This window comes from Piliocolobus tephrosceles, chromosome 5 (assembly GCF_002776525.5).
Source record: "Piliocolobus tephrosceles isolate RC106 chromosome 5, ASM277652v3, whole genome shotgun sequence".
NCBI classification, from domain to species: Eukaryota; Metazoa; Chordata; class Mammalia; order Primates; family Cercopithecidae; genus Piliocolobus; species Piliocolobus tephrosceles.
In genome coordinates, this window is record NC_045438.1 from 119158758 (window position 1) to 119266818 (window position 108061).

The window sequence follows — 108061 nt, forward strand, 5'->3', positions numbered from 1 at the left end:
AGGACAATTTGAGAATGATCCCCTCTTGACATGACCCATGTATTTCCATCTAGATCCATGGGCATTTATCCCATGTAAATCCTTCAGACCCTTTCTCACTTTTTATTTAAACTACATTCGTTAGATCTATCCACTTGATTGTATCTATCTTTTGAGTAATTGTCATTAGCATAATCATGGACATATGAACATCAGGAGAACAGTAACTTATCCTGGGACACTGTAAGTAGGATGGTACTTTATAGCTGAAATACTTAATAAATGGAACTCATTACAAAAATCAAAGTAATAATAATTTACCTAAGAAAATTAAGTGCATGTGTTGTAGAAAATCTTTACTCATTTTTGCATTATCAGGTATTATGATTTCTCTTACCTCACCATGGGAGCATTAGATATTAGAGTGATTAAATTAGAGCCCTGAGTTCTGAATTTTGCATGCTAGATAACCAACTAATCCTGCAGTCTACTGTAGGCAGTGTTACCGTGTTCTTACACTACAATATGCTCTCTCTAGAAATTAACATGATACTTCTCAAAATTTGCATTCCAACTACATCTCTTCCCACTTTGCATAAGAGTAAGCATATTCAAATATTTCTTAAGGGTTGGGGAAGGAGGAGGAAAGGTAAGTCTATGTCTTAGGAAAATCAAATAAGCAAGTAACAAATCTTTGACTTTGTCTACATTACCCAAGTTTAAATAATATGCTGGCTTATTTCACAATAAATTATATTTGTTAAATATAAAAAGTATTTCCCCCCAAAGTATCTCAGAGCACATTGACTATGTGAAAAGTACCTCGTAATGAAGAAGATTGGGGGTGGGGGATGACCTCATGTACACCATTCTTCTATTATCTCAGAAGCTTTCAGAATCACACATATCGTTTAGAAAATCATTTTAAAAAGCTATTTGTAGATGACAGTGGAAAGAATTCTTATTTACTATGCAACACCTTTCTAAGAAACAGAAAGTCTTATACCTCTGTCCAAATGTTACTGAATATAGAATAAATACTAACAAATAATTTTGAAGCAGAAGCAATATCGAGTGGCAGTCTGTACTTTCACAGTAGTAAAAAAAAAAAAAAAGGTCTAGGTGTATAATACAAAGATTAAGAGCATGAGCAGAGATGTCACCCAGCTGGTTTGAATTCAGGGCACATGTGCTTGCTCTGTGACTTTGAAAAAGATTATTTTTCTTTGTCCTCATCCATAAGTTATAATAAGAGACGGAATCTACTTCATAAGTTTGTTTTAAGGATTGAATGAGTTCGTATGTAAAACCCTTAGAAAGGTATCTGGTGCTTAAAGTGTGCTCAGTAACTATTAGCCGGCATTAGTATTCATTCTCTTCAAACTCCAATCCCTGAGCTCTGCCCTTCAGACATAGTTGAGCGGCACTCTCTGGACTCTTCCTTCTGTGAACTCAGCAGTGAACACGTGTTATGGTAATAAATGAACAATCTCTTCCCCAACCCAAATAACATAACAAGTATGGAGTAATTTATTAATACAACAAAGGGGTTTTCAAGAAATCTATAGTATAAAACTACCTTTGATTAAACAAAACATTCAATTTAGCAGAAATATCTGATTTCACCACATTATTTAGTAATACAGTGCAATCATAATGGAAATAGCAAGAAGAGCTTTTATAGAGTTTATCCCAAATTCATTCAGAACATAATTATTCAATAGAGACCACCAAAATTAAAATTAAATTAAAAGGTGTATGTTTTGATAAAGATATTTATATATGAGAAAGATAACGTTTGGAAAACAGTATTAAAATACTAGGGCAGTAATTTGAACAAAATCATGACATGAACTCTTGAAAGTGTTTATTTGAAGATGGTAATTTCACTGGAAAACTTTTTAAAAAATGAGCAAGTGAAAGGTTAAGATTAATTTTTAAATATTTTAGTTTAAAAGGTCAATACATAGTTGATCTGTGTGGCTTATGTATGTTTACATAAATATAAAAAATGAATCTATAGATTGGTAATAATGAAAAATGTTACATTAGAAATACAGAGGAAAAGAAAACCACTAAATAGATACAGAAATACGCATGACATTAAACAGAAAAGTTATCTCTTTCATAATACAAAAATGTATTTCAAATATAGTTGGGATTATCTTTCTGTCCAGATAAGAATAAATTAATTATATGCTACAATCTACCCATCAGAGAAGTGGAAGAGGCAACCATTTCTATACATTATTAGTAGGAACTAAGTTTGTAGAAAGACCCCTATTTAAAGATACCAAGTGAATTAAAAAAACATGCTTTTTTTTGTCAGCTTCTCATGAAGGAATGTATTATACTGAAATGCTCACATGCAAAAATATGTCTCTATAAAAAGATTTTTACTTAAGCATTATTTATAATAAAGGAAAACCAAATGCTATAAAAATACACCTAAGTGCAGAAATAAAAAGCTAAGTAAATTAGGAATGATCCATGATACGAAATACTAGACAGGTGGTTAGAAAAACGATTAAAGTTTTTATATTCTTATGATGAGAGATGCAGTTTTCTAAAAGTCAAAATTATAGAATCTATATACATATGACATGATCTAGTCTTTCCCTCCCCCATCCACTTCTTCTGTTGCTGTCATTCCTCCTTTCACTCAAACATTTTCTGATTTTTTACATTTCTAACATCACGACTGGAAACACTTTATACCGCTGTGAGTTATTTGAAATATCTAATTCTTTGATTTCATTTGATTAAATTACATAATTCGAAAAAATGCAGATAACCTTTTTAGACACACGTTTTAAGTAAGTAGAGGAATGAAAGTGAAAACAAAATATTAAACAATGAGTCCTTAGTGTTGTAAAATATTAATATATTCAGTGATCAAGAAGCACAAATCTTTGCCTGTTTCAAATGAGGACATAAACATTAGTAAATTTGAACACTAAAGAAATATGGCCAATAGTGTAGCTACAAGCAAAGCCCAATACCTGGTATTTGTTTTTAGTTTCAGTGTGTTTTATTTTCCCCCAAATCTGCTACTTTCTCCTGAAAGTTGATACAAAAGAAAGTTCCCTGGGTATCCACCATGTGTCACATCACTTGGAAGAGGGAGTAGAAACCATGCTTACTTTAAAGAAGAATATTGGCTAAGTGACTTAAATAGCTTCATAGGCTATCTCCAAGAAAATGTGTGGCAAACAATGGTGTAATTTTTCAGAATGGTCTTCAACATCACCCTCATGCCCATAGCTTATCAACAGGGTCTATGGACAGAGTAGCACACTTACTCATAGTATGAAAACTCATGATATATTTCAAGGTCACTGTCGGGGGTGGAGTGTCACAGACTCAGGAGCCCAAACAGATATGTGTTTCTCTCTCTCTCTCTCTCTCTGGGTGTGTGTGTGTGTGTGTTTACATGTATGAATGAAAGTCAAGATGATCTGTGAAGCAAAGGTAGAAAAGATCAACATTCCGAATAAAAATCTGATTAGGTTGTCAGATAGCAGTGGAGGGCAGGGTGGCACAAAATAGATTTAGATTACTGGGTAACTTGAAAAGAAAGCCTAAATGATGCCTCTAACAAAGATAGCACATTCTTGACTCTTCATTATAAGAATACTACAATATATACTATATTCTGTATAAATGTGTATGGAAACAAAAATAAAATCTTTCAAAGTGTCCAGACTGATAATTGCCATGCAAGGTAATAGTGGACTTTCGAAATGTGCTCAAAGCCTAAATAGTTGGGACGTCATGGTAAACACTATGTTTTCCTTAATAAGGAAGGGCACTGCTATTCCCTCACTGCTAAAGGAATGGTGATACCAGAATAGCTCTGGGATTATATACAGCAAACCATTGTATCATAGTAGGGATGTGGTATGTTCCTTATACTTATATTAGCATGTAGTTACTACATGTTTTTATGGGAAGAAAAATCATGAAGCAATATAGAAAATTTCGTATTGTGAAACCAATGGCCTCATGTAAAAATGGAATAGAAATGTTTTTATCCGGCTTCACGGAACGTAAAGTTCAGAATTCACTACACTTAAAGGCAAAAACCTTCCAGAAAAGTACTTCCAAAACAAGACCATGAGGTGGTATTATGGCATTCACAGCAATATACACTGCATTTAACAACCCTTTTGGAAGAGAACATTTGGGCACAAAAGGACCATAAATACCATGTCTGGTCTTTTATTTAATCTGTACAACACCCTATAACAATTTTGATGAATTATTTATGTAAAAATCTCCAGTGTATGAAAAACTTCACATTTGTTGGTAAAATTTTGTGACTATTGGAGCTTCTTTAGGCATATAAATGAATCATATTACAAAAACTTGAGAATATTATTTAGTAAAAGACATACCAAACGTGTATGTTCTTAAAATAAAGCTAAATTATCTCTGAAGAGGCATGATAATTATTTCGCTTCTGCAAATCTCAACTGCATTTAGGTTTCTGAATTGAGGTTGTAAATGTCAAATCATTTTTTCAAATAGTAACTATATTCAGGTGTTTAGAATTATGCTGAATGTTATTACTACACTGTGTCAGTTATACAGTGTCACTTCAACTACATATAGCCTTTTGTGGTGGGATTTATTATTACAATTTTATGTATGTAAACACTAAGGCTCCAAAATTTTACATGACTTCATTATTAAATAGCTTGAAAGTAATAGAGAGATCCTACACAAAAATAGCTCATTCCAAAATTTAGATGCCATAAAATAGTATAGAGGAAGTTATTAGAAGACTCTAATGTGGAAAGTATACACATGAAATGTAGGTTTTGAAATTCTTTTCTTTCTCATCCATTCCAACCATTTTATGAACAGGATTTTTAAATACTTCTTAAACTAAGCATTGTATAGAGCTGTCAAATAATAATTGGAATGTTAGAACCATGATAGAGAATTAGCTTCTAAGTGAGACTTGTTTCAATTTAGAGAACAGACCTGGTATGGAGCCCTGATACCTCTCTTTGTGTCTGAAACTATGTGAGAGCTTCGATGGGGTTCTTATCTCATTTTAACCATTCCTTTGGACTGAGTCTAATACCATTCCCACCACTCCATCATGCCTTCAGAGGTATCCAGGAAGACTCAAATACCATTGAAATTTCCCTTGCCCGATAGTCTTGTGATGACTGTCACTGAAAATGTATCCACGTACATATCTAAATATAATGTATTAAATGATGTTGTCATAGCAGAATTCTCACTTTGGCCAAGCTTTGAATTCAATTGTTTACTGAACTATGTCATGATCCCTCTTGATACTCTCTCCACCATTTTCTCTCTTTGTGCTTTTTAAAATTATTAGTATATTTAGGCTTAAGTTGGCCTCATATTATTTATTTTCATTTGTTTCTCTGTTTGTTATTCCTCTGTTTCTCTTTGCTTGCCTTCCTGTGAGTTATTTGAACATTTTTAATATTTCTGTCTTAAATTTATACTGTTTTTGAGTGTACCACTTTGTATACTTTCTTCTAGTGGTTACTCTTCATATAAAAATATATATATCTACTTAAATTATCACAGTCTACTTGTATTGATATTTTGTCACTTAAGAGTGAAGGGTAGAAACCTCACTTTTATTTAGGTACTTTTCCCTCCCACTTTAATAATATATTTAAGCTAAGTACTAACTTTACATATACGAAACATCTCCATGTGTGGTGTAACAATTTTTGCTTCAACCAACAAATATTTTAAGAAAATCATGAAGAGAAATTTCTCTTGCATTTAACCCTTATTTTTATCCATTCTGACGTTCTTTCTTTGCTGAATTTTTAAAACTTCTCATCATTTCTTTTTATTTTTCTCTAGAAAACATCCTTTAGCCATTCTTTAAGGGTAGGCTTGCAAATCAATTATCTGACCCTTCTTTATGTGAGAATGCCTTTATGTTCCCTTTATTCCGGAAGTATACCTTCACTGGATATAGGATCCAGGGTTAATCATTATTTTTCAAGCACTTGTAAAGCATGCCACTCTCTTCTGAACTTTGTGGTTTCAAATGAGAAATCTACTGTCACTAAAATTGTTTTTCTTCCATAGGTATATATCGTTTCTCTTTGCCTATTAAATTTTTTCATTAGCTCTAATTTTTCAGAAGTTTGTAAGGTGTTAAGGCCTCTGTGCTCAGTTCTGCTGAAGCCATTCCAAGCATTTTGTGGACAGTTTTTTTCATTTTCTCTCTGGAGTCAGACAGTTTATGGCCAATTTCTTTTTCTTCTTTATTATTTCACCCTTCTTAATCCTTTGGCTGAGTTGAGCAGGCTTTCCTTGTTCTGTTTTGGTTTGTTTGTTTTAGTTTTTGCCTGATCCTGTTAGTAGTTCTGGGGTTGAGACTTCTGCAGTGCTCTGTCTAGTATACATGGGAAGCAAAAAGGAAACTCAGAGAAGTCATTTTCATGATGATACTCAAGTCTAAGGTCCTCATGCAATTTGCTTTCTTAGTTTCACTTCTAGAGTCTTCCTATGCTTGTTTGTTGTGTATGCTCAAGTTTCTCAGTTTTAAGAATGAGGATCTGAGAGAATGTGGCTCCTCTAACTTGGCCAATACCCTACCACTAAGTGAACCACATTTTTTTGCATGAATGAAGATTTTTCCTAAGTTCGCTGTGTAGCAGGTCAATTATCTACAGATGCAATAAAACAGAGGTTTCCTAACCTGCTATATATATAGTAAGCAATTCTTCTAATTGGTGAGGCTTTAAAATCTGAGTAAGAAGTTCTCCACTGTGGTTCAGGACCATGAAACATATTTGTAAAGTGACAAATCATTATGGCATATGGTACATGTAAACTCTCTCGACAGAAAAATTTCTGGCAAGAAATTGCTCTCAACTGAATGATAAAGAGCTAAATGTCTGAGGGATCCTTTTATTAGTATTATCTATTTCTATTTATTATGAATCTTTGTTATTTTCTTTAAAAAATTGTTATTCTGTCAAGCACATTTGCAAACTACTTCTATGGAATGTTACAGCTCATCATAGATACTGTTTAAAAATTGCAAATATATGAAGAAGTTCCTACAGTATGTGATCATTAGCAAGTCAAACTCCTGCTTTTGAATTGCCTTCAGAAAATTCTAAAACACTGAAGGTAGTGCAATTATTGATGGTACCACTAATATAAATATGGACACAGTCTATTGGAAAAGATAACTTACAAGATGAAAGGATGACACAAAGAAACAACAAAGGATTTCTCCAGTATAATCTGAACCATGGTAATATTTTCAACAAGCAATATCTAATAACATCTGTTTAATGCACAAACCATATTGTTTTGAACAAATAAAGTAATTTGGCTTCTTAAAAAATATGGTCATAAGTTATCCATTTGCTGTTAACTATATATTAATATTCATCTTTCAGGTTTTCGCCTCCTTTAGTAGTTTTCATCCATTTGTGAAAAATGTCTTAACTTTTCTTCCATAAACCGCTTTACGTGAGTATGTACTTGCAGAAATTCCTGGCCTGCAGTTTTATTTGTTCCTGAATTCTTTCTCACAACGTATTTCATGTATTATAATATTTTTTAAAAAAATTTTAGTTTAGCTGAGGATCTATTTTTCTATTTTTCCCTGTCAGTAAGCCAATTTATCAAATATTATTTACCATATAAACTATTTTCTCTTTTCATTTATTTATTTATTTGATTTTTATGTTTTGAGTATGCATAGTAGGTGTCTATATTTATGTGGTACATAAGATGTTTTGATACAGGCATGCCATGTGAAATAAGCACATCATAGAGAATGGGGTATCCATCTCCTCAAGCATTTATCCTTTGAGTAACAAACAATCCAATTACACTCTTTTAAATATTTTAAAATGTACAGTTATTATTGACTATGGTCACTCTATTGTGCTATCAAATAGTAGGACTTATTCATTCTTTCTAAATATTTTTGTACCCATTAACCACCTCCACCTCCTGCCCAATGCCCCACTACCCTATGCAGCCTCTGAGAACCATCCTTCTATTCTCTATGTCCATGGGTTCAATTATGACTTTTAGACCCCACAAATGTGAGAACATGTGATGTTTGTCTTTCTGTGCCTGGGTTATTTCACTTAACATAATAATCTCTAGTTCCATTCATGCTTTTGCAAATGACAGAATCTCATTCTTTTTTATGACTGAATAGCTCTCCATTGTATGTATGTACCACATTTTCTTTATCCAATCATCTATGGAACCTAATGTCTGAATGTACAGGGTCTATTCCTAAATTCTCTTTCATCCTATTGATCTATTTAAATCATTCTATGCCTTTTTCTCTGTGATTTCCATATTTAAGCTTCATATTTGTCTTAATATCTGACAGGGTGAGGGGCTTTATTATTATGTTTCTTAAATTTCCCTATTAAAAAGTTCTTATTTTCCCATTTAAAACTTACGATATGTTCATCTGTCCACCCTCTAAAAATCCTATGGATTATGATTGTCTTTGTATGAATTTATAGATTGTTTGAGAAAAATTTGCTTCTTTCATTGCCAAATCATCTCACCCATGAACATGTGTGTCAGTTATTTTTCCATATTTAAAAAAAATACGTTTAATAGAGTTTTAATGTGTTCTTCACTCATAGTGGCTAATAAATTTAAATTTGACTAATCTCTTGATATTTCAGAATACATTAAGAATGGAAGTGAAATTATTAAACCCGATAAAAAGAGCTGCTAAACTAATATGGAAAGTAAAATATATTATGTATAAAGAAGCTGTTATAGTATGTCTGTCATGATTGCAATTGTTCAAAATACAAAATATAGCTATAATTACTTGACAAAGTTGTTTAAAATACCCAGGAGTATTTTGAAAACTAGACATCTCTTATATGTGATTTATTTTTCCTTTCTGAAAACTTTAAACAATTTTCTTTTTTTCTTTTATTTATTTATTTTCTTTTTTTATTATTATACTTTAAGTTCTAGAACATGTGCACAACTTGCAGGTTTGTTACGTATGTATACATGTGCCATGTTGGTGTGCTGCACCCGTTAACTTGTCGTTTACATTCGGTATATCTCTTGAAATGCTCTCCCTCCTTCTTGCTGTGTAGTTTAAATTCATTGTGTTATTTCTAGGTACGTGTATTAAATCTTAGCTGTTTTGCATAACACATGATCCTCTTTCTCTCCCCCCTCTATTTTTCAGAGGTGAGGGTCTTGCTATGTTACCCAAGCCAGAGTGCAGTGACTACTTACAGACACAATCGTAGTGCACTAGAGCCTTGAACTCCTGGGCTCCAGTATTTCTCCTGCCTCAGCCTCCTGAGTAGCTGGGACTACAGGAGTGCGCCACCATTCTTGGCATAATTCTCTTTTTATTTGAGATTTTATGTTATTTTTCATGATACATAATCATTTTCTCAAATATTTTGTCACGTTTATTTATACTTTCTCTCCTTTTTTGGCTATCGCTGGTGGATCTTGATAATTTCTTTAAGTTTTTACATATCTTGACTTTATTATCATTCTCTTTGACCCTTTTTAATACATTCTGAAAGCACTGCACCCCGCTGCTTCAGCTCACTCATTCTTTCTTTACCTATTTATATAACTGATGAACTATGCAACCTATCCTTTTGAGTTTTTATTTTAGCTATTTTTTATTTCATTTCCAATATCTCTAAACAGTTATATTTTATAATAGCTTGATCACCATTTAGATTTCCATTATGTTTATTTCTTTGCAACTTTCGTGCTTTTCACAATTTGTATTGATTTTTTTTAAAATAGTTCAGTTTCTTTTAGTATATGATGTTCCGCTGTTATCTTCCTCTCGTAAGATTAAATTTTTTGAATCAATATATTTGTTGGCTTTTGTTGGTATATCTGAAGACATCAGAAAAGACTTCTCACTTTATTTATTTATTTTTTCCATGTTAGGTTGAGTTGAAGAAAGTCACAAGATGTGAGATGCTTTGTGTTGCAGTTAATGGTCTCTTCCTCCCTCTCCTCTGTTCCCACAAATGGACAGTTCCTTCTCACAGGGTAACCTCTCTGCTGCTGTACTCATAATTTCTTCCTTCTCTGCTACATCTGTTCTAATTGTCAAGGGATAGAGGCTGCCAGACTGAAATGTATTTGTCGTTCTAGGTTTTTGGCTTCCCACTTCAGCCTGCCTCCAGCAGTGTTCTAAAATTACAATGGCCAAAGTAAGAGCAGCAGATGCTCTAAATCTATTTCCACGACACCTGTCTCATGATCAAGATACAAGTTTCTTTTGCCTCCTTTCATTTTTTTGATGTTTCCTTTTGTTTGACATTGTATTTTTTGAACTTCTTAGACCCAAATTCCAGACATGGCCGGCACTTCTTTCATCAAAGTTCATTCCCCTCCCCACTGCTACCCCAGTTACATCCATCCTAATCTCAATCACTGGCTTGATCTCAACAGGGATGAGGGCAAGATAGATAGTTCAACAAAAATCCTGTACAGTAACCTGTCTTTTCCCCATGAACTTTGGACATCTCCTAATGAGGCTATTTCTTTGTGCCCCTCAAGAAAACAAAAGAATTAACCATCCTTGGGTACATCAATTTTTATAATTGAAAAAAAGGCTGTATTAAAATTCAGGTCTAATTTCTGTCATCTCTAGGAGTAGAGGAAGTTCAGAAAATTAATATGTCTTACTTAAATTTCCACCTTATAAGGAAATTAGTGATGTCTGGCCATTTTCTGGAATGTGTATATTCTTAAGGGATATTTCTATTAAGGTTATGAGAATCAATGATCTGTGTCTGCTTACATAGTTCATCTAATCTCTATCTAATTCTCATCAGTTCTATATTCCTTAGTTCTAACTAACTCTCCTCAGTTTCCCTACTTAATGCTGGAACTAAAAACACACATTATATTTCCTTTTCTTTGCTGGAGCTAGACCCTATACAGACTACGAGTCTCTCCGCTGCCTGTATCCTGTATGGCAGTGGAAGATATCACATGATGTATTACAGAGTGTGCATTTTAAAGACATTAAAAATCGTTCAATCATGTGCAGTTATTTAATGAGAAAATCTATTTTACATTATACAGACCTGCAGAGGATATAGCACAACTGTCATTAATAAAGAAAGGTGTGTTTTATGAAAACTCCATTTGTTTTAGTCACATTCTTCTATTTCCTTTTGGAAGGTATAAACTCTGCAGCGATCAAAATTCATAAAGGAAAATGAGACTGCTGCATGTGTGTATGAGAAGATAATTATGCAGGCATGTAGAAGTTGTATTCCAGTTTTTATTAACAAATTCATTACTTTATTTAATGATTTTTTAAAAATCTCCCTAAGACTAAAATTAAGAAAATCTTAGTAATGAAGTATCATTAGAAAATTAACTTTGTTATCATGGATTTGAAATCTCTATCTCCTAATTGCTGTTTTAAAATTCTATTGAAGGATCATTTTTGAATATCATTTTCAAAATTGATCATTTCAAAAAATTCATTTAAAAATCATTTTTAAATCATTTGAAGATTTATGAAAAATAAAAAATCTTAGAACATCATTTTTTGTTACGCAAGGTGATTGCAGCTACAATTTGAATTCTAGGCAAATATGAAACACAATTGAATCTCAGCAACATATCAGTCCTCTTCTAGGATTAGTTTGAGATAAAGATGATTTGCCTTGTTTACTTTGTAAAGATTCTTATTTACTTCAATTTAATAAAATTAAAATTTCCATGTAGGACCTCACATCATGGTTTTGTCCTATTCTGTGATTACCTGAAATAATAACTAATAACAGAGATAAGGAGGTATTCCATATGCATAGTACCTACAGAAAGTAAGTCCTTGTGATTTGAATGGTTTAGCCATTTTACTTTGTCCCCATGATTATCTAATGCATTTTGCATTCAGTTAGGAAACAACAAATGTCCATATTGGAGAAATGAGAATTAAACAAAATTAAATTATCTTAATATTTATGTAATAGTAATGTGTTAAAGAGTAGCTAGATATGGAAACCAATAGAATAATAGATAAAGAAGGTATGTTAAAATGTATGCATTACTTATCTTTCCACAATGTGATAGAATAAGAATCTCTTAAGTAAATAGAATTGCACTGACACTTTTTAACCTTTAAGAACAATCCAAAAATTCACAAAAATTTTTTACAATACAAACTTGGTAGTTCATGGGTAGTTTCAAAATGAAGACCATTGCTTCATAAAATGTATGTATTAATATCAAATGAGTGAATAATTCATCATTTTGTTCGTGAAACAGGTGATTAAATTTGCTTAGAGAAATATAAATGATTGCATATCTTTGCATCTTGTCTTTGCACAAGCCTAATAAAATGTATATTTTACATATATTGTCAAGAGAAAGGTGAATTGAATTTCATTAAATTCTCAACATTTTATTAATAGAATAAATAATAGATTATTGCTTGTGTCATATTTCAAAGTTGATTTCAAACTGCACTCTCCTGAATTTAACAGTCTGTACTGATACCTTCTTACCTGTAGTTTAATCATCACGCTAGGAAAATTGGCCTAAGCTAGCAGCCATCAAAGGTTTGCTAGAGAATCAATCAGAGGACATGTTCACCAGCAAAACCTGGGAAACCTGCCCAAGAGCAACAGCAGGATATAGGAGGCTATAAAATTATCTCTACAGTAAACATAGGCAAAAACTTGCTTCAGTAAAACACACATTTTAGGCTGACCTAGATGTGGGGTCATATGATGTCATCAAGATTCATACCTGTGAAAGCCAAGCTGGGTAAAATTGGTGAAAGTAGCAGGGAAGTCTCCTCAACCTCCATAGACTGGCTAGAATTTTGTCCCATACAAACATCTATCAGTCATAAAACTTGCTTCTAATGATGTAAACATCCTGTAATTTACCATCTATTAACTTATATTTCCAATATTACAGTGAGAAATCACATTTTCTTTTTTTCTTGAGGTTTTTTACATTTTCATTTTTATTTTTAAGTTCTGGGGTACATGTGCAAGATGTGCAGGTTTGTTACATAGGTAAACATGTGCCATGGTGGTTTGCTGCACTGATCAACCCATCACTTATGCTTTAAGCCCAGCATGCATTAGCATTTTCCTGATGCTCTCTCTCCCCCTACCCCCCAACAAGCCCCAGTGTGTGTTGTTCCTCTCCCTGTGTCCATGTGTTCTCATTGTCTAGCTCCCACTTAGAAGTGAGGACATGGGGTGTTTGGTTTTCCATTCCTTTGTTATTTTGCTTAGGATAATACCTTCCAGCTCCATCCATGTCCCTGCAAAAAAACATGATCTTGTTCCTTTTTATGGGTGCGTGGTATTCCGTGGTATATATGTACCACATATTCTTTATCATTGATAGGCATTTGGGTTGACTCCATGTCTTTGCTATTGTGAATAGTGCTGCAATGAACACATGCACACAAGTATCTTTGTAATAGAATGGCTTATATTTCTTTGGGTGTATACACAGTAATGGGATTGCTGGATCAAATGGTATTTCTGCCTCTAGGTCTCTGAGGAATCACCACACCATCTTCTACAATGGTTGAATTAATTTATATTCAAAGTTTTCAATGCATTGGCAGATGAAGCATGGTAACCTAGGAATGAATATCAATATATTAAAGTATTTCATCTAATAGAAGATGCCATTAATTTTAAAACACACAATTATTCTGTAAATCAACTTGAAAGAAATAGAATACTGTAGAGGTGAACTACATGTTAAATAAATTAGCCTAAGAGAAATGTTAGCTGATTGCATGAGTCTTCATCCTCCTTTGTCTCCCTTTATCTGGATGACTCTAAAAATTTAGCTGAAGTTTGATTATTTAAACTTTTTCAAAAAAATTCATTGCTTCTAAAAATGGAACACACTAAGTAAATTAATCTGTCTCCTGCTTCTGAGGTTAGACGTAATGAGCACCAACTCTCTGCCCTCTCATTAATTTGCTTTTAAAAACCATACATAAGGAATTTATGCAAAATGTATATGTTTATAACTTAGATAAGGTGCAGCTATGGAAAACTATATACCTGCACATACGTTTACAGTATATTTACTACCATGGAGTCTAAAATTGTTAAAAGCAATCTCAACTGGTGCCTTGATATGTAGTATTTTTAGTTTTTATCCATTGTTTCTCTGCAGTTATATTATTTACCATTTAAATATTTAAATATTTAATAAATGTAATGAACAATTTTACCACTTAAATAACAAACATTGAATCACCAAATGTATAAGAAGAAATTGTTAATGTATATTACACCCTCAGGAGAGGAGTCATTTCACCAGCCAGCAACATGCTGTAGATGGTAAGACCTAAAAATCAGCAACAATAATAATAATAATGTCTATTGAGTTTTTGTTAAGTTCCATGCACTTGCAATGTACTAAAAGTTTGATCTTCACAACAAACATATGATACAGAAGAAGAAATAGAAGCTCAGAAGAGGTAAGCAACTTTCTCACCATCATACAGTTAGTCAATGATAGAGTTCTGCCAGTCTAGCTTCATGCTTATGTACCCTAAGACAGTGCTTCTCAAACTTCAGTGTCTTTAAGAATCTTCTGAAGAACTTAGTAAAGCACACTTGCCTGGGCCCCCTTCTCTGATATTCTGATTCAGGAGGTCTGACCTGGAGGTCACTGTAAGCTCCCAACTGATACTGATGCTCCCAGCACATGTGGCAAATATTGATTAACAAGTTATCCACACGTTTCATAGCTTTCCTCATTGGGCAGTAATCCAGAGGCTAAGACACTCATCTGAGATTTAAGATATCCAGATATTTAGCCTGTTGATGTTGTCAGATAAACAAATGTTGGTAAATTTACTCTCTAGTTTCACTGCATTCCATAAAAGCTTAGAGAAACTGTCTTTCCACTCTAAACCTACGTTCTTCCACAAGACCAATTTAGGAAAGTCAAGCACATGAGGTAATTAGTCTCACATTCATTGGCCAGCAGTATCACTCAGGTTTATGAGCATCCTCAACCTGCTTCTTGAACGCTGGTCTGGCCTAGAGCAACAAGGGTTAGAAAATAGTGCAGACCCTGCAGGGTGATTCTAATGAACAACCTCTTCATGCAAATTACATAAAGACAAAATTTTAATCTTGGTCATCTTAGAATTCAAAAAGTCATTTGAACAAAACAATACAAGTCAATAGCTATCGTAAGCATTCATCTATTGGAAGCATTTTAGCTAACACGCATATGGTGCTTATTGACAGGCAATTTTCTAGTACCTTCTTACATTGACTCATTCAATTCTTCCAATAATCCTGCGAGGTAGATAATACCACCATCTCCATTTTACAGATAATGACACTGACATTCAGAAAACTCAAGCACCTTATCCAAAGTTATAAGCACTAGAGTCCATATTCCAGTGGAAGTGGGCCAGCTCCAGGTATTCTGCTCTTAGCCACTTTTCTTCCTTAGGACAAAAAGGGTCCAAACTCCTTGGTTGCCAGAAGAGCAAATGAATGTTCCTAGTTAGTACTAAAACGATTGAAGAATAAATAAAAAACATAGCCTTACATGAGCTCATTTAAAAGTAAGGTTTCTCTTTTTTTGTTTAAAAATAAGATTTTAGAAACCTTATTACTGGGGAGTTAAGATGAGTACAAAGGAGACATTAGACAATATTATAAGAATGCATGTATTCAAGTACCAAGGTACAAAATTATGAAATAGCAACAAGATTATAAATTAAGTTTATCACTAAAACTGAGTGACATTTCAAAGAAAATATGAGAATATAGAATAAGCTGTTTTATAAGCAATGCATGGGATGTGTGGGGTGAACCTGAAAGAATTACAGTTAGAGTGAAGGGCCAAACACAACTGCCTGCAGAGATTTTCGAAAACAGAAAAAGAAGTCATCACCTAAAGTGATAACCTGATTAAATAAAATCACTTGTTAAAGCTGGAATTCATAGCTTTGGTGCAGCAACCATGAGTACCCATTTGTGACTTTATTCCTGGATGTATCATAAAACAGAAGTATTTTACCAACAGTAATCAGAGGTAATATCCTAGATAGTTTTCTCAAAGTGGTCTGAAGTACAAACTGGATATAATTCGTGTTACAGGGAGGTTACCCTGGATGTAATAAGCATACTCTGAGATGGAGATTAGCATGCAGAATGTTTACTAGGGGGCAATCTACAGATTTATTTTTACAATGTACCTGTCAAGGAGCAAGGTTAAGCACAAGAAGAAACTGGTCTGTGATATAGTCACAACACAAGCCTTAGCTAATCCCATGGGAAGCTATAAAACTAGGAAAGCTCTTCTGAGTTGTCCTGAACTGGAGAAAGGTAGCCTGAAATGTATGTCTACCAGCTCTCGAAGTGGGCTTGCCCAGCAAAGTGATTATGGCAATTTTCAGAAAGGGCAGACAGTAGAGCTGCTTAGGGGCAGGACTCCCAGCTGCTGGGCGAATACGCCCTTCAGAATGATGATGCACGGCATCCACAACAAGCAGTCAGTTGGGATTTAACTAGGTAAGTTCCTGTTCTAAGTATATGTATTCAATAATAGGCAAGTTATGTTTATTAGCAAGTGTGATAATATTCCCTCTGCTGGGAGAACTGAATGTGGTGTTGTATCTCTGTTCCTTAGACATGGGCTGTAACAAGTGTGTCTTTTCTTGCATGAAAAAAATAAAAGCTGACAACCATGTTTTTACACAATGTTAGGCTAATGAATTATTTCACTCATCTTGTAGTTTAGTAAAGTCGTTAACATGAAATGTAGTCCTAGAAAGTTATCATCAGATGGCAGCACACACATATAGCTAAGACTTCTTCCACTAAAAGAGAAAATACTGAAATTCTAAGTTAGGTTGTCATTCTAAAATTATTCTAATGTGTAGCTAAATAACTTACATAAAATCCTATTGAAAAAACAATGTTCACACTTTTTTTGGGTAATGTTTTGCATGTGAATATAGTGGCAGTCCTTTAAATCGATGTAGAGAATGAGAGGATGAAACAGTCTTAGGGAGATTATTTATCCAATACCTAATGATAAAGAGGCTCTATTTTTCACCTTATTTGTAGAACAACTACTGCTGACAAGTACCTGAGAGCATATCTGTACCTCAGTTTCCTAATCTGTAAGTGAAGATAACAATAGTACCTCCATTTTGGAGTTGCTCTGAGGAAAAAGTAAGAAAAAATATTTGCAGAATTAGAAACAGATTCTAGTGTGTTGTGTTACCTATCAATTTTTATTATTCACGATTTTAAATATAGATGCCCAATACTATACTTCTTTCCAATTATAGTTACCATTTATTAATTCAGCACATAGTACAGGATTTGTCATATAATAATTATATGGCATTGATTATCACATTAAACCTTTTGAACAAATGTTTAAATATGAATTATGAGTCAAAAAACTGAGATATCAAGAGATAAAATAACATGCCAGAGGTAAAACTACAAATAAATGATGTGATGGATTTCTATCTTGGTAGATCTACTGAAAACATTTCCTTAAGTCTTTACTACATCAGAAAGAGAGGCTAATCTGAATGTTATCAACTATTGAATTTTTGAATTTAAGGAACTAGGTTTTATTTTTTCTACCATAATATTCAAGAGTAATTTCATTATTTAAATTTTTAGCTTATAAGTTGAGGATATTGCTAGATGTGATTGTAAAAAATAATCTAGACTCATCATGGAAATTTTAATAAGATCATGTGTTTGATATTTACTCTTCCTCTATAGAACTGGAGTAAAGATGCTGCACAAAAGGCCAGAATGATGTCAAAGTAGTGTAAACTAATACAGATCAAAGAACAGGAGTGGAAAATTGCAAGTAGGGATATGCAGTGGGTTCATATATGGCCCATCTTTGGGCTCAAAACACTCCAGGGGTTGTTAATTTCCCGGCAAGAGTAAGTAACACCATGCAGTCTGTATTTGCATTTGTACCCATACTTGACAGTGAAATGTGGCCTAATACACAGGGTTTTTAAAATTATCGTTATTATTTAATTTGAATATTCACATTTACAGGTTCCAAATTCAGGTCACCAAGGATAAGGGAATCAAAGCTCTAAAAATTATAGAATATTTGAGCAATTCAATAATGACTGGACAGGCAGCTAGATGTTTAGATGGTTTCCACTCAATGCAGTTATCTCAGCTACCCACAGTATATTACCACTAGGATTTCTTTAGCTTTAGGAATTGTCCATATGCAATTCTTCTGATCTATTCATAAGAACATTTTTAAGGGATCAAAGATGAGCCCATCTCATGGCAATATGACAACCATGTAAATTAGGTTCACTGCTAGTTTTCAGAAAAGCCATTAGTACTTTATTATTAGATATTAAAAGTATCTACAAGAATATTTCATTATAAAATAATAAAAAGTACTAATGGAACTTCTATATCTACAGATTATTGGTAATTTTTGAGCAATATCATTGACAAATTAATTTTCAGTAGCATAACTGAATAAAACTAAGCTCTTTTAGCTGTTCTCCAAAACTCATATGACAAAACGATTTCACCATACTGTATGCTTTAGCATTTGTAACTCATCAATATTTTTTTTTTATTTTTCAAGTGTACTACTTGTATATAGACACATATATGACCTTATTTCATCACACATCCACCTTAAAAATACACAGCACGTAAAAGTAGCTCTCAAAGGACTTTAGAAAGCAACATTGGGTGCAGGAACTAAGAAGACTGGCTGGTGTTTTTCATCAGTAATAGGTGGTGGTGGCTAAGCTTTCCACTGTGGGCACAGCTCAACACAGCCCTACCAACCTGACTCGGCAGATCACCAGATGGCTACCATTACACTGAAAAGTGTAGGGAAAATATTGATTTGTTTATTTTCTGTGAATTGAGCTAACTTTCCTCACTAGTCTTATTGCTAAATAGTGAAGAAAAAACATTTTGAAAAAAAATAAAATAAATTTGAATTCAGTGTAGCAAATTTGGTCTAATGCAGTACAATACTTTTTAAAATTTTTCTTTGCAAATTAAAGTAAAATACTGTTCTCTTGGATTTTCTCTACCTCTTGTTTACTCTTGAGCACCCTTAGCAATTTTGTGTGCCATTTCTATGGTAACTGAAAACTTATTAACCCAAGCCATATTAAAGGACATGGGCTCTAGCAGTTTGATTTATTTACCAAGGACACATTGTAAAACCATTAACTCAAGTCTTCCCTCAAAGTTTGCTTACTCCTTATTCTCTGAGGAAAGTATACAAGTACTCCCAATTTTCTAGCTGCTCCCATACCTATCTAGATATTTCTAAAGCTCACTACCCCATTGAGGATGGGAACTGCCAGAGATAGAGGATGAACAGGTAGGGCAGGAAATTAAAGTTCTTTTTTTTTTAACTTTCTTTCTCTTCCTTGTCTTCTCTTCACAATCCCTTATGATAGAATGTTAGGCTTTTGAATTACTTAAATTCATATTCTCCTAAAATGGGACAGAAATCTGAATAGCCTTTTGAAGACTTACATTGCCTATCACAGAGAAGCAACACTATAAGCTGAGTTGGCTACTGTTGGTGGTGGTTGTAAAGACAGGAGATGAAAACACCGTCATGTGTTTTCCTTAGCCGCATTAATTTCCTTGGTGTAGGTAGCAGGGTGCTTTTCAGAGACGAAACTCAAATACTGTGTAGAGAAAGGCAAGTCCATCATTAGGCAGACTTCCTGAATTTAGTTTTCACATACCTTGGGACACTCTGAACTGGAAGACATGGCCACTCTACCTAAAAGTACTTGAGATGTGGGAGGAGGTGGAGTGGTGGGTGAAAAACTATTGGACTGAAAAACTGTGGCCCTGGGAAACAGTGTGGGACTGGGTTCAATAAGTTGACAATTTGAATCTTCCCTGGCCCAGAGAAAGGAGGATCATTCCTGAATACCATGCTGGATGAAAAGCTCACACCACAGGTGGTGGATGGTTAAATAGAACAGATGCTTATCTCATGGTCCTTACATAATGAATACAATGGCTTCAGAGTAGCCATGGACCCTGTTACAATTCTTAAGCTTCTCTGATTTGGTTTCACTTATCTCCATTAGCTTGAAAGAGGCAGAGACTGAAAGGTTAGTTGATCTGATTTCAAAGCTTGTTTATCATCTCCTGCTATCAAATCACTGAACCTGGGCACCACATACAAATTTATCAATGAGAAAGAAAGAAGATTGCCAACAGGGATATAATGCAGTTTACCCTCTCTAGATGTTGTCTAGATGATCAGAGAAGCATTTGTAAAATAAAAATGAGAAAAATATTCTTGTAGAGTGTGGCCCAGCCCTGTTTCCCTTTTTCAGAGAGTAAACGTCTGCCGAGGAAATATACAATTGTCATCTTACCCTGTCTCATGATCAAATGTATTTGAAGGTTGGTACAATGAGTCTAAAAATTTTCAGAGTGGGGAATGGACATAAAGATATAGCAGGTAACCTTTATAAAAAGGTAAGCCTGTGTGTTGGCAAATACATGTATTTTTAAGTGACTGTAAGCATGGGTGACCAAAAAAAAAAAAAATGAGAAAAAACTGTAATCATTCTACTGGCTTATTACAAACTTACACTTGACCTACTGAATTCCTCTTATAATTCAGATCCCACTGAAGTGTAATTCCCTTAATATGTGACTTATAGAAGATGCTTAACCTCTAAAAACGATTCTCTTTTTACCAAACTCTAGCCTGGCTCAAAGGAGCCTATTTCTTGAATATACCTGCCAATTTTGGCCTATAAAGACTTGAAAACACACTTCGATCATTTCAAACAGTGTAAGGCTGCATCCGTAGGATGATATTAGCCTTTCTTAAAGTGCATTTCTGAAAAAACTCAAGATCATCAAAAGTTTGTTTCAGCCAACACCTGAAGATTAGGGTCCCTGTGTCACAGTGTCTGTGGGAAAAGTGTAGCCTAATTCCCACAAGTGCCAGTTAGTGCCAGTTAGCAAACCCAGGTGTGTTTTCCATGGACAAACTCCCCACTTTTAAATTTGTTTTCTTTCTCTGGCACTATTGAGCTTCCACTCACCCGCTCCCTATTTCCTCATCCTCCCTTTATAATGCCAGTCACTCTGTATGAATCTAAGTTGACTTGAGTTCACACTGGATTCTTTTCCGTACTGCAATAGTCATTACCGACTCAAGTATTTTCTCAACAATTTAACTAATGTTTGGCTGTGTTTATCATTGACATCCCTTAGTTCCATTTTTCTTCATTTGGTTTCTCAAGAAGCCACAAAATCAATCTCATTTTTAAGTTGCATTTGTAATGTAGGTAAATAATAAAAACAACAGCTTCTGCCTCTTTTCCAATAGCGGAATTCCTATAAAATTTATCATTTATCATTTTTAAAGTATGTAGCATTAGTGATCAGGAACATAAAGTACATTGATATTATTTTGCAACCATCTCACTGTCTACAGAGCTTTTTCATCTTTGTCAACTGAGACTGTGCAAATTAAACAATAACTGTTCATTTTCCCTTTCCTCAGCTCCTGGAGACCACATTTCGCTTTTTGTTTCTATCAATTTGATACTCTAGGTACCTCATATAAGTGTACTCATATAGTGTTTGTCCTTTTGTAAAAGGCTTATTTCCCTCAACATAGTATCTTCAATCCGTGTTCATCCATGTTGTCATGTGTTGGAACGTCATTTATTTTGAAGGATGAATAATATTCCACTGTGTGTATATAGCACGTTTGGTTTATACATTCGGCTGTCAATGAACATTTGGGTTGTTTTCACCTTTGGCTATTGCAAATTATGCTGCTATGAGCATAAGTGTACAAATACAAGCATACCTTGTTTTACTGCACTTCACTTTATTGTGTTGTACAGATACTGCATTTTTTTTTTTTTACAAATTGAAGATTTTGGCAGCTCCGCATCAAATAAGTCTCTAAGGACCATTTCCCAATAGTATGTGCTCCCTTCACATCTCTGTGCCACATTCTCACAATACTATAATTCTCAAAATATTTTCAACTTTTTCATTATTATTATACTTGTTACAGTGACCATTGATCCCTGATGTCACTATTGTAATAGTTTTGGGGTGCCATGGACCACACCCATAAAAGATGGTAAATTTAATTAATATATGTTGTGTGTGTTCTGACTGCTCCAACAATAGGCAGTTGCTATATGTCGTCCTCTCCTTGGACCCCCCTATTTCCACAGAACAATATTAAAATTAGGCCAAGTCATAACCCTCCAATGTTCTCTAAGTATTCAAATGCAAGGAAGAGTTGCAAGTCTCTCACTTTATATCAAAAGGCTAAACTGAGTAAGCTTAGCAAGGAAGGCAGGTTGACAGCTGAGACAGGTCAAAAGTTAAACCTCTTGTGCCGGTTAGCAAGTTGTGAATGCAAATAAAAGTTATTGAAGGAAATTAAAAGTGCTACTCTAATGAACACACGAATAATATAAAAGCAAAACAGCCTTATAGCTGATATGGAAAATGTTTTAGTAGTCTGGACAGATCAAACCAGCCACATTTCCTTAAGCAAAGCCTAATACAGAGCAAGGCCCTAACCCTCTTCGATTTTATGAAGACTGAGAGAGGGGAGGAAGTTGCAGAAGAAAAGTTTGAAGCTAGCAGGAGTTGCTCCAGGAGGTTTAAGGAAAGAAGCCATCTTCGTAAAGCAAAAGTACGAAGTGAAAGAGCAAATGTTGATGGAGAAGCTGCAGCAAGTTATCCAGATCTAACTAAGATAATTAATGCTGGCAGGCCGTGGTGGCTCACACCTATAATCCCAGTACTTTTGGAGGCTGGAGTGGGCAGATTGCTTGAGGCAAGGAGTTCAAGACCAGCCTGGACACCATGGTGAAACCCCATCTCTATTGAAAATACAAAAATTTTCCAGGTATGGTGGTACACACTTGTAATCTCAGCTTCTTGGGAGGCTGAGGCACGAGAACTGCTTGTACTTCAGTGTGTTTTGTGGTGGATGGGTAACAGTTTTTCCTTTTCATATTCAGTGCTTCCTTCAGGAGCTCTTAAAAGGCAGGCCTGGTGGTGATGAATTTCCTCAGCATTTGCTTGTCTGAAGACGATCTTATTTCTCCTTCACCTATGAAGCTTGGTTTGGCCAGATACGAAATTCCGGGTTGGACATTCTTTTATTTAAGAATGTTGAATATTGGCCCCCAATCTCTTCTGGCTTACAGAGTTTCTGCTGAGAGGTCCGCTGTTAGTTTGATGGATTTCCATTTGTAGGTGACCTAGCCTTTCTCTTTGTCTGCCTTAACATTTTTTCTTTCATTTCAACCTTAGAGAATCCGAGAATTAGATGTCTTGGGGTTGATCTCATGGAGTATCTTAATGGACTTCTCTGGATTTCCTGAATTTGAATGTTAGCCTGTCTTGCTAGGTTGAAGTCCTCCCGGATGACATCCTGAAGTATGTTTTCCAACTTGGTTCTGCTCTCCCGTCTCCTTCAGTTACCCCAATCGGTCATAGGTTTGTTTGTTTGTTTGTTCATTTGTTTTTCACATAATCGCATATTTCTCAGAGGTTTTGTTCATGTCTTTTCATTCTTTTTTCTCTATTCTTTTCTGCTTGTCTTATTTCAGAAAGATAGTCTTCAAGCTCTGAGATTCTTTCCTCCACCTGGCCTATTTGGCTGTTGATACTTGTGATTGCACTGTGAAGTTTTCTTGTTGTGTTTTTCAGCTCCATCAGGTCATTTATATTCCTCTCTAAACTGGCTATTTTGGTTATCGTCTCCTGTAATGTTTTATCATGATTATTAGCTTCTTTCCATTGGGTTAGAACATGCTCCTTTACCTCAGTGAAGTTCATTACTACCAACCTTCTGAAGCCTACTCCTGTCAATTCAGCCATCTCAGTCTCAGCCTAGTTTTGTGCCCTTGATGAAGAGGTGTTGTGATCATTTGGAGGAGAAGAGGCGCTCTGGCTTTTTGAATTTTCAGCATTTTTATATTGATTCTTTCTCATCTTTGTGGTCTTATCTGTCTTTGATCTTTAAGGTTGCTGACCTTTGAATGGGGTTTTTGTGGGGTCTTTTTTGTTGATGCCGCTATTGTTGTTGATTACTATTTGTTTGTTTTTCTTTTGGCAGTCAGACCCCTCTTCTGTAGGGCTGCTGTGGTTGGCTGGGGGTCCACTCCAGACTTTAATCACCTGGGTACCCCCTGCACTTGGAGGTATTACCAGTGAAGCTGCAAAACAGTAGAGATGGCAGCCTGCTCCTTCCTCTTAGAGCTCCATCTCAGAAGGGCACTGACCTGATGCCGCCCCCAAATGCTATTACAGGAAGTGCCTGGAGATCCCTATTGGGAGGTCTCACTCAGTCAGGAGGAATGGGATCAGGCACCCGCGTAAAGAAGCAGTCTGGCTGCCTGTTGGTGGAGTAGGTATGCTGCACTGAGGGGAAAGCCCCCTCCTCCAGACCACCTGAACTCTCCAGATCCAGCAGTCAGGAAAGCGTAAGTCACTGAACTGCAAAGATGATGGCCACCCCTCCCCTGAGGGACTCCACCCAGAAAGACCAGAGTTCTGTCCATGAAACCTTGGCTAAAGTCACCAAACTCTTGAAGGGAGGCCCTGCGCATTGAGGAGGGATGGATTGGGGTCTCACTTAAAGAAGCAGTCTGGGCCAGGCGCTGTGATGTAGTTGTCCAAGGAGATTAATACTATTTTCACGCCTGCTAACACAATATCAATTCTGCAACCCATGGATCAAGGAGTAATTTTAATTTTCAAGTCTTATTATTTAAGAAATACATTTTGTAAAGCTATAGCTGCCATAGACAGTGATTTCTTTGATCGATCTGGGTACAAATTATATCCCTTATAAGAAAGAGATTCAAGTTGCTTCAAAAATTAAAATAATTTGTGAGAACGTGTATTAGCGTGTTCTCACATTGCTAATAAAAACATGCCTGAAACTGGGCAACTTATAAAGGAAAGAGGTTTAAATGGCTCAAAGTTCCACATGGCCAGGGACACCTCACAATCATGGTGGAAGGCAAAGGAGGAGCAAAGTCACCTCTTGCATGGCAGCAGGCAAAAAGAGCCTGTGCAAGGGAACTTCCCTTTATGAAACCATCAGATCTTGTGAGACTTATTCACTGTCATGAGAACAACACAGGAAAGAACCATCCCCATGATTCAGTTACCTCCCACTGGGTCCCTGGCATGACATATGGGAATTATGGGAGCTATAATTCAAGATGAGATTTGGATGGGGACACAGCCAACCCGTATCAGAATCCAAATGTGATTAATGTGGTACATAGTTCACATATCTCAGAAATGTGAGACAAACTAATACTTCCCACTCCCCTCCTTATGACTACAGCCTTTCAATCATGGAGTGTTTCAGCAGCACAGGAATCTCATGGCATATACCAGGATCACTGTCAGGGGGAAGAAACAGACTACAACCCTCTCATCTCCAGCTTCTACCCCTTCTCTGTGGCAGTGTTATTTTCAATGTATTATTATAGATTGAACCACATGGTAGATTACACTGCAAAACTTTAAAGACATTGAAAATTAATCAATTAAATATAATTATTTAATCATAAAACATAAAATGTTTATGCATGTAAACATTATAAAATTATTAAAAATTATAAAACATGTTTTTTATTAGGGAGACCGCTATTGGATATATAACAACGGTAATTAGACATTATCCTTAGACTAATGAAAAGATTTGTTTAATGAAAACTCAGTAATTGGTTGCCCTAGTCATAATCTTTTATGTCCTACTGACTTTTTTTGTTTTGTTTTGTTTTGTTTGTTTGTTTGTTTGTTTGAGACAGAGTCTCGCTCCATCACCCAGGCTGGAGTGTAGTGGCAAGATCTTGGCTCACTGCAAGCTCTGCCTCCCAGGTTCACGCCATTCTCCTGCCTCAGCCTCCTGAGTAGCTGGGACTACAGGTGCCCACTACCACACCCAGCTACTTTTTTGTATTTTTAGTAGAGACGGAGTTTCACCATGTCAGCAGGATGGTCTCGATCTCCTGACCTCATGATCCACCCACCTGGGATTACAGGTGTGAGCCACTGCACCCGGCTGTCCTACTGAAAGTTTTGAGCTCTGTAAAAATAAAAAGTCAAACAGGAAAATAAGACTCCTGTCTATTGCAAGACAATTATGTAGGCATATAGAAAGTTATTTTTCAATTTTTAAGGACCTCTTGTAAGGCAAATATGGTGGTAACAAATGTTCTTAACATTTGCTTGCCTGAAAAGGATCTTATTTCTCCTTTGCTTAAGAAGCTTAGTTTGTCTGGATGTGAAATTCTTGCTCGGAACTTCTTTTTTTAAGAATGCTGACTAGGCATCCAATCTCCTCTGGCTGGTAGGGTTTCTGCTGAAGGTTATGCTGTTAGTATAAAGTCTCTGTGTAGGTGACCTGCACCTTCTTTTTAGCTGCCTTTATAGCAACATGGATGGAGCTGGAGGCCATTATCCTAAGCAAACTAATGCAGGAACAGAAAAACAAATACTGCAGGCTCTCACTTAGAAGTGGGATCTAAACATTGAGTACTCATGGAACAAAGAAGGGAACAACAAACACTGGGGCCTACTTCAGGGTGGAGGGTGGGAAGAGGGTGAGGAATGAAAAACCACCTATTGGGCATTATGCTTATTACCTGGGTGATAAAATAATCTGTACAGCAAAACCCCATGACATGCAATTTGCCTATATAACAAACCTGCACATGCACTCCTGAACCTAAAATAAAAGCTTAAAAAAAGACAGAACCAAGGAAGAAATGATGCTTTAAAAAGACTAATGAGCTATCAATGACAATCTAAAATAAATCCTAAGGTGCTAATTTAAAAAAAAAAGAAAATTTTAAGAATGCAAAAGTTTTTTAGAACTTTACATTAATAGTTTTAAATGGGATATTAATTATTTCATAAAAAGTAAGTATTCATATTTACTAAAGTATTTGTTTTGTTCCTAAAATAATTGATTAAATTTGTTTATATTAATATATATTATTGGTCATTTCAGCACCCAGAATTCTGTACATAGGATAATGAAAGGTATATTTTACATATACTGCCAACAGAAAAGTGAAACCAAGACAAATTGAACAAAATTTTCTGTCTTCTACTAGAATGAATAGTAGATTCTATTCATATCTGTAATTCACTTCAGTGCCAGGAGCATCCTGATTTCAGAGAACTTAAAACTTGGAAAAAACAAAGTGTGTCTGAAATAAGCCTGTATTAGTCCATTTTCATGTTGCTGATAAAGACATACCCATGACTGGGAAGAAAAAGAGGTTTAATTGGACTTACAGTTCCACATGGCTGGGGAGGCCTCAGAATCACGGTGGGAGGCGAAAGGCGCATCTTATGTGTCAGCAGCAAGAGAAAATGAGGAAGAAGCAAAAGTGGAAACCCTTGATAAACCCATCAGATCCTGTAAGACTTATTTACTATTGTGAGAATAGCACAGGAAAGAACAGCCCCCATGATTCAACTATCTCCCTGTGGGTCCCCCTGACAACAGGTAGGAATTCTGGGAAATACAATTCAAGTTGAGATTTGGTGAAGACACAGCCAAACCATATCACTCCACCCATGGCCCCTCCAAATCTCATGTCCTCACATTTCAAAACCAACCATGCCTTCCCAATAGTCCCCCAAAGTCTTTTTTTTTTTCTTCTTTTTTTGGAGACAGAGTCTTGCTCTGTTGCCCAGGCTGGAGTGCAGTGCCATGATCTTGGCTCACTGCAACTCTGCCTCCTGTGTTCAAGCAATTCTCCTGCCTCGGCCTCTCGAGAAGCTGGGACTACAGGAGCATGCTGCCACACCCGGTTTTTTTTTTTTTTTGTATTTTAGCAGAGATGGGGTTTCACCCTGTTCCCCAGGCTGGTCTTGAACTCCTGAGCTCAGGAAATCCACTCGCCTAGGCCTCCCAAAGTACTGGGATTACAAGCGTGAGCCACTGCACCCAGCCCACAGTCTTAACTCAGTTTAGCATTAACCCAAAAGTCCACAGTCCAAAGTCTCAACTGAGACAAGGCAAGTCCCTTCTGCCTAAGAGCCTGTAAAATGAAAAGCAAGCTAGTTCTTTCCTAGATACAATGGGGGTCCAGGTATTGGCTAAATACAGCCATTCCACATGGAAGGAATTGACCAAAACAAAGGGGTTACAGGGCCCATGCAAGTCTGAAATCCAGCAGGGCAGTCAAACTTTAAAGCTCCAAAATGATCTCCTTTTACTCCAGGTCTCACATCTAGGTTACTCTGATGCAAGAGGTGGGTTCCCATGGTCTTGGGCAGCTCTGCCCTGTGGTTTTGCAGGGTACAGCCACCCACCTGGCTGCTTTCACAGGCTGTCATTGAGTGTCTGTGACTTTTCTAAGCACATGGTTCATGCTGTTGGTGGATCTACCATTCTGGGGTCTGGAGGATGGTAGCCCTCTTCTTACAGTTCCACTAGGCAGCACACCACTGGGAACGTTGTGTGGGGGATCCGACCCCACATTTCCCTTCTGCACTGTGCTAGCAGAGGTTCTTCATGAGGGCCCTGCCCCTGCAGCAAACTTTCGTCTAGTCATCCAGGCATTTTCATACATCTTCTGAAATCTTGGGGGAGGGTCCCAAACCTCAATTCTTGATTTCTGTGCACCCACAGTCTCAACACCATATGGAAGCTGCCAAGGCTTGGGGCTTCCACCCTCTGAAGCCACAGCCTGAACTGTATGTTGGCCCCTTTCAGCCAAACCTGGAGCAGCTGGGACACAGGGCGCCAAGTCCCTAAGCTGCACACATCATGGGGACCCTGGGCCTGGACCATGAAACCACTTTTTCCTCCTGGGTCTCTGGGCCTGTGATGGGGAGTGCTGCCATGAAGCTCTCTGACATGGCCTATTGACATTTTCCCCATGGTCTTGGGGATTAACATTAGTCTCCTTGCTACTTACACAAATTTTTGCAGCTGACTTGCATTTCTTCCCAGAAAATGTTTTTTCTTTTCTATTGTATTGTCAGGATGGAAATTTCTGAACTTTTCTGGTTCATTTCCCTTTTAAAACTGAATTCCTTTAGCAGTACCCAAGTCACATCTTGAATGCTTTACTGCTTAGAAATTTCTTCTACCAGATATCCTAAATCATCTCTCTCAAGTTCAAAGTTCCACAGATCTGTAGAGCAGGGGCAAAATGCCACTAGTTTCTTTGCTAAAACATAACAAGAGTCACCTTTACTCCAGTTCCAAACTAGTTCCTCATCTCCATCTGAGACCATCTCAGACTGGACCTTATTGTCCATATTGCTATCAGCATTTTGGTCAAAGCCATTCAACAAGTCTCTAAGAAGTCCCAAACTTTCCCACATTTTCCTGTCTTCTCCTGAACCCTCCAAACTGTTCCAACCTTTGCCTGTTACCCAGTTCCAAAGCTGCTTCCACATTTTCAGGTATCTTTCCTGCAATGCCCCACTCTTGGTACCAATTTATTGTATTAGTCCATTTTTACCCTGCTGATAAAGAACGTACCCAAGACTGGGAATAAAAAGAGGTACATAAAGTTCCACATGGCTGGGAGGCCTCAGAATTATGGTGGGAGGTGAAAAGTGCTTCTTACATCGTGGCAGCAACAGAAAATGAAGAAGAAGCAAAAGCGGAAACCCCCGATAAACCCATCAGATCTCATGAGACTTATTCACTATCATGAGAATAGCACAAAAAAGACTGGTGCCCATGATTCAATTACCTCCCCCTGGGTCCCTCCCATAACACATGGGAATTCTGGGAGATACAATTCCCAGAATTTGGGAGAGCCGAACCATATCAATGCCTAATATCACTTCAAGTGTTTGAAATATTGTCGATTCCTTGTCCAGAACAATTCAAATTAAGATATATGACAATAAGTATAAAGATAAGAAGGAAAGATAAATCTAATTATTTTGACATTAAGCAAATTACTTAAGTCATTTGTACATTCATTATTTCAAGATTTTTCTTAAATTCATAGGAAACCTCAGCAAGGAAGACATATTTGAGATCAACCTATCAACATAAACAGTGCTTTTATATATTGGCAAAACTATAAGACAACATTATAAAAATCAAATTATGATTTAAAACAACAATGAATACCCTAAAAACTGTGATGATTACTTATTTGGACAATTAATTCTACTAGAATTTTTAGCCATGCTTCGTTTTCCAAACTTACTGATTTGTTCTGCACTTCGATTTCCTCCTATTTGAATAAAGTCACCCAGAGTTAGTCTTTTGTTTTTATTTATTTTTTTAAGAAACTTCTTTTATCTCTCAGTGAGACAAAAATTCTGATATTCTTTATGATTGGAAATACTTTTAATTAACTCTCCCATTTAAATTATACATTATCTAGATATAAAAGTTTAGGTTAAAAATTGTTTTTGCTAATTGTGGAAATTTTTGTATTTAATTTAATTTTTTTAATTTTTAATTTTTGTGAGTACATAATAAGTGTGTATATTTGTGGGGTACATGAGATGTTTTGAATGTTTTGATACAGGCATGCAATGTGAAATAATCACATCATGGAGAATAGAGTGTCATACTCTCAAGCATTTATCATTTGTGTTATGAACAATACAATCAGTCTTTTATAATGGTTATTCTAAAATGTAAAATTAAATTATTGACTATAGTCACCCTGTTGTGGGATCTCAATCTGAATCTTTTCCCTTGCAGTGATCTGCTTTTCTACCCTGGAAACTTAAGAAAAATATATGTTCTTGGTGTTAATGTTCCTAAAATTCATTGTAGTGTTTCTGGAGTGAGTTTGTTTCAAATATTGGCTATTCTGCATATCATGTTATGAACACTTTGACCTGAGATCTGATTTTTTATTCTATTATAGGATGTAATTTGTTAAAACATTAATCATCTTCATTTTATATTTTTTCTCCTTTTATGACTTCTCTGTGATAGATATTAATATTGTTACAAATTTTAATTTCCTCACACCTTAACTTTGTCCTCACTCATTTGCTCTTGGCCCTGTTCTGGTGTGTTATGCAAGAATTCCTCCACAAATTATCTGATCACTCATTCATTATTTTAAAGCTTTTATTTTATGATGCAGTCTATCCCTTTGAGTTACATATTTCAACTTTTTTTGTATCCAACATATTGAAGTGGTTATGCTTTATAATGGCTTCATTGTCCTTCATATTTCCATTGTAATTATTTCTGTAAGACTTTTTCCATTTGTTTAAATGTTGTGTTAAGCTATGAATTTGGCTTCCCTAGATATATTTTGCTATCTGTTAGCTTTCACTCATAATGCTGAAGCTCCTCAAACATGTTGAATTTTTCTCCTTATAAATATCTTTATTGTCATTATTACCAATCTGCGGGGTGAGCCAAGCCTCAAGTACTAACTTCATTTATGTGTGTGTGTTGAAATTGGAGGAAATATACATTGAAAGAGCCTCCTACAATATAATGCATGATTTCCTGCTCCCTATTCTCATTTCCAGCATAGATATTGTCTGTCCTCTAGGGAACATTGTAGTACATCTACTTCAATAGCTTATTTCCTAGATTATCAGCCGAGAGCTAGAGCCTACCAGACCTAAGCATAATTATTGATCTTGGGGCTTCACTCCAGCCTGGCTCCAGTATCACCTCTATAGAACTCTACAATTGGAACAATAAAAGAAAGAGATTTTGAAGTGACAAAGAAAGAGAGATCGAAATGACATTTCAAGTTTCTTTCTCTTTCCTCTCTTATTTTATTTGTCTTTTCACTTTTTTAATTTTTCTTTCTTCTCTTTTGTCTTTTGTCTTTTCACTTTTTTTTTTTCCTTTTTTCTTGACACTTTATTTTACTGAATTATAATATCAACATTTCAATAGTGCCCAGGACTTCGCCCATCAAAGTTTACAAGGCATACCTTTTCCAGCTGCTGCTCCAGTTAAGTCTATCCTGATCACACTCATGAATAGGCTTGATTTCAACTGCATACAATGGAGGGAGAAACAGTGTAACAAATATCCTCTACAGCAACAATCTCTCTTCTTGGTTTTTGGATTTCCACTGAAGGCCACTTTCTGCCTCCCAGGAAATACAAGAGTTCAAAAACCTTAGGGCCTCCCATAGGTTTTGGTTGTTACTAAAAGGAGGTCCATATCATTCCCTGTCTCACATTGGAATTTCCAAAACTAGATAAGAGACTGAGAACTAGAATCTATTTTAAAGGTCTTCATCTTATACAGAAATCAGTGATGTTGGGTCATATTTTTGGAATGTATATAGTCTTCCATATATTTCGATTAAACTAGTTCGTCAATTATTCTTGTCACCTGCAGTGAATTTATCCAATAACTGTCCCAATTCCCCTAGTTAATATTGGAGATACAAAGATACATTTTCATAATCTGTGTTTCTTTTAGCTTAGAGCTTATGCAAACTACAGCTGTCTCCTTTCCCATCTATGCCCTTTCTCTATTGCAGTGTTATCCTCAACATGCTATAATAGATGAAACTTGAAGAAATAGTATCAAGCAAATATTTTGACTGTATCAAAAGTTAATCAACTAATATAATTGTTTAAATTATAAATATGTTTTGTATAATGCAAGCCACAATTAGATACATCATAATGATGATTAAGTAGTAGCCTTAATAAATAAATATACATTTTATTAAAATTCAGTGGACCATTTGTTTCTCAGGAGGTATCCCATACTTCTATTTTCTATTGAAACTTTTTAGCTTGGGAGTAATAGAAAAATCATATAGTAATGGGAATGTCCTGAGTTTCAGTATTAGAAGACAAGCTGATACTTATAATTGTTTAAGTTTTAATGAATTAATTCATTATTTTATTGTAGAATAATAAAATATATTTAAAGCTAAATTGAAAAAAGTTTTTGGAACATCTTTAGAAAAATAATCCCAGGCTACTCATTAGTTTAAAGCAACTCTAAAATAACTTATTACTGTGAATTAAACTCTGTACCTTCCAATCTCTTTTATTAAAATTTTAATTAAAATGTTCCCTCTTGAAACACCCTTTTAAATTTTAACTTTAAGAACACAATTTTCTTATTAAGGATGATTACATCGATTGATCTAATTTGGACTCCTTAAGGAAAATAAAACCTAATCTCAGCAATACATCAATCCTCCCCTAGGATTAGTTTCAACTGGTAATGATTTGTATTATATACTATAATATTTATAGAACTTATGTCGCACTAACTTTATTGCAATAACATTAAAATTTTTACCTTAGTCTTCACATTGAGTTTGTCCTATTCAGTGCCTACATCAATTAATAATCAATAATAGAGATCTGTAGGAATTTAATACACAAAAGTCCTAAAATTTACCTATTTGTGATTGGGTAACTTAGCTATTTAATTTTGGCCATATCTCCATATGTCCTTTTATCTTCTAAAAAATTAGAGTACAGAAACAAAATATAAAAAGAGTAAAATTTACTTAAAATGTATGTAACAGAACTATTTTAGAAGAATAGATAAGTAGATGGAGGAATAAATGTAAAAAAGGTACGCTTTAAAACAAATGCATCAGCTAATTCATACATAATGTTATCGTGTGAATTATTCTGTTGTTTTCAAACTAATTCTGCACTATGTAAAAAGTTATCTGTTAGGTTGATACAAGAGCAGTGGTTTTCACCATTGAAAGTGGGAAATAGCACTATACAGACCTTAGCCTACTTTTTACAATGATCCCAAGAACTCATGGAAGTATTTTCAAATGCATAAATTGTAATTTGCTGCTGTTATTAGTAGGGACATTTACAAATTCATAAGCAATTTAAAAATTATTTTTAAATTGTTAAAAGAAGGATTGGTGTATTTTGAAATATTAAAAATTAGTGACTAAAATGACACGGTATGTACATGAGAATATATATAACTATAGATTATTGGCCTTTCAGCACCCAGAATTCTGCATAATATAGGGAATATGTATTTGCATATTTTACAATCATTGTCAACAGAAAGGTGAATTGAAGTTAAACTGCTCCAAATATTTCAAAGGCTTCCTAATAGAAAGAATAATAGAGTATATCCATAACATGTTCCAATTTTCAAAGAAAATTGAAAACCTGTAATGAAATCTTTCCACCGTAGATTTTAATCAGTCACCACCATGAGCAAATACTAGTAGCTAAGTAAGCAGGTCTTAAAATTTCTGGAGAGAAACAGAGGACATTTGCATAAACAAAACTTGGAAAACCTGTCCAAGAACAGCAGGACGTAGAGACACTGATACTGTGAACACAGATGAACACTTGATTTAGTTAAGAAGACATTTCAGCCTCTATGTAGGGTGATACATGGTGTCAGGATTTTAATTTTAAAAGACAAGGTCCTCAGAGCTTGATGCTGTTACATGAAGACAGATCTTGGGGAAGTGGTGACAAAATGCGCTTGTAGTTTAGGTCAGTGCAGAACACACTGCAAATCTTCTTTACAGAAAGGTGTCAAAACAGAAGAGCATATTTTCCTTTTGGGTCTTTCAAATCTAATATTTTTAAACCATGGTGAATAATAATTTGAATATTCAGAATCTATTTATCACTACATTCAAGCAGTCAATTAAGCTCCACCTCTAGTAGAGGAATGTATCTACACACATTATTTGGAATTCCTCTATAAATTTTGTCCTTCCCCCCCACCCCCACTTATTTATTTATAAGTCACTGCTTCTCTGCCCTCTTATGAACACAGCTTGAAAATATTTGTGTGTATCCAAATCCTGTTTGAGTAGGCAGAATAATGGCCCACTAAAGATGTCCATGTCCTATTCCCCAGAACTTGTAAATACTGGTGCTACATGACAAAAGAGACTTTGCAGATGTAATTATATCACAGTATTTAATTAGGGAGTTTATCCTGTATTATCTAGTTTGGCCCAACTTAATCAAATGAGTCCTTAACAGCAGAGAATTTTCTCTGGCTGAAAGTGGAAAACAGATGGAGTAGAAATGAAAATCAGAGAGATTCCAAGTCTAAGAATTCAATGCATCATTGCTGGTTCTCAGATATAGGAACTTACAAACCTGAGAGGACCTTCATGGGTTTATTAACAGCTAGCCAAAAGCAGGTAGCTCAGTCCTATAATTGCAAGGAACTGAATGCTGCCAAAAGCCTAAATGAGATTAGAAGTAAATTCTTCCTAGAGCCTTGTAATGAAAACCCAGTAAAAAAAACTTTATAAAATCCAGAGCAAGAAACCAGGAGAACCAACCTGAATTTCTGACATACAGGATTGTTTTTGAACACAAAATTGTGTTATTTCAAGTAGCTAAATTTGTGACAAGTTGCTACAGTAGGAATAGAAAATGAACCACATATTATACACATATCTGTAATTATTTCCGTATCAACCTATGTGTATATTGAACTTAATATGAGTTCATACTGATATCTCAGACTCTTAATCTAGCACCACAGAGTTCATTCTGCTCTTGCTTATTTGTAACTTATTTTCCTGACAGTGAGAAACTTTTTATTCTCTTCCATTATTTGCTTATCTCTAATAACACACATAGTTTAAGAATTATTCACCTATAAGCGTGTGATATTCAAACTTACCAACTAGAGTATTATATTTGTGGACAGTTGTTTTCATCTTTAATTTTACAAACTGAAAACCTCTTTTGCAAAGTTACTTAAGTCATCTCCTTTTTTTTTCCACATGACCTGTAGTAAAATTTGCTATATATTACAATACAGTTAGGCTTATTTGTCAGAGGCTACATTCCATAATAAGATTCCCTAACACTCTAGATCATATTTTTTTATTTGCATTCATTAAAGTTCACTCTCTACAATGTACAATTCTATGAATTTTGACAAGTGCATAGAATGTTGTATCCACCACTCCAGTACCTCATAGAAAAGTTTACCACACTAAAAATCCTTCTGTGTATTCCCATTATAGTTGACCATCCTGTCTTCTCCTAACATTTGCAACCACTGATATGTTTTCCATCCCTATAGTTTTGCCTTTTTTCAAATGTCATACAAATGGAATTGTACAATATCTACATAATTATTTTGCCTGGCTTCTTTCAGCTAATAAGACACATTTAAGTTTTATCCAGGGCTTTTGTGTAAGTAAATAGCTTGTTTCTTTTCTTTTTTAAAAATAATATTCCATTGCATGGATATATCACAGTTTATTTATTTATTACTTGAAGAATATACAATTTTTGGTAACTATTAATAAAACTACTCTAAACATTTGTTTACAGAATTTTGAGAGAACACACGTTTTTGATGTCCTTGGATGAGTATCTAGAAATAGGATTGATGACTTGTATGGTAAGTCTATGCATATTTGTAAGAAACTGCCAAGCTGTTTCCCAAAGTGGCTGTAGCATATTTCATTCCTGGAAGCAATAAATGAGAGTTTCTGTTACTATATATTTTTAACACCATTTAAGGTTGCTTTTAAATACTGTTGACTTAATTTTCAACATTGAGGAACTGATAAACTGTCTTCTGAAGTGGCTGCACCATTACACATTCCTATCAGCAATAAATGAGGATTCCAGTTTGTCCATATCTTTCTCAACACTTGTTTTTATTTTTTATTTTAGCTATCTCAGTAAGTGATGCCTCAAATATATTTCTGTCAAATACTTCATTTTACATACTTAGTTCACTCAGCTTATGAAGTTGAATGAAAAAAACTGTAAAGTCAATTTTCATTACTAAACCAACTAGCCACATATATTTGCTTTCTCCAAAAATAGAATATCTCACTCACTTTCAATTCTAATAGATGTTTTCATCCTTATGAAAAGCATGCACTTTTCTCAGCTCATTTTCTAAGTTGTATAGGTAGTAAAGCAAACAGAGAGGAGAGAAAAAATAAGGAACCTCATCATAACATTGTAGTCTGAAAGAAATGTCACCATTACTTTCAGCACTTGTTACTGATACTCTTTTTGCTATGATCTTACGGGATTCTCCTGCAGAAGTGACCATTCTTTCATGGTAGTCTGAAATTCTTCCATGGTAGTAAAATGGAAGAAGCAAAGTAGTGAAAATATGACAGCATTCCCACCCCATCCTAGAATATATCTAAAGATGAAGGCTAAAAACAAGCCGCATCCTCAACAGAAATATTTATCAAGACAAGGAAAAAACAGAACTATACTATGCTGACTTGAATAAGCAAGGTTTCATATGAAAATCATTATTTCAAATATTTCTTTTATTTGGCACTACAGAGGTTTTTATATATCAAAATGTTAAGATTTAACGTGAATGAGGCGTATGTAGGTTTGCGGGTGTGGGGGTGGAGTTCTTTTTGTTTTGTTTATGATAATAAGAGCAACTGTTAACCGAGCTGTGAGTGGGGGCAAAAAGAGCCAGAAGGAGTCGCAGACCTCAGGACCATTCTTGTTGTTTTCTAGAACCATTCTTATTCTGAGATTTCTTCACCTACCCAAGTCTCGCCCAAAGCCATGTACCTCTAATCCCCTACTTGGCCCTTTGTCCAGGCAGTTGGAATCTTCACCTAGCAACACATTACAGATCCAGATTGACAGCACCATGAGCCAATCACAAAGCTAGATTTCCTTTCCAGTCTAACAGTGGCTGTTGTGCTGGAGACAGTGTGGAAAAGAAAGGGGTGGGGCAAGGGGCAAGGACGTTAAAAATCACCACCGACTCAGCCTCCCAACAGCAAGGTGGTTCTTCAGCATTAAGATCCAGGTGTCAGCCTATGTCTTTATATTGTCAAGATGTCTCTTTCTAAGAAGTTGACTTTAGACAAACTGGATGTTAGAGGGAAGCGAGTCATCATGAGAGTAGACTTCAATGTTCCCATGAAGAAGAACCAGATTACAAACAACCAGAGGATCAAGGCTTCCATCCCAAGCATCAAGTACTGCCTAGACAAAGGAGCCAAGGCAGTAGTTCTTATGAGTCATCTAGGTCGGCCTGATGGTGTTCCCATGCCTGACAAATATTCCTTAGAGCCTGTTGCTGCTGAACTCAAATCTTTGCTGGGCAAGGATGTTCTGTTCCTGAAGGACTGTGTAGGCGCAGAAGTGGAGAATGCCTGTGCCAATCCAGCTCCTGGTTCAGTCATCCTGCTGGAGAACCTGCGCTTTCATGTGGAAGAAGAAGGGAAGGGCCAAGATCCTTCTGGAAAGAAGATTAAAGCTGAGCCAGATAAAATAGAAGGCTTCCGAGCATCGCTTTCCAAGCTAGGGGACGTCTATGTCAATGATGCTTTTGGCACTGCACACCGGGCTCATAGTTCCATGGTGGGAGTGAATCTGCCCCATAAAGCATCTGGATTCTTGATGAAGAAGGAACTAGATTACTTTGCTAAAGCCTTGGAAAACCCAGTGAGACCCTTTCTGGCTATACTTGGTGGAGCCAAAGTGGCAGACAAGATCCAACTTATCAAAAATATGCTGGATAAAGTCAATGAGATGATTATTGGTGGTGGAATGGCTTATACTTTCCTTAAGGTACTCAACAACATGGAGATTGGTGCTTCTCTGTTTGATGAAGAGGGAGCCAAGATTGTCAAAGATATCATGACCAAAGCACAAAAGAATGGTGTAAGGATTACATTTCCTATTGACTTTGTTACTGCTGACAAGTTTGATGAGAATGCTCGGGTTGGAAAAGCCACTGTAGCATCTGGCATACCTCCCGGCTGGATGGGTTTGGACTGTGGTCCTGAGAGCAACAAGAATCATGCTCAAGTTGTGGCTCAAGCAAGGCTAATTGTTTGGAATGGGCCGTTAGGAGTATTTGAATGGGATGCCTTTGCTAAGGGAACCAAAGCCCTCATGGATGAAATTGTGAAAGCCACATCCAAGGGCTGCATCACTATTATAGGGGGTGGAGACACTGCTACTTGCTGTGCCAAATGGAGCACTGAGGATAAAGTTAGCCATGTCAGCACTGGAGGCGGTGCCAGTCTAGAGCTTCTGGAAGGTAAAATCCTTCCTGGCGTAGAGGCCCTCAGCAACATGTAGTTAACATAGTGTTACTTCCTTCTGTTTTCTGTCCACAGCCTTTAAGTCAGCTTAGTGCTTTTACGTTTCGATGTGACTTTTGTTAAAATCTACTCCTAGATCAAGACCTATGTAATGGACAAGCAACGGGCCACCAGGAACTCTTAATATCAGCACAGCAATTCATTTGAGTTTGGTCGTGTATTTGCCTATTCACGTTCTCATTTGAACTTCACCATTGTGCACTGTAGGGAGGACATATTCTTAAGTTGCCTATTAAAGGAGGTGACCTGAAGAAGCTGAATCTTTTTATTTTAGTCCAACTTTGCTATTGTTTCACAATTTGAAACCCAAAAGTCAAAACTTAAGTTGTTGGGAAAGGGTGGAATGAAAGTTGACAAACAAACAATAAATATGCTCAGACTGAGAAAAATAATTACATATAAGAACTCATGGGTACCATTAAAGTTCTGCTAAGAGGAAACGTTATACTAAATAGGAAAAAGAAAGAGAAATGAAAAATCCTTATTAAACCCAAGGAATTTTTAAAAAGAAAAGAAATTAAACTCAAGGTAAGAATTGTGTTTGTGTGCATATCAAATCACAAGAGTATACACAAATGCCAGCTAGAAAGAGAGCTACAAGTTAAATCCAAGTTGTAAATAAGTAATTGTTTTATTTTTAAGGCAGGCATTCTTTAATAAATAGATAACATAACTGGTAAGTTATAAAACTTGGTTTTTGAGATAAATAAAATATATATACATAGTTTAATAATGGGAAAATAGAGGTAATTCTCTATTAGAAAACAAGATAAAATAAGAAATGTAGAAAAACAAAAAAAAAAACACTTATTGGAAAATATTTTGCTTTATTCTGTTGACAAAGAGGTAGTTCAATGCTATTAATAACAATAGTAATTAAAAGTAAAAATGCAGATTAACCTTTCCCAGCTATAATGTCTTATGTCCCGTAACCCCAGATCAATTGTGTATATTCAATATCCTGAGCAATTGAGCTTCAAATATAAATCTTAATACAGCTGAAACTTCAACATATTTTAAGCAGAATGTTAATATCATAATAATCCCAGGAAAGATGTAGGAGTTAGGATTAATGGAATCAAAACTTCAGTAGTTGTAGTTGAAACAAGATTAAAACATATCACTCTCTCACATGAGAACCCAGGGCAAATAACATGGGCTTTCCTTTATGAGGTCATCTAGGGAATCAAATTGGTGAAACAGATCTGTTACTCCCAGTGAGGGGGTTCAGTCTGTGTATGGTATGATGCCACTGTTCAAGTTTTTGCTACTTGATTGCCAACCTGAAGGGGGAAGTTCTTGAAAGGCAATTAGTTTTCTTTTCAATACATGATTCAAAAAGTTTAGAAATTTGTTTTCACTTACCCTATTGGCATTAGTTGTGAGATAAGGCCTATTTTGCAAGGGAGGATTGGGGATGTATTCTCTCTAGCTGCATACCTTGTGCCCAGCTAAAAGTCAATAGATTCTATTGTTGAAGTAAGGAGGGGAAAAACACTGAGGAAAATTAATGGTTTCTGACAGACTGCCATACTGGCCTCCCAAGTATCCATGTACAAGTATTCGTGTTTTGTTTTGTTCTGTTTCGCTTTCCAAAAAGAAAACATCTGTTCTCCAAGAGATACTATACAATCAAATGACTTGTCCAGTTACTGCATCCTACTCAAAATTGGGTATCTCTGAATTACACACAATTCTTTCTGTGTGATCCAGTGGGGGCCCAACAGTGATGAACTCAGAAACACATTTTTCTCATACCTCCCAGCCCCCCACTCCATACCTAGCCAATATACAATGGTGAAAAAGAAATAGGACAACTGCAACAAAAATGCTTACCTAGAAAAAGTCACTGGCTTATTACAATTATGAAATAAATCACTCTGGATCAGAATTTTGAGAACTCCCTGACCTGGCAGCAGCAGAATTTCCTTGGTTAGACTGGTTCTGTTCTCTGGGAGGAACTTATCCATTGTCCTTTTCTGGCCGGTCATTTGACCAATTGGGAAATTTTCTTTGTTTCCTTAACTTCCATGGCATATTCTGAAGCAGGTGGTATGCTTCATCAGGCCATATCAGGCCACTGCACAGATTTCCTAGCCTCTTTTTGTTGGTACAGTTTTGTTTGTTTGATTTTTCTGAGACAGAATCTCTCTCTGTCACTCAGGCTGGGGTAAGTTGGCACGATCTTAGCTCACTGCAGCCTCTACCTCCCGGGTTCAAGAGATTCTCATGACTCAGTCTACCAAGTAGCTGGGATTAAGGCGTGTACCACCACATCTGGTTAACTTTTGTAGTTTTAGTGGAGATGGGGTTTCACCATGTTGACCAGGCTGGTCTTGAACTCCTGGCTTCAAATGATCTTCGTGCCTTAGCCTCCCAAAGTACTGGGATTACAGGTGTGAGCCACCATGACAAGCAGCTGGTTCTGGTTTAATAAACCAATGATATCTTTTTGTATCACACAATTAAAAGCTTTTCAATGCTGAGCTAGTGGTTTTTCAACTTTCTCAAGAATTAAGGTTTCTGGTCTATTTCTGGTTTCATTTGGAAGAACTTCACGAAAAATCTCTTCTAGTTATACTTCTTTACCTTCTGATTCTTGTTTTTAATTAATTGGCTTCTTTGCTGGGCCTTTTTTTATTTTTATTTTACTTTATTTTATTTTTTTTGAGACGGAGTCTCACTTTGTCGCCCAGGCTGGAGTGCAGTGGTGCGATCTTGGCTCACTACAACCTCCGCCTCCCAGGTTCAAGCAATTCGCCTGCCTCAGCCTCCCAAGTAGCTGGAACTATAGCACATGCCACCACACTTGGCTAAATTTTGTACTTTTAGTAGAGACAGGGTTTCACTGTGTTGGCCAGGCTGGTCTCCAACTCCTGACCTCAGGTTATCCACCCTCTCGGCCTCCCAAAGTGCTGGGATTAAAGGCGTAAACCCGGCACTGGGACCACTTTTCTTTATTTTAAAGATGACTAACGTGGTCATATGAAAAAGTTCATAGTGGTATGAAGGCAATATTTATAATCTAATCTTTGCGTGTGGCTTTTTCATACTTTTGGCTGAAAAGTCCAAATGGGGGGACTCTAAAAAAAGCCATGAGGGACACTCTTTTTCCCATTGTTTAAAATACTGAGGCAGTTAGTTTTTTCAACTCTGAGAAATCTCACTTTTCTAGTTTATTAGCCAATTTTAGGTTATCTCCCTTAAAAAGTTCTGTCACCTCTATTTCTAATTTCAACTGTTCATTTTTTCCTAGCTGTGCTCATTTTTTGTTACAATATTTTACTAAAAACTGCACATAGCAATCAAAATATACTGACATTCTGCCTTTCTAAGCACTTCTCTAGCAGCTTTAATCTCCACAGGAATACGTTCTGCCTAGTACTTTCCACAGTTAACAGTTTTATCCAATGCTGCAGCAGAGGAATTATCACCACTTTCCAGGCTTCAATGCCTTGTCACTTCTTCTCACCGACTCCTAAGTGAAAGCAATATGTTATAAGTTTCATTAAGGCAGCATTACTATAGGGAACAATGTCTACATTTGTTAATCTATAGACTAGTGGTTCTCAAGCAGAAACACATTTGTTCCACAGGGGACATTTGCCAAAGTCCAGAGACATTTTTGCTAGTCACGACCAGAAGAATGCCGTAGGCGTCTAGTGGTAGTGGCTAAGGATGCTACTAAACACCCTAAAATACACAAGACAGCTTTTTAGTACAAAAACACATTCAGCCCCAAATGTCAATCATATTAAGTTGAGAAATCTTGATCTAGAAACTACCATAATAACAATACTTAAAAATATAGCTTCTCAAACAACATAGCGATTTTACTTTCTTAAGGTAACTTTCCAAGGGATTACAGCTAAGTAGCCACTTCTTGAGCTCATCCAAGAACCTAATAAAGTCTCTGTGATTATCTGTACTTGATTTTCATCTCTAGGAGCAAGATGGTTAATTCAGTTGTTGACATTTTCCAACCCACTAAAGGGAATTCAGAGAAAACATCCTATTCTTAGGGAAAAGCACTGGAAGTCACACACATCAATTTTGTTTACATCCCCTCAGCCTGCACTTCATAATATGATCATATCTAGATGATAGGGAACCTGGACAATAATGTTCTTTAACTGAGTCATCATGGGCCCCATTAAAACTGTTACTAAAAGGAAGAATAACAAAGGGTGAATTTAAGACAACATCAGAAAGAAGAACCTACGAAAATTTCGCAAGACACCAGTAAGACCCATGGAGAAAATGCTTGCATAGATGATTTACCCTAAGAGAAAGGAGAGCATTCAGAGAACAAGCACACTTCGTTTAAAAAAATTATGAAAGAAGAAAAATGAATATAGAAGATAATCACATGAGATAGAAAATAAACTGACAAGAATTATAAAAATACATGACAAATTTGAGTACTGCGGGTACAAGATATTAAATGGTGTAGAAATAAAAGACTTGAAAGTGCAGGGGGAAGAAATCAGTGAATTAGCATATTGGAAAAATAACAATACAATGAAGTTTTAGAAAGAGATGTTTGTGGAGCTACATACAGTCATGTGACCAGTAACAACGTTTCACTCAACAACAGGCTGCGTGTGCAACAGTGGACCCATATGATCATATTTGAGTTGGAAAATTTCTATTACCTAGTGATGCCTCTATGGTCCTGACCCTCTGTAGGCCTAGGCTAAGGTATGCGCATGTGTCTTAGATTTAGCAAAAAAGTTAAAAAAGTTAAAAATTATTTTAAAAATAGAAAAAGGCTTATAGAATAAGAATATAAAGAAATACAATTTTGTACAGCTGTACAATATCTTTGTGCTTTAAGATAAGTTTTGTTACAAAAGTTTTCAAAAAGTAGGAGAAAAAAATGTTAAAAATGAAAAGTTTATAAAGTAGAAACTTACAGCAAGATAATCAATGTATTATTAAAGAAAAAAATATTCATAATAAATTCAGTGTGGCCTACATGTACAGTGTTTCTAAAGTCTGCAGTAGTAGGCCGGGCGTGGTGGCTCACATCTGTAATCCTAACACTTTGGGAGGCCAAGGCGGGTGGATCACGAGGTCAGGAGTTTGAGACCAGCCTGCCCAACATGGTGAAACCCCGTCTCTACTGAAAATACAAAAATCAGCCGGGCATGGTGGCGCACGCCTGTAATCCCAGCTACTTAGGAGGCTGAGGCAGGAGAATTGCTTGAACTCAGGAGGTGGTGAATGCAGTGAGCTGAGATTGAGCCATGGCACTCCAGCCTGGGCAACAGAGCGAGACTCTGTCTCAAGAAATAAATAAATAAAATAAATAAATAAATAAATAAATAAATAAATAAATAAATAAATCATAAAGTTCTGCAGTAGTACACAGTAATGTTCCAGGCCTTCATATTCACCCTCTACTCACCCACCCAGAGTAATTCTCAGTCCTACAAGCTCCATTCATGATAAGTGCCCTACATAGGTTTATCATTTTTGCCTTTTATACAGTGTTTTTACTGTACCTTTTCTATGTTTATATATATTTAAATATACAAATACTTGCGATTGCATTGCAACTGCCTACATTATTCAGTACAGTAACATGCCATATGAGTTTGTAACCTAGGAGCAATAGGCTACTCCATACAGCTCAGGTGTGTAGTAGGCTATGTCATTCAGATTTGTGTGTACACATATCCCAGTTGTTAAACAATGTGTGTATGACTGTATATAAATACATACACATACATCTATCATATATGTGCATATATGATATATGTATATATTTAATATATTTGGTATAGTTATAAGAATTTTGTAGTTATATATTATAATTGTATACATTAAAAATACTTTGCTATGTATTAATATCAAATTTTTAAAAACCTTAAAATGTTACCATAAGATGGTGGCATTGCCAAGGTTGCAATTTGAGTTATTTAATTCACATGCTTGGATATTAGTATTCATTTATTTTCTATGCATTTTTAATAATATCTGTAAATTGATATAGTTTATTTCAAGGAACATTAGTTAGTAAAGCTGTGATAAACTAAATGTTAGAAAATAAAAGTAGGTGCCATTTTTATGTCCTTATGCTTTAAACTTTACCTTAATTTCAAATCTTATTTATTTATTAGAAGTCTCCTAGATGTTGTGACTCAGTTATCATTCTCTAAAGCAAAGTGTATTAATAATAAACCTAGAAAAATTAGGAGATCTCATAAAAAGTAAGGGAGAAAAATTTGGAAAATGACAAATCAGAGGGCATATGAACTTACATATTAAAAAAGCAGTGTTTTAGTTGGCATCTCTTCACCTCAGAGCCCAACAGACTGTACCTGAAGTTCTCCTGCCTTCTCTTTCACCTGGGAATTTTTTAGTAGGGTACTTCTCATTCGTATCATTTAACATGTTTCATTTACCAAAAGGTACAAATACATGCAACTCTTTTTTTTTTTCAATAGTTTCTGTTCTGAATCCCCAGCTTCTTTCTCTGCAGATGAATTGAGCTTTGCATCCTGGAAGGAAACATGAAGGTAGAGTCAGCTTTAAGGAGGAGCACTGGAAGTCACACACATCGATTTTGTTTACATTCCCTCAGTCTGAACTTAGTAATATGATCACATCTAGGTGATAGGGAACCTGGGCAATAATATTCTTTGACTGTGTCATCATGGGCCCCATTAAAACTGCTGCTAAAAGGAAGAATAACAAAGGGTGAATTTAAGACAACATTAAAAAAAATACTATGAAAATTTCACAATACACAAATAGATCCATGGAGACATTGGAGGTAGAGTCAGCTTCGTGAGCTTGTGGCCTGCGCAGGCACACAGGGCCCTGCTCTCAGAAGAGCCCTATGTTTGGTTTAATGCTCTACAGTTGCCATCTTGAAATTGTTAAGAATTTTTAACATGAAGCCAAACCATGCTTTGTACTGGACATCCTCCCCCTACAATTATGTAGCTAATCCTGCTGAAGCCTTCTCAACTAAGCCCAGAGTCAAGGAGACTAACACGGGTCTTTAGTTTCACTCTTTGGATTACCACAGGTTTCTCTAATTCCTTAGAATCATAAAGAAGCCCTAAGACTTTCTGAAAAGTTAAGGCTCATAAAGTTCTTCAAAAGATACAACCTCCCATCCTTCTCCAAAAGAATGTCATTGAGAAACAGTCACTACCCAAATATGCCCTCTACATGTGTGTGTTTAAATGTTCAAGAAAAAAAATTAATTTTAGCTTTCATAATGGCTCCATGCTTGCCCTGAAAAATGTTCATATGCTCATATGGCTTTTTTATTTTTTGCCTAAAAAAGAAGAAGAAAGGAGAGATTAATGAGAACATGATGTAAATCATTGTCCCCATGGTAGGGTACTATAGTGTCTCACTATAAACTTTCATTTTCTATGACTGCCTTCATGACTATCCAAAGTGAGAAGAATAGGTAGTTGATTGAGAATATCTCTGTCAAAAACCCTGGTTAAATTCTGTCTATTAAAAGTTTTTTTCCAGAAAATATACACAATTGCTTTAATAGAAAGCAATAAGCATACAAATTAAACGTGCATAGCTGACCTAGTAGAAAATTATACTTTTAGAAAAGCAAACATAGTCTAGTGATATTAAAAATATCTTTTAATATGGCAGTTATATTTGCTCAATGCATTTGTTTTCTTAATATATTTATAAAATCTTGGAATTATTTAGACACTGTGATTTCTTTGAAAGAAGAATGATTTTTGTCAGTTTGTGTCTGTGGAGCAAAGAAAAGCAAAAGTATAATCATTGCAGTTTAATGATATATTTCTGACATGACCACATGAGTTCAGGTAGTGAATGGGGAGGGAAAGGAAGATGGAGGCAGAGAGATAAAGGGTTTGCAGGGGATTGCAAGTCTGTGACAGAATAATTTACAGTCATTGTTGACTAATTTGACAAGATGGGTAAATATTGGATAGGTAAATTCGCAACGTGTAAATCAATAATCATGAATGTTGATGAAAGTACTTTCGATTAATGAAAAATGTGTAAGTCATACAATAAAAATGTTATTTCGTATTTTAAGAAGCATGCTTTAATTAACTGGCTTTAAATTAAATAAATAATTACTAAGAGAAAATCTTCAGGTTCTAGATGAAACCTTTAAGTGTACTATGGAGAGATGAAGTGTCTTATTAGGAGGGGAAAGAAAATATTCACTTTAGAGTCAGAACTTCTTTCTACTAAGTTTTTACAGGCTTGGGTTTAAGAATACTTACATAAGGCCTCAAGATGCATGCTGTAGAGCAGGTTTCTCAATGTATTCTTACTAAGGCAGCAGCAGCAGCCAGCAACTTGTTAGAAATGCAGATTTCTGGGCCTCCATTATACCTAACGAATTACAACCTCTGGTGATGAGATCCAGCAATATGTACTGTAATCAGCTCTCCAGTGTTTCTATTTCAGCTTTTGTATTAGGGTAAAGACCAGTCTAAAAGGAAACAGGAATTAGTTCTAGTGACAATCATACCACTACCTACTTGTTTTAACAGAGGCAAATCATTTCACTTCTCTGAGCTTCTTTAGCTGAAAAAGCATATATGTATTTATATATTATCTGAAGTTCCTTCTAGTTTTTAAATTATATGGCTCTGAAACCCTGGTTGGTGTACTTGAAACTGTTGGCTGTAATTTTTTATCTACTAAGGCTCTTTACAAAAAGAAAAGAATGACCTAGAAGCTAAAGGACATTGTACATGGAGGTCTAAATTGTAGATGAAGAAAAAAAAAATCAGAACCTTGGCTCTCCAACTATACATTCCTTTTGCAACTTGACATTTACTTTCTATATATGAAGGCTACTTCCCCCAAACTACAGTGTCTAAGAACTTAAAGAAATATAAACCAGTGAAATGGATTCAACTACTCTTTGTCTTAATAGAACTATTTAGATAAAAAGAAGGTGAAGAATTCCCCAGGTAAGAAAAAGTGGGTATTCACAAAATGTCTGAAATTGGTTTCTGTAGGAGAAAATTGATACTTAATACAGCACCTGCACATTTAGGTATTTGGTTTTGTATTTGCTTATTCTTGTTGGTTGTTTAAAGTTGTGATTTGGCTGCTTGCATAGATAGCAAAAAAAATGTAGAGTGAGGAAGAGGCTTAGTTTTCATTGTATACACTCTTAATACAATATAATTAGTGCATTAATCACCTTTTCATCAGGACAAGTCATTTACAATTGAGAAGGAAATGGACTTAACTGGATAAGCTCAGATATGACCTCTGCAAAATGTCTTAACCCAACATTTCCTGTCCAATCCACACTTCCAGATGAATGAATCACACTTTTGGGGTATTTTGTTCTTTGTACAAACCTGTTGTTTTACTCTTTAATATTATTGGAATGTTTTGTTGACACATCCCTCTCTCAATTTTTGAAGGTCAGAGACCTCATCTTATTCAACTCTCTACTTCAGGGTCTAGCACAGTATTTGGCATATAGAAGATTTGCAGCTATTGATTTTTTATTGTTGGTGATGCTGTTGTTTTATAAATTGAAAGTAATATTGAGAGATATGTGGAAAATACAAATTGTACAATGAGAGCAAAAATGTGACAATACCCATGTTGCTACATAACAGGAACCTCATTTTCACAATCAAGATTTTTTTTTTCTTGTTAAAGGAAATGGAATGTTCCACTTATCATAGCATGCTACAGTAAAGAAAGTGAGCTAACCAGGATACAGGATAATCAATCATTAGAGAAAAAAAGTTGAATTCCTATACAAGTAATGAGAAGTCATTAATGTAAGGCACAAAAAGTTAGTTCTGCATACTGTACCAGCAGGAAGAGTGATGAAGGGAAAGGAACCAGTGACTGTGATGAGATATTGAGAGAGAATTGTTTGACTATCTCATCAGCAGAAACTAATGATTTTCTTAGCAGAGAAAAAATTGAAATTAATATCAAAACTCTACTTGCTACCTATTATTTTTAAGTTATTTATATAATTATGCCTAAGTAAATGATACAAAGGTAGTTGAAACTCATGGTCATTCATTGTTTATTTAGAAATTCTCAATTAATTTCAGAGATATAAAATTCTGACAAATATTCTAAGGTAACTGTAGATTAATTTTTAGATTGATTATGTAATGACTGCAACCGATTTTCTTGTCTACTGAGCTGGTAAGGTGTACTATTTATAGACCCTCCTTTACTCAAACACATTTATGGTATGGTGAGATATATATAATATTATAAAAATCACCTACCACAGTGCTAGATACTTTATATCCTCACCTTACACATGGTTTCTTCTGACCCCTCTCTAAACTTTCTACACTCTTTACTATAAAATAAGCCAACTATCTTGAAGCAAAACCTAACATTGTCTCTTTCCAGATAAAATATCTTCCTCTCTTTCAACCATATAGCCGATATTTTTACCAGACCCTTACTATCTTAGACATCTAGATCAGAGAAGGCTCTGTCAGGAATCTGAGGGTAACCAACTGTCCTCGTGTGTAGCAAGGGCGTCTGATTTTCGTGCTAAAATAAAATCATGAGTGTCATGCAAACCAGAATGGTTGGTCACCCTAGGAAGCACACTGAAATACTTAATTCAAAACAGTTTACTGAAGGAACTATTTAAGTATGGGTAGGGTTAAGAATTAAGATGAAGTACCTGAGGGCCCGCAACTGGGGATGCCCTAGACCAGAAATTTATAAGGAGAAGGAGCTGTTATCAGAGACTAGTGAAAGCTGTAGCTGGAGAGAGAAGCTGTTGCATAGGAGGTACAGAGCCAAATTTCAGCTTGAGGTGCAGGCTAGAGAGGAAGGTGGAATTAAATGCCTAACCTCTTTTCTTCACATTTAGATTTCCTGATGATATCTCTCACTGGCAGAATCTTGTTTTCTGTCAAACAGAAAGCCAGAAAACAAGAGAACTTCTGAGGAATCAGACTCCAGTAGCGGAAACTTGGTAAAGAGAGACTGAGTGTCGATCTGGAGGGGGGAACAATGTCTAGCCTGTAAGACTTCCCTGAGCAAATTACAGTTATTTCATGACCTTTAAAAGAATGTTGCACTCCAAACACTCAGCTGTAACGTAGCAAGTTGCAAAATACGGAGACATCTCTAATTCAATCATACAATATGCAAATTATCTGAGTACTTCAAAGCATTATATATTGTCGTATTGTATAAAAATGATGCAAAGGTGAAAATGCCTTACTATTACCTTTCCATAACACTCTTATGTTTATTAGTTTAACCATTCTACCAATAAGCCAATTTAAAATTATCAATATTCAAGTAATCAATCATATTTAATTTCTCATAGTCTATCAAATAACTAGAACCAGTAGGATTATTTTGACTCTGAAGCAAGCAGATATACTACTTAATGGTGAAATTGTTTATCGAGTTAATTCATGATAATATTAAGCCTTCGAATAGAAGAATTCTGAACAAACAGTAGAAAGACTGAGAATATTATTTTGCAATCATCAGCCAAGAAGAAAAACAGTTCACTAAATTCAAGATGTTATGTCTTTATCTTAAAGACATACTGTTGATCAAACATAGTTTTTTTAAAGTGAGGGACATAAGCATTCTTACTTGTTTTTTATCTGTAAAATGGAAATGATATTAAGATATATTAGTTGGGTGCATGTGTGTGTGTGTGTGTGTGTGTGTGTGTGTGTGTCTGTGTGTGTGAAGACTGATAAATAAGCAGGAGGCCATTAGACTGAGGCTGTCTCCATACCCTGAGTCCCTACAAAGCAAATTACAACCTAAGTTAATATGTAAACAGTCTCAAACCTAAGTTAGGAGTACAAGGAAGAGTCTAGTTTCAGCCAATCACAAGCAGCCATGTTTCAGCCAATTACAGGTAGCCAATTGATCACTCCATGCCCAAATAAAGCAGATGCCCAGTTGTAGCCAATCAGGTGATTTCTCAACTCTGCTTCTGTGGCTATCCTATAAAATCTCACTGCTCACACTGCTGGGTGGAGCTCTCTGAGACTCTTCTGATTCTGACTGCTGCCTGATTTATGAATTGTTCTTGGCTCAAATGAACTCTGTTAAATTTAATTTGTCAAAAGTGTTTCTTTAACAAAACCAAGGGATACAATATTTGTAAAGTGCTTACCACAGTGTTTGAAAGAAAGTTCAAAAATAGGCATGCATTTATATTATGAATAATAAGAAAATCGTTTAATCTGTGCAACTATTCAGAGTTAAATGGATTAAAAACATTTTTATAAGACCAGAGTTTCCTTGGAAAGAAGAAATATTTACAGGAAACCATTTTTATAAACTGTCAGGTCAGTCTTACAAAATACCTGTTAAGTTCTTTGTTCAACTGCAGTCTTTCAGTGTCCTTGGAGAGTTTGGGTGAGCTATGTTCTGAAATATAGTGAAACATACTCTCCTTGATCTTCAGTCATTTTTCTTGGTGTTTAAAGCTTGCTTTGACAATTAAAGTTTTAATGCATCCTTTTGCTCAGTGATGATAAAGGTAACCATACTAGTACTGAAATTTTGACAAACACATTCTTTTATTTCTCTTTTACATGTTAATTTGAGGGAATACTATATCTTTCATTATTTTTTAGCTGTGGGAATAAAGACTACTTTTGTTCACTAGATAGCTGCTTCAGTGGTGTCAAGCAATGCACTTGCTCTATTTTTATCTGGCTATGCATATATTCCACCCTATACTTTTGGAGGAGAACTACGCCTTATTAATTTTGACACAAACTATTACTACTTAAATTTTTGGAGAGTTCTGAAATGCCCAATGTAAATAATTAGTTTTCTCCTATAAGTACTCTCCTGTTGTCTTGGAATTTTATTGTGATTTAGGTTACCTAGGTAGAAGAGAACACTAGTGCTGCTGAACGCTTGGTTGGAGCTTTAAGAGGACTAAGAATTCAATTCGAAAGGACAGACTTAGGTTTCAGACAGATTTCTCTCTCTTTGGGAGAAATTATTGATAATGAGACAGAAATAACTTGAAGAAATATGACCTAGAATTATTGTGTTACATAAATATTCCAAACAAAAATCCATATTCACCCCTTACTCTGCTGAGGGAGGATGGTTAAGCTGAGCAGCTGAACCAAACTTCACTGGATATACTGGGATACTGTAGATAGAGCAAAAGTGTCCGTGGAAACAACATACAAAATATATAGGAAATTTGAATGATTTGGCTAATAATGAAGTCAGAGCATTTGTTCCTAACTATTTAATATTTGAGTTGTGAATGTCTAGGAGGCACCAGTGGTGTTTGGGAGCCTATAATATAAGCAGTTGCTTTCACACTTGTATTACAAACTCTTGAAGACATACATATCTATTGTGTATAATGACAGTACTACATAGTTATAAAGTCATTATTACTGGTGTTATTTCATCCTGTTTCTGATGTGTGGAAATAAGATACATTTCAGAAGCAGAATCCAAGTGGAACTAACTGAAGAAAACATTGTGTTTCTTCCTGAACCAACCACACTGTATAAATACTTGCCCAATGATTTTGCAGGACCACAATATTACCCAAATCCAGAAACATGATTATACTAACCAAGGAAATGGCATTTACACCTCCTTTCCGCTTTCAGTATAATTTGTATTATATATGCAAGGCTGGAAAGAACAAGATGGCATAATGTCAATTCCATAGTTTGAACCAATATTTCTGTCTGCAGAAATGCAGCATACTGGCAATTACAGATATTTGAACGCTCCTTGTTCCTATCTCAAAATAAATAAAATAATCTACAGAAGTTCTATAATTATGTAGAGCGGGCATGTAAAACTTGATCAGTCTGTAACATTCCTCCAGATGTACTAACAAATGGAAAGAGCCAGAAGGATTTATAAAATTGAATTTTGTGTAAGAATATGACAAACTGTTGTGCATGGTCAATAATTCATGATAGGGACTGCATTGAATCTGTAGTTTGTTTTGAGTAGTATGGGCATTTTAACAATATTAATTCTTCCAATTCATGAACATGAAATATCTTTCCATCTTTTGTGTGTGTCCTCTTCAATTTCTTTCATCAATGTGTTATAATTTTGTATCGCACAGAGCTTTCACTTCTTTCTTTATGTTTATTCCTATGTATTCTACTTTATTTGCAGCTATTGTAAATAAGATTACTTAATTGGTTTCTTTTTCAGATTGCTTGCTGTTGGCATATAGACACACTACTGATTTATGTGTGCTGATTTTGTATTCTTCAGCTTCATTGAAGTTGTTTATCAATTCAATGAAGAATTTTTTGGTGGAGACTTCAGCTTTTCCTAAATATAAAAGATCATATCCTCTATAAATAAGGATAATTTGACTTCTTTCTTTCCCATTTGGATGAACTTTATTTCTTTCTCTTATCTAATTGCTCTGGCTAGGACTTCCAGTGCTATGTTGAATAAAAGGGATGAAAATGAGGATCCTTGTCTTGTTCAAGATTTTAAAAGAAAGGGGTTTAGTTTTTCCCCATTTAGTATGATATTCAAAATAACCAAAAGATTGCAATTGATATGTTCCTAACACAAAGAAATGATAGATGCTTGAGACAATGAATATGTCAATTACCCTGATTTCATCATTATGCATTATATGCTTTGTATTGACATATCACAGGTACCTCATAAATATGTACAATTATTTTGCATTCATCATCCACAATAATTAAAAATTTAAAAATTTAAATTAAAGTAGAAAAGGTAAATCTAACTTTAAAAAAAATTATGATTTATGATTGTGGCCCAAAGAATTATCAGACTTTCAGACTGAAGAACATTATCAACAGGTGGGACAACAAGATTAAAACCATGTTCAACTGAAAAAAAGAAGCCAGCAAATATATGATTGACATGCAAAAACTAACCTATTTTTTATTTCCTCACAGAATTTTTAATCACTAGAAATTATAATTATTCAATAAATAGAGTAATAAATGTATGAAATTAATTATATTCTGAAGACAAATTTGATTTCTCTTTTTTGTTCCCTCTGGTTCTTCAAATATTTTCATTTGTGTAAAAACAAATTATGTAAGTAAAAATGGTTTTTATCTGATGATAAATATAATCCACACTATTTCCAAATGTGCAGTGAGTACTACACAGTTACAGCATGCGACTGATTAAACAATTCCCAGGAAAGCCCAGAGTTTGAAAGCAAAATGTGAAAATGGTTTAGTAGACTGCCAGACACCCTTCTACTGAATCTCTGATTCTACCATCCACATAGGGACAGATTAAGTGAGGAAGTAGGGAGATATTTTTAACTTCACACTATATTACTTCCTTTTGGAAGTCCTCAGTACCTTCCAACTTTCTTACCACACAATATAAGTAGTCTTTCTGGAGTCAAGGATGACTTTCCGTCTTCAATCATTTTCAATACTCTCCTCAACAGCATATTACATAATTCCTCTACAATCTCTCAAATCACTATTTTTCAAATTTGTCCTATATTCCCTACTGCCTCTTGAAGAATATGGTCTCCAAGTTTATTTTAAATGTGAGAAACTAAAAGTATGCCTGAATATGTGCTAGAAATTCAATATAGCAGATATAATTATTGTGAATCTTCACCAATTTCACCCCACATATACAGGACTGAAGAGCAATCTAAAGAGGAGAAATGGGTACTGGAGCCCATGTAGGTACCTATCTTGGCATGGGCAACATTTCCTGCATGTCACTGTAGACCCAGTTGGTCTCAGCCACAAGAAGAGGACTTAGAAATTTTCAACGGAACCATTCCAAAGTACAATAATCCTCTGAGACCCAAATTACAGTCCAAGGAATTATTTTATCAGTGCGTTTATAGATAACATTGAGCTCATTTACAAGAAATTCTTACTTCCTTATTTTTTCAATTTGTCGATCTTTAATTTGCTTTGTCATGTAATCGCAAATTCATTTAAGGTTATTTCCCTCTTTCTGTTATCATATATAAATATGTCTGGTCTCTAACTATTCTAATCCTATTTTTTTCTGGTGTCTGTCTATACTTTTGTTCTTTTATTTTCTATACTTCCTGTAAAGAAAGGCTTGTGATGTTCTTATTTTATTAAATACAAATCTATTCATAAAAAAGAGGCTGTAAATATCTGAGAATTTCATTATGTTTTCTGGTGTAGCTGTGGAACAAAATTTTTGAATAAAGTATATGTAACTTATGAATTACTTTCATTTAATTTCTCTGTTAAATTATATATTATATTATTAACATCAATCTTTTAAAAAATATTCAGTACTGTTCTTGGTATTATGTTATTTAATAATATAATATATAATGTTTTATAACATTATAATAACACAGTATATATAATATATAATGTTATATATTATGTTATTAACATCAATCTTAAAAAACTGTTTAGCTAGCAGGGCCCCTGCCCCTATATCTGAATCTCAGGGTATGGCCTTTATTTAAAGTAACTTTCTTGAAAATATCTAAGCCTCCCTTCTGTGCCTGGGATAAGCTGGGGCCAGTGGTGCTGTCCTAGAAGCCACGTCTAGGACTTGAGTGGCTCTTAGTCTCCATTTCCCTGCCTTTGAGCTGCTGTCCAAGTCTCTGCTCCATACGTGGGGTCTAGTTGCCCCCAAAGGCATCATGATTGAATCTATAGGTTATCTCAGCTTCTGTGGCAAGGCCTCAGTTCCAAGTAGGCTGCCTGTCAGTGGATCACTCCTAATTGCGTATGTGTGTGTTTGTGTGTGTGTGTGTTTTAACAGGATTAAATAATATTGGGCTGCTAGGACTATGCTTACTTGCTGATTTTAGGTAAGTCAAGAAGTTTGAATAAAAAGAGGCACCACAGAAACTATATTCTCAGGGCTTTGCACACTCTACAAATCAAGGGTATATTATCCCTGAATTTATTTCCAGAATAGTGTCTGTCAGGGGGTGGTATTTAAAATTTACGATAAGAAGAAAGCACTGGATCTGATAGGGTTGAGAACCACTATATCAGACTAATTATAGAGAGGCATTACTTCTTTTTACTGCAATCTTATCAAAGATTGCAGCAGAGATCATAGAATAGGAAGGAATTTTCTGAGCATAGTCTTTAGGGAGAACAAAATCACTGCTCTTCTCTTCATATCAAGAATCCTAGCAACTCCCTTGCAAATGGAACCAAATCCTAGAAATTTACCATAATTGGCGTATAAGTAAAATCTATGAGCAAGATCTACTTTGGAACAATGTGAAGAGAGTAAACACATCCCCACTAAAACAAGTCTTGAAGAGTTAAAGCACACACATACACTATCAAATAATTTCAAAGCAGGAAATTTCTAAACTCTCCATGGTTACTGAAAATGGGCATGGACTTATATGCCAATTATGTTTTGGATATAGGGATCTCCTATCAGAAGATTAGAGTCTACTGGCAGATGCTAATGTCGTACCTAGTCAAGAACAATTGGTAAATTGATGTTAATAACATAAACTATAACATTATATATTGTATATATTGTGTTATTACAATGCTATATAACGTTATGTATTATGTTAATAAATAACATAATACCAAGAACAGTACTGAACATTTTTTAAAAGATTGATGTTAATAATATAATATATAATTTAACAGAGAAATTAAATGAAAGTAATTCATAAGTTACATATACTTTAATTCAAAAATGTTGTTCCACAGCTACACCAGAAAACATAATGAAATTCTCAGATATATACAGCCTCTTTTTTATAAATAAACTAATTTAATTCTCACAATCCCTTTATAAAATCTGTATTAGATTGGTGCAAAAGGAATTGCATTTTTTGTCATTACTTTCAAGGCCAAAAACCGCAATTAATTTTGCACCAATCTAAAACTATAGTTATCCTCATTTATAACAGAGAAAATTAAAGCAGACAGTCAGCCATCGGTAATATAATTAGGAAGAGGCTCAGCCAGAGATAACACATGGGACTGTGGATAAGGTTTTTCCTTTGTTCCTACAGCAAAGAAGGCATTTGAATGTCCATGAAAGTAATTAACTTCTGATGATTCTTGTACACTTCATGTTTCTGGCATTTTGCCTGGAACATCTATTCTCATAAACCTCAGACTTAAGTCAGGGGATTTCAGCATGTCATAGAGGACAATACACTAAATTCGGAGATAAGAATATAGTTCCAACTTCTATTTATTAGCTATGTGATCTTGAGGTCTTTTTACTTTTCTAAGCCTATAGAATGGAGATAGTAACAGTTTTCTGTAACAGATATTAAAAAATTCAAGTAATATAACATATGCAAAGGTGCTTTGTAAAACTGTAAAGTGTTAAGCAAATGTTAATAGGATCTGTTTCTGGCCTTCTCATTTCATCTATACACTTCCAGTACTTTCAGCATCTCTTCATTTCCTCAAATATGGCATGTATAATATCGGACCCACCCAGTCATTTATTCAGTACATTTGTATTAATGGCCAATATATGTCACACAATCTAAGGGAATCAGAAAAGACTTTTCTAAATAAAAATATTATTTGAGTTTAAATCTGAAGGAATTAGAGGTAGCCAAAGTAGATATGAGGAAGCTAGCCATGAAGCTACAAGGAGAGAGAGTGAGGGACGGAGCAACCTAGGTGGAGAGTGCAGAAAATACAAAGTCCCTGGAGTGGGAATAAACTTTTACTGAGAAATGTTAGGAAATCCAGTGTTGTTGCAACATCAATAGGGAGGAGGAGTGTGATTTGTTTGAGAAACACAAAGTGCAATTTGTAGAAAGCAACCCTTCTGGAGCGTGGAGTTGCTAGAGGGAAAGTCTGAAAAACAAATTAAACAACAAAATAAAGTGGAACAATGGTTCTGTTGAAAGCTGGCTCATAACAAATCTTGAGAACCATGCATACAAATATAGTAATCCCTTTTCATGAGTTTCCCTAGGCCAAGAGGTACCTTTCAAGCAGTAGAAGAAATAGGCACTTAAACTATCAAGAATGTCTGGAGACCCAACCCAAGATAGAAAAATGTTTTGAAACCTGGAAAACAGCACATGGTAATTAAATCCAAAATATTCTCCAGCAGGCAGAAGAAAAATGTAATTAATCCATGTAAGAAAGAGACTTTCCAAGGCCAATATCACTTGAGTAAATAACATGATCTGACACTGTATGAAAGGGTCAGTACTTGTTATTCACATTCAAAAAAATCTATAATTATAATTTGTTTTGTAAACCCAGGCAGGTTGTAAAAACTTTTCCTTTTGCTTAAGATTACATTGAAATTGACATGGGTCACTTTTATTTTTGTGTAACTTGGAAGAAATAGTAAAATCTCACGCTAGAAGTTATTTAACCTGATGGTTGAATTGTTCTCACTTTGTGAGTATCCTAGAAATAATAGTAGCCTTTAAAAGGTAGTAATAAACAACGTTAGCTAATCTACAAGCTTCATTTTAAAGACGGATGAGATCTTTCTTCAATGAGGGACAAGAAATAGTTTTACAGCCCCAAGGATTGAATCATAAACTTTGGACACCAGTGAAGTATTAAAGCAAACATAAAAAGGTCACATATCAAAGAACAAAAACTCGGAGCCAACTGGAGAAACACCCAGATAAATCACTAAATGGATTTCTTTATTCCTTGAGCCTTAATTTAAAAGGAATTAACATTTGGCAAACAACTACATTACACACTTAAGGGACAATGAATGAGCAAGACAAAGCAACCATCAGTTGACCTTTGAAAGAAAAACAAGATGAGCTCAAAGAAGGCAAATGCACAGGAGTATAGTAGTGCTCACCATGGATTTGAATCATTTTGGGGACACAGATGGTGATATTTTACAGAGTTGGACCCAAGCCCAGGAAAGAACAAACTTTCCAATTGTTACAAACCCAAGGTTATTGTGTGGAAATAAAGCTTTGGATTTACTTGTTCCAGTAGTGTAGCTCTAAATTCCTCAAACTGGCATGAAAGAATAAATGCTGCAAGAACAATTCTCTTTCTTCTCTCTCATTCAATTACTAACCCAAGTTACATTCTCCAAATACCTTTGTATTAATTTATTTTTCTGCGTTTTTGATATTGCTGTCGTTGACAGTGTAAATCAACCTTCTCTCCATTCCAACATGTTCATTATTTCTTTCAAAGTACAGCTGAAAATTTATCATGTTCATGAATCCCTATCTGACTAATCTTAACCAACATTTTTAAAACTGTGTGTTCTTTCAAGTTAGCATTACCTATTCATTCGATCAATATATATGCAGGAAAAGTACAAAGGACTGGAGATAAATACACACGAAAACACATGAACCCAGAAGTCAAGAATATCACTGTTGAGAAGGAAGATGAACATACAAATAAATAGCCGTATTTTAAAAACTGAGTTAGAGATATGTACAGAATAAAATGTGAATATAGGAAAAGCATTCAAATATGCCTAGAGGAGCTAGGAAAGACCTTTATGAAAAAAAAATTGTTAGTCAAGATGAGTTACAAGCAGTAAGTAAAAGTTTAGGGGAAAGAAAAGTAGGAAAAGAGGAGTGGTCTGGAAAGCAGGTGCAAAAGCATGGAGACATAGGAAGGGAAGATATCGTTTTCTGCAGCAACGAAGCATAGAGTAGGAGGGGTCGAATCATACAGCAGATGAGATATGAAGAAGCCAAATCATGAAGTATTTTGTAATACTCTGAAAAGCAGATTATATATTTTCAGAATGGATATTTAAAAATGAACCATAATGAGTACAACATAAACACTGATCTAGCAAAACATTTTCAAGTCATAGCGCTGGAGCAGGGTCCAGCAGGACACTTCTGGGCCAATTTGAGACTTAGTGGTTGCTAGATTGTGGGACAGTTCATTTGGGTTCTGAAAGCAGAAGTCAGGCTGGTTCCAGAGGAGGGCAAGGAGAAGTTGAAGGGGTAAGGAGAGCAATAATTTGTTAAATGGTGTCTGGTATATACTGGTTGAATAAGAACTCTGTTATTTTCATCATTATATATTTTATTATTCGTATTAATACTATATAGTGAATATTTCTGTGGTGTTTCCTTTTCCTTGTTAGAGTTGAAATCAAGGGGAAACAATCAATTTTAAACATGATAGAATGATCATTTATGCATCATTGCTCTGGCATCAGGAAGAAGAAAAATGGAAGAAAGACAAAAAGCAGAAAGAGTAAGAACTACAATAAGGGTATAATCTGGAGAATAACTGAGGGCCTGGCCCAATCTAGGACTGTGGTGCTTCAAATGTAAAAGATGAGCTGATACTAGCAATAACTTGGAACGAAAATTTGCAGTTCTAACTTGAAACGAATAGGGATAATTTGGAGCTAACAGTCTAGTATACATCCAAAACGTTTTGTCTGTCCTGTATTTTGTATTTAAGACACGTACCCTAGTATTCCATTTGCACTAAAATGAAAGTATTTCTTAGTTTTCTGAGAAGTCCCTCGTGTGTGTGTGTTTGTGTGTCTGTGTGTGTGTGTGTGTGTGTGTGTGTATTTAGAGAGAGAGAGTTCTGCGACTATTTTTTAACTGTGTCTTCTTTTACTTTTAAAGTACCACAGATTAGATGGTCATTCTAACCAGCTTTGAAAAAGTTTCAAGTCGTTCAATGCATGTTTGGCCTTCAAAAGAGTTCCCTGAATATAAGAATCATTTGGGAAGCTTATTGAAAATGTCAAAGTCTAAACTCCACTTCCAGAGATTCTGAGTCAGTAGATTAAGTACAAAACAAAACAAAACAACATAAAGCAAAACAAAAATCCACATGCCTAAAAAAAAAGGGTGGACACCTTGCTGTTTTTTATTTACTTTTAGGAGCACTGCATTAATATATCCAAATGAGCTGCATACTCCCTCTTCTCTACACAGAAGTCAGAATAAATTACACATACCAAGTGCTTAGCAAATGCCATGTGGCTTATGCAGATGATCCCCAACTTATGATGATTCAACCTGGGTTTTTCAGGTTTTTCTAGGATGGTGAAAAAATGATAGACATTCAGTAGAAACCATTCTTCAAATTTTGAGTTTTGATATTTTCTCAGGCTAGCAATATGTGGTAGGATACTCTCTTGTGATGCTGGAGGTGAGCCACAGCTCGCGGTCAGCCAGGCAATCACAGGGGTAAACAACCAATCTGTTTTTCATTCTCAGTACCGTATTCAATAAACTACATGAGTTAATCAACATTTTATTATAAAACAGGCTTTGTGTTAGATGGTTTTGCCCAACTGTAGGCTAATGTAAGTCTTCTGAGCAAGTTTAACGTAGGCCAGGTTAAACTATCATGTTAGATAGGCTGCGCATATGCAATGCTTTGGAAGTTTGTTCCCACTGAACTTCATGTTGAAATTTGAGCCTCAATATTACAAGTGGGGCCTAATGCGAGATGTTTGGGTTATGAGAGTGGATCACTCCTTTGGAGGTGAGTGAGTTTTCATTCTACTAGTTCCCGAGAGAGTCTGTTGTTAAGAAGAGCCCAGCACTTCCTACCACCTTGTTCTCTTGCTGTGTAATCTCTACACATGCCAGCTCCCCTTCACCTTCTGCCGTGAGTGAAAGCAGCTTACAACCCTCACCTGGTGTAGATGTCTAATCTTATACTTTCCAGCCATCACCATTGTGAGCCAAATAATCCTTTTATTCTTCGTAAATTGCCCAGATTCTGATATTTTGTAATAATCACATAATATGAACTAAGGGAATTGGTACCAAGAAGTGAGCTGTTGCTATAAAGATAGCTGAAAATGTGGAAGCAGCTTTGGAACCGGGCAATAAGCAGACATTGGAAGAGTTAGATCAGTTTAAAAAAGAAAAAAAGAGTAAAAAAAAAAAACAGAAAAAGTTTGGAGCATCTTAAAAATTGTTTAAGTGATTATGAACAAAACAATGACAGAAACCTAAACCGTAAAGACCATTCTAAGGAGGTCTCAGATGTAAATGAGAATTTCCTGGGAAGTGGAGCAAAAGTCACCCTTATTACATCATAGCAAAGAACTTGACTGCATTGTGTCCATGCCCTATGGCTTTGTAGAATGCTAAACTTAAGAGTAATGACTTAGGCTATCTGGCAGAAGAAATTTCTAAGCAGCAAAGTTTTCAGAGGATATATAGGAAAGCCTGGGTACTCAAGCAGACGTATGACATAGGACCATAGCCACCACAAAGTGTTCCGTTCTGGGCAATGCCTAGTGAGGCTGCAGAAGTGGAGCCACGGTCTGGACCCCAAAAGGGTGGAGCAACTGACAGTATGCACTTCATCCTGAAAAAGCCACATGAATTCAACTTCAACTTGTGAGGGCAGCCGCATGGGCTGCACACCAGAAAAGCCATGAGATGGGACTGAGCAAGACTTTGGGAGCTCACCTGTGTGCCCAGGATGAAGAACATAAAGTCAAAAGAGATTATTTTGGAGCTTTCAGACTTAATGTCTGCCCTGCTTGGTTTTGAACTTGCAAGAAATCCTTTCTTTTGGCTGATTTCTCCTTTTTAGAGTGAGAATGTTTACCCACTGCCTGTACTACCATTATATTCTGAAAGTAAATAACTTATTTTTAATTTTACAGTCTCATGACTCTCAGCTCTCATGGGAATGTGGTAACAGGAGATTGAGGAAAAGGATTTACAGAGTCAAGTCATGGAGGCCCAGGGGAAGGCAAATCCCAGGGAAGAGGAGAAGGAGGCCAGCTACAATGAGTCCATGGAAGACAGGGAACAACGTACTTGTGCAAAGGAAATAAGGTGAAAAGTCTATTTGACCAAAAATGATCAAAGTTGCTTCTAGATAAAATAAGATAGTTCATATTGGAGAGAAGTAAAATGCTTTGTTTTACTCTTCGCTTCTCAGGCATTGTAGCGGAAGGGGAAAGGAAAGCCAGACGCTTCCAAGCTTCTCTCTGGCCTGTGCATGGGCCCATTATTGGGATCATGAGTGGCTAAGTTAGCACAAAGCATTTGAATACAATGCTGGAGGGAGCTGAGATGCTCTGTATTATAAAGTGAGAATGTTTCTAGAGTTCCTGGAAAGAAGTCAGAGAGGAGTGAATTATATGGGCCACTGATACCAGAGGCAGGAAGCAAGTTGGTAAAAAAATAATAATAAATAAAAACAAATAAATGATAAAAAATAAAAAAAGAAGTCAACCTTTTACAGTTAATATGAAGCTTTTAAAGCACAACCTCAGAATTCTTTGACACTCTAACAATTGAGAGGCAAGGTCTATGTCTTCTGTCCTTGAATCTGGGGTCTGTGACTGCTTGACCAATAGAATATGATAGAAGTGATGCTGTTCTGATTTCCAGGCCCAGGTCTTATGATATAGGCTGGCATTAGTCAGTCAGTCATGTGGTGCACCATATTGGGAGTAGATCCTCCAGTCCTAGTCAAGCTGCCAAGGGATACTCATATACAGCAGAGAGAAGCCATTGCTGCTGACCTCAGTCCAAACTGAAGATGTGTAGCAAAATACCTAATTTGTGTTTATTTAAAATACATGGAAAACAAAGAAATAACTTATCTGGTTTCTAGTCTTTATTTATGAGCTAGATATCAAGAGCAGTTTCCTAGCTAGAGCTGGAGAAATTATGTGCCTTCAAGTGAGCAAATTAATAACAATAATTACATCACCACATTTCTACTGAGGCCTACTTTGATGACATGTTTTGAACATAACTATTAACAAAAGAAAATGATACTATTTGGAGAAACAAATGTTCTGATAGCACTTATATTTGTGTATTCATACAGGGAGATATAACCAAAGATCTTTTTCAGCATCAATTATCTTCATATTGATCCCAATAAAACTTTAAGATGAAAGCATTAGGGAGGTAAAGTAAAAGAAATATACCTGAGCAACCAAGAGCTAGAGTATAATTGGAGCTTAGGGATCAGAAAGAAATTGTGGAGATAAAAAATTTAAAGCAATTAATTGAGCTATAAAGAAAATATAATCTTGCCTGAGATGTGTTTATCTTTCATCTTAGGAAACAATTTGGCTTTTTACAATTGCTCTCAATAAAGAAATACAAGCTTATGTCACCAAGGTTTACTGCCTAAAACAAATTATTCCCATTTGTAATGCCACCACTAATATTTAAAGATTTGCAATCTGATTGGTTTTTAAAAAAATGCAACGGTATATTATTGTTCAAAAAGTTCTCAACATTTTCAGTATAATAATGGCTCTTTTAATTTGACATTTGAATTTTTTAGGAACTAATCATGAGCGATCATGATGTGTGAAATGACAGACGGCATATACCCAAGTGCTTTTTGTCAAATATTTTAATTTACAGGTATAACTCTCATTGGATACATAAAAGATACTACTGATAATTACATCAATTACAATTTATATAAATCAACTAGACAGAAGTTAAATGTATGCTACAAATACAAAAATTGAAAATGGTAATTTATTTTTATGATAAATGTCTTTTCCTTAACATGTTAAATAAGGAAGCAAAGAAGAATTAGAACAGAAAGCAAAAGTTATTTAATTCTCATCATTAAAGTGAGAGTTGTTATCATTTGGAAGATACAATGCTTTTTTGTGGTCAAGGATACTGAGCACTTCTTGTTAGGTAACATTAATCAAAGACTACATTCATACTTCTAAACCTGGCCTTAAAGAGAATAGCAATAATATAATACCTGTACAAGTTGGCTGCCCAGTCACAATCCTCTTCATAGAAAAATATTGCCAAAGTTAAGAAAACACTACCAAAAATATCACTCCCAAAATATTCACCATTTATTTCTGATTTTTTATGTTGTATTCATGTATAGACACTGCTCTGTTTATTTCCCAAGAGCAAAATATGTCATCAATAGAAATTATGTCACTCACAGGATAAATTATGCCACTGCCCACAGGATTCTCAAACTTCCTCCTCAAATAGCAAAATATGTCTTCCTTCTGTCTAATTTTTCAGCAACAATAAAGATATAATCTCTGCCAATTATGCACACACATGCACACGTGCACGCACACACACACACACATACACGAACACACACAATTGTTCTAGATATTTGAAGATAATACAGCGGATGGTATTAATTTCTGTGTATCTAACTATTTGTTGAACAATTAATTCTAGTGATGCTTATATCCATACTCAGATTATGGACACAGTCCTGTCACATATGTCAAAGTTTACAGAAAAACAGAGAAAATTGATTCTTATTTCTCAGAAATCAGGACTTCAGTTTTGGATTGTCCTTCAGATGCCTCATTCCCAAAACCTTATTATTTCCAGCAATGGTTCAGTGCTTAGATTTTAAAACTTTTATCTAAAGCATTGAGCAAAAACACAACTCTAATTATGAAAATTTATGAAATCATAGTGTCACATATGACCCTATACAAAACAAACCACAACAAGTTAGTCTTTAACAGATGGCAGGCTGGAAGCAACTAGTGTGGTCCACTCCTATAGAGAGAAATAAAGGGGTGAGTAAATACAGCACCTTCAACGAAAACATGCAGGTACACTTAGGGTTCATCAGCAAAACAATTCAACCCACAAAGAATGGAGAAAAGAATGGCAGGATATCTTCCACCCAGGAGCAACATGACAGAAGCCAGGGGAGTCTCCTAGGAGACAAGTAAGAGACCTTGTCTACAACCACTGCTAAGGTCACTTGCTCTGCTGCCTTCAAGTTAGGGAGGAAACATAAACCCTGAGATCTCCCCAGAGCTGTGGTGGGCAGTCTGGGAGTGCCAAACCATGATCTATAACCAACACTCAAGTGAACGAAGAGTCCACACTTTCAGCCTATTGAGTACTGAGGGTGAGTTGCAACTGTGAGAAAATATAAGACAGTCACATGACTGAGCAAGAGCCTGCCTACTGACCAATATGCCTAAGAGCCACCTACCAGATCACATCCCAAAGCTTCAACACCAAAAATACCTGCTAACATAAACCTCTGTGAAATCAAAGACAGGAAAGAAGTCAACTGCAAATAAAAAAAGACCCTGTACAAAGCCTTAGCCCCGTGAAAACATCCAGCAAAGGAGTCTACAGACTGCACTCAATCTACACCACAATTAAAGGAACACCCATACACAGATATGAGAAAGAACCAATGCAAGAACTCTGGCAACTCAAAAGACCAGACTGTGTGTGTGTGTGTGTGTATGTATACACACATATATATGTATATACATATATACACGTATATACACATATGTATATACATATATATATGTATATATATATACGCTGATGATTATGTGTCTTGGGGATAATCTTAGTTATTTAATACCAAAATAGTTATTTTATTTATTTATTTATTTATTTATTTTTGAGATGGAGTTTCCCTCCATCCTCCAGGCTGAAGTGCAGTGGCACAATCTTGGCTCACTGCAACCTCTGTCTTCTGGGTTCAAGCAATTCTGTCTCAGCCTCCCTAGTAGCTAGGACTACAGGCATGTGCCAGCACATTTGGCTAATTTTTGTATTTTCAGTAGAGAAGGGATTTCCCCATGTTGGTCAGGCTGGTCTCGAACTCCTAACCTCAGGTGATCCGCCCACCTCTGCCTCCCAAAGTGCTGGGATTGCAGGCATTAGCCACCACCCCCAGCCAGGCCAGAGTATCTTATGTCCTCCAAACTATCACACTAGTTCTCCATCAAGGGTTTTTAACCAGACCGAGTTGGCTGAAAGGACAGGAATAAAATTTAGAATATGGATAGAAGTGAAGATCACCAAGACTCAGGAGAACCACAAAATCCAATAAAAGCAAACGAAGGGCTAGGTGTGGTGGCTTATGCCTGTAATCCCAGCACTTTGGGAGGTTGAGGCAGGCAGATCACCTGAGGTCAGGAATTTGAGACCAGCCTGGCATGTGAAAAACACACTAGAAGAATTTCACAATGCCCTCACAATAGTAACAGCTGAATAGACCAAGCTGAGGAAACAATCTTGAAACATGAAGACAGGCTCTCTGAAATACGACAGTCAGATAAAAATAAAGAAAAAAAAAGAAAAGCAATAAACAAAACCTCTGAGAAGTATAATATTATGTAAAGAGGCAAAATATATGAATCACTGGCATCTCTGAAAGGAACAGGGAGAAAGCAAACAACTTGTAAAATGTATTTCAGGACCTTGTCCTTGATAACTTGCCCAACCTCAGTAGAGGCAACAAATTCAGGAAATAACAGAGGACTCCTGCAAGATTCTACACAAGAAAATTATCCCCAAGACACATAATCATCAGAGTCTCCAAGGTTGAAATGAAAGAAGGGATGTTAAAGGCAGCTAGAGAGAAAGGGCAGGTCACCAACAAAGGGAGCCCAACCAGGTTAACAGCAGACCTCTCAGTAGAAACCCTATAAGACAGAAGAGATTATGGGCATATATTCAACATTCTTCATTTTTTGATTTTTTAGATGGAGTCTCAATCTGTCACAAGGCTGGAGTGCAGTGGTGCAATCTTGGCTCACTGCAACCTCCACCTCCTGGGTTCAAGCAACTCTCCTGCCTCACCATCCCAGGTAGCTGGGACTACAGATGCACACCACCACACCCAGCTATTTTCTGTATTTTTAGTAGAGACAGGGTTTCACCATGTTGGCCAGAATGGTCTTGATCTCTTGACCTCATGATCTGCCCACCTCAGCCTCCCAAAGTGCTGGGATTACAGGCATGAGTCAACATTCCTGGCCTCAACATTCTTAAAGAAAAAATTTTTAACCAAGAATTTTCTATCTAGCCAAATTCTGCTTCCTAAACAAAGGAGAAATGATCCATTTCAGATAAGCAAACACTGAGGGAGTTTGTTGCCACCAGACCTGCCTTACAAGGTATCTTGAAAAAAGCACTAAATATGGAAAACAAATATGGTTACCAGTCAAAACAAAAACACACTCAAGTACTTAGATCAGTGACACTATAAAGCAGCCACACAAACAAGCTGGCATAACAATGAACTAACAACACAATGACAAGATCAAATGTACACATATCAATACTAACATGGAACGTAAACAAGCTAAGTGTTCCCATTTAAAAGGCACAGAATGGAAGCTGGATAAAAAAAAAAAGCAGGACCTAATGATGTGCTGTTTTCAAGAGACCCATCTCACATGCAATGATGGTCATCTCAAAATAAAGGGATGGAGGAAAATCTACCAAGCAAACGAAAATCAGAAAAAAAGCAAGAGTTGCAATCCTAATTTCAGGCAATACATACTTTAAACCAAAAGAGATTTAAAAAGACAAAAAAGGCAGTATATCATGGTAAAGTGTTCAATTGAAGAAGAAGAACTAACTATCCAAAATGTATATGCATCAACGCAGGAGGACCTAAACTCATAAGGCAAGTTTCTGAAGACTTAAAAAGAGACTTAGACTTCCACACAGTAATGGTGGAAGATGTTAACATCCCACAGACAGTATTAGATAGATAATTGAGGCAGAAAATTAATGACAATATTCAGGACCTGAACTCAACATTGGACCAAATGAATCTGCTGAACCTTTACAGAACACTCCACCCCAAAACAACAGAATATACATTTTTCTCATCACCATAATGCACACACTCTAAAATTCACCACCTAATGATACATAAAACAATCCTCAGCAAATACAAAACAATCAAAATTATACCAAAGACTCTTAGACCACAGTACAATAAAAATAGAAATCAAGACTAAGAAAAATCACAGAACAAGATGCAATTACATGGAAATTAAACAACCTGCTCTTGAATTACTCTTGGATGAATAATGAAATTAAGGCACAAATCAAGAAGTTCCTTGAAAACAATGAGAACAAAGATACAACATACTAGAATCTCTGGGACACACCCCAAGGAAGTATTAGGAGGGATATTTATAACACTAAATGTCCACATCAAAAAGTTAGAAATAAATCAATTTAACATCCTAACATGACAACCAAAAGAACTACAGAATCAAGAGCAAACCAACACCCAGCTACTAGAAGACAAGAAATAACCAAAACCAGAGTTGAACTGAATGAGATTGAGACACAGAAAACCATTCAAAAGATCAACAAATCCAGAAATTGAGTTTTTGAAAAAACTAATAAAGTAAATAGGCTTCTAGTTAGACTAATAAAGAAAAAAGAAGGAAGATCCAAATAAGCACCATTAGAGATGACAAAATGGATGTTAACACTGACCCCCTAGAAATACAAATAACCATCAGAGACTAATATGAACATCTCTATGCACACACCAGGAAATCTTAAAGGGATGGATAAATTCCTGGACAAATGCACCCTCCCAAGACTGATCCAGGAATAAACTGATTCCCTGAACAGACCAGTAATGACCTCTGAAATTGAATCAGTTAAAAATAGCCTACTAATGGTAAGAAAAAAACCCAGGACCAGACAGATTCATAGCTGATTTTTACCAGATTTACAAAGAAGAACTGGTAGCATTTCTGCTGAAACTATTCCAAAAATGTAAAGAGAAGGGACACCTCTTCAACTCATTATATGAGGCCAGCATCATCCTGATATCAAAACCTGGCAGAGACCCAGCAAAGAAAAAAATATTCAATCTATGATGAATATTGATGCAAAAATCCTCAATGAAATCCTTGCGGCCAGGCGCGGTGGCTCATGCCTGTAATCCTAGCACTTTGGGAGGCCAAGGCAGGCAGATCACAAAGTCAGGAGTCAAGACTAGTCTGACCAACATGGTGAAACCCCATGTCTACCAAAAGTACAAAAATTAGCCAGGTGTAGTGGTGCACACCTGTAATCCCAGCTACTCAGGAGGCTGAGGCAGGAGAATTGCTTGAACCTGGAAGGTGGAGGTTGCAGTGAGCTGAGATCACACCACTGCCTTCCAGTCTGGGTGACAGAGTAAGACACTCAAAAAATTTTTTAAAAAATTAAAAAATAATAAATAAAATACTTGCAAACTGAATCCAGTGGCACGTCAAAAAGCTAATCCATTACAATCAAGTATGCTTTATCACTGGGATGCAGGATGGGCTCAACATATGCAAATAAATAAATGTGATCATCACATCAACAGAACTAAAGACATGAGAAATTGAGAAAACATGACTATCTCAATAGATGCAGAAAAGATTTTTTTTATAAAATTCAATATCTCTTCATGTTAAAAGCTCTTAGTAAACTAGGTATTGAAGGAAAATACCTAAAAATAATAAGAGCTCATCTATAATAAATCCACAGCCAGAATTATACTGAATGAGCAAAATCTGGAAGCATTCCCCTTGGAAACCAGAATAAGACAAGGACACCCTCTCTCAACAGTCTTCTTTGATGTAGTATTGGAAATCTTGGCCAGAGCAATCAGGCAAGAGAAAGAAATAAAACGCATCCAAATAGGAAGAGAGGAAGTCAAACTGTCCCTCTTTGCAGGTGATGTGATTCTATATCTAGAGAACTCCATAGTCTTGGCCCAAATGCTCTTTCTGCTGATAAGCAACTTCAGGAAAGTTTCAGGATACAAAAATCAATGTACAAAAATCACTAGCATTACTATACACAAACAATAGTCAAGCTGAGAACCAAATCAGAAACGCAACCCTATTCAAAATCGCCATAGAAAGAACAAAATATTTAGGATTACAGCTAACCAGGAAGTTGAAAGATCTCTACAAGGATGATTACAAAACATTGCTCAAAGAAATCAGAGAGATACAAACAAATGGATAAACATTCCATGCTCATGGGTGGGAAGAATCAATATAGCAAAAATAGCCTACTGCAAAAAAATAAAAATGAAAAAATAAAACAATTTACAGATTCAATGCTATTCCTATCAAACTACCAATGACGTTATTCACAGAACTATAAAAAAACTATTATAAAATTTCTGTGGAACCAGAAGAGAGTCCAAATAGCCAAGGGAATCCTAATCAAAAAGAACAAAGCTAGAAGCATCACACTACCCGATTTTAAACCATACTACAGGGCTACAGTAACCAAAACACCATGACACTGGAACAAAAACAGATACCTAGATCAATGGAACAGAATAGAGAATCCAAAACCAAGGCCACACCTACCACCATCTGATGGTCAACAAAGCTGACCAAACAAGCAACAGGGAAAGGACTCCTCATTTAATAAATGGTGCTGGGATAACTGCTTAGCCATACACAGATGATTGAAACCAGATCCCTTACTTACAACATATATAAAAATCAATTCAGGACAGATTAAAGACTTAAATGGAAAACCCAAATCTACAAAAACCCTGGAAGACAACCTAGGCAATACCAGTCTGGACATAGGAACTGGTAGAGATTTCATGATGAAGACACCAAAAGCAAATGTACCTCTGAACCTAAAATAAAACTTTAAAAATCATTTTATTGAAGAGGAAAATTGTCACAGACTGGTTGATTATATCAATTAAATAGATAAACAGAATTATTTAAAACAGAGTATAAGCCAAGGGATATGATGTTTTTACTAGCTTAAGATACATTGGAATTAATTATGTATGCAATGTCACATTTTTTCATCTTAACTGACTTATCATTAGCAAATATCTAATATAAACCTCCATGTACCAGAGACCATCTGTCTTCCAAGTATAACTGTAAAGAAACTGAAAACAAAGAGGGACCTTTCTGTAAATAATAGACTCCTCTCTAGGAATCTACTACTACCAACCAAGTTGGGTTGGTTGGTAGGAATTTAAATTAGTACAGCTATTATGAAAAACATTATGGAGATTCCTATAAAAATTAAAAATAGAACTACCATATTACCTGACGATGCCACTATTGGATCTATATCCAAAGGAAGTGAAATTAGTATGTTGAAGAGATATCTGCACTCCCATGTTTATTGAAGCACTATTCACAATAGCCATGATAAGGAAGCAATCTTATGGATATGGATAAAGAAAATGGGATATATATATATATAAAACATTTTATATGTGATATATATCATATTTTATATGTGATATATGTATCACACACACTAGATATACACACACACATACACACACAATGGAATACTATTTGGTCATAAAAATAAGAAAATCCTGCCATTTGTGACAACATGAGTGAATCTGGAGGACATTATGTTAAGTGAAATAAGCTAGACACAGAAGGACAAATGCTGTACGATCTAACTCATGTGTGGAATCTAAAAAACTTCAAGTCAAGAAAATAGTAGAATGGTGGACACTAGAGCTTATGGGTGGTATGTAAGAAGGCATATTGAGATGTTGGTTAAAGAACACACATTTACAGTTTAGAGGAGTAAGTTCAAGAGATCTATTTTACAGCATAGCGATTATAGTTAATGGCAATATATTATATTCTTGAAAAAATGCTAGAAGAGTGGATGGTAAGTATTCTCACCACGAAAATAAAAACCAAGAAAAGTAATACATTTGTCAGTTATCTAGATTTAACCATTCCACAACGTATTTACATAGTAAGCCCTCATTTAACACAGTCAATACATTTTTGGAAACCAAGACTTTAAGTGAAACAACATACAGCATATCTTTTAATAACATTTTTTTGTTCAACATCATTTCATTATAATATAAAGGAGAAAAAAAAATGCTGTTTTTATATATCATTTTCCAGGACCTATTTATGATGTTATATGAGGAAGTACTGTACTACAAAACATGTTATTCCTGATAAATACATACGATTTTGTATGTCAATTTTAAAAATAAATAAGTACATTTGAAAAAAATCAAAGTTGGATTTGTTAACTTCATTAGAGCCCAAAGTTTGTTCAAATTAATACCAACTCATCTCCAATTTTTGGTATCTATACATCTTTTATTTACCCACAAAGTGTATTCCTCTACTTGAATTCTTACAGCCATTACGATGGGCAGTACAGATATTATCACCAATCATGTGGATCCATATGTTGTTCTACAGTTTTTTTTCACATGCTAGTCTTATTGCTTCAGTAACTCAGGGACAGAATTTTGCAGTTATCTTAGCACTCAGGTTAGTACAGTTAAAAAATGTTTTCTACACACAAATATTTTGATCCTCACAACACTAGGTATTATTTTTGTCTCTATTTTACAGGCAAGAAAACAGAATTGGATTAAACCCAAGACTAGCAAGAGTCAAGGACTTAGCAAACAAATACATCCAATTAGTAAGAGAAGCAAGACAGAGCCTTGTTTTCTCTTTTCCTTAAACAGATACATACATAATTTTAAATATGGAAGGACTTTTCAAGTTATTTTGTCTGTCCCTTCATTTTTCAGATGAGATAGTTGAATCATGTAGAAGACAAGCGCCTTCACTATTTTTTACATCATCTTTATAATATGCAATTATTGTAATAATGCAAATATTATCCCATATTATGGTAGATGCACACATATGGTATTAGGTATTGCACAGAAATCCCATCCCAGAGGAAATGCCTCTGTCCCCCAGATGCTGTGAGAATTAGCTACTGTGCCCACATCTCCCCCCTCTCAAGAGAATTGCCTTTGGCAGATGAGAACCACCTTGTCATCTCCCCACTGTTACTAACGACTGACTGATCATAGTTTAAAAAGGCTGTCTGGAGCACTGCCTCTGTTAATCAGGGAAGACTAGATTTTACCTGAGAACACATTCTTCCTTAGCTCTTTGTCCTTCCCTGTCCTGCTTCACTGTCTTCCTTTCTGCTGCAATGTACTTCCTCAATAAATCAGAGGCAATGTAATTTGTGTCTCAGCGTGTTTCTTGGAAACCTGACTTAAGATCGTGTGATCTTATATGGGTGTGTGCATGTGTGTTTGGGTGTGTGTAATAGATAATACACTGAATGGTAAACACATAAATAATTTACAATTCTGATATTTCGGTCATATAATTAGGCATATGAGTGACAAAAAGGAATCAGGATATGAACCAAAGGGACTGAGGAAGCAAGAGAACAATGCAGATAAATTGACACACAAACTATACCTTTCTTGGAAATTAGTAAGTCACTAAGTTAAGCCATTACATTAAAGGATAATTCAACAAAACAGCAACTGATTTATAAACCTACTATTTATTAATGAGAGGATAGTAACATTAATTCTAATTCTAAAATGCACCTGAGTCTGTTCTCCTAAATTTATTGGTGAGGATACAGAAAATGAGAGATGCTCAATTATTTTTTTAAAGCCACCCTGGCAGGCTTTGATAGAACTGCACCTTAAACACTTGAATTTCTGGTTAAACTATGATTGTTTCCTAAAATGCATAAAACAAGAAAGACTTCTTATAAAGACTCCTGAATTGGCAGTTCAATCAAACAAAATGCATTCGTGGAGGCATTTTATGTACTCAGAAAATACCAGGCTTTGGAAGGGATAATAATAAAAATGTTAATAATTCAATTTATTGAGTGTCACATGCCAAGCATTGCACTAATAGTTTAATTATGTATTCAGTACATTTTATACACAAATTAGGCTTTTCAGTCATTAAAACCAACCTATGATATGAAAATTCACATTTCAGAGCAGAGAAAACTGAAGCTCAGAAAGGATTTCTCAGACCTGGCAATTTCCAAAGACTGTAATCAGCAAACTATAGGTAGTTGGTAATAATGGGGAAGTAAAAGTCATAAAAAGCTGGATCTGGAGTTCAGCTGTAAGGCAGGGATCCTAGTTGCTCTTGTAATAACTAATCAGTTTTGGGTGGTCAGCATAGAAATCCCAGGAAGGCAGCATCCAGATGTTGTTTTATCTAAGATGAGAGAAGGGCTGGCTAGGAAGAGATGGAAGCTGGGCTTTATTTATTCATGTTATAGCCAATCTGGTTACATTGTACTAGTCAAAGGGTAGAAATAGAAGAATAATTTTAAAGAGTAAGAAAAGGAGCATTCCTAAAACAAAATGTAATGATTAATAGCAACAGTCACTAAGAGACTCATTGATAAGTTTCCATAGAGTAGTGGGAATAGATTAAAATGTATATACAGGACAAACTATTTGCTCTTTTAAGATGGAACTTGGATATCCAAGTAAGAGCTGGAAGACACTCACTGCTAAAATTGGGAGACATGGGTCATGAAGGACCAACGATGACCTTGGGACACGTAAATACAGAAAAGACAAACTAATGAGAGAACAAATGTGACTAGAAACAGCCATTTTGGACCCTTAAGGTCAGATTGAAGTCAGTCTGTCAGTCCAACGTGTGTATGGTATTTTGTGACCCAAATAGACCACATGTACTTATTTAGCTTTATAATAAATGTACCAACATTTGACAAGCAAAATGCCTTCTACATTATGGTGCATCTAGTGGTCATTTAGTCATAACTCAGTAAAAAGTTAGAGAAAAACTATCAAGTTTGAATAATGAGACAAAAATATTTTTCCATTTTATACTGTTTTGTGTCTACTTATGGCAATTTCTCACAGAACTGCCTATAGCTTAGTAAGCCAAACCATGCCATAAAACTCAAGTGCAGTTTCACAACTTACAAATATTAGGTGTAGATTCGTCTAGATACAGAAGAAAAGTGCGTAAAGTGGGAGAGAATTAACATTGAAAATTCTTACTACATGGCAGGCAGCTTACATATATTATGTATCACAACTAAATAAAAAGAAGATTACTCCCATTTACAGATAAATACAAAAATTTACAATCAGAATAATAATTTCCTAATAAAATGGGTACAGTGGCTCATGCCTGTAATTCCAGAACTTGGGGAGGCCAAGATAGGAGGATTGCTTGAGGCCAGAGGTTTGAAACTAGCCTGGGCAACATAGCAAGAGTCTATCTCTACAAAAAAATTTAAAAATTTAGCTGCGTATAGTAGAGCACACCATGGTCTCAGCTCCTTGGGAGGCTGAAATGGGAAATCCCTTGAGCCCAGAAATTCAAGGCTACAATGAGTTCTGATCTAACCACTGCACTCGAGCCTGGATGACAGAGTGAGATCCTGCCTCAAATCAAATAAAATATGATATAAAATAAAATAATAAAATATAGAAATTTCCCAATACACATAGATACAGAAATTTAGCCCATTTCCATTAGAACAGAAATATGAAGCTTTTAACAACGTTCTACACCAGTAAGTAGAGAAGAGAATGGGCTGTGGATGCTTCTGAGTCTGGTCTTGCCCACAAAATACATTTTGCCACAGAAAGAGGATTGTGTAGAAGGTAGTTTCAAGGTGATTTTTTCCATACAGCTGATTTGGTTTATTGAGAGCTTCTACTTCGCATGTTCATAAAGTAAAAGATTCTAGGAGTTAATTGGAGACATGGCAGCAAATGGTTAACCTTTTTTTAATGGTAACATCCAACCTGATTTTCTGAGTTCTTAACTCTCTTACAACAGACATTTAGAAGTATCTAATTCTTGAACTCAAAATTAACCATAATTTTAAAACGTGCCTATTGAGTAGACATTGATTTGTGATTATACATTTTGTCACATAAATTAATAAAGCTAAATATAAAAATGAAAATGAACAGAAACTTTTGAATTATGCACCACATGGTGCAATCTATATGCCAACATGAGCATGCAGAAATGTCTGTGTGCTATGTATATGCTACTTGTGATTTATTAATTTATACTTCTTTATTTATATAACTCAGTATTTAAGATTATTGTATTTTAGAAGTAGAAGAAATCTGAAATTGTTAGTCCCCCCACTTTATTATTGTTCTGTGGAAACAAGCCTGGAATGATTGAAATTTTCCATAGATGAACAGAATCAAATAATGATAATTTAACATGGAGATCAATATTATGTTTAATTTTATACAACCAAAAAGTAAAAGTAAATACAGCACATCTTTGAGCATGGAAATACCAATGAGTTATGGTGTTTGGCCATCGAGTTCTGAAAGTCACTGTGGCCTTGTATTTACAAACATTAAAGATAAAATTATTATCCAAAACAGTAATGTCCAACAGTTTATTAATAAACATTTTAGATAGCTGTAAAAAACATTGTGTTCTCTAGAGTTCATGAAAATTATGAGCTTAATTTCAATCCAACAGAAGTAATTCTAAAAACTCTAATGTTGTGATGATAATAATTTGGCTAAGAATTTTCAAACTATTGACTAGCAAAAATATGGATAAATTGTAATATACGAGCTTCAAAGAATAAATGCACAATTACAAAACTTGATATAGCAATTTATTTTCAAAAGGCATTTGAGGAATCACCAAATAATTTCAAAATCATGATTAGAAAATCAGCAATGAAATCTGAGACTATTGGTATGACAAATCCTGTTTCAGGCCTTGTTGATCTAGAGTTACTTGCACAACCAGAATTTGCCAAAACAGGAAATAGGTGTTTCATATATATGGCTCTAACCTTCTCTCTCTCCACCTTCCTTCTGTCAGCAGATGAAACAAATACTTCATCCTGGTCTGAAAACCACTGGTAAGTGATAACTCCTTTATTTCAAGGTGAACAACACATTTATACCTTCTCAATGATAAAGTGATATATTCAGTATATTGTATCTATGATTTTCCAAAGTTTATTGATAACTTTTAATGAGAGTAATTATCTTAACATATTCACTTTAAGCTGAGAAGTTAATATATAGACAGCTTTATTATTCCAAAAGCACTTTTATCCAGTTTGATTTTTAAATAAATTTTTACCTTTCATTCTAAAGTAATATAATTGATTCCCATGTCTATGACTTTTGGAAACAATTATACTAGAACTATTTTTAATAGAAAAATGAAAAACTATGAATATATGTGTGTGCATACTTTTACATCAGTAACTTTTACTAATATTAAAACATACAGCTATATGAGAAGCCATAACAAAAGTTTTAAATTGGTTAAAACAAAATTATAGCACTGATCTTGAGATTAAAAAGTATTTTATTAAAGACCATCAACATAAAATGCAGTTTACCTCATGAAATGCACTCAGATTACAAAATAAAAATAAACTTATAAAAGTTTTTCAGTCAAAAGTCAATCTACTCAGTCACGTTTATGTAGGTAATTTAAATATAATATCTATCGTGCATATTTCATCTAAGGAAGCAATTTCCACATACAGCTTTGTATTCTGTAGCACATTAGAAGTGATTATGAAGAATCAGATATTAGGAGACCACAGAACTACCTAATGACAACATGAAAGGGGTTACTTACCACTAGACAGAAGATTTTAAAGTAAAATGCTTTTCTTCCCTGTGGCTAAATGCTATCCAGGAAACTCTGGGAGTATTTACAATAGCCATAGAAGATCCGGTGTTGCCTCTTCTGCTAGTTAAAACCAAATCTAGAATGTCTGCCTGTATGACTAAGACCTCTGAAAGCGGATCAAAAGAAATTAAATTGATGACAAGTTTCAAGCGTGGGAGTTACCCTACACTGATGAGTTGTGAGGTAAATTGGGGTTTCTGATTTGTAAGAGACAGCGATGAATTGGAAGGAAGAGCGGCAGAATTCTCAAGTAATGTAAATCTGATATTGCTGTGAATTTCAGTTATGTTATTTATTGAATTCAAGTAAAAGGGAGGGAATTCACCCTTGAAAAAAAAAGTGCTTCTCAAGAAATGCAAGACAGCTATTCTTATTTGGATATCTTTACAAATTTCTTACTTGATGAAATTTAGCAGTTTTGCAAACTTTGCATATTGGCATAGGCTGCTTTCTGTATCACAGATACATAATAAGATGAAAGAAAGTGATCAGAATAAAGATTAACTATTAAATTTTAAGAAAATATTGCATCAAATACTTTTCTGTGCTGTGACTAGTATATAAATGTGTCTATACCTATAGTGCACGCATTATACTCACATGTATTAATGCTTTTGACATCTTTTCTAATCCACATGATCCCTTAAAATATTTCTGTAATCTGTTCTCCCTCCTTTGTTTTTTAATGCTGAGATGTTTGGTCTGTCTCTTAAATTTTGTATTTACCTCCATCGATTGATTTATCTGTTCCTACAATAATATTAAATTTTGTCAACAAAGGTTTGAAGTCTATCTTAATAACTAATATGAAAAGATAATCCAATTAATTCTTCTTTATTTTATTTGTTTGTTTATTTATTTGAGATGGAGTCTCACTCTGTCTCCCAGGCTAGAGTGCAGTGGCACAATCTCGGCTCGCTGCAACCTCCACCTCCCGGTTTCAAGCGATTCTCGTGCCTCAGCCTCCCCAGTAACTGGGATTACAGGCATGCACCACTGCCATGCCCGGCCAACTTTTGTATTTTTAGTAGAGACGGGGTTTCACCATATTGCGCAGGGTGGTATTGAACTCCTGAGCTCAGGCAACCCACCCGCCTCAGCCTCCCAAAGTGCTAGGATTACAGGCGTGAGCCACTGTGCCCAGCCAATTCTACTTTTAAAAGTTTACTTAGTTATTCATAAGCCACTTAAAATTTGTATTGGAACAATTAGGTTAGTTTAGGATTGATATCTTAACCTTAACATGTACCATTTAAAAGCATTACAAAACTCTCAATTTATTCAGAACTTCTACTATGTTCTTTATTAAAGTTTTAAAATTTTCTCCAAAAAGGATTTTTAATTTTTTTGTTGTTTTCCAGATACTGTATAGTTTTTTTAACTGTTACAAGTGTTTCTTAAATCTTATATTCTAGTAGAGTATTTCCAGTAATAGAAATGGCATTTTTGTAAGTTGATAGTGCATCTAGCAAAATTGTTTATTTTGGTGTGTTCTCCAGATAGATGATTGCATCATTTAAAAACAATAACAATTTTACCTCTTCCCTTACAAAGGTTACAAATATTTTATATAAATGAATATATAAATTAACTTATAATATATATTTATTACACATAATATATAATATATATAATATGTGTTATGTGCAATAAATATATATTATATAATTATTTAAATAAGAAAATATTTATTTATAAATATAAATATATAATATATTTATATAAATATAAACATATAATATGTTATATATTCTATATAATATACATTATATATAGTAATATATAATATACATTATATATTATGTGTAATAAATATATATTATATAATGTATTCATTATGTTACTTGTATATATTATATGCATATACATATATATGTATGTATTTTATTTTCTTACGGCTTTGATTAGGATCTCTCCAGTACTTTGTTAAATAAGAGTATTAGTCATTCTTTTCTTGTTCCCAATATTAAATGAAATGCACCTAGAGTTTCTCCAATAACCATTATATTGGATATAGATTTGCAGTATATGCTTCCTACCAAATTAATGATCTCCTCTATTTTTCCTTAAAAAAAAAAAAAACTACATATAGGGATTGAATTTAATGACGTATTTTTATCGTATTACTTTGCTTTAATCTGTTAATATGATGAATTTTACCAATGAATTTTCTAATTTTGAATTATTCTTGCAGTCCTCATATAACTTTACTTGGTCATGATATTTTTAACATATTTTTGAAATTGGTGAGTTAATATTTTGTTAGGATTCTTGCAATTCATTTATGAAGTGGCCTTATGTATTATTTACTATTATTCTTATGTCTTTTATGAGTCAATCAAGGAATTATATCCACTCCTCAGATTACATTTCAGGAATGAAGCAGCATTGGGAGGACGCTGTCAAGCTAATTTGAATCATACAAAGGTAGGGAGTAAGAAGGTGTGACTATAAGTGACTATAAGAGCACTGGAGAGTGCTATCATGCATGACCTTATTATCATCAGTCCTTCACACAGGACGGTTCTTTTTTTTTTTTTTTTTTCTTTTTCTTTTTCTGAGGCAGAGTCTCGCTAAGTTGCCCAGGCTGGAGTGCGGTGGCGCAATCTCGGCTCACTGCAAGCTCTGCCTCCCGGGTTCACACCATTCTCCTGCCTCAGCCCCCTAAGTAGCTGGGACTACAGGAGCCCGCCACCACTCCTGGATAATTTTTTTGTATTTTTAGTAGAGATGGGGTTTCATCGTGTTGGCCGGGATGGTATGGATCTCCTGACCTGGTGATCCGCCCGACTCGGCCTCCCAAAGTCCTGGGATTACAGGCGTGAGCCACCGCGCCGGGGCCCCACACAGGATGGTTCTTACAGCTCCGTGATACTACTTTGCTGACACATAGCAGTAGAGCGAGCATTTTTCTGTTGTTGCAGAATTTTGCAAATAAAGAGGAATCAATGATTGTTTTGAGGCAAGAGTCGGAACTAACAGGCATTACTTTAGACCAACCACTGCTGTTGGATGTAGCACTCCCCTCCCCTTCCCATTCACTATACACAACACACACACAGACACACACACACACACACACACACACACACACACACACATTCTAGAAGTCATGAGAGACTTTATTCTCAGATTTTCTCACTATCTTTTCAGTATTTTCTTGGAATCCCTGTTTCCCTCTTGCGTCTATAATTCTTTCAGAGTTAATTTTGGGGTGACAGTAAGAAACTTGCCTATTTTGATATTCTGCCTGGAATAGAAGCCAAAGGCTTGCTGTATAAATGGACTTTTTGATTAATTCTTCTCTTATCAATTAAGCAAATTTGTCCTACTTCCCAATTTGCAAATCCTTATTTCCACAAAATGGGCTGTTAAGACCAGATATGCCTATAGAATTTTTGTAGATATATGTTATCAGTCAATATGCAGCGATATCAGGTCATTTGAGAAAATAATATATAACACTCCCTTGGGAGTGTTTCAAACATACCAGTGGTCCTAACATCAGTGTGAAGAAGGCACAGTATGTTACAGTTTAATTGTATTATATATATTTATGCTTCAGAAAGACACAATTTGCTCTGCTGTAGATCTGGAATTAGTTGCAAACCATCACTATTTGAAATCATAAATCTTTGAAATCCGGGAATTTGTTTTTTCTCTAATCACACTTGAGACGAATTATTAATTTATTTGAGAAAGGAAAACCAGAACAGAACAGAAAACCATATAAAAGGTGGGACTCAGTGACTTACACAAAGTGCAAAATAACTTTCAAGTGAAATGAATTAAGAGAAATCTAATGTTTATTTCCAAGAAATAACAGAAAAAACTGTATAACTAATACATTTAGAAATTGCTTCATGCAAATGAATGACAGGAGAGGCAATTTTTAAAAAATTCTTTGTAGTACCTTCTATGTGACACTACTAAATGGAATTGCAAACAAATAATTTTCCACTTGCACCTGCTATTTACAGTAGTCCCTGGGGAGGAGAGGTGCGGATGGAGTGAAATATTACAGCAACCCTCTGTCACCATTATTGGTCTTACTGCTGATGATATATCTTTATCATATTTACCTCATTTGAATTGTTTACTCCCTGAGCCCTGAATTGTGCTAGATTCTTCCCCACCTCTCTCCATAAAGCATTGTAATGGATCACTGTAAAAGGAAATAAAATCTTATTCTCCTGTTTTGCACACATGAGAAAATTCAACCAGCTCCCACTCTGGGTACTTGAATGACGAGCTCCCATAATGATATACCAGGACTCTGAGGGCAAGAACCAAGTCTTGTTCACTTGATCATGTGCACCAATATTGTAACATGTTATCCTGAATAGCGTGTACAGAACTTGATAAATGTCTCCTAAAGGAAAGAAGAATACCTAATTGTCTTTGACTTACAAATGAAAATAAAGATCTATTTTTCCTCTTTTGCTCTCAAATTCTGAAGGAGGCCCACTAGAGGGCCCACCCATAAATACAGCACACTAAGAGTTAGAGCATCCACATATTAATTTAGAGGTGGAAGTGGGGCTGGATTAAGTTAATTTTGAGTGAGTTACAAAGTCTGTAACACTAGTAGATTGAAATGTTCTGGAGTTCCAGATCTGCATTCTGGCACTATCATTTTTCGTGGATTCTTTTTTTTTTTTTTTTCAGGCTTCAGGTGTATTTATTGATGCATCGGACAAAGTAAAACCACAATTGTTATCAAAAAGTATATCTCTCCTCTCATTTTCTTGTTCTTGCATTGGAAATATCTTTGAAAAAGTGATACAAATGGATACCAGTGAAGTCCCATATTTGTGGGGTGATTGTGCAGCAATGCTGGGACAGGATGGTTTGTGACATTGACTTTAATAGCATGAAAATTGGTTTTGCAATTGTGTATCAGGCTGCATCCCAATACTTAGATTCACAGTGGGTGGGGTGCAAGAGTGCTGGTTAGCAGAAGGGAAAGCTGAATTTAGTGCTGGGGACCAGTTTTGGGGTGGAAAGTTCTTCCTTTGGGAGTTCTGTGGGGATTTGGTGTTAGCTGAATTCATAGTCTAAGGGAGACCCACTCCTAGCCCTCAAGAGCTGAAGTTCAGGACGAATCAGTGAATAACTAAGAAGGAAGAGCTTTTGTAGGATGAGTCACTACTTCTATTAACACTCAGTCCAAAACAGAAGGCTAAGGATCTACCACATATTCTTTATTCTGCTTTCTTGTTTATAAACTTAACATTGAAGCATAAGCTTTTTCTCTGAGGTTACAAAACCACCATAAATATATAGTGGTTTTTATGTCTAATATACTGCCATAAGAGGATGTACTCTCATTTATCTAGACATTATAGCTCCCTATTGCTAGGCATGTAATTAATTTACAATGTTTTACCTCTTATAAATGATAACATGATAAAAATTTTATACTTAAAACTTTTCCAATATAGTTTATAATTTCAGTAGGTTTCCAAGAAGTTGAATTAGTGAGACAAAGAATGTGAACATATTAAGGATATTAATACAGATAGGGTTAGTAATCCCTTAAAAGTGATAATCAAATTATTACCTTTTTGGTTTAAGTTCCAGAGGAAAAAATGTTGTCTTTTTAAATTTGAGGCATGGTACTAAAGATAAAGTTTTGAGAGGAAAGGAGTTAGGATGCTGGCTGCACAGGTAAAGTTGAAGAGAGTAGTTTAGAAGTATGCATGAAAAGCATATACTTAGAGAACTTTCTAGGGTTCGAAGAACGGCAAGTATATGAGCCAGATCCCTGACGGAAAAGAACTGGCACATGCTAACTTGTAATTTGAAGAGATGTTAATAAGAGTATATTTATAAAAGTGTAGACAGCACTTAAGGAAATCAGCAAGGGCTAATTTAGTAGTATCCCAGTACTAATCACAGTTGGAAGCTACTGAATTGTCATTGTGAAGAATCCACTCCTAGAACCTAAAGAGAGCAGTTACACAGAGAAGACTGCAGAGCTGCAGAAGAAGGAGGTAGAAAGTCCTTAGCATTTACAGGCATGCTTCAAGGGCTTCAGTAGGGAATTTAGGTTTGTTCTTTATAGTCCCAGTTGGAGGCATACTTCGAAAGCTGAATCCACTGTCATTCTGCTGACTCCATGCGACAAGTCTTCTCCTGTTTCATTAGTAATGAATTTGGGATAATGGAAGTCATTTCGTTTCTCCCACCCTCATGCTACTCAGCAGTTCATGTACTAATCATTTTATTGCAGATCCCTGATCCACTGGTTTTGTTTTCCCAGCAATGACATTATTTCCAGTGCTGTTGTTCCTGATTGCTGGGCTGCTTCCATCGTTTCCAGCAAAGGAAAATAAGGTATGGTTGAAGTCAAAAATCTTCAGAAAAATTCAGGCAACCATCCGGGATAGCAAGCTACTAAATCAATCTTCAAAGGTGAAAAGGACTAGAGTGTCTGGTACATCATAAAGTACTCATTAGTAGCTCAAGATAGTTAACATAATTATGTTTAAAGCTGTGGTGATCAATATGGTAGCCCCTGGCCACATGAGGGTATTGAAGTTCATTAATTAAATGACTTTGCTCCACCCCACAAATTGCCTTGGGGATTTTTTTAATGTGGTGAAACTATCTTTTGAGTGATCCCATAAAATTTGCTACATAATACATAAAACTCTTTTACTAGAGTATTGCATGTTACACATGCACTTAGACTGAGCCTAAGCATTTTTTCTAAATACCAGACACCATTTCAGGCAGAAATTCCCCCTAAAGTATTAGGGTAAATCATATAGCCCAATCCTTACCACTTCTTTGCTGCAGCCTGAGTGTGAATGTCTTAATAATTCCTATCATGTACCCTTGTCACTATAAGATGTTGTCACTCATATATCTAGAAAAATCACATTAAGACCTCTCTTAACCCAGAATGGTGTTTGTGACCTCAGAGGAGATTTTAGTTTGTCATGCCATGAATTATATCCCCAATCTGAAAACTTTCACATGATACTTTTCCATTAAAAAGTCATGGCTTTGGCTGTCATTGACAGTGTTTACCTAGTATTGGCTCAAACACTTTTTTTAAATGGTCCTTCTTCCTTCAAGCTAACATAGTTACTACTATGTGCAATTTCCAACAATGTTAAAAAATAATTGTAATTTTATTTTCCCTTAGGATCCCGCTTTTACTGCTTTGTTAACCACCCAAACACAAGTGCAAAGCGAGATTGTAAATAAACACAATGAACTGAGGAGAGCAGTCTCTCCACCTGCCAGCAACATGCTAAAGATGGTAAGAAGTGGTATATTGCAAAGGAGAAGGGTGTGAAAAAGCCGTGGAAGGAGCAGGCAGCTGGCAACGAAAATCTCTTAATAACTTCAAGGTTTACAAAGTTCTGTCTCTATTTTGTTATTTCATTTGAGCTGTGTAATGGGCAGAGCTGAATTTCTTAACTTCTCTTTATAATGGTTGCGTAACGTCAAATTCATAGGGCTATTTAAATTATGGAGGCAGAATAAAAAGCACATCTTTGGACATACAGTGAAAAGCCATTATGCTTTTCTGCTCCTTATCTTATCTGTCCTAATCTAAGATCAGAAAGATCTTTTTCGTTTAAGATAAATGCCATTTAGGGTAAATAACAATCTACTTTTCTGGGCCCTGTACCAAAGGCCACATGTCTCCCAAACATTCAGTGAGGGGGCGTGGGGAAAAAGAACTCAAAGTGAAGTAAGCCAGCTAATTACTTCATTGTCAGCAAAAGCAATCTCAACACCTCCACATGTTTATTAATATTTAGAGTAGGATCATTACTAAAAATCTTTAGGTTTCTACTGTCCTGCCATAAATAATTAGGCCATAAACCTAGATTTTTTTGATTACTTAGAGTAGGCATATTACCTATATTTCTTTGTGGAGCAGAAAAAGGCACATCAAAAAAATATATATTTGATTACTATAAAAATCAGAAGATGCGGCCAGGCGCGGTGGCTCAAGCCTGTAATCCCAGCAATTTGGGAGGCCGAGACGGGCGGATCACGAGGTCAGGAGATCGAGACCATCCTGGCTAACACGGTGAAACCCCAACTCTACTAAAAATACAAAAAACTAGCCGGGCGAGGTGGCGGGCTCCTGTAGTCCCAGCTACTCCGGAGGCTGAGGCAGGAGAATGGCGTAAACCCGGGAGGCGGAGCTTGCAGTGAGCTGAGATCCGGCCACTGCACTCCAGCCCGGGTGACAGAGCACGACTCCGTCTCAAAAAAAAAAAAAAAAAAAAAAAAAAAAAATCAGAAGATGCTTGCACAGAAATTTTATGATGATGTAAGTCAACCTATAACCTGATTATAAGGCTTATGCTCCTGTGAGGTTTGAGATATTAAGTGGATATCTTTTTTCTGTTCTTGTTTCAGGAATGGAACAAAGAGGCTGCAGCAAATGCCCAGAAGTGGGCAAACCAGTGCAATTACAGACACAGTAACCCAAACGATAGAAAGACTAGTATGTAAATTAGGAAACATTTGTTGAATAAATCAACAAGTAAAATAATAAGAAACCATGTTATAATGTTGCATTAAGAAAAGTTTGTAAATAAATATTGCTTCTAATGCTACCTTTTTCAAGATAGAATATCTCTATATGTAGAGATAACTCTGAGAAGTACCATCTGTGCTTACAGTTTTATATAAATTTTACAAAAACTGTCTCAGGCAGTATCACATTTGTACCTCTCAATCAGCTCATGAGTAAAGCAGGTTACAGATCATCTCTTTCCCAATTACAGAGATTAGAAAACCAACAGTCTGGAAGAAAATGATGATTGGTAATTAATGTCATATATAGGAAATCTGGAATTAGAATTTCTGGCTTCTAAATCAGTACTCTTTTTAGTGACAATATAGAGCCTATTTGTGTTTTGAAACCTACTTAATTTTGTTCTTATAAAATATTTTAAATTTTGTCAAACTGTTCCTGAAATTTACAAAAAAAAAATTTAACATCAGCATTAGCTTTTACAATTTTCTTTTGAATTTTTGATGATGGTAAGCCATGTCTTTTATATTTTCTGGATGTTTACAATGCATACTATATTAGACTAAAAAAAATGACCTGCAAGACATAAGCTATGCATCAATAAATATAAATACAACTAGATAAAATATCATATGGATGAGCTATCAGATAAAATACTTACTGAATTATCAAAAATAACATAGGTAAAGGCAAGCCAAATTTACAAGTGGTAAATAACTGGCTTGTTTTGAAAATAGGACTGCCATTGTTATCTATATTTTTTATATTAAAACTATAGTAAATTTATGAAAGGGGGTAATTATGGTCACCAGAAGATTGACAGAAATGGTCTTGAAAATCCCAATCTATTGTTAAAATCTTAGCTTCTTTCTTTCCCTCTTAAAGGAGCTATACAAAGGTAGTTTATACTCTCTTTAAGTAGCATGTAGACATTCCATGTTAAGCCATCCAAATATAAATATTAATTTCAGGGCTTGAAAAAGCATTGAAGTATTTCTGGGCTGCAAGACACTTTTTTTCCTTATTTTTTGAGCAAAGTGTGGCCTGTGATGTTCTGATTTGCGAAGAGGTGGCCTGTAACCTGTGAAAATATTGTCTTTTATGGTGTCATTTTCTTCATGTTTAGGGCTCTTAAAGACTGAGCCTAAGACTTTTTAAAAAATTCACACAAAATAATAATTCTAACCACTTATTCAGATTCCTATACATGAAAATCTCTGGTGAATATGGACTAGAGCAGGAGAGGAATTACTAAGTTGAAGTCTGCCTTCAGCAAGCTCACATTACAAAGCTGAAAGCTCATAAGGCTCACCCATGTGAAGAATTCAGTGTGTAAATAAATGAATCCAGGGAGAGCAGATATTAAAGAAAAAAGGCTTCTCCATCTACTCAAAGTTTTGAATGTTGAGACCAACCTCAAGTATTGGGCAAATCTGGCTTCTATTCAGCTTATAGCTGATAAGGATCTGAGGCACCCTCCTTGTGTATTAGTTGATATTCATTAATGATGGGCATTGGGGACAGTATTTAAAAAACAGGGATTCTGCTGTGTGTGTGGTGGGGTCGGGGTGTGTGTGTATTTTGCCATTGCATGCTTTATTGCTTTCCTCATGAGTGGTCTGTTCCTTCTTAGGTCTAAAATGTGGTGAGAATCTCTACATGTCCAGTGCCCCCAATTCATGGTCACAAGCAATCCAAAGCTGGTTTGATGAATACAAGGATTTTGACTTTGGTGTAGGGCCAAAGACTCCCAATGCTGTGGTTGGACATTATACACAGGTAAGGAGAAGAAATGAAAAACCACTTCCTTTATAAGTGCCCTAAAAAAAGGATTCTTCAAATTTTGACTGATTCCAAGTTGAATTTGGGGGAAAATTTCAAGTGAATATAGAATAGTCTGGCATTTGGTGAGTATTTCAGCTGTGAGCTGTCATTTTTCAATAGTCTGCAGGATCATGGTAGGGAAACATAATCTTTGTCTAAGTCTCAAAAAGGAATGCACATGGAAATGTAATATTTTAAAAGTCTTTTAGTTTGATTCAATAATTTAACTAAATATAGCCATAAGGTATAGGCAAAATATGTCGGTAACATTCGTCTCCATTTTGTATTTCCTACTATTTGTTTTTTGGTATTTCCTTCTTCTCTAATATGCTCTCGTATGTTCACTTATGGGTTTATAGGTTGTTTGGTACTCTTCCTACCTCGTTGGATGTGGAATTGCCCACTGTCCCAATCAAAGAGTTCTCAAATACTACTATGTTTGCCAATATTGTCCTACGTAAGTATATATTTTAGAGTTTATTGTCAATAATGCTAAATACAATTTAATATTTAATATAAAAACAAACCAAAAAGCATATTTCATTAAAGGTGAAGGAGATTAATCTTTAGAAATATTTTCTGAAGTTGAGATACATTCAATCTACTTCGCAGAAAGATAAAGTTTTCAGTTCCAGTTCCAAGTATTATTGAATAGGGAACTGTCTTTCCTCATGCCTAAAATAATTTGTCTCCTCTCTCAGTTGCCTTTTCCTATGCTCATGGTTACTTCATGAGTACAGGTAGTGTGTAGTTGTCTAAATATAATTTTATCAGTTCATGCTAAGTTTACACACGAGAAACCGAAAGCTTGACAATTAGTCCAGGGATAAAGTAAGGTGACAAACAAATGAGTAATGACCCATTTTAGTAATATCAGTCCTTTCTGCTCAAATGCTCTTACTCATACTTATCAGAAAATTTCACATTATACATTAAGAAATGATTAAATCTTGGACTTCAAAGACTTTTCAAGAGATCCCCAATATGTTTCAAATAGCCAAGAAAAGATAATATCTTAAATTTTTGCTTCTTGGAATTTACCACAAAAACATTTCATGGAACCATCCGTTAAGATCATAATTTCTTAATTATTTTGGGTTTCTTGAAGAAAGTCCACTTTTTTCTCAAGCAATATATTTCACTTACACAAAAACAATCTGTGGATATATTGAAGATATATTCACAACATATCTATTAGCTTTAATTTCCTTTTAATATTTGAAATTGTTCACCACTAGTGGGAGGGGCTTTCCCCAAACTTAGCTTTCTGCATGACTTATTTTGAGGCTGTAGATATCCCAGGTGATGTAGGCTTCCAGTTTGAGAAATATGACCCGTAAGGTCATTTTTCAGCAAAGAATTATCATTGTTAATGCAGAAAATTGAAAGACCCTGGGAGACTGCCTCCAAATGCCTGGTCATGAGAGGAGAGCATCTTGAGTCTGCATCTGAGTGAGAGTTGGAAGTAGTAATGAGAGAAAGCAGGGAAAAGATAACTTCCAGAACACTTTGATATCTATTTCACATTTTTTTAAGTGCTCACACACCTACAGCTATATTCTATGAAGGAAGGCTGAGATTCAGCTACATTGACTTGGACTGTTAACCTGCTTAGTGCAATCAAGACTTTGACTTTCTTGTATTTTCAGATGATAATTACCGATAGGAAAATAATCATAAATGAGGTACAGGCTTGTCACTGTAAGATGAACACACAGAGGAGATTAGTATTAGTTAAATCTTTTTATCCCCTAACATTCCCATTCTTGGCAAACATAAACATCTCATACATACCACCTTTAGACATTCCCAAACCTTCCCAAGCACAATACCCTTTCACAAACATACAGCAAAAACCATGTGAAAATCACCACCCCACCTAAAAGCCAAAATTTATGCTAAACTGTACTTACCCTTCTTCATGTCATAGAAATTATGGTATTTTTTATTTTTAATTATAAGCTACATTTAACATTAAATGTTATTTTTCATATTGCAACCTTCTGTGCTTCAGGAACTTTTCTTATCTCTCTAGGGGATGTGTTTTAACCCTTGCCAGCACCTTGTGGTACATCATCTCAGCAATTTGACCAAGTCTATTGGGAGATGAAGTGTGTTGCCATATTGAAATACGCTCTAAAAACTTTAGACTTTAATTATGCTACTTCAGTTTCTCAGGTTGCAAGACTATGGTCAGGAAAGTGAATGAATGTGTGAGTTATTCTCTTAATTTACATTATTGTCTGAATATACTCTGAGAATATTATTTTTAATTATTTGACATAATTAAAAACATTTAATAAATACCCATGTATATTTGGTGACTGATACTAACCTTGGAACATAAACTAAACAGAAAAATGAAAAATATTTGACATTTTTTATTTCAAATTTCAGTGGTAATTGGGTTAACAGACTATATGTCCCTTATGAACAAGGAGCACCTTGTGCCAGTTGCCCAAATAACTGTGACGATGGACTATGCAGTAAGTTTGAAGTGATTAACTTGATAATAAAATAAAATGATCTGACATTTCTTCTAAGAATTGGGAACTCTGAAGACAACCAACTTAAGCAATGCTTTCATGCAAAGGACAAAAAAAAAAAAAATCTGTCTGGCTCTGTCACCCAGGCTGTAGTGCAGTTGTGCCATCTCAACTCACTGCAACCTCCGCTTGCAGGGATCAAGTGATTCTAATGCCTCAGCCTCCTGAGTAGGTGGGACTACAGGCACGTGCCAGCACACGTGGCTAATTTTGTACTTTTTGTAGAGACAGGATTTTGCCATGTTGGCCACACTGGTCTCGAACTTCTGGCCATCAAGAGATCCGCCCACCTTAGCCACCCAAAGTACTGGGATTACAGGTGTGAGCCATCACACCCAGACTTATGGAGTGCTTTTAAGTGAACATTTTACACTGTTCAGTATCCATGTATTATTTGCAATGTAAAATTTGACCTGTTATCATATGTAACCTGATTAAACATTTACCATCCGTGTTATATATTGGCATATATGAAAATGTGTCTGTGGAAATGACATATTATAATTAAATATGAAGTTTCTTCTCATAAAAGTTTATATCATTATACAAAATACAGCATATATTAAAAAAGAAAAACGAATATACATCTAAGAGTATGAGACCATAGAATATGGCTCAATCCAGACAGGGACTCCAAATACTGCAATTTCTCATATGCTAATGAATTTATCATACTAACTTCCTCACATTTGCCATAGTGTAGTTAGAGGCATCAAGTTTAATATAATAATCACTTGCACTTCAGCTTGCCAATAATTTTTGTATGCATTTTTAAAGTCAAAATCAAATCTGTATGTAGTATTAACTCACAGAAGCCTCAAAATATTTTAGCAAAAAGGAGTAAAATAAATATATATCTCATACAATTTCATTTTATGCTTTTATAAATAAAAATACAAAGAGTTGATATGTTTGTTTAACTAGGATGTATTACTAAAATTATTACTGACAATATAGTCGATCCATTCGTTGAGATTTTTACCTTTCAAATGCATTCACCTGACTGAATTGTAACATTTTTTTTTCTGACTGAATTGTATAGCTATAATTCAGAATATTGACAATACCAAAGCTATAAATCAACTAAAGAAGGAAAATCCAAATATTTCCAGCACTGCCAAATGCTGTTTTCTAAGAAGCTTGAAATTTATCTTATTAGTAATGATCAGCCAACTGAAAAATTTTAAACAGAAGAATGATAATATCTGAACTGTGTTTTCTAAGGAGCTCCCGACAGTAGTAGGAAGAAGCAATTGGTTGAAAATCAGCTAGGAGACTGCTGGAAAAACACACACTCAAAAACAAATGGGTATCTTTATTGCATTAGTGCAAAATGAATGAAAAACATAGACATATGAAAAATTGGAAAAAAGTAGACTAGTCAGTTGTTGTTACCTGGTATTGTTGAATATTGATTACAAAAAAAAAAAAAAATAGAAACAAGTTTCAGTTGATTCCTGGCTCCTGGCTTGAATTGTTTAATAGTTGGGAGTGCCATTTCTCTGAAACTGGATGAACCAAGTGAAGAATTGTTGGGAAAAAACAAAGAAATGTCAAGCTTGTAGACAGGATGATGAATTTAGTTTGAGATTTGTTGAGTTTGTGGCCACTGAAGGACATCCAAGTAGAAATGTCCAATAATCACAATGACATTCTCTCCACCTTTTACTTTATACATTTACATCTTCCTATAATAATTACTTAGACCTGAGAGAAAGACTGGTGGCATTAGAGTCTAGAATAACTGTGTTCAATGACTTTCTACAATGATGAAGATATTCAATATTCTCACTTTCCTATGAAGTAGCCCTTAGACACATGGCTACTGAGCACGTGATGTAACTGGTGTTGTTGAGGAAAGACCTGAAATTTTAATTTTATTTAATTTTGATTAATTTAAGTTTAAACAACCACATGACAAGTACCTACCATTTTGGATATCGCAGTTCCAGAGAAATCCATTTACTTTAATTTTACTCTGCTCACACGTTGAGTGAGGAAAATATATCAGTTCATCTTAGAAACATTCCCAAAAGCTCGAATTTAAAAAGGAATCAGTGTGTTTACCTAAGAGACCTTATGTGTCCCTCAAGAGATAAAATGGCCATCTTAGTGTAATAATGCCAGTTTGTTTGCTCACTTCCCTACTCTCTGTTCATATAGAATGTATTGTATGTGTTGTTGTTATGGAAGAAAATGATAATGAAGTGACTGGTTTCTTTGTTTTTATTCCAGCCAATGGTTGCGAGTATGAAGATCTCTATAGTAACTGTGAAAATTTGAAGCTCACATATTCCTGTCAACATCCGTTTGTCAGGGACAGTTGCAAGGCCTCCTGCAATTGTTCAAACAGCATTTATTAAATTCGCATTACACACTGAGTAGGGCTATGTAGAGAGGAGTCAGATTATCTACTTAGATTTGGCATCTACTTAGATTTAGCATATACTAGCTGGGAAATTGTCGGCATGTTTGATACACATTTGATTCCAAATCTTTTTCTTCTGGATCTGCTTTTTATTTTACAAAAATCTTTTTCATACAAATGGTTTAAAAGTAACAAAATCTATAACAATAACTTTGGATTTTTATATATAAACTTTGTGATTTAAATTTACTGAATTTAATTAGGGTGAAAATTTTGAAAGTGGTATTCTCACATGACTAAATTCAGTAAAACCCTGGATTGAAAGTGAGAATTATGTTCCTAGAACAAAATGTACAAAAGGAACAATAGAATTTTTACATGAGTGCTTGGCTGTAGTTGCCTTTCCTAGCTCCACTCTAAGGCTAAGCATCTTCAAAGACATGTTCCCATATGCTGTCTTAATTCCTTTCACTCATTCACCCTTCTTTACAATCATCTGACTGGCATCCTCACAACTGAGTTGAAGCTGTTCCTCCTAAAACAACCCTGACTTTTATTTTGCCAAAATCAATATAATCCTTTTTTTACCTGCATAAATTTTACAGTAGAATATGATCACACCTTCATTTTTAAACCTCTCTTCTCTTTGATAAACTTTCCTTTAAAAAGAATCCAAGATAATGTAGGTAAATACCCTACACTCAAGGAGGTAGCACTCAGTCCCCTACCTTGTGAGTCTTCACTAAAATTTGTGACTCACTTCCAAAGAGTGGAATATGGAAAGGGAAACATAGTAATTTTACAGGGGAGAAAAATGACAAATGCCTTCTTCACCAAGTGATCAACATTAACGTCACTAGTGATAAGTCATGTGGATTTGTTCTATGCAACCTTTCTAAAAATTCATAATCCCAATCTAGTTATGAGCTAAAACATATAGCAAACTCAAGCTGAAGGACATTCTACAAAATATCCCTGGGGTATTTTAGAGTATTCCTCCTAACTGTAAAAATCATGGAAAATAAGAAAATCCTGAGAAACAATCACAGACCACATGAGACTAAGGAGACATGGGAGCCAAATGCAATGTGCTTTCTTGGATCAGATCCTGGAAAAGAAAAAGATCAGTAATGAAAAAACTGATGAAGTCTGAATAGAATCTGGAGTATTTTTAACAGTAGTGTTGATTTCTTAATCTTGATAAATATAGCAGGGTAATGTAAGATGATAACATTAGAGAAACTGAAACTGGGTGAGGGCTATCTGGGAATTCTCTGTACTATCTTACCAAATTTTCGGTAAGTCTAAGAAAACAATGCAAAATAAAAAGTATTTTGAAAATAAATACAAGAATTTTTTTCTTGACTCTATGACACATCATAGCTTTTCTTCAGTTTATCTAGTTATTCTTTCCTAGACTTTTACTCTTAACCTTCAGTTCCTTTATCCCAGTGCTATATGTTTGATTTTTTCCTTTCAGGTAATATCAATGATTAGGTTGTCATATCAGATGGACATGTTTACTCAGTATCAAACTTCAGTAAAAATTTCAAGGATCTAAGTAGTCATGAGGCAAAGGAAAACAGGAAGGTGCAGGACCACCAAGGCAGCTCCTAGATGATATTTTTGGCTGCATCTCTTAATCTCTTAAGCAATAAATTTCCTAATTAGTCTCCATTCAAAACCTTTCAATAGGCTTCAGAAGTAATTAGTATAATATTCATGATCTTAAACTGATCTGCAAGAAGCTGAATAATCTTTTTTATATTTGCCTCTCCAATCTCACTTCATTCACCCTCCCTCATTTCCTCTGCTCCAGTAGGATGAGCCCATTAAATTACCTCAAATTCCTCAAGATCATTTTTACCTTATGGTGTTTGTGTTTGCTGTTGCTTTGTTTGGAAGAGTGATCACTGTATTATTTGCTAGAATTGCTACTTCACATTAAACATCATTTCATCAACAGATTATTTTGAGCATATAATCTAGAGAAACTCCCACCATTTTCTCTCAGAGCTCCCTATATTTCTTCTCCTTTTTTTTTTCAAAGCCAAAAGCTATATTTGTGATATTCTTTTCTCCTTGTTGTTCTTTTTTATTATACTTTAAGCTCTAGGGTACATGTGCACAATGTGCAGGCTTCTTACATATGTATACGTGTGCCATGTTTGTGTGCTACACCCATTAACTCGTCATTTACATTAAGTATATCTCCTAATGCTATCCCTCCCCCCTCCTCCCACCCCACAACAGGTCCCAGTGTGTGATGTTCCTTTTCCTGTGTCCAAGTGTTCTCATTGTTCAATTCTCACCTGTGAGTGAGAACATGTGGTGTTTGTTTTTTTGTCCTTGTGATAGTTTGCTGAGAATGATGGTTTCCACCTTCATCCATGTCCCTACAAAGGACATGAACTCGTCCTTTTTTATGGCTGCACAGTATTCCATGGTGTATATGTGCCACATTTTCTTAATCCAGTCTATCATTGATGGACATTTGGGTTGGTTGCAAGTCTTTGCTACTGTGAATAGTGCTGCAATAAACATATGTGTGCATGTGTCCTTATAGCAGCATTATTTATAATCTTTTGGGTATATACCCAGTAATGGGATGGCTGGGTCAAATGATATTTCTAGTTCTAGATCCTTGAAGAATCGCCACACAGTCTTCCACAATGGTTGAACTTGTTTACAGTCCCACCAAGAGTGTAAAAGTGTTTCTATTTCTTCACATCCTCTCCAGCACCTGTTGTTTCCTGACTTTTTAATGATCGCCATTCTAACTGGCATGAGAGGGTATCTCATTGTGGTTTTGATTTGCATTTCTCTGATGGCCAGTGATGATGAGCACTTTTTCATGTGTCTGTTGGCTGCATAAATGTCTTCCTTTGAGAAGTGTCTATTCATATCCTTCACCCACTTTTTGATGGGTTTGTTTGATTTTTTCTTGTAAATTTGTTTGAGTTTTTTGTATATCCTGGATATTAGCCCTTTGTCAGATGAGTAGATTGTAAAAATTTTCTCCCATTCTGTAGGTTGCCTGTTCATTCTGATGGTAGTTTCTTTTGCTGTGCAGAAACTCTTTAGTTTAATTAGATCCCATTTGTCAATTTTGGTTTTTGTTGCCATTGCTTTTGGTGTTTTAGACATGAAGTCGTTGTCAATGACTATGTCCTGAATGGTACTCCCTAGGTTTTCTTCTTGGGTTTTTATGGTTTTAGGACTAACAGTTAAGTCTTTAATCCATCTTGAATTAATTTTTGTATAAGGTGTAAGGAAGGGATCCAGTTTCAGCTTTCTACTTATGGCTAGCCAGTTTTCCCAGCACCATTTATTAAATAGGGAATCCTTTCCCTGTTTCTTGTTTTTGTCCGGTTTGTCAAAGATCAGATGGTTGTAGATGTGTGGTGTTATTTCTGAGGTCTCTGATCTGTTCCACTGGTCTGTATCTCTGTTTTGGTACCAGTATCATTCTGTTTTGATTACTATAGCCTTGTAGTATAGTTTGAAGTCAGATAGTGTGATGCTTCCAGCTTTGTTCTTTTGGCTTAGGATTGTCTTGGCAATGCAGGCTCCTTTTTGGTTCCATATGAACTTTAAAGTAGTTTTTTCCAATTCTGTGAAGAAAGTCATTGGTAGCTTGATGAGGATGACATTGAATCTATAAATTACCTTGGGCAGTATGGCCATTTTCATGATATTGATTCTTCCTATCCATGAGCATGGAATGTCCTTCCATTTGTTTGTGTCCTCTTTTATTTTGTTGAGCAGTGGTTTGTAGTTCTTCTTGAAGAGGTCCTTCACATCCTTTGTAAGATGGATTCCTAGGTATTTTATTCTCTTTAAAACAATTGTGAATGGGAGTTCACGCATGATTTGGGTCTCTGCTTGTCTGTTATTGGTGTATAAGAATGCTTGTGATTTTTGCACATTGATTTTGTATCCTGAGACATTGCTGAAGTTGCTTATCAGCTTAAGGAGATTTTGGACTGAGACAATGGGATTTTCTAAATATACAATCATGTCATCTGCAAACAGAGACAATTTGACTTTCTCTTTTCCAAATTGAATACTCTTTATTTCTTTCTCCTGCCTGATTGCCCTGGCCAGAACTTCCAACACTATGTTGAATAGGAGTGGTGAGAGAGGGCATCCCTGTCTTTTGCCAGTTCTCAAAGGGAATGTTTTCAGTTTTTTCCCATTCAGTATGATACTGGTTGTGTGTTTGTCATAAATAGCTCTTATTATTTTGAAATATGTTCCATCAGTACCTAATTTATTGAGAGTTTTTAGCATGAAAGGCTGTTGAATTTTGTCAAAGGCCTTTTCTGCATCTATTGAGATAATCATGTGGTTTTTATCTTTGGTTCTGTTTATATGCTGGATTATGTTTATTGATTTGGGTATGTTGAACCAGCCTTGCATCCCAGGGATGAAGCCCACTTGATCATGGTAAGCTTTTTGACGTGCTGCTGGATTTGGTTTGCCAGTATTTTATTGAGGATTTTTGCATTGGTGTTCATCAGGGATATTGGTCAACAATTCTCTTTTTTTGTTGTGTCTATGCCAGCCTTTGCTATCAGGATGATGCTGGCCTCATAAAATGAGTTAGGGAGGATTTCCTCTTTTTCTACTGATTGGAATAGTTTCAGAAGGAATGGTACCAGCTCCTCTTTGTACCTCTGGTAGAATTCAGCTGTGAGTCCATCTGGTCCTGGATTTTTTTTTGGTTCGTAGGCTATTAATTATTGCCTCAATTTCAGAGCCTGTTATTGATCTATTCAGGAATTCAACTTCTTCCTAGTTTAGTCTTGGGAGGGTGTATGTGCCCAGGGATTTATCCATTTCTTCTAGATTTTCTAGTTTATTTGCATAGAGGTGTTTATAGTATTCTCTGATGGTAGTTTGTATTTCTGTGGGATCAGTGGTGATATCCCCTATTTCATTTTTTATTGTATCTATTTGATTCTTCTCTCTTTTCTTCTTTATTAGTCTTGCTAGTGGTCTATCATTTTTGTTGATCTTTTCAAACAACCAGCTTCTGGATCCATCGATGTTTTGAAAGGTTTTTTGTGTCTCTATCTCCTTCAGTTCTGCTCTGATCTTAGTTATTTCTTGCCTTCTGCTAGCTTTTGAATGTGTTTGCTCTTGCTTCTCTAGTTCTTTTAATTGTGGTGTTAGGGTGTCAATTTTAGATCTTTCCTGTTTTCTCTTGTGGACATTTCCCTCTACACACTGCTTTAAATGTGTACCAGAGATATTGGTATGTTGTATCTTTGTTCTCATTGGTTTCAAAGAACATCTTTATTTCTGCCTTCATTTTGTTATGTACCTAGTAGTCATTCAGGTGTAGGTGCTCAGTTTCCAAGTAGTTGAGCAGTTTTGGCTGAGTTTCTTAATCCTGAGTTCTAGTTTGATTGCACTGTGGTCTGAGAGAGTTTGTTATAATTTCTGTTCTTGCATATTTGCTGAGGAGTGCTTTACTTCCAACTATGTGGTCAATTTTGGAATAAGTGTGATGTAGTGCTGAGAAGAATGTATACTCTGTTGATTTGGGGTGGAGAGTTCTGTAGATGTCTATTAGGTCTGCTTGGTGCAGAGTTGAGTTCAATTCCTAGATATCCTTTTTAACTTTCTATTTCATTGATCTGTCTAATGTTGACAGCAGGGTGTTAAAGTCTCCCATTATTATTGTGTGAGAGTCTAAGTCTCTTTGTAGGTCTCTAAGGACTTGCTTTATAAATCTGGGTGCTCCTGTATTGGGTGCATATATATTTAGGATAGTTAGCTCTTCTTCTTGAATTGATCCCTTTACCATTATGTAATGGCCTTCTTTGTCTCTTTTTATCTTTGTTGTTTTAAATTCTGTTTTATCAGAGACTAGGATTGCAACCCCTGCTTTTTTTTGTTTTCCCTTTGCTTGATAGATCTTCCTCCATCCCTTTATTTTGAGCCTATGTGTGTCTCTGCATGTAAGATGGGTCTCCTGAATATAGCACACTGATGGGTCTTGACTCTTTATCCAATTTTCCAGTCTGTGTCTTTTAATTGGACCATTTAGCCCATTTACATTTAAGGTTAATATTGTTATGTGTGAATTTGATCCTGTCATTTAGATGCTAGCTGGTTATTTTGCTCATTAGTTGATGCAGTTTCTTCCTAGCATCGATGGTCTTTACAATCTGGCATGTTTTTGCAGTGGCTGGTACCGGTTGTTGCTTTCCATGTTTAGTGTTTCCTTCAGGAGCTCTTGTAGGGCAGACCTGGTGGTGACAAAATCTCTAAGCATTTGCTTGTCTGTAAAGGATTTTATTTCTACTTCACTTATGAAGCTTAGTTTAGCTGGATATGAAATTCTGGGTTTAAAATTCTTTTCTTTAAGAACGTTGAATATTGGCCCCCACTCTCTTCTGGCTTCTAGAGTTTCTGCCAAGAGATCCACTGTTAATCTGATGGGCTTCCCTTTGTGGGTAACCAGACCTTTCTCTCTGGCTGCCCTTAACATATTTTCTTCATTTCAACTTTGGTGAATCTGACAACTATGTGTCTTGGAGTTGCTCTTCTCAAGGAGTATCTTTGCTCTTCTCAAGGAGTATCTTTGTGGCATTCTCTGTATTTCCTGAATTTGAATGTTGGCCTGCCTTGCTAGGTTGGGGAAGTTCTCCTGGGTAATATTTTGCAGAGTGTTTTCCAATTTGGTTCCATTCTCCCCATCACTTTCAGGTACTCTAATCAGACATAGATTTGGTCTTTACATGTAGCCTCATATTTCTTGGAGACTTTGTTCATTTCTTTTTACTCTTTTTTTTCTAAACTTCTCTTCTGGCTTCATTTCATTCATTTGATCTTCAATCACTGATACCCTTCCTTCCAGTTGATTGAATTGGCTACTGAAGCTTGTGCATTTGTCACGTAGTTCTCGTGCCATGGTTTTCAGCTCCATCATGTCATTTAAGGGCTTCTCTATGCTGGTTATTCTAGTTAGCCATTCATCTAATCTAATTTTTTTTCAAGGTTTGTAGCTTCTTTGTGATGGGTTCGAAATTCCTCCTTTAGCTCAGAAAAGTTTGATCTTCTGAAGTCTTCTTCTCTCAACTCATCAAAGTCATTCTCCTTCCAGCTTTGTTCCATTGATGGTGAGGAGCTGCGTTCCTTTGGAGGGGGAGAGGTGCTCTGATTTTTAGATTTTTCAGCTTTTCTGCTCTGTTTTTCCCCATCTTTGTGGTTTTACCTACCTTTGGTCTTTGATGATGGTGACGTACAGATGGGGTTTTGGTGTGGATGTCTTTTCTGTTTGTTAGTTTTCCTTCTGACAGTCAGGACCCTCAGCTGTGGGTCTGTTGGAGTTTGCTGGAAGTCCACTCCAGATGCTGTTTGCCTGGTTATCAGCAGTGGAGGCTGCAGAACAGCGAATATTGCTGAACAGCAAATGTTGCTGCCTGATCGTTCCTCTGGAAGCTTTGTCTCAGAGGGGTACCCAGCCATGTGAGGTGTGAGTCTGGCCCTACTGGAGGGTGCCTCCCAGTTAGGCTACTCGGGGATCAGGGACCCACTTGAGGAGGCAGTCCATCCGTTCTCAGATCTCAAACTCTGCTCTCTTCAAAGCTGTCAGACAGGGACATTTAAGTCTGCAGAGATTTCTGCTGACTTTTGTTTGGCTATGCCCTGCCCCCAGAGGTGGAGTCTACAGAGACAGGCAGGCCTCCTTGAGCTGTGGTGGGTTCCACCCAGTTGGAGCTTCCCTGGCACTTGGTTTACCTACTCAAGCCTCAGCAATGGCGGGTTCCCCTCCCCCAGCCTCCCTGCTGCCTTGGAGTTCAATCTCAGACTGCTGTGCTAGCAATGAGTGAGACTCCGTGGGCACAGGACCCTCTGAGCCAGGTGTGGGATATAATCTCCTGGTGTGCGATTTGCTAAGACCACTTGAAAAGTGCAGCATTAGGGTGGGAGTGACCCGATTTTCCAGGGACCATCTGTCACAGCTTCCCTTGGCTAGGAAAGGGAATTCCTTGACTGCTTGCATTTCCTGGGTGATACAATGCCTTGCCCTGCTTTGGCTCACGCTCGGTGGGCTCCACCCACTGTCCTGCACCCACTATCCAACAAGCCCCAGTGAGATGAACCCAGTACCTCGGTTGGAAATGCAGAAATCACCCGTCTTCTGTGTTGCTCATGCTGGGAGCTGTAGACTGGAGCTGTTCCTATTCAGCCGTTGGAACCTCCTATGTTTCTTCTCATGGTAATCATCACAGTGTATAATAATTCATTCCTGTGCTCAACAAACATTTATTGAAGACACTTATGTCTCATTTATTCATTTAGGCACTTTGAAATATAACAATTAGCAAGATATACCAAATGCCAAATTTCATGAAGTTCACATTCTAGCAGAGGAAAGAGAAAGAAAACTGTCTTGCAAATAAATACTTAATACAATGTCAGGAAATGACAAATGCTATGAACTAAACTTGGGAAGAGGATAGAGCATAATGAGGGTAGAAGGAGAGGGAGAAATGTTAATTTAAATAAGATTATCAGGCAAATCATCTCTAAAGTGCTAAATGCTATTTGGAGCTTTGATTTTATCCTGTTAGTAACGAACAACCAATTGCAAGATTTTAAACAGAAGAGTGACAAAATCTGAATTGTGTTTCATGAAACAAAAACACAATACAAGTGAGAGAACCACCAATAGATAATTTGATGGAGGAGACTTTCAAGCAAGAATAGTGAGTACGTTATTGAGGTAAGAATAAACTTGGTATATTTGATTAAAGGCAAGAAGTCTATAACAGCTGGAGTAGAGGGAGCACGGTAAAGAAAATATTAAAAAGAAGTAAGAAAGTTAGGCAGGAATCTGGTTATATGGTGCCCTCTAGGGAAGGTAAAGAATTGGGATATTATTATAATTAAGATGGCAAATCATCAGAGTATATTAAAGAGTGATATTATTAGTTCTAATATTGTGAGAGGACAAGAATGGGAGCAAGAAATCAGTTAAGAAGCTATTCATAGCCAAGCGTGGTGGCTCACGCCTGTAATCCCAGCACTTTGAGAGGCCAAGACAGGTGGATCATGAGATCAGGAGATCAAGACCATCCTGGCTAACATGGTGAAACCCCGTCTCTACTAAAATCACAAAAAATTAGCTGGGTATGGTGTTGGGCACCTGTAGTCCCAGCTACTCGGGAGGCTGAGACAGGAGAATGGCGTGAACCCTGGAGGCGGAACGTGCAGTGAGCCGTGGTCACACCACTGCTCTCCAGCCTGGGTGACAGAGCGAGACTCCATCTCAAGAAAAAAAAAAAAAGCTATTCCCCAGAAAAGAGATTAAGTTAAATTATACTAAATTATGAATATATGTGTGTGTGTGTATATATATATATAATATACCATACTAATAAAGATATAATACACTCATCTCAAAAAATGCAAATCATTGCACTTGACAAGATTCAACAGCATCTAATCAAAACAATTTTCAGAAATCTATGAATAGAAGGTAACTTTCTTATTCTAATATACAGCATCTACAAAATCAATCCCTGAGCTAACCTTATACTTAATAGTGAATGACTGAATGTTTTTTCTTTTTATTTCTTGTCATTGAAAAGATGATTGCATCCTTTTTATCTGGAATCCATAATCAGGAATAAGGCAAAGATGTTAGTTTGTACTATTTTTGTTCTGTAAACCAAAAAGTATCCGAAACAGGTGTCAATCAATTTAGAAAGTTTAATTTACCAAGGTTAAGGATGTGCCTGTGACACAGTCTCAGGAGGTCCTGACAACCTATGCCCAAGGTAGTAGGCCTACAACTTGCTTTTATACATTGTAGGGAGACATAATACATCAATCAGTACATGTAAGATTTACATTGTTTCAATCTGGAAGGGCAGTACAACTCGAAGCAGGGGGGCTTCCTAGTCATAGGTAGATTTAAACATATTTTGATTGGCAATTAGTTGAAAGAGTTATTATCAGTAGAAAGCAATGTCTGGGTTACATTAGGGGGTCGTGGGGACCTAGGTTTATCATGCAGATGAAGCCTCCAAGTAGCAGGCTTTAGAGAGAATAGACTGTAAATGTTTTTTTTATCAGACTTAAGGTCTGCATTAATGTTAATGCTAGAGAGGTATAATGAGGCATGCTAGATCCCCACTTTCCACCAAGGCCTGACACAGTCATTCAGGTAAAACTTCAGAGTGCCCTAGCCAAGGAGAGAATCCCTTCAGATGATTATGGAGAACCTTTGCATTTTACTACTGGTTTACGGTTCACTATTTATGTTATAGCCAATGCAATAAGTAAAGGAAAAAAAATAAAGGTATAGAGATTAAAAAGGCAGAAACTGCCTTAATTTGAAAATTAAAATGGTATTGTAGAAAATCTGAAGGAACCAACAGAAAAGCTACTAGAACTAGTAAGTTTAGCAAGGTCACATGAATAAAAGGAGGGAGTGTATCTTACAGATAGAGAAACAGAATAAGAATTACAGTGGAATTCTCATTAGAAACCAGGCAAGCCATGCAAGCAAAAGAAAAAATCAAGATAATGATAAAGAGGATCATAGTTTTTACTACTGTATGCCATGGGAGGGGGCAACAAATATACATTGGAACTGATTTAAAGATTTGTGACACAGAACACGACAGGACTCTTTATCTTTAACTCTCTTACTCTATATCAAGAGCGAAACTTCACTCATCACTTTTGTTGATAAGATCTACAATGATGGTATTGTATAGCTGAAACTAAACATGAGAAAATAATGATTTCAAAGAAGCCTTGTGCTGCATACGTGGGCATTATCTCAGTAAAAGCCTTCAATGCACGGAAGCTTTCAATGCACGGAAAACAATATTCATCAGAATAAGAGTATATATCTTTCCACATGCATAAAATATATCTGGTACTGTTCCAGCAGTGAATCCATACAGGTCTGCAGCAACCTCAATTCTTGCCTCCTCAGAAGAAATAATTTGACCAATAGGACATAAGGCAGAAAGAGAGACCAAGGCAAGTTTTAGAGCAGGAATGAAAGTTTATTCAAAATCTTTAAAGCAGGAATGAAAGGAAGTAAAGTACACTTGGAAGAAGGTCAAGCAGGCAACTTGAGAGATCAAGTGCATGGTTTTGTCAGAAGTGTGTGAATCAGAGCAACTCCATCTTAAATAGGGACTACGTAAAATGAGGCTCAGACCTACTGGGCTGCATTCCCAGATGGTTAAGGCATTCTAAGTCACAGGATAAGATAGTAGGTTAGCACAAGATGGACATAAAGATCTTGCTCATAAAACAGGTTGCAGTAAAGAAGTCTGCTAAAACCCACCAAAACCAAGATGGTGACAAGAGTGACCTCTGGTTGTCCTCACCGCTACACTCCCACCAGCACCATGACAGTTTGCAAATGCCATGGCAGCATCAGGAAGTTACCCTGTATGGTCTAAAAAGAGGAGGCATGAATAATCAACCCTTTGTTTAGCATATATTCAAGAAATGAACATAAAAATGGGCAACCAGCAGCCCTCATGGCTGCTCTGCTATGGAGTAGCCATTCTTTATTCCTTTACTTTCCTAATAAACTTGCTTTCACTTACTCTATAGACTCACCTTGAATTCTTTCTTCTGTGAGATCCAAGAACCCTCTCTTGTGGTCTGGATCAGGACCCCTTTCCTGTAACATCTTTCCAGTGACCATGAAAAGATAATACTGAGGAGACTCCCAACCCAAAGGAAATAGACTGCAGCACTGATTGGCTGACTTTAGGTAAGTGGGGCGCATATACTCAGGTAAAGAATGGGATTAGGTTAGAGGCCCACTTAGGGGAGTTAGAGTCTCTCCTAAGACAGAGTAGGCTAAAAGGCCCCTCTTAATAAAAGTAAGGATGTTTGACTGAATTTGGGTTCAAGGCCCAACTTAGGAAGGTCAGAGTCCTTCCTAAGATGTAAGGGATTAGAGGCCACTCTCAGTAAAGTCCCTTTTGCTAAAAACAGATTTGGCACTACGGAATGTTAACCATCTCTTTGGATTAATCTGCCTTGCACTTTTTGGTGACAGCTGCGGGTGACAGAATTAGGCATGTAAAGGATCACGGGACATGGGGAACTTTTTTCCTCCATAAAAGGGGAAACTTGATTGCCAATGGGAGTGCTCAAAAAGATCCCTTCTCGACTGACAAGCAGCCACCAGAACTTTTGATTCCGTGCCAGCTGCAATGGGTGGGTCTTTCTCTGGCCTCCCTGAGCACCTCACTTTCCCCACCCTGCTGCAAGCAATGCTTTTCTCCCTTCCCTTTCCTTTCTCTCTCTGTGCAAACCTGTTGAATGAATGGTAAAAATTAGTGTTTACTTTCTCTGTAAAGTTTTGATTAATGGGAAAAAGGATTTGCAAGGCTAGTCTTAAACTGTAATAAATCTGGTATGCTTTGTGTGTCTTTTTGCATTGTTCTGTCATAAAAGAGTGGTACCTTAGGATAGAATGTGGACTTAGGACTCCCATAAGCCCACTGTTCAAGATGACCCAGCAAACTGGTCAGTTACAAACTTTGCTGCAAGTCCCTGAAAAAAAACAGAAACCTGGATGAGGTTTCTATCTTGTCTCGTATGTTCTTGGAAGCGTGACCTTGTAATCATGTGGCAGTACTTTCTCTTGGTCTCTGCCATCACAATGGCAGCCCAGGTTCAGGGTTCAATTGCTGGCTTAGGGAATGAGTCCTTTATCTTATTCTGTCTATGTATTTATGTATGCTGTGTGTGTGATATAAAAGAGCTTTAATTAATTGGTTTAATAATAAGAGCTCAAATAGAATATTTTGTCAGAAAAGTACAAAGTGTAATATATTTTATTTATTTCATGTGACTTAAGTAATCTTTGGGAAATAAGGGCAGTTTTAAATATTATTGGTAAAATAAAAATATCTTCAAAATGTAAACATTTGGTCTAAATTATACAGGTTAGACATTAGGTTTTCTTTAAGGTCATGAACTGCTTCTTCAACTCTCAAAAAATTTTCAATTTATTTTGGAGCATTAGATTCTATTTAAAGCCTGGGGACATGTGGCCAGGCGCAGGGGCTCACGCCTGTAATCCTAGCACTTTGGGAGACCGAGGCACGTGGCTCATGACGTTGGGAGATCAAGACCATTCCGGCTAACATGATGAAACCCCATCTCTAATAAAAATACAAAAAATTAGTTGGGCATGGTGGCAGGTGCCTGTACTCCCTCTACTCAGGAGGCTGAAGCAGGATAATTGCTTGAACCTGGGAGGTGGAGGTTGCAGTGAGCCGAGATCGCGCCACTGCATTTCAGTCTGGGCAACAGAGTGAGACTGTGTCTCAAAAAAAAAAAAGGCCTGGGCACATGTTAAATTAGCCATGTCCCCTATCTGTGTACACAAGGTTATAAAGAAAAGAGATTTCATATAAGAAAAAATCTTGTTTGGTAAATCCTTGTCCTAAAGTAAAATAACTGGTTGTTTAAAAAGACAGATGTTTAGGACAAGTCAGAAAGCCCAAACACTTCATAGATGGTCTGGGTAAGTCATGAAAGAATTTATAAAATGGAATTTGTGCAAGAAATGTGCAATTTAAAGGTGATTAGGCCTCCTAAATGCTTCATAAGATGCCACTATGACACTTCACTGTACAGCTTGCCTACTTTACAGCTAGGTAAAGCCTGAGACATGTGGAGTTAGACATTGGAAAAAGTCAGACCTTATCTGCACTTCTATCTGGGTCCTAGGCTCTACACTTAGTACATAATTAAAATCCTGAACTTTCCAAGGTTGTCACCAAAAGTAAATGTTGCTAAGAGTTAACATTGTAACATGTAATTGAGACTACTGAAGAAACAGCTTTACATGCAAGGTGTATAAAGAAAGTAAAATGTGTTTTCAGTTTAAAAAAATTATAAGAAGTCATGGGAATGTGACTTTTTTTTTGCCTAAAGGGTAAAGGATTGTTTGAGTTCAGATGAAGCTGAAGTTTTAAGCAAGTTGTGAAAGTTTTGTGAAAAATTAATTGTAAAAGAAATTCTGTGTGTGAACATATTGACTAAAGTTAAAGGGGTATCATTTCAGTTTTTCTAAAAATTAAACATTGGAATAAAAGCACAACAGGTTTTTCTTAGAGCACGGATCTACTATTTAACAAAAATTTGTAAACAGTTATAAAAGGTTTAAGAGAATATTACCTTATGGTCAGACATTAAAAATGGATAGATTTGTCTATAAGATTTTATTAAAAATTGGGTTTAACATTAATAGTACACTAACACAGCCGGGCGCGGTGGCTCAAGCCTGTAATCCCAGCACTTTGGGAGGCCGAGACGGGCGGATCACGAGGTCAGGAGATCAAGACCATCCTGGCTATCACGGTGAAACCCCGTCTCTACTAAAAATACAAAAAACTAGCCGGGCGAGGTGGCGGGCGCCTGTAGTCCCAGCTACTTGGGAGGCTGAGGCAGGAGAATGGCGTGAACCCGGGAGGCGGAGCTTGCAGTGAGCTGAGATCCGGCCACTGCACTCCAGCCTGGGCGACAGAGCAAGACTCCGTCTCAACAAAAAAAAAAAAAAAAAAAAAAAAAAAAAAAAGTAC

The 108061-nt window shown here is 35.8% G+C and overlaps 2 protein-coding genes and 1 long non-coding RNA gene across 12 annotated transcripts; 2 read left to right on the forward strand and 1 right to left on the reverse strand.

The window, feature by feature from the left end:
* Positions 1–13456: 13456 nt before the first annotated feature.
* LOC111543129 lies at positions 13457–73752 on the reverse strand. 7 transcript variants are annotated; one of them, XR_002731762.1, is made up of 5 exons: positions 73629–73752; positions 47314–47525; positions 45394–45573; positions 26069–26124; positions 13457–13609 (listed from the first exon to the last, which is right to left on the reverse strand). It is a non-coding gene; the product is annotated as an uncharacterized LOC111543129 (long non-coding RNA). The 7 variants fall into 7 exon arrangements; XR_002731761.1 differs by lacking the exon at positions 26069–26124; XR_002731758.1 differs by lacking the exon at positions 26069–26124 and having other exon boundaries at positions 45334–45573.
* On the forward strand, positions 37676–39327 carry PGK2 (phosphoglycerate kinase 2). Its single transcript, XM_023212992.2, has one exon. The coding sequence runs from the start codon at positions 37791–37793 to the stop codon at positions 39042–39044; it is 1254 nt and encodes a 417-aa protein (XP_023068760.1). The 5' UTR covers positions 37676–37790; the 3' UTR covers positions 39045–39327.
* A 3546-nt stretch (positions 73753–77298) lies between the features above and the next one.
* CRISP3 (cysteine rich secretory protein 3) lies at positions 77299–94809 on the forward strand. Of its 4 annotated transcripts, XM_023212990.2 has the most exons (9): positions 77395–77423; positions 80578–80641; positions 84450–84553; positions 85371–85487; positions 86606–86693; positions 88360–88505; positions 88910–89007; positions 90948–91036; positions 93332–94809. In XM_023212990.2, the coding sequence occupies exons 3-9, from the start codon at positions 84482–84484 to the stop codon at positions 93457–93459; spliced, it is 738 nt and encodes a 245-aa protein (XP_023068758.1). In that variant the 5' UTR covers positions 77395–77423; positions 80578–80641; positions 84450–84481; the 3' UTR covers positions 93460–94809. The 4 variants fall into 4 exon arrangements, with proteins under 4 accessions (XP_023068756.1, XP_023068757.1, XP_023068758.1 ...); XM_023212988.2 differs by lacking the exon at positions 80578–80641 and having other exon boundaries at positions 77299–77423; positions 84480–84553; XM_023212989.2 differs by lacking the exon at positions 80578–80641 and having other exon boundaries at positions 77317–77423.
* Positions 94810–108061: the final 13252 nt, after the last annotated feature.

Bases quoted from the DNA above. Each gene is read 5' to 3' on its own strand.
- CRISP3 (XM_023212988.2), top strand. From the start codon at position 77,387: ATGAAACAAATACTTCATCCTGGTCTGAAAACCACTG. The intron at 77,424-84,479 runs GTAAGTGATAAC...TTGTTTTCCCAG, and splicing joins TCCTGGTCTGAAAACCACTG to CAATGACATTATTTCCAGTG. The intron at 88,506-88,909 runs GTAAGGAGAAGA...ATGGGTTTATAG, and splicing joins TGGTTGGACATTATACACAG to GTTGTTTGGTACTCTTCCTA.
- PGK2 (XM_023212992.2), top strand. From the start codon at position 37,791: ATGTCTCTTTCTAAGAAGTTGACTTTAGACAAACTGGATGTTAGAGGG.